This window comes from Eriocheir sinensis, chromosome 39 (assembly GCF_024679095.1).
Source record: "Eriocheir sinensis breed Jianghai 21 chromosome 39, ASM2467909v1, whole genome shotgun sequence".
NCBI classification, from domain to species: domain Eukaryota; kingdom Metazoa; phylum Arthropoda; class Malacostraca; order Decapoda; family Varunidae; genus Eriocheir; species Eriocheir sinensis.
Window position 1 is genome coordinate 4,865,793 of NC_066547.1, and position 131,501 is coordinate 4,997,293.

At 44.7% G+C, this 131,501-nt stretch overlaps 2 protein-coding genes across 2 annotated transcripts; both read right to left on the minus strand.

Annotated features, from left to right (window-relative positions):
* Positions 1-3,024: 3,024 nt before the first annotated feature.
* Positions 3,025-9,841, minus strand: LOC127009119 (homeotic protein proboscipedia-like). The gene is made up of 3 exons (XM_050881905.1): positions 9,796-9,841; positions 7,601-7,752; positions 3,025-7,233 (listed from the first exon to the last, which is right to left on the minus strand). Exons 1-3 carry the CDS (start codon positions 9,839-9,841, stop codon positions 5,728-5,730), a joined length of 1,704 nt encoding a protein of 567 aa, XP_050737862.1. The 3' UTR covers positions 3,025-5,727.
* A 48,203-nt stretch (positions 9,842-58,044) lies between these two features.
* LOC127008911 (uncharacterized) lies at positions 58,045-115,597 on the minus strand. The gene is made up of 3 exons (XM_050881390.1): positions 114,535-115,597; positions 82,488-82,562; positions 58,045-58,121 (listed from the first exon to the last, which is right to left on the minus strand). The coding sequence occupies exons 1-3, from the start codon at positions 114,743-114,745 to the stop codon at positions 58,045-58,047; spliced, it is 363 nt and encodes a 120-aa protein (XP_050737347.1). The 5' UTR covers positions 114,746-115,597.
* Positions 115,598-131,501: the final 15,904 nt, after the last annotated feature.

Genomic DNA, 131,501 nt, shown 5'->3' on the forward strand with positions numbered 1-131,501 from the left:
ATCCTCCTCCTGCCACACTTATATAGATTAATTATTTTCTTAATGGACGGAAAGGCCAAAAAAACAAACAAACATATATATAAATGAATGATAGTAAGCAAGGTAAAAAAGAACCCCTAAACACGACCAATATAAAGATCTCAATAGTACAGAGGATGGGGTTGGATACCTTCTGCTAATTATGTTCATCTCGCGCCTACGTACAGATTTAACTAGTACAGCAAGCATTATATTAGTTACGTCTTCCTACATAAATTACGCGGCACATAAATCTTAATGAAATGTTCGTTATGGAGGAAAAAAAGTGTGTGTGTGTGTGTGTGTGTGTGTGTGTGTGTGTGTGTGTGTGTGTGTGTGTGTGTGTGTGTGTGTGTGTGTGTGTGTGTGTTTAAGATTGTGTGTTAAATCTTGCTTGAAAAATCAGGTTAGTCTAGTTAAGTCAGTCTAGCATAAAAAACAACAACAACAAAAAAAAAAAACAAGTAACCATCCACGTCATGAAAACGAGAAAAAATGTACTGAAAAAAAATATCATGCAATTCTGACTGACAACAAACAAACAAACAAAAACAAACATAACGAACAACAAACAAACAGCTAAATAACTAAATACTAACCAAATTTGTATCGTTTAATCCAATTGCCGGTGGTGAAAGTTGAATATTAATTTTTACTCGCGTATCACAGCCGTTCATTTATATGCAAATTAATATTGTGGCGCGGCCTTCTAATTTATTGCAATAGCGGCCATGCCAAAACCCGCGTGATTTATGCCCGCCAGGAAGAAGCCACGCCAAGCCAAGCCGACCCGCTCTCTCTCTCCCTCCCTCCTGACGCCCGTAGGAAGGAAGGAAGGAAAGATGAGAGAAGGGAGGGAAGGAGTAAGACTGTTCCTCCTCCTACAAGAATATTCGTCTGCTCAAAGAGTGCTTGTTTTCTACATGTCCAGTGAGCAATGTATTAAAATTTCGACTTTTTAAATCCTTCATATTTCTTAAGACAGTGATATCAAGGTGGTGTGGACTTTTAATTATTATTTTCTGTGTTCTTTAGTCGGGGATGAATCACTTGTGACTTCATGTAACTAAATTTGACGGCTGGCATTGAAGTATAAGGAATTAATAATGTTGTGTAGTGAGTCTCTTTGCTCTTTTGTTGTCCTTCCAATGTGAAGTACATAACATTATACAAGCGGGTTATATAATTCCTCTTTTGTCTTCTCCCCTCTAGTTGGCAAGATTCGCATTTTGCTCTCAACCCGTCGCAGTTTTTTACATATTCCCCCCACGCTGCCTGCACCGCGAGCATAGCACATAGCTCAGCACATCAGCGGCTCGCGCCTGAACGGAATACACAACGCCCAGTACTCCGCCACTACGGTCCAGACAGAAAAAGAAAAAAAAAATCAAGTAACCGGACCAGCCATCGAGGAACTCTTTCCTCGCCTCACACGCCGCCTTGAAGCTGAAATTGCCCAAATGTTTTCTCTCTTAAAATTAGAAGATTGGTTGCCGGCCACACTTAGCCACGCTGAGGTGCTGTGGCTGCTACTGCCTGTTTGTTCGGTGTTTTAAGTAGGTTCTTTTTTTTATCGGATTATAAATGAAGTTTACGTATTCATTAGAACACTGTGATATTACTCCTGTTATTGAAACACCACTTTTAAATAGGAAACTGATCAGTAAATTAAACAAAATAATTAGTGCTGAACTATTATACGGCAGTTGTAACAGTTAATAGTCCAGTTGCACTCGCCTTGTTTCACCATTTCACTAAACTGCTGGTAAACATAACATTTGCTGACCATCCCCCTTGAACAATGACGTCTCTGCCTACGGCCACCCTAACCTTGGTCTTCGATACCCTCTGGCGTTGCAACGGAGGAGATGCCCCATCAATACACATCTGTCTACTTAACCTCATAATCGTATCCTTCAGATAAGTGGATGACTCGTGGACTAAAACACGAGATTGGGTTAAAGAAGGGAATTTATCAGAAAATAAAGAATGGGGAAACACAGGGCCGGCCGGTACACGCTATTACTATCTATTAAGAAAAACGGATAGCAAAAAAACAAGTGAATAAATAACGATATATCACGGTAGACGGGAATTGTGCTCGGTTATGGCTGCGTGACTCGTGGACAAGCCTTAATTTGGCAAGAGCTATAATGGGTACATCCTGCGTTCCCTACACCGGCAAGCAGCGCGCAACTAAACCAGACTCGACACAGTATCACGAATAAGGCTGGATGAACAGCTAGATGAACTAAGATGGAGCTCTTCAAGACAGATAAATTAGGGATATCAAGAAAAAGTAAGCAATACACAATCAACTCCTTTCACGATAAAAATAGTGAAGTTCTCCATCAAAACACCACTGACTGGCACCCTATCCTCCAGCCATGTTCAGTTCCCTGCCAATCACCTTTTATCACTTCTTATAACGAAGCACGAGATCACTTACATACTTTTGCACAGTCTGGGTGTTCTACAGTACTTACTCTTACTTGTCGAGCCTGCTGGCGCTCCGTCTTGATCCTGTTCGCCGGAAATCACTGAAAACACACGAACACAAGCAAAACAAACCTGAGCAGCCCGTCTGCCTTCCGTTCAAGCGTACCAACCTGCGCGACGCCGCCCGCCACGCCTCCCGTCTGTCAGCTGTCCATCACTCAGCCCTAGCGATGAGGACCTCTCAGGGGGTTCACTGCTGTATATGTTCATCATGAGGACCCAGATAATGGTATTCTTTCTATTTACAACCCATTTTGGCTTTGTCTAATAAAGCTTTGATGGATAGTGTATAATGTCTATGATACTACTATGTTGGTAATACTGTTTAGCTGTTGATATCTTTTAAAATGAATGATAAAGTAGATCTATGTCCATAAGTTGTGTATAAGGTAACTTGAAAACAAAAACTGAACTAACTTTTTTTTCTGTGTTAGTCTTGAGGTTGTCTGTGATCGAAGCGTGGGAGGCAGGAGCATAAGAAACACTCTTACAAGGACATTTATTTAGTTCACCCTTGAGTCATCAATATTACAATAATCTTACTATTCAAAATATGTACACACAGAGTAGGGGCCGTAGGGGCGGAGGGGGGCTTGAGGCGGCCCTGCACACACACACACACACACACACACACACAGTCTCTCTCTCTCTCTCTCTCTCTCTCTCTCTCTCTCTCTCTCTCTTTCATCTTTTTCTTTACCTAATATCTTCAAATGGCATGAAAATTAAACCTCCTTTCAACTCATTAACGCTGTCATAATTACGATCACAAATGACCATCGCGTAGTAATTGTAGAAAACGGGATGGTAGTCAGAGCATCGTTTACCGTTTCAACTATAATCGATTACATTCTCAATCGTACAAGAACAGATACTGAAGCCTGTGAATCATATACATAAGTCTTTTTGGTTAGTATAATCAAGACAATAGTTCAGGGAGGCTCAAGCTTCAGACAAAAGTAGGTAGGTCGTGATGAGCCAGTAACCCCATCCTGTCTCTTGTTCCGTCGCCACTGGGCGGAGACGGGGAGAGGAAGTACTTTTTTCAGCCTAATAAGTAACTATGATTTTTTTGGGTAATCTTCTTTCTCTCACATTTTTCCTTCAAGGGCGGAATTTCTAAGTACAAAAGTTACCTTCTCGCTGTGTTTCTCCCTCACTTCCTAAACCTCGAGAAACAATTATGATGGCCTTCAACATCTTGGTCTCACCTACTCACCATAGGGAGCACTTGTACTTCGAAAGAGTCCAAAACTGATTTCTACACAAGATATTCACACTTACGAGCCTTTTTATCCCGAGCCTCAGGCAGACAAACAATCAGGAAGGCTAATTAACATAACACAATTTTTTCACTTTCCATCCTTTTTCATTTTTGTTCTCATTGATATACATGTGAGAAGACATTTGTTTTACTCTCTCCAAGACCTTAAGTTACATCACAACCTTCTGCTGGCATGCATCCCTCTGGTGGGAAAAAAAATCCAGTTACATTAGTCACCCACAAAATAAAATCAAAGATGAACAGATAGAAAACGGGCGACGACCTCTCAGACTCATCATTAATAATACAAAAATAAGAGAGAGAGAGAGAGAGAGAGAGAGAGAGAGAGAGAGAGAGAGAGAGAGAGAGAGAGAGAGAGAGAGAGAGAGAGACGGCAAAACTATAACAAAATTCTCGAATCTCGAACCTGAATTCTTGGCTGAAATTTTTCTCTCGCGCCAACTTTGAAATGAGGAGAGAAAAAGAAAGACTTCCAAAAGATTTCTGGTCGGAGACAGCAAAAGAGGAGGAGGAGGAGGAAGAGGAGGAGGAGGAGATAAGAACTAAGAACCAGCCTCTTCCTGTCCAGAATTTTGCGCTGACGCTCTGCTTCCAGGGAGGGTGTGAGGGAGAGAGAGAAGCAGGATGGCCGGAGGAGGAGCACGGTGACTGGGAACTAAGGAAAAGGCGCACGAGGAAGAGGAGGAAGAAGCGCCTGGTTAAGGGTGAGAGGCAATGAGAATGAGGCGGAAGAGGAAAAAAGAGGAGGATGAGAAGGGAGAACAGTTGTTTGGAATGTTACTTCAGACGAGACTGGAAAGAGTCAACAAAAGTTATTACGTTTTTCTGTTAAAAAAAAAAAAAAACTGACATTAGGTCCTTTACAATTTTGGCTTCTGTTCTTCATATTTATTTTGTAGAGAGCATTCAATGCTTCTCGAAAACTTGATTTTAATCAATCATTAACATAAAATATTAGAATATTTAATTATTTTCTTTATTTCTTATGGAAATGCTGCTAAGTTATGTTCACCACCCTCACACACTGAAAAAAAAAAAATCTCTAATCACTCACGCTCACAAGCCTGCCTCTCGCGGCGCACCTCAGCCCGCCCTCGTCAAGGTAGAGATCTCCCTCTAAAGTAGTCTTAAAAAAAGGGGCGGGAAAGGTGTAAATTATTGCTGAAAACTGTAACAACACGTCCACGCCCCTTGTCACCAGCGGTCCGAAGGAAGAGGCCCCGCCAGGGAGAGTTTGAAGCTTATCACTACACGGAAGTCAGGGAACTACCTCTCTACCGCGGCACGTGGGTGGTGGGCAGACAGCTACGGGGCGGGAGGCGGAAGGACAAAGTTTGGAATGATGGGCAACACGGGCCTGTGACGAGGCTTGGCATGCGCGGTGGCGCCGGGCTGTCACGGCATGTCATGGGCCCGAGACCCGATGACGTGACGCGACGCTTTCCTCACACTTGGTTCACTCACTCCTCACTGGCAGCTTAGGATGCACGGACGCCATGCCAAGAGTCACGCGTATGATGCCGTTGCCTCTCAGTCTGACGACACTCACGACACTCACTAAACCGACTCGAGTAGACCACAACAAGGGCCGTTTTCAATATTTCGGCTGTCACTACGCTCCTCCCTCCACGGGACAAGCGGAACACTCGCCGCCAGACCTGTGTTGACCCGTGTTCCGGGAGTGACTCTGGCGGGGAGGTGATGGGAGGCTAAGACGACACACGAGGGGAGGGACGCCTTCTTCTTATACACTATGGGGCCGAGGGTGGGAGTGGAGAAAAAGAGGTCCGGACACTGCTAGTTCTGAGTCCCCGCCAAGCCCTGGGAAAGGAACCTCTTCACGGCGAGCGGACATAAACCTCAAATTCTTTGGAAAGACCAGTGTTGTGGGGACAAGGCCGGGGGGCCGGGAGGGGTGGTGGGGCTCAGCTCAGCTGGTAATACTCCGGGGCGAAGTCATTGGCCAGGTTTGTGAGGAAGTTAAAGTCGGAGGAGTTGCTGTTCTCGCTGGGGGCGGTGCTGCCGCCAGTCCCGCCGCCCTGCCCCCCGCCGCCCGGTCCCCCGCCGGCCCCGCCCCCGCTGCCACTCTGCTCGAAGAAATTAAACGTGAAGTTCAGGTCGTGCTCGTGCTGCTGGTGGTGGTACTGCTGCTCCGGGTAGGCGACGCCCTCGTTGCCGGTGCCGCTGGTGGCGCTGCCATTGTTGTAGTAGCCGCCGCTTTGACCCATGCCGGCCATGTTGGCCATGTTGGCGGGGTTATTGGGGGCCATGGTGGTCATGGCAGCGCCCTTCTCTGTCTGGTCGTACCCCGTGGCCCCGCACATGGCGTAGGAGTCGTAGTACTGCTGGGCCGAGGCGTCGCCCTGGCCGCCGCACGCGTACATGCCGCCGTTGCTGTACATGTAGTTGTAGCTGGAGTAGCCGTCGCCGCACATCATGTTGTTGTTGTAGTAGTGGCGGTTGTAGTTGTAGCCGTCCATGGTGTAGCCGCCGTTGTACATATGCTGGCCGCGCTGCTGCTGCTGCTGTTGCTGCTGGTGCTGTTGGGCGCACGTGTAGTCGTAGCCGTGTGCACTGGAGGCGCGGGAGTTGGTGTTGGCCATGAACTGGGGCGGCGTGGCGCGGCCCATGCCCCGGTACTGGTCCGCCCACGAGCCCCTGTAGGCCCCCGAGTAGGAGCCCGAGACGCCGCGACCCTTGCCCTCCCCGGTGGCGTTGGTGGCTGCGGTGGTGTTGGTGCCGCAGTAGGAAAAGGTGGAGCCTCTTCCGGCCCCCGCACGCCCACTCACGCCGCTGCTGAAGCCGTGAGGCGTGACCGCATTGGAAGTGGAGGCAGCGGCGGAAGCGGTGGTGGTGGCGGTGAGAGGCACCGTTCTGGATGAGCTGGTGGGCGGGGTTGTGAGGGCAGGGGAGCCTGGCACCCCCCGAGTGCCGGTCAGATGGGCAGGGGAGGCTGTCGGGGTGGCGGGGGTGAGGGGCGGGGTGGCGCGGGGGATGGGAGGAGTGTTGAGGGGAGGAATATCCTGCGGGCCGCCATCCTTTAGGGTGAGGCCTTCCCCGGTGAAGCCGAGGGGGCCGGGGTACCTCATGCCGCTGCCATCCTCGCACTTCACCTTGCCGGAGTCGAGAGGCGGGACCGGGGCGGTTCCGCCTCTGGGCCCCCCCGGCATCCCGGAGCTGGCGGAGGTAGGAGGAATGCCGGCCGTGGCTGATGCGCTGGGCAATGGCAGACTGTCGTTGCTTTCCTCCTTTTTGACGTCCGAGGAACACATGCTGTCGGGCGAGGAAGGCACCGACTTGGTGTTGTTGTTTGTGGCGTCGTCGTGCATCCCCGCCCGCTGCTCGCCCGAACCCTTCTTGTCCGGCTCATCCGTCTTGGCCATGGACTGCCGCTTGTGCTTCATCCGCCGGTTTTGAAACCACACTTTCACCTGAGGGAGGGACGGGGTGAGTGACTGGCGCCTCGCAGGACAAACAAGAATGACGGGGAGTACACATCAAGATACACAGGCGAAAAATCAATACTTTCGTTCCTCTAAAGATGAAAACAACGAAGGAAGTTTTACATTCACGGTGAAAAATGAAATCTGAGCTCACGTTAATTCAAGATAATCACCAACGTTACACATTCGAAAGATGCAAATATGAGATAAATCAACTACAACCTTTCCCTTTCTACATTGCAGGCTATGTAACCATCACTATCACCTATTTGACAGCATAATCATCTTTCCTTTTTACCATACCAACGTCCCCTGCTCCTCCTCCTCTTCCTCCTCCTCCTCCTCCCTTTCTCACCTGTCTCTCTGTCAGGTCGAGGGAGGCAGCGATCTCTATCCTCCTCGGTCGACACAGATACTTGTTGAAGTGGAACTCTTTCTCCAACTCGAGCAGCTGCGTGTTGGTGTAGGCCGTGCGCAGCCTCCGGGGAAGACCGTTCTCGTTGGACCCTGAGAACGGGGGTGGCTCGTGAGTGGGTGGGTGGGTGTGAGGGCAAGGACGGGAGGGAGTGGGTGGGGAGGTGTTCAATGGGCGGGGAAGGACGGGAGTGAGGACTGGGTAGGTTGTGAGTGAGAGGAAGAAGAAGAAAGGGAGTTTGTAGGAGTAGTGAATCAATGAGTGAGTACTACTAGATAATATCTACTCCATTAGGTGTTTGATTGGTTACCTAGGCGAGTGAAGTCAAGAGGGTAAAAATGTCAATAAATGAATAAGAAAAGGTGTGCATAATCAGTACTAAGAGTTGCAAAATGAGTCATGATATTAAACTGGCATTAATAAGGTAATCTGTATTCTGGGTACACTAAAACATATAGATAAATAAAAAAAAATTATAAAAAAAACAATGACATTTTGAGGAAGAGAGGGATTCGTTAACACAGTCGAGAGTAGCTAAATAGAAGATAGAAAAAAAAAGAAACATACTAAAACGGGAAACTAATCTCACACTAATGAACCCAAAAACAAGAAAAAAAATCGAAGAAAAAACTAAACTGCCAAATAAAACCGTGAATCAAGAGAAACAAAAGCACGAGGAACGAGGGACAAAATAAGAGAGGACGGACATCTGGGTGGGTAACTGATATACATAATGATACTTCGTCTGTCTCCACACGTGTTGGGTACAGGTGTGAGTCTCGTTACACGCCACTGACTCAGGTGCTTCATGTCACGCGTGTTCCCGCCCATCACTCACGCCAGAATGAGACAGAAATATAGGGCCGCGGGGTACACCTGGCGGCGCCCCCCTCACCCCCTTCACTGCCTGGGGCGCGTGCATTTAATTACCTGTCCACGTGCTTTAATTTACCTGCACGTGCTTCCTCTTACCTGTTCCCCATATGTCAGGCTCCAGTTTAGAACGTGATTGCTTTTGCGTGTAGTTAATCTGCGTTCGTATGTAAATTCACTAATGCAGAGGTAATAATTCGTGGGTACGTGTGTGTGTGTGAGGTGTGTATTATGTTAAGTGTAGTGTGTGTGTGTGTGTGTGTGTGTGTGTGTGTGTGTGTGTGTGTGTGTGTGGGGGCTTGGGGGGGGGGGTCGTGTATGTGTGTGTTTGGTTGTATACTTGTTTGTTTATTGTGTATCTTGTTTGTTTGTGTATGTGTGTCTTTACTTTATCATGAAAGGAAGAAAGAAAAGAAGGAGGGAAAAGTGGAAGAAAAAAGAAAGGAAGAAAGGAAAGGACGGTATGAGTCAAAGTTAGAAGTCATGGAAAGGGCTGAAGAAGAAGGGAGGAAGGAAGGAAAGAAAAAAAAGAAAAAAAAGAAGGAAAGAAAGGAAAGGAGGGTATGGATCAAAGTCAAGAGGAATGGAGAAGACTGAAGAAAGAAGGGAGGAAGGAAGGAGGGAAGAAGCAATGGAGAAGGCTGAAAAAGGAAAGAAGGAAGTAAGAAAGGAAGAAAGCAAATAAAAAGAGAAGGAAGGAGGGAACGAACGAAAGGAAGGAAAGAGGGAACGAATGAAGGAACTCAGGAATCATATGAGGTAAAAGCAAGCAAGGGAGAAAGCTGAGGATGGAAGGAAGGAACGAGGGAAGGAAGAGAGGAAGAGAAGTAGGAAGGAGGAAGAGAGATAGGGGTAAAGAGTCTCCTGCCCCTCATATGGCCGCCTCCCTGTATACTTAGCAACACCTGAGAACACGCTACACCTGGGAGGCATCCGGGCAGGTGTGTGTGTGTGTGTGTGTGTGTGTGTGTGTGTGTGTACCCAATGAACTGTTGTCATGCCTATAACTTCTTCTTCTTCTTCTTCTTCTTCATCATCATCATCACACACACACACACACACACACACACACACACACACACACACACATACTCCCCTCCCCCCCCGCTCACAAACACACAACCTCTTCCCCACTATATACACAAATACCACCTACACACACACATAAACAGCCCCTACACACACACACACACACACACACACACACACACACACATACCCCCCCACTACACACACACACACCACCCCACTGGTACACTTACTGGAGTACTGTTGAGTACTGCTGCGTTGGTACTGTACTCCACACATGCGGCATGAGAACACCTGTGATTAGTTTAGACACACCTGTCGATGATAAATATTACACGTGCATTGGTGGAGATAAACGGGCAGAAAGAACCCTATTTATATGCACGTGTCCCATATTTAGTCATCCTCTCAGACGGTAATACATGGAAAGTGTTGGTCTGTGAGGAGTGTTTAGCCTTTCCTATGGAGTGAACATTCTCCTCTTAAAAGTATATATAGAAATGACATAATGCGTTTTCCAGTCCTCTTGGAAGTGTGTAGAGGAGTATAGAGATAATTCAGAGATAATGTTGGACTGTAATGCGTGTTTTGCCTTTCCTATATTATGGTTAGAGAATAGTCTCCTCTTAAAAGTTAATATAGAAAAAGGAATACGTTTTTAGGATTTTTGGAAGTTGTATAGAAGTAAAGCTTTCTTAGTGGACATCTCTTTTTGGCAAGCAATTAATAATACTATGATGCTAATAATCTGTACTGGAAGCATAATTTCTAATACACAAAGCTTAAAAACAGCCTCAATCTCTTCAAACACATATTATAAAAGTGTTATTGGTCTCATGATCATCTTTTCTAAACTAGCAATAATTCTGTTACACTCGTGAGAGGAAATATCAAACCTGTATTACAAGTTTAGTCTGGCGAATATCATTAACCTTTACAGTCTCTTCAATCCCTTATATATAAGTACACAGATAAACTAGTCAACAAGATGTGGTGTTGGGGCCGTGAAACGGGTTCATACGTATTGGCTGTACTGGTTGGTGTAGTGGTGGTGGTGGTGGTGGGTGTGTTGGTACTGGTAGTGGTGGTGGTGGTGGTGGTGGTGATGGGTGTGGTGGGTGTGTTGGTACTGGTGGTGGTGGGTGTGGTGGATGGTAATCAGAATGTAAATCTTCCCTTGGTTATCACTTAAGAACGTTTTCATCTGTAATCATCAGTAAATATGGTACAAAATGAAATAAAAATCCTCCTTTTTCAGTACGGCTTTTTTTCTTCTCTCCAGTAAAGTAAAAGTGAACCCTGTTAATTATATATGCGATTCCGTGTTATCGGGAAAGTACTCGAGGGGGAAAGGCAATCAGATGGGACATAAACACCTTTTTAAAGAGCATTCGTAGTACACAGATGAGTAACTTGTCCCCTTTTGAAAGGAGGGGACAAGAGAGAGGAACACAAGAAAGGAATAATCATGAGAGGAGAGAAGTAAGAAAGGAGCAGACATGGTGAAGGAAGGATGAAAAGAAGATAAAACAGAGAGAAAGAGGAAAGGGAGTCAAGAAAAATGTTAAAGATGGAGCAAGGAGAGGAAGAGATGGAAGGAGATTAAATAGATAAGGAGAAATTTTAGGAAGGCAGAAAAGGTGAAGGGGAGACTGAAAAGAAACTAAAGAGGAGAGAGGCAATGGAGTCTCGCAAATTGTTAGAGATGGAGCGAAGAGAGGAAGAGAGGGAAGGAGATAAAATAGATAAGGAGAGATGTGAGGGAGAGACGACTAACTAAATAGAAGTGAAACAGAAGAGAGGAAGAAAATGGAGTCACGCAAAGTATTAAAGATGAAGCAAAGGAAAAGGACGAGAGAAAAGGAGATAACACAGATAAGGAAAGAGATGAGGGAGGAACGAGTAACCAAAGAGAAATAAAAAAAGGGAGAGAAAGCAGGAAGGAAAAATGGAGTCAGGAAGAAAAGCAAGGAGGAAGCAAGCGAAGGAAGAAGGAAGGAAGGGAGGATAAATGAGGAAGGGAGATAAAATAAAGTGTAAGAATTAAGTAAAAGAGAATTGGGAGAGGAAATAATGGTAAGAGGGAACCAAAAAAAACAAAAACAAAAAAAAAAAACGCCTAAAGCTGAGAAAGAAGAGAGAGTGAGGAAGAAGAGCAGGAGGGAAACAAAGGAGGGAAGGGAGGATGGATGAGAGGGAAAAATAATGAAGTAGAGTGAGAAATAGAAGCAGGAAAGGATGAAAAGAATAATGTAAGGAAGGAGAAGATAAAATAGAGGAAGAAGAGGAGGATAAAGAGGAAAATAATGATAAAATGTGGGGAAGGAAAGAACAAAGAATAAGGAAGAATGGAAGGGAGGAAAAAGTGAGTTGGAGAGAGAAGGAAAAAGAAAGAATCAAGAGAGAAGGAAAGAATGTTTGACAGAAAATGAGAATGGAGAGAAAGAGGAACGGAAAGGAGGAAAAAAATGGAAAGGAAGGATGAGAGAATGGACGGAGGGAGGGAGGAAGGGATAGAGAGACTAGAGACTGGAGGGAAAGAGGAAAGAAGGCTGGAGGAGAGAAAAGGGAGACAGGAGGAGGAGGAGGAGGAGGAGGAGGAGGAGGAGGAGGCAGATGACACCGCGGCACAGACACTCCTGGGAGAGAGATTTTTTTCCTGAAACATAAAATTTAGGGAAGAGTCCAAGTTAATATTCCGCCCCGTTCATAAAACAACTTTTGCCGGAGGACCCAAGAGGAGGAGGAAGAGGAGGAGGAGGAGGAGGAGGAGGAGAAAGAAGAGTAGGGAAAGGAGAAAGATATAATAGCGAATGAGAAAGATGAATCAGACAGAAAAGACGAGAAAGAGGAGAAGTAAGAAGGAAAAGAAGGCCAAGGAAAATGAGAGGAGTTAAAACGAGGAGAAAAAGGAGAAAAGGCGAAGAATAATCAATAGAAAGAGGAGGTGGAAGAAAGGCGAAGGAAGAGTAGGAGTAGAAAATGAAAGAAAAACGCCCAGACTGCTAAAGTAACTAAATGTAATGAAAAGGAAGGAAAAAAGTAGATGATATGCAGGAAAATGAAACTAAGAAAAAAAGATGAAGGACCTGAGGAATGAGAAGGATGATAGTTACACATTTTTAATCTTCAGTCTTTCTTTCATTTTACCTTTTCTTAAAATCGTAAAGTCTATCATGCCAACGATTTTCCTTCATTGCATTCATTAATCTAGACTCCTTGCTGTTTATATATCAACTGGTTACACATTTTTTGTCTTCAATCTTTCTTTCATTTTACCTGTTTTTAAATCCTAACGTCTATCTTGCCAGCGATTTCCCTTCAGTCCTTTCATTAATCTAGACTCCTTGCTGTTTATATATCAACTGCTTACATATTTTTACTCTTCAATCTTTCTTTCGTTTTACTTTTTCTTAAACCTTAAAGTCTATCTTGCTTACGATTTGCCTTCAGTAGTTTCATTAATCTAGACTCCTTGCTGTTTATATATCAACTGCTTCTATTTTTTTATGTTACCCCGGTTAGCACTTAAAGAGATTCATGTTATATGCCTCTCAAGTTAATTCTCATAAAGTGTATCCAATCAGGCAACTTGTGACAGGTATGAACACGTTATCAAGTACTATTTGGGTCATTACTTCTCTTTTTTTTTTTTTTGCTACTCCTGAACACCCAGAACTAATTTTTCTTATTTATCTCCTTCCTCTTTTACCAATCCATCCTCTTCTTTCTTTTCATCTTCCTCCACTATCACCACTAATTTCGCCTCCTATACGAGTTCTCCTCCTCTTCCTCTTCCACCTCTTCCTTCTTTTATCTAATCTCTTTCTCCTATTCTTCCTCCACAAGCAACACCACTCCCAACACTTCTACAATTCTTCCTCCTCCTCCTCCGTCTCCTTTTCTTTCTATTTCTACCCCTACTTCCACCTAGTCTTACCCCTCTCCCTCTGCCACCATCACCCCCCGACCCTCTACCTCCCTTTCCCCCCCCCCCCCCCCGTCCCGGCCCGCCCCTGTTAAGAATGTTCATAAAATTGACACCCACTAAGTGAGGCGACGAAGACTCTCCAGGAAGCATCAAAAATTTTTACTCGTCGCGCCCCGGAAACTTGCGACATATTACTCATAAAAGCCGGAGTTTATTATTGTCTCTGTAAACTTTCGGGCCCCGGTTTACGACGAGGAAGAGGAGGAGGAGGAGGAGGAAAAGGAGGAGGAGGAGGAGGAGGAGGAGGAGGAGGAGAAAAAAAAGAGAAGGAAAGAACAGAAAGGGAGTAAACTAAAAGGAGGGAATGTGTTATGTAGAGGGTGTATTTGATTGATTCTTGTTAATACTGAGTGGGTATATGTTCCTCCCTCTCCCTCTCTCTCTCTCTCTCTCTCTCTCTCTCTCTCTCTCTCTCTCTCAGCCGACGATTAGCAGGAGGCCGAGGAAGAAGCGCCTCACGTTCGCATATAAAGTGAAGGAAAAGTTTTAATGTATGCGCATGTGTGTGTGTGTGTGTGTGTGTGTGTGTGTGTGTGTGTGTGTGTGTGTGTGTGTGTGTGTGTGTGTGTGTGTATTAGGTTATGGTTTCAAGAAGTCTACAACCTGGCGTATCAAGAGGGTGAAGAAAGGACTACATGTTAGGACGCAGACCTCACACTCCTAGACAACCAACGCCATCTATGGACTGCAAGGAAAACTAGCCCTCTATCCTCGTAAGGCGGTTAGTAATGTCTCGGCAGTGATTGAGATTTTCGAGTTCGAGATCTTCAGGGAAGTTATTAAAAAGTTCGAGTGGTGAGATTGGCGGTGAAGGACAAAGGAAGACGAGGTAAGAGTTGGTGTGGAATTGGAACGCACACGGCAAGTATCCAGTACCGCATAACGCCCTCAAACCTTTCTCTAAAAAGTACCTGCAGGTCAAATTACTGATACATGTAACGGTTTTAAGTAATGTAAGAAATGTAAGAAATGCAATCCCAGACGCCACACTGTTGCTTCTAGTCTTGCCCCACCAGCCCCTTCAGCCAGGGCCTTGGGATGGTTAGTCACCCGCTGGCCTGGTGAAGGAGTGGCAGGGGTAAGTGGTCTTTGTCTGTGGTCGTCTGTACGAGGAGTCTGTAGTCAAGGGTGTTTGTGTGTGCGTTAATGAGTAACCGACTTCGAGTATCACAAACACCGCTACTGTTCAGAAGAGCGACTCCGAAGTGATCCCAGTGTACTGGGCATGGTTGAGAAATTCCCTCTGTACGAGGAGTCTGTTGTCAGGGGTGTTTGTGTGTGCGTTAATGAGTAACCGACTTCGAGTATCACAAACACCGCTACGGTTCAGAAGAGCGACTCCGAAGTGATCCCAGTATACTGGGCATGGTTGAGAAATTCCGTTAAAGTGGACTTTGTCTGTGGTCGTCTGTACCAGGAGTCTGTAGTCAGGGGTGTTTGTGTGTGCGTTAATGAGTAACCGACTTCGAGAAACACAAACCCCGCTACGGTTCAGAAGAGCGACTCCGAAGTGATCCCAGTGTACTGGGTATGGTTGAGAAATTCCGTCTGTACCAAGAGTCTGTAGTCACGGGTGTTTGTGTGTGCGTTAATGAGTAACCGACTTCGAGTATCACAAACACCGCTACTGTTCAGAAGAGCGACTCCGAAGTGATCCCAGTGTACTGGGCATGGTTGAGAAATTCCCTCTGTACGAGGAGTCTGTAGTCAGGGGTGTTTGTGTGTGCGTTAATGAGTAACCGACTTCGAGTATCACAAACCCCGCTACGGTTCAGAAAAGCGACTCCGAAGTGATCCCAGTGTACTGGGCATGGTTGAGAAATTCCCTCTGTACTAGGAGTCTGTAGTCAGGGGTGTTTGTGTGTGCGTTAATGAGTAACCGACTTCGAGTATCACAAACACCGCTACTGTTCAGAAGAGCGACTCCGAAGTGATCCCAGTGTACTGGGCATGGTTGAGAAATTCCCTCTGTACGAGGAGTCTGTAGTCAGGGGTGTTTGTGTGTGCGTTAATGAGTAACCGACTTCGAGTATCACAAACCCCGCTACGGTTCAGAAGAGCGACTCCGAAGTGATCCCAGTGTACTGGGCATGGTTGAGAAATTCCCTCTGTACGAGGAGTCTGTAGTCAGGGGTGTTTGTGTGTGCGTTAATGAGTAACCGACTTCGAGTATCACAAACACCGCTACGGTTCAGAAGAGCGACTCCGAAGTGATCCCAGTGTACTGGGCATGGTTGAGAAATTCCGTTAAAGTGGACCTTGTCTGTGGTCGTCTGTACCAGGAGTCTGTAGTCAGGGGTGTTTGTGTGTGCGTTAATGAGTAACCGACTTCGAGAAACACAAACCCCGCTACGGTTCAGAAGAGCGACTCCGAAGTGATCCCAGTGTACTGGGTATGGTTCAGTAATTCCGTCTGTACCAAGAGTCTGTAGTCATGGGTGTTTGTGTGTGCGTTAATGAGTAACCGACTTCGAGAAACACAAACCCCGCTACGGTTCGGAGAGCGACTCTGAAGTGATCCCAGTGTACTGGGCATGGTTGAGAAATTCCGTTAAAGTGGACCTTGTCTGAGGTCGTCTGTACCAGGAGTCTGTAGTCAGGGGTGTTTGTGTGTGCGTTAATGAGTAACCGACTTCGAGAAACACAAACCCCGCTACGGTTCAGAAGAGCGACTCCGAAGTGATCCCAGTGTACTGGGCATGGTTGAGAAATTCCGTCTGCAACAGGAGTCTGTAGTCAGGGGTGTTGTGTGCGTGTTAATGAGTAACCGACTTCGAGAAACACAAACCCCGCTACGGTTCGGAAGAGCGACTCCGAAGTGATCCCAGTGTACTGGGCATGGTTGAGAAATATCGTTAAGGTGTCAAGTTTGGTGAACCGGCGATATTGGAACTACGCCGTTGATGTCATAGTCGGTGAGCCAGCGATGTGAAGCAACGCTGACGACGTCATAATCGGTGAGCTAGCGATGTGGGGGCAACGCTGACGATGTCATAGTAGGTGAGCCAACGATGTGGGGGCAACGCTGACGATGTCATAGTCGGTGAGCCAGCGATGTGTAGCAACGCTGACGATGTCATAGTCGGTGAGCCAACGATGTGGGGGCAACGCTGACGATGTCATAGTCGGTGAGCCAGCGATGTGGGGGCAACGCTGACGATGTCATAGTCGGTGAGCCAGCGATGGGGGGGCAACGCTGACGATGTCATAGTCGGTGAGCCAACGATGGGGGGGCAACGCTGACGATGTCATAGTCGGTGAGCCAGCGATGGGGGCAACGCTGACGATGTCATAGTCGGTGAGCCAGCGATGGGGGGGCAACGCTGACGATGTCATAGTCGGTGAGCCAGCGATGGGGGCAACGCTGACGATGTCATAGTCGGTGAGCCAGCGATGGGGGGGCAACGCTGACGATGTCATAGTCGGTGAGCCAGCGATGGGGGGGCAACGCTGACGATGTCATAGTCGGTGAGCCAGCGATGGGGGGGCAACGCTGACGATGTCATAGTCGGTGAGCCAGTGCTGGGGGCAACGCTGACGATGTCATAGTCGGTGAGCCAGCGATGGGGGGGCAACGCTGACGATGTCATAGTCGGTGAGCCAGCGATGGGGGGGCAACGCTGACGATGTCATAGTCGGTGAGCCAGCGATGGGGGGGCAACGCTGACGATGTCATAGTCGGTGAGCCAGCGATGTGGGGGCAACGCTGACGATGTCATAGTCGGTGAGCCAGCGATGTGGGGGCAACGCTGACGATGTCATAGTCGGTGAGCCAGCGATGTGGGGGCAACGCTGACGATTTCATAGTCGGTGAGCCAACGATGTGGGGGCAACGCTGACGATGTCATAGTCGGTGTTCCAGCGATGGGGGAATAACGCTGGTGGTGTCGTAATCGGTGTGCCAGCGGTGAGAAAGCTACGCTGGTTATGTCGAATCCATCATGGCGTCTTGCAGAGGGCGTTTGAGTAATAACGGAGTGCCCCGTGAGGTTTATAAGTACTTGTTCCTGATGCCACGGAATGCACACGGGAGTCACTGGGACCACGCCTTACAAGACCCTTCATCGTGCGTGTGTCTCAGCTGCGGGACGGACGGGAAGCAGACGCGACGCCTCCACCTCAGGCTGGATCTGCTCGTCGGGAGAACGGCAGACGTGGCGCTGGAGGTCTCGGCGAGGCGGTCGGCCCTGGGACTGGCGCTCACCCTCGAGACGCAGGTGGCGATACTGAGAAGATAAGCAGCTGAAGACACAGATGAATTATAAATAGTAGGAAAAACTTTGATCAGAAGGTTGTGTGAAGTAGGATGGTAATGTTTATTTGAAGGTGAGGTGGAGTGAAGGCGGCGGTGGTGGTGGTGGTTGTGTGGGGACGGTGGATGCTGGTGGAGAGAGAGAGAGAGATTGATGCGTGAGAGAGAGAGAGAGAGAGAGAGAGAGAGAGAGAGAGAGAGAGAGAGAGAGAGAGAGAGAGAGAGAGAGAGAGAGAGAGAGAGAGAGAGAGAGAGAGAGAGAGAGAGAGAGAGAGAGAGAGAGAGAGAGAGAGAGAGAGAGAGAGAGAGAGAGAGAGAGAGAGAGAGAGCACACACACACACACACACACACACACACACACACACACACACACACACACTCACCCCCCCCCCCACACACACACGTACCCCGCCTCCTTTCTCACACTCAAACCCTTCAACCCCTTCCTGACCCCCCTCTTCCCCCCACCCCCCCTTCCCTCACAGAACACGGGCCGTCTTATGATTATTTTCGCAATCCAAGACCACGTAAATAGCAAGAAGCATCGCTATTTTCTCTCTCCTTCTCTTTCTCTCCCTCTCTTTCTCTCTCCCGCCAGCACTATACATAACGGGCATAACACTAGCGAGGAGGAATATCTCCCTCCTTCTCTCTCTCTCTCTCTCTCTCTCTCTCTCTCTCTCTCTCTCTCTCTCGCATTCTTCTCGTTCTATTTTTGCTTTATTTTTTACACGACAGTTTCTCTTTCTCCTTTTATTCTTTTTTTTTTTTAGAATTCTTTCCCACTACTTCTGTTTCTCTTATTTTATTTTTATTTTATCATTCTCGTCGTTGTCTGCCCAAATTTTTTCATGTTTTTTTTTTTACAGACAGAGACGCATAGACAGAATAACACACACAGGGAAACAGACAACAAAAGCACGTATATATATCGACATAAAAGAGGATAGAAAAAGAAAAAAGATAATATGAGGAGACAAAAGAGTAAGCACAATAATATGAAAAAATGAAGAGGAAGAGAAAAGAAGTGAACAAGTGCATGAATAGCCGAGGAAGTAAGTAAAGCAATAAAAGAAAAGAAAAAGGAAGAGAAAAGAAGAAGAGAACAAGAAGAGGCGGCGAGGCAAGCAAAATAAAAAAGAAGAAAGTGGAAAAGAAAAGAAAACGAGAGAACAAGAAGAGGAGTCGAGGAGGCAAGCACACCAAAACAAACAAAAGAAGATAACAAGAAAAGACGAGGAGGGAGCCACAATCATAAAAAAGAATAAAAGGGAAGAGAAAAACAGGAGGAGAATAATAATAGGAGAGAAGGAGACAAGCTTATAAGATAACATGAAGAAACGAAAGGAGAAGTCAACTATAATAAAAACGAAGAGAAAAACAGAAAAGAAAAGACCACCACCAACAAGAAGAAGAGACGGGGAGGTAAGCACAAGAATGAGCTTGCCATTACCGTAGATAACATAGTCTCCTGGATTTGGTATCAGTGTCGTATTTTTGTGTGGGAATAGGGCTGTAAATAAAAGCAATATTCCTACCCCCGAAACCTGACCCCCTTCCCTTCTACCCTTCCCCTGTTCGCCTGTCCCACGCTCACTCACTCCAGCCATCCCACCAGCACCACCACCACCCCAGCCGTTGACCCTCCAGCCTCCACCCCTTCTCCCTTCCAGCCAAGCCTATGCATCACTGAATATTCGAAAACCAATGACAATGCTGCGAGTGGAATTGTTACAGGATGATGCGCGAGGTTGAGGCGGTAGATCAAGCGGAATATCTCGCAGTCAGAGAAGTTTTTGTTGTCTCGTTTTGCCCTTTCTTTTATCTTTCTCTCCCTTCCCCCTCCCTCTCGTGTTTCCTGGAAGAGATAGTGGGAAAGAGGGAGGGTTGGAGGAAAGAAGAGGTTCGGGGAGGTGAGGAGAGTTGAGGTGGGATATGAGAAAGAGAAAAAGGAAAAGGATTGTAAGGAAAAGGTGAGATTTTGAGACGTTTTGTTTTTCTTTAGAGGTAAGGTTTCTTGAGGTGAGGCTGCTTGATGGGAGGTGACGCGAGGTGAGATGAGGGGATGAGTTGGGTTGGTTTGGTAATAAAAATAATGTATGTGATGATTTAATGGAGTGATGCTTGTGATGTTTTGTTGTGTTTTTGTTAATAAGAAAAGGCGGAGATGAAAAAAGGAAGAGGAGTAAGGATGGCACAGTGTTCATGTGCTTTTATTAAGAAAAAAAGTAGGAAAAGGAAGAGGGGGAGAAGGAAGCAAAGAAAGAGTGGTGACGATGTTTTTTGTGTTGTATTGAGTTTAATTGTTCCTGTATATTTTGTTCTGTCATGTGTTTCTTTTTGTTCCATACTTTGCTGTGCTGTGTTGTGTGAATATGTAAACAAACAGCAACTTTTTATTTTATTTCGTAAGCCCTTTGCATCAACTCACGTATACAACAACAAAAGAAAACAATAAACTATAACCAAGAGGAGATGGCGCCACTATAAACAACTGCCTGCGCCAACACGGGCTGGGGCCGACTACCATCAAGGCCCCTCAAGCAAGCCTACTGACGCTATAGGCGAAGACGATAAATAAATAAATAAATAAAGCTACATTTAAGTGATCATAACCTCAATACAGATAAAAAACTGACTTCCAATCTTAAAATAAAGGAGAGAATTAAGAAAACACCAAAAGAAGTAGAGACCAGCAGCGTGGGCGGGGGACACATCTTCCTTTTAAAAGCCTTCGTTACATATTGCATATTATGTATACCCGATGGCGCAGGTGATTAGAAGGTTAATTAAGTTAGCGAGGTGTAATAGTGGTTATCAGTGCCTCTTATCGATGAGCCGTCTCTCTCTCTCTCTCTCTCTCTCTCTCTCTCTCTCTCTCTCTCTCTCTCTCTCTCTCTCTCTCTCTCTCTCTCTCTCGCCACACACACACACATATACACACACACGACGCAATATGTAGGGAAAGGTAGATAGATACAGATAGCCAGATAGATACATACATAGATAGATAGATATTGATAGGTAGGAGAGAAAAGGAGAAAAAAGAAGCAGATAGAAAAATAGATAGATCGATAGAGAATAAATGAAAGGAAGAGAAAAGAGATAGAGAGAATGAAAGCGAGAGAAAGAGAGAGAGAGAGGGTCAGGCGGCCTCGCTCGCTGAAGGTCGTGTTATCAGCCACAATTTGTGAGTTTTAATTCTTCTCATAGGAAATTGAACAGAGGATGCGGCCGTCCCTCACCCCGACCCGGCCTGATGGGGAGGGGGGGAGAGGAGAGGGAGAGGGAGAGTAGGACCGAGAAGAGGGAGTGGGAAAGGGAGAGGTGATGCTGAGGGAGGAAAGAGAGAGAGAAGAGGGAGAAGGAAAGGAAGAGGGAGGAAAGAGGAGTAATACAGAGAGGGGAAAAAAGGAGAGTTAGGGAGAGAAAGAAAAGAAAGGAGAGGGATTAAGACGGAGAAAAGGGGATAGGATAAAAATAGGAGATGAAAGAGTAGGAAGGGTAACAGGGATAGGAAGAAGAATAGGTAGGGTGAACGAGGAATAATGAAAGGGAGAGGAAGACAGGGCGAGAATAAGACAAGGAACCAGGTAGAGGGAGGAAAGGAAAGGGAGAAACACGGATACAGGGAGAACGACAGGTACAGAGAGGGAGAGAGATTAAGGGAGAATTGAAGAGGAAGAAACAAAGACAGGGAGAGATAAAGACTGAGGAAAAATTGAAGAGGGAGAGAAAGGGACAGGGATAGAAAAAAAGATTAAGGTAGAATTGAAAAAGAAGACAGTGAGACGGCGTTAGGTAGGGCGTAAGGGAGAGACAGACAGAGGAAGAGATGGGGAGAAACAGACGACGGAGGGGGTGTCAGGCGGGGGAGGGGGGAGGGGAGGGGGGGGGAAGGGTTTGGATGCGAAATTCTGTGTGGTAATTATGTTAAACTTTGTCTCGGTGCGGGAACGGCGGCGCGGCGCGGAATGGGCGGCCGCTCGGGTCTGGCGGCGCGTTACGAGGGGGCGCCGGGGCTGCCGGGGCCGAGCCTTCCCTAACGAGGCGAGAGTTATTTCCTTTCCGTCAATAGTTTACAATTACGTGACCTTCGCCTGCCCCCCTGTTCTCCCTGTCCCTGCCCCTCCCCACCTCCTGCTCCTTCTGCTTCTCCCTTGTTTTCTTCTCTCCTTTTCCCTTCCCTCTATCTCCTTACCTGCCTGCCACCACCCAATGCCGTAATAGAGAACAAAATTAAAATCATGTATTGGCTTGCGTGGTTGTGTAGCTCTCCTTTATCTATCATTTTCATCAACAAATTCTAATTCTTGTGTATTAGTTATAGAAAAAAAGAGGCATTCAGAACAGTGGTACCAATCGTCAGGTATCAATTTGCAACGATAACATACAGCATGATTGCATTTCGCCTGCAGTGATAATAGAACAGCAATAGGACGCTACAATGAAGTGTTCGAATGACAGGAATGACAATAAAGCTAACATAACTTTACTTCTATTCTGCACGAGTCGTCATAAACAAAAAGAAAAACTGATGGAAAGCGAAATCTCAAGCGACAGTTATCTTGTGCAACCAAATGTACATCACGCACCGCCTCGGAAGAGCCGCGGATAACTCGGGCAAACTTTGAACATTCAGCGTAAAATACTTGACCCAACCGCGGCAGCTTCGTCCCCTCTGTCACCTTCTTAACGCCTCCTTCTCTGGCCCGGAGGCGGCGCGGCGGGGCACAGGCAAGACTTCGCGAGAAAACCCGATGGAATTAGGGAGCGGCGGGGGAGTGCGGGGAAGTTGGTGCTCCTTTATTTGTCCAATTTAGCTTAAGTTACAGAAGGTACTCAGGATACAGCGAATGGTCTGGCGGGGTGAGTTAAGGTCCAACGAGTCTCCTGTTAAGTCACGGTTACTGTAGAGATGATGGCTTGGCGGCTGTGTTGTTTTGAGTACCACTGTAACATCATCTTTTTAACCTTTATGGGTGAGATGTGAATGAGTGCGGAATTATTAAGAGCCATATTACTGTCGATATATTTTGAAAAGTACTGACAAGCGTGAGAAAATCTACATACTTTTCCTTTCTAGAGTTTCTCCAATGGATTATTGATAGGTAAGTCAATCATGAGGATGTTAATACTGTATAAGAGGCAAAACATCCACGCAATATTAATTCAAAGTAAAAAGAAAAAAAAACACAGATAAATTAATGTGTGCATTTTTTCAACTTTAAACAGGAAATTCGTTGTATACCAGTCGACGGTGTAATAAATTATGTCACTGGCGAACTGAAGCTCCTGCAGACATGGCTACAGCGTGACGCCTTAATTATTGGCTTCACTGGCTCCTTAAAAGAAAAAAATCGGTAAGTGCAGATTATAAGATAACAGAAGGTTGTTAATACTTTAATCCAATATTAAAATGCATTAATACGCTCAAAACGTATCTCAATATCATGAATGTGTTATCTTATAGACGAGGCAAAGATGTCTCAGGTGGGTATAAAAACACTTCTCCGAATGTTTCTTAGGAGTATGATTTTCCAGACATCAGACCACTGGCCCTTCTTCGATCAGTACCTCTCCAACATACGCTCGTGTTCATTATAAGATCTGCATAACTAGTTCATCGTGGTATTCTACTTATCGAGTCTTATGCATTTATTTATCGTGGAGCCGAAAGCCGCCTGTCCTCACTTCTTCTCTGTGTAATGATGGACGACAAGTTCCTTACGGCGTGAAATATCGTGTCTCGCTAAACAACAAAGGCGTCGAGATTTACGGATTTCTTGAGGAGAGTGAAAGAAGTCTATGGTGATACCAAGCCATATTTTACATTAGAGGGGCTGAACAAGGCTGGTGAAAGAATAATAAAGGTAACGACTACAATAACAACAACAGCAACATCAACAACAATAACAACAAAAATAACAAAAATAAAATATAATAATAATGATAATAACAACAATAATAATAGCTCAAGGCCGCACCTGTACACCAAATTTATTCAGGTTTAGCATAGGTAGACGCGGCCACATAATTATGCAAATACACCAATTGTATTCTAATTAGATGACATTAATACGACATTAGTTTGACAAAATAACGACATGCTTATACGGGAGACAAGGGAGCCATAACACAGCGGATCAGAGAGAGAGGGAGAGGGCGAGAGATAAAAAAACAAGTAAACACACACACTAACAATATAGAGAAGGAAGCGGCTGAGTGGTTAGCGTGTGGGTCCCGTGCTCGCCGCGTTATGAACGATGCTGGTTACAATCCCCCGCTACCACTTGGGATTTTTCAGTCACCGCCTAGTGGCATAAGACTACCCACATGCTGTCCTGAATACCACCTCTCACCCCGGACTCTAGAGGAACCGTCCAAGTGGATCAAAAATGAGCACCGGGGGGCAGCATGAGCCAAGAATAGACGGCGCCAGTATAAACACTTGCCTGCGCCTTGACGTGCTTGGGCCGACCACCAGGACCTTAAACTTAAAGAAAACGGAGTAGAGGCGGCAAAGGTATACAAAACTAATTGAGCAAAATAACAGCGGATCAGCGAGGAAAGAAAAAACAAGCAACACACACACACACACACACACACACACACACACACACACACACACACACACACACACACACACACACTCTTACAATACTTAAAGAAAACGGGATAGCGGCGGCGGCATGGCTACATAAATAACTGAGGGGCGACTGAGAATAAAATAAGATGCAAATGTTATGATAGAGAGACTGTTTACGAAGCCTTGTCTCGCGCCGCGGCCCGCCTGTCGTTGTGGCCGGCCTCGTACACCGCCAGATTTCAATATTATAATGGAGTTGGCGTCATATTTTGTAAACAACCAGCTCTAGCCGCCGCTCTGAGGGGGGGAGGGGGCTGGAGAGGGGAATTTGAGGGTAGGTAAGGCTCTATTTCTCTCTATCTTTTGAAGTAGGGGTTTGAGGGGAATAGGGGTAGGTTAAGCTCAGTTTCTATATGTCTATCTATCTATCTATCTATCTTTCAGAGGGGAAGGGGGTTGGAGGATGGGAGGGTGGGGCAAACTCTCTCTTTCTCTGTCCTTCTAACTCTTCTATTCTTCCGTTTCATCAAGTTGTTTAATTATTTCTCTTCTTCATTTTCTACTTTTATGTCACTGTAGAGATTTAACATATTTTCTCTTCATTTATCTTTTATCTATTTCTCTCCCTATCTCTCTAAATCTCCTGCCTCTCCATTTCATCAAATTATATAAGTCTTTCTCTTCTTCGTGTACTACTTTTATGTCACTGAGGAGATTTTACATATTTTCTCTTCCATTTATCTTCATTACTTTATCTTTTCTTTTTCTCAGGCATCGTGGAGGAACGCAGAATACTATTACACTTATGCTCCTTTGTTTTACCACCTGGACGCTCAGTATTTACACCTGTCGCCGCTAGGTGGAGTCAGGTGAGGCGGGTCATTAATCCTTGGCGTGGCGGAACAATAACAACACAACACAGACAGACACACACGACGGCAATTTTTACGGAGCTTCCTTTTGTATCTTTGTTATGATGACCCGAACGCAGCGCGACTTTCCTTTTGCCTTGGGAAGTGAGAGACAACCAGGTGACGAGGGGATGGTAGAGAAGGTAATGAGAGAGAAGGGAAGGAAGTAGCTGGATATAGGTAGGTCGTCTAAGTAAGAGGAGAAGGACTACTTAGAGAGACAACGTATTTATAAAAGGAGAAGGAGAGCTTTAAAGAGGAAAGGAAGAAGAGTAGGAGGAGAAAAAAGCAAAATTAATATAGGAAGAAAAAGCAAAAGAAGAGGAGGAGGACTACTTAGAGAGACAACGTATTTATAAAAGGAGAAGGAGAGATTTAAAGAGGAAAGGAAGAAGAGGATGAGGAGAAAAAGCAGAATTAATATAGTAAGGAAAAGCAAAAGAAGAGATGAAAAGAAGACGACGAGGAAGAAGTAAAAGAAGAAATAGGAGGAGGGGGAGGTTAAAGATTCAAGGAAGAAGAGAAGGATGAAAGAGAACACAAAAAAAGACGAAAACAAAAGGAGAAGAAAAAAAAGACGAGAAAGAAGAAAAAGAAGAAATAGATGCTGATTTATTGGATTTCAGAACAATAGGAAGACTTAAAGCTGAAGAATGTCGACTAAGGTATGAAAACAAAGATAAAACCCCCCCTGCTTGATATATAGTGAACCGCCAAATACTTCGTACCTACACTTACTTCTCAGGGGAGCAAAATTTTCCGTTCCACCGTCAAGCAAAATAAATAAGTTAAATATAAACTAGAATTCAGCACACAACAAAATACGCCGCAGTAATTTCACACTTTTACGACCAACTTCCAAACACTTTCGGCGCCAAATCGCTTCAGTAAAGGAGTTAATGTCGCCTTTTTAATCACACGCGCGCGCCGGAGGGACAGGAAGCAGGGAAGCGAGGGAATCCGTGAGACGAAGGTTGTTTGTCCCTATCCAGTGTTCACTCTCCTCGCCCTTCCCTCGCATCAGTGTTCTTCAAGGTATGGGTTATAATGTCGCCTTTTTGGTCACACGAGCGCGCCGGAGGGACAGGAAGTGGGGTAGCACCGAAGCAAACTCTTGAGGCAAAGGTTGTTTATCTACCTCAACTGTTCCCTCTTGTCGCTCTTTCCTTGTAGCATTGTTCTTCAAGGCAAGGGTTGTGATGAACTAATAAATGAATCACCATCTTCCTTATCCTCGCTCTTCGCCTGTAGCAGTGTTCTTTAAGTTGTGGACCGTGATGGACTATTTAATGAGTCGCAACTCTTTCACATATAAATTTAGGAATACCAGAAGACGAAACACAATTCTTAGCATTATCAGGAACCTTTGCGATCTATTCACTCATAAATAAAGAAATACCAGATGTCAAAATACACAGTTCTTACCATTATCAATAACCTTTGCCAATGGGTCATAAGGGCAAGGCTTGTAATAAAACGTAAGTCGCTATAGGAAAAGATTAAAGACCACTCCTATACTACGTTCTCAACCCACGGACTCAGGTGTTACGGTCAAGGCGCAAGACGAGACCGGACCGAGAACGAGACGCCGAGCTCACCCTAACATCGCCTCGAGCAGCACAGTGACTTCAAGAAGGTCAGCGGGAGGGAGAGAGATTTACGACAATGGCGAGGAAGATGAAAAATAAAAAGGACGGAGGAGGAAAAGTTCGTGCGGGCCGACGCGACTCAAAAAGAAGAGAAAAAAAGAAGACAGGAAAAAAAGTACTCGTGTCGTGGCCGCCCCGAGGAATGAGCCGCTCCCCCTTAAGTATGCAGAAGGAGCCTCCAGGTAATGAACTTATGGATTTTTACCTCGGCCGCGTGTGTGGACAGACAGGAAAAAAAGGTCACTCGAAAATACACGTCCATAAACATTGTCTTTGCCGTTGTTCTTCTCTCTCCTCTTGTATATAGAGCAACGGAGTGGAATTTTTTTGTGTGTGTGTTAGTTCTGGCTACCTCCTGAACTACCTCCTTTGCGGTACTTAAAAATAACCTTGACTAAAAGAAGAAAAAAACGACAGAAAATTAAAAGAAAAGAATAATGAGAAGAAAAACAAAATTACAAGAAAACTACATCAAATGATTACTGGTTCTGTTTATCTCGTGCCCTGTTTCCTTTATAGAGCTAAGAAATAACCTTGATTAAGAGGAAAATCTAAGTAAAGGAAAAGATTAAAAGAAAACCAAAATTACAAGAAAACTACATCAAATAATTACTTGTTCTGTTTATCTCTTGCCTTGTTTCCTTTATGGAGCTAAGAAATAAAGTTGATTAAGAGGAAAATCTAAGTAAATTAAAAGAAAAGAATAAAAGAAAGCAAAAAATATAGAAGAAAACTGCATCTGGTTCTGTTTATCTCTTCCCCTGTTTCCTTTATAAAGCTAAGAAATAACCTTAAGAGAAAAATCTAGTAAATTAAAAGAAAAGATTAAAAGAAAACAAAAATATAGAAGAAAACCGCGCTAAACACTTATTATAGTTTTGTTTATCTCTTGACTTCTCCTCTTTGCAGCAATAATAAATAATCATGATTAAGAGAAAATATAAACAAACAAAAATAAAAGGAAAATAAAAGAAAAGAAGCTTAAAAAAGAATAAAACTGCGTCACATATTTATTACTTCTGTTTATCTCTGGACTTTCCCCTTTAAGCACTAAGAAACAACCTTGATTAAAAGAAAACAAACAAAAAAAGAACATTGAAAGAAAAGATTAGAAAAACAAAAAATAAAAGAAAACTGAACCAAATTAACAGTACCCAAGGAAATTATAAAAAAAAGCACCTCCACTCAAAGGGTACACACACTGTCGACACCATTCCAACATTAAAAAAAAAGGGAAAAAAAGTAAAATCAATCAAGTTTCTCATTAGTCGCGGACACCTGTATAAGGGGACACAGGTGCTCACGTACACACATGCACTCTCACCACCACCACCACCACCACCACCACCGAGGAGGAGAGAGGAGGAGAAGAGAGAGAGAAAGAGAACGAGCAAACATCACCACCGCCACCATAACACAAGACTTTCCAGGAATTAGAAAAAAAAGAAAAGAGGAAAGTAGGAAGGATGGAGAAGAATAAAGAAGAAACAGAAGAAACGAGGAAAGAGAGAGAGGCGGAAGGAGGAGGAAGAGCAGGAGGCGGGAGGTGGGAGGCCGGTGGAGGGAGGAGGAGGAACGGAGAGAGAGAAAAAGAGAGGGAGAGAGGATGAGAGAGAGAGAACAAAGAGAGGCCAAAAAGAGCCATTGTCCCGGGTCAGACGTGAGTGGGGGTGAGGTTTGGTCCGCCATTTTGTCGGGTGGGAGAGAGAGAACGTCGGCGTAAGAGAGCAGAGAGCTGGGCGGTGAGAGGGAGTGAGAGGGCGGGGGCGGGGCTCAAGCATGGGGGGGAGGAGGATGGGGGAGGATTGCGTTGGAGTGGAGGGAAGGGAGGGAAAGGGAAGAGGAAAAGGCAGGTTATCGAGTGAACAGCATGGGACAAGTTGGGAGTTATGGGACCATGGCGTTGTGGTGGTGGTGGTGGTGGTGGTGGTGGTGAGTGTGGTGGTGTTTTGTTGGTTATCTTAGTGGTGGGAAGGTGAGCTGTGGGGAACATGGTGGGAAGGAGGAGGTGGAGGAAGGGGAAATGGAAGGGGAGATTCACTACTGCAGCAACGGGAAATGTCGGGGTAGGGTGCTTGACAGGGTGAGGTGCAGCAAGAGGAGGAAGAAAGGATGTAATGACGGAAGGGCTCCTACTCCTACTGCTCCTACTACTGCTACTGCTGGTGGTGGTGCTCCTGCGGTCAGTTCCGGGGCTGCATAGAAACGGTGGCTTTGGTATTGAACGAGCTCGTGGTGGTGGTGGTGGTGGTGGTTTTGCAAGCATGACGGACAGTAGTAATGGTGGTGGACGGGGTGGTGGTTTTGGATGCATGATGGACAGACAGTAGGTGGTGGTGGTGGTGGTGGTGTAGGAAAGGGTGTTATTGGTGAAAGTGATGATGATGGTGACGTGGCTCTGGTTGTATGGTGAATTTTAGAGATCGATGAGGGTGAAGGTGATGATGGTGGTAGTAATGAAGGGTGAAGACATGCTTAAAACAATTATATACTGTTGGTTATGGTGTCAGTAAGGGTGTCGCCAGGCATATGTACGATGTTGATGATAATGGTGATGATGGTGACATTGTAACAGTGACAACCTTCATCATTAAGTTTGCAATTCTGTGTCTTCACCACCACCCTGTCCCTTCCCCCCCTACTTCTCCCCCTACGTTCCCTCCCACTCCTTATCCCCCTTCCATCACTTCCTTCTGCCCCTTCCCGTACCATGTTTCCCCCAGTCTCTTCTTCCCTCATCACCCTAGCCCCTTCCCACCCCGTCACTCAAAGTACCTCCCTCCGTCGCCCCTCGTTCCTCCCCCCTTCTCTCCCCCTCCCGCCCTTTCCTCCCCGGTGGACATTGGACAAACACTCGACAGGCCTCAGTGATCGCAGGCCCAACACAGAGCCGCGGCGTTCCCTGCCCAAGAGTCTAGCGTTTCTCTTCGTTAAACTCCTCCAGAAAAGCCATCCATCCATCCTTCCTTCCATCCTTCCATCCTCGCTCACCGGCCTTCCTCGCGGCATGGACCCACGGCTTCCTTTCCCTTCCTTTCGCTTCTCATTTTCTTCTTTTTTCATTTCTCATTTTCCTTTCCCTTCCCTTACCTTACCTTCTTTACACTTCCCTCCGTTTTCCTTCCCTTCCTTTCACATTCCTCCCTTTCCCTTCCCTTCACATTTCTCCCTTTCCTTTCCCTTCTCTTCCTCTCCCTTGCCTTATTTCCACTCCCCTTCTCTTCCCTTCCCTTCTCTTCCCTTCTCTTTCCCCCCCTTCCTTTCTTCCCACTCTCCTTCTCTATCCTTCCCTTTCCTTTCCTTCCCTTTCCGTCCCTCCTCCAGCCACTAAGAACACACCCGAGGGCTTGGTCAAAGGGACGAGCGGCGTGGGTGTGAGGAGGTGAAGGACGATGACGTGCTGAGTGTCACATGAGTTTGTATCCTGTCACCCGCCAGCCGCCGACCACCACACGGCCCCGTCACATCAAGAAAGCCGCCTCACCCTCCTCCTTCTCCACCCCCTCAACCCCCTTAGCCCAAACCCTCTCCACCTTCCCTTGCCGCCACTATCCTGCCCGGTCTCAACTAAGTGGTGAAGAAGCGCATTTACCAGCTGAAAAAGGCATTGTTATATGTGGTAGTCTCTGTCTGTTTGGTAAGATAGATTCCCTTTGAAGTAATGACTCAAATTTTCATGTCTCCTTCGGCCACTTTTGTCTACTTTCACTTATAGGAGCAATGGTAAAGGACTTTTTTTTTGCTTTTCCTTATTTTTGCCTTTGAGCTGCTTCCTTTACTGCAATAAAAAACATCCTCTTCTTTCGGCTGTTCCCGTTAGATATCGCCACAGTAGATCATTAATTTCCATCTCTTCCTGTCCTTCGCATCCTCTTCCTCTGTCACGCCAACCACCTGCCTTTCCCTCCTTAACACAACTATAAACCTACTCTTTCGCCTTCCTCAGATTGCAAGCTCATTTCCGAATCTTTTTTCCATCTCTTTCTGCCCTTTGCATTTTCCTCCGTCATTCCAACTGCCTTTATCTCTCTCCATAACACACCTTTAAACCATCTCTTTGATCTTCCTCAAATTTCAGGCAGTTATTTCCGACCCAAGCATCAAACACCAGAATATTCAGCCTCAAAAGAAGTCTAACAACCCCTTCGCCCCCCGCTGAAGGGCCACCAACTACTCGGAGTACGCGAATCCTTCCTCTCGGCCATCCACGAAGCAATTGAGTTGGCTGGGAGGGGGTAAGGGGCCGCAGCGCAGACGGACCCCATCCATCTCGCGGCCATCACGCCTCGTCTCCCGCCTCCTCCGCCTCCTCCCCCATTCCCACCCCCGCCAGACCCATCACGGCGCATCATAACACACTTGTTCGCCCCGTCACTGGCCCGGGTACGGCTCAGCGGGGGCGGTCTGGTTCGAATCCTCAACTCTTATGGCTCCTTTTCCTGTTCTCTCATCTCTATCTCCGTCTTCCTTAGTCTGCCGTGTAGTTGGATAATAAGGTGGTTCTGTAAGTGTAGTTCTTTCCCTTACAACTTCAATAAGGGTCTCGATCGAATCCAGGACTTTCATCACCCGTTTCATTTCTTTCGCCTGTCCCTCTCTCTCTCTGTCTCTCTCTGATCCTTAGTCCGCTATGATGTTAGATAAGTTGAGGCTTTGTAGATATCATGTATGTTTCAGTACTGTTATAGCCTTTCCCCTTATTCTTATTATTTCCATTAGAACACATAACTTAAGATTTTTATACAGTGAATTCTTCCCTATTCTGAGGTTTCTAAAGTAAAATGTTTAGAGGAATTTGAATAATCTACGTAGGCTTCACGTCCTATATCACTTTCCTCTCTTTCCTTTCTTAGCATAACACTATTTCAAACCCAAACCGCCTCTGCTCGGAGGATTATAACATTTAGAATGGAAGAAAGCAAGAAAACGAATCTTCTAAGTACAAATAGAGGCTAAAATAATCAGTAGCTCTCTCAAAGGTATACATTCTGTCCTTTCCCATCGTTTAAGTGTTCCAATATTCAGTATAGAAAAAAAAGGATTCTATAAGTACCGATACCAATATAATTTGATCCCGGGACTCCTAGCGACCCCTCCCCCCTTTCCCATCACACTTCAGACCCAAATTTGATCCTCAAGCCCCCTGTGAGCCCCAAATTCTACCCTATACGAGGTCCCGGCCAGGGTTCAAACTCTAGCGGAAGAAACTCGTATTTTAAAGTGATTTGTTTGTCCGGCTCCTGATTTGTGAGTGTGTGTGTGAGTCTTGATGAGGGAAGTTCGCCTAGTTGGCCTGATTAGCGTCTCCCCTGGCAGCGCCCCCTCCCCCGCCCCCCCGCCGGCCCGCCACTCAAAATTCCTTGAACGACGTTGGTTGAAGAGGCGGAAAAAAGAGATGGAGAAAAAGGGAAGGAGAGATAGATAAAGAGGGAGAAAGACGGAAGTTACCCACTCGACCATTTATCCAGCTAATGGTAGACGTCGATATCACATAAAAAGGGATTAAGTGATGGAGAATTTAAACAATAGTATCATATTGGTTACAGTATTAGAAGAATGTAGTGTAATAGGTTAAAGGTAGGAGTCTGTTTCACTTTCATGGGTCAAAGAGGCCACACAATTAACATATGAAGCGATCGGTTAGCAGAACGATTGTACGATGGTATCACAGCGTTTATTAAATGTTAGAATATATATTTTTTTCCTGAAAGGAGATGATAGTTGGCCCTAGCCCTTTCTCTTTGCCTCACCGGACTTAATACTCATGCGAGAAGCAGCTGGTTTGCCTTTGGGAGTTCTGTTCCCTCATTGCCGTGGACGTGATCACTACAAAGGAGGCAGTCATCTTAAACGCCACGCCCGTTCCTTTATAAGCACTGGGAATGTGAAAGAAAGGAAGTTGGAGACCAGTGTTTCTTACATCTATTTGACAGAGTAATTGTACAAACCACAGTTCGCCTCCATATTCCCTCCTTTCACATTTCCACTGACCCCGGCCCGCAAGCGGCGCGTAAACACACACACACACACACACACACACACACACACACACACACACACACACACACACACACACACACACACACACACACACACACACACACACACACACACACACGTGCACACAAACACACACAGACAGTCGAAATGTAGCAGGATAAAATAAATCCATGCGAGATAAGCGTCAACACACCGCCATGCATACCAAACATTCCATGCATTTCAGAGAGACAGAGAGGGAAAAAAAATCGACATGGCGTCTTTCTGACAACAAAACACTGGTGACAAAAAATAAGTTACTCATAAAAAAGAAAAAAATGCATAAATGAGGTCAAGAGAACAGGATAAAGTCAGGGTATTCATAAATGAGGTAAGAAATTTTCAAATACTAATTTTCTCTAATCAGTAACTATAAATCTTCCTCGTTACATTTTTCAATTCCTTTTCTCTCCTGTAACCACACTTAAAATCCAACGTTATCTTTTTTAGAGGAGAAAAAAACTAATAAATCTTCCTTGTTACATATCTTTAATTCCTTTTCTCTCCTGTAACTACACTTAAAATCCAACGTTATCTTTTTTAGAGGAGAAAAAAACTTATAAATCTTCCTTGTTACATATCTTTAATTCCTTTCCTCTCCTGTAACCACACTTTAAATCCAACGTTATCTTTTTTAGAGGAGAAAAAAACTTAAATCTTCCTTGTTACATTCTTTAATTCCCTTTCCTGTAACCACACTTAAAATCCAACGTTATCTTTTTTTAGAAGGGAAAAATCATCACTATCTTAAGACTTCGGTGATCCTGCCCTTCACATCATTCACCTTTCTTGGCCTTATCTTGCATTCCATCGCTCTCTCTCGTGCCCCAATTTTCCCCTTTCACTTCCCTGATTTCCTCTTCAATTCCTAGGCTTTCCCAGAGACTCCCTCACACCCTGTTTGGACATCACCTGAGGATTGCGGCTCTGGGAGGAGAACACCCTGACCTGACCATTCCATTAGTAGCGTGTGTGTGTGTGTGTGTGTGTGTGTGTGTGTGTGTGTGTGTGTGTGTGTGTGTGTGTAAGGGAAAGTGTGTGTTGTGTGAGACGGGTCAGGAATGTGGATTTTTTTGTTAGTTATTTTTATTGAGAGGATAAAATTAATAAAAGATTCTTAGGCATATATAGAAGAGGAATATTTGATTCAGAAAACATTTGATTTAGTAAAGTTTGAAAAAAAATCGTGAAAAGAACCGGAAAAGAAATAAAAAAAATGGTTTGATGTGTGAAATAAAAATGGATGAAATGTCAGATGATAAAGAAAACTAACTGTAATTGCGTGAGTGCGTGCGTGCGTGCGTGCTTAGATGCGTATGCGCGCGCGTGTTGAGAGAGAGAGAGAGAGAGAGAATTAGGATTATACTAATGGGAGACAAACAAGAAAGAAAAAAGAACGACGAAAACGAGGAATTTACAATCATGAGAAGGAGAGATTAAACTAAGGAGAAGGAGGAGGAGGAGGAGGAGGAGGAGGAGGCGGGGGCGAAGAGTTTAATAACCTGGATAAAAGAAAATGAGTCTAAGGGGTTGGGTTGTAGGACTCAGAGAACACACACACACACACACACACACACACACACACACACACACACACACACACACACACACACACACACACACGAACGCGAAATAAGGAAAAAATCAGCTTCTCTTTTTTATAAATCCTCTAATTTATTCATTCTCTCTTCTTTCTTTTCCTTCTCATTTTTTTCTTCTTTTCTTCCTCTTCTTTTTTTCTTTTTTTTTTCTTCCTCGTATTCCTGTCCATCGTCGTCTCTGTCCCTCCTCCTCCTCCTCCTCCTCCTCCTCGCTCAGGGTCAAGGAGAGGTCGCCCCTCCTCTTCCTGGTCACGGGCGAAATCAATCCTTGAAATACACATCCAAATTTCCTGACCATGAATTTTCCTTTTTTTTCCTTCTCTTTTTCTTCCGTTTAGTCCTGTTTTGGCTGTCTTGGTTTTGTTTATTTGTTTTGTTCTTGTTTTCTTCGTTTTTTTTTCTGTGCCATTTTTCACTTTTTTTTTTTTTTCATGCTTGTTTCGTATATATTTTTTTCAAGTACATTTCTTTTATTCTCGTCTGTAAAACCTATTCTTATTTCTTTATCTTTTTTGCTATCTTAATTTTCCTACATTATTCGTTCCTGCTTTTTTGTTATTTTTTTTCTATATGTATGACTTTATCTAATCATCATAGTACTCGCCAACTCTACTTTTATCACATGTTCTTGCTGTACTTTAATCTCTCTCTCTCTCTCTCTCTCTCTCTCTCTCTCTCTCTCTCTCTCTCTCTCTCTCTCTCTCTCTCTCTCTCTCTCTCTCTCTCTCTCTCTCTCTCTCTCTCTCTCTCTCTCTCTCTCTCTCTCTCTCTCTCTCTCTCTCTCTCATTCTTCAATATCTTTCATCCAGCTGACCACTCTCCTCCTTCCTTTCCCTTCTCTGTTTTTTTCCCCTTTCCTCTTCCTGTGCCTTTTTTTCCTAATCTCGATGCTCTCCCCTTCATTTCCTTTTGCTCTATCTTTTTCTTCCTTTCTTTTTTGTCTTCTGTGTTCTTCCTCTTCCTCCCTTCCCACCTCAACCTCTCCTCACCCACCTCCATCATCACCTTCGCTTCTTTTTCTACAAGATTATTCCACGCCAATCAAACTGCTGTGGCCCGTTCTTAATACCGTGCTCTTTATTTTCTCATTATTGTTTTCATTCTAATCTTTTCTCATTCATCCCGTTGTTCCCCTTTCATAATATTTTTCCGTGGCTCCTTCTTTCTCTTTTTATTTTGTTTCCTTTCCTAACCAATCTTTCTATAGCTCCTCAAATCTCTTCCTTTTTTTTCTCTCATATTTATTCACCTTCTCGGCGTCTTCTTTTATTTAAACTTCCGTGGGCTCTTTTTTCTCTTCGCTTCGTCCTCTCTACGACATTTCTTTTCATTCTCCAATTTTTCCCTTAACTAGTAGCTACAACAACAACAACAACAACAGCAACTACAACTACTACTGCTGCTACTACTACTATTACTACTTCTATCTATCTATCTTTATCTATCAATCTATCTACCCCACAAACTACATTCACTCTATCTACACAGCTCCCTTTCACACACACACACACACACACACACACACACACACACACACACACACACACACACACCTTTCTCTTCCTCTTTTCTCTTCCCTCCTCCTTTATCCTTCCATCCCTTCCTCCTCCCTCCCTCCCTCCCATCCCTCTCCCTCCCTCCTTCCCTTCGTCCAGGACCCGGGGGCAGCGAGTCTCCGGGTCTCGCAGCGGTGCCCATTATCCAAAAAGGACCCCCAGCAGAAATTAATCTAAGACCGGAGCTCGTGGGAGATGGAAGAGGTTGCACCGCTCACCCAATGGAGGCGCGCCGCGGACTCCCACAGGGCACGGGATTAAGAAGGAGCCGCAGCAGTTTGATCGGCGTGGAATAATCCCGTAGAAAAAGAAGAGAAGGTGGGTGGGGGGCGGTTGAGGTGGGAAGGGAGGGAGAGAAAGAAGGGAGGCTTGGGGGGTGAGACGAAAGGGGAAGCTGCAAGGAGGTAGGTCAGAGGAGGAAGAGAGAGGAGAGAGGGTAGATGGGGAGAGGAGAAGGATGAGGAGGAAGAATAGTGAGGTGTGGGAGGGGTCAGACGAGTAAGAGAGAGAGAGTAGGTAGGTAGAGGAGGAGGAGGAGGAGGAGGAATAGTGAGAATGTGTAGGAGGAGAACTGTGTAGGCATTATGAAGCTTGATACGAGTAAAGACAGAATGAGGGGAATGAGAGGAGGAAGATGAATGGCCTGTGTGTGTGTGTCATTGCCTGTGAAGGGTATATAATATTATTCTGACGAGTCGAAGGTAAGGTTAGTGAAAGACAGGTATGAATATTATGTGACTTGTGAGAGATTCTTCGACGAGTTGACCCAAGAACGAATGACCGTAGAGTTTGATTAACCTTAGAAGCTGTGGAATTATTTACAATCCTACTGTATAAAAAAGTGTGTATTTTTTAGGTTATATACAGCAGATTTTCCTGTTTTGAGCCACCTTAAAAAGTCACCTTAAGGCTTCAAAACGAAATGAAAATAAACGTAACAAAAGTAAAAGCGATTCACATGATGAAATGCTGTCAGTCCAAGGAGACACTCGGGAATGCATACAACCACACAAATAGGCAGGCAGACAGGTGAGGATGCAAAGGTTCAAAGAAAATAGAAATAGAATATAAGATGATGACTGTCTCTCTATGATTAATTACTGTATACATAAAATAAAAAGAATCTAAGGTAACACTAACTTAAACTATATCATACCACACTACCATACAAGAACAATAATAACAAAACAATTTATCTCTCTATGGTTTAATATTATATACTTTAAAACAACATATAAAGTAACATTAACCTCAACTGTATAATATTACACAAATAATAATAAAAAAACAATAGTAAAAAATAAAAATCCTTCTCTCTGTCTCTATGGTTCAATATTGTATACTCTAAAAATAAAACTCAAATTTACACTAACCTCAACTGTATCATATGACACAGACCAAAAATCAAAGCCCAGTGATAACAACCAAACCTCCACTCACACCCACCCACACCCACCTAGTAGAGTCTCCCACCCAAAACAAACCCGATAAATTCAGAATTAAACACACTCGGCCAGGAGGTAAAAGGGACGGGGGCGAGGCAGGTAAACAAGAGTTGCATATGAATGGCTCCTCGGCCCGTCCAGCAGCGTTTGTACTCAGCCCTCCCGCGACCCATCATTTTAAAAGCTGTTTGCCCGGGGACGCTGCGGCCGCAAGGTGAGGCAGCGGCAGCGGTGAGGAGGGCGGCCCGACACCCTCCCCCGCCCGCCTGAAAGTGGGTAAAACCTGAGACGGGCAGGTCCTCTATCCTCCTCCCTCCACCTCCTCCTCCCTATGCTGCTCCTCCTTCCCATCCTCCTCCTCCTCCTACTCGTCTCCTGCCCCATCCAGCCCGTGCCTCTTGCCTCTCCTCTCTTCTCTTTCTCCCCTCCTCCTCCTCCTCCTCCTCCTCCTTCTCTTCCTCCATCTCTCCCTCTCCCTCCCCCAATCGATGACGGAGACATCTGGCAGCCCTGGGTGAAGAGAAAGAGAGAAAGGGAGAAGAGGAGAGGAAAGAAAGGGATAAGAGGAAGAGAGAAAGAGAGGAGGAGAGGAGAGGAAGGGATGAGAGAATTAGAGAGAGAGAAAAAACGAAGGGATGAAAGAAAGAGAAAAGGAGAGACGAGAGAGGAGAGGAAGGGATGGAAGAGAGACTAACTGATATACACACCTATATACATCTATCCATCCATCCATCCAGACAGACAGACAGACAGACAGGGACAGACAGGCAAAAAGAAGCAGTCAGAGTGGACAAAAAATATGAAAAGTACCCTGCAGAAGCCTCGCCATCACCACCACCACCACCAGAAGCAAAAAGAGGCGGAGACAGCGGTAACAGTTGCATCAGCGGCAGCAGGAGGAGCAGGAGGAGGAGGGACTATACAAGAAATAGGCAGGATACAGAGAAGCAGAAGCAGGAGCAGAAGCAGCGGCAAGAGGCGGGGACGAAGGAGGAGGAGGAGGAGGCGGAGGAGGCAGAGGCGGATGAAGCGAAGAAGGCGGAGGAGGAGGAATAGAAGGAGGAAGAAGAGGAGGAGGAGGAGGAGGATGGTGATGGCTGCGTCTTGCTCTCTCGTCCTTTTCTAACGCTCCGATCATCATCTTGAAGGACACTTTTTCCTCCGCCTCTTCGCTTTGCCCAGGTGGCGGGGGCGGCGGTGGGCGACGACGGCGAGGGCGACGACGACGGAAAAATCCATAACCGAGGAATAAACCCAAGCCAATAGGTGGACAATCGGAGTGTGAGAAGGTTGCAGGCGGAGGCCAAACAGCGGACGGGCGCCATGTTTGCCCAGTAAATAGTTGCACACCGAACCTCTGAGTGAAGACAAACCTGGCCGGGCCCGCGCGCTGCCAGGGACCCACACATTTACCTCCTACCACAACTTCCAGCCGCGGCCTCACCTTCTCCCGCCCATCCCCTGTTTTCCCTGGGTTTCTCTCCAATAGCTCTCTTTTATTTTCTTATTCCCCCGAGCGAGGCTGATTTGAGAGGCCCCTCGGAGCACCAAGAGGATAACCGTACCTTCCTCGCGGTAATCTTTTTATTCCAACGAGCGGCAATTTCCTTCTCCTAAACCTCCGCCTAATAGAACATAAAGGGACGTTTACACAACTGCTTTTGAGAACCGGCGACGAGGATTTTCTGCGCGGCGTTTCCTTATAATAAAGAAGGCGGTGTTGGCGCTTAAGAATCCATGATGGCAAAGTAACGCCGGTTTGGGATTACTGTGTTTGGTGTCCTCGGCAAAATACACGGAAATACAGTACAGTGCTCAAGCTATACAAAACATCACAAAGGCCAAAAATAACTTCTCTATCCCCTAAATTTTGAAATAATGCCAAATCAATATCGGCTCTTCACGTTCTACTTCGGCCTTCATGTTTTTGAATAGTTCACGTCCAAATCTACTTAACTGGACTGGGTCAGAATACAATATAATGGTATACTTGTACTTATACTCGAGTCCATCCAGCAAATTGTGCACTTTTATTTAAATTTGTATTTTAATCTAACCCCCATTGTACTTAAACCTAAGCCTGCTACTTATTTCGGGCTGAAAATGACCCTCAAAATAGTGGAAAATGTGTTACTTTATGCATACTACCCGGACCTGGCCTGTATTTCATCCAGAATGTTAGGCAGGCGCTTTTCTTATGCTCGTGGAGGTGTTAGGTGGAAGTCTGCAATGGTATTTAGCAGGCATCTCTTCAGATATTTCTAGCACTTAGTCTGACCATTTTCGGTTGAATAAAATATGTATCTCGTTGTCCCCCAAGCACCTCCACCCCACACTGTAATCCTCAAGACAATAAATAAACGTCCTCACATGCTCCCATAATCCCTAATCACCTCAATGACCCATCCAGCCTTAAGCACCCTCACCTGTCTCCACACTCCCACACAATGACCACACACCCCTCCCACCCCTACCCACCCATCCTCATCATCCTCTCTCCTCCTCATCCTCCCCTCATTACGCCTCACATTACGTCGCTCATCAGTAACAATCCGCCTATACGTCTCTTTCCTTCCCCGGTGACACAACACAAAGGTCGGGTCCGCAGCCCTGCCCCGGGGGACGCTGCCTTCATTACCATGCATAAACAGGGCGTGGATCGAGAGCTTGTGGTTTAGAGTTTTTGTGTTATTAAAAGTCGATTTACAGTTCGGTTTGAGTACAGGTGAGGGGAAGTGTGTCTTTGTTCGGGTAAATTCTATGTGTCCTGTGTGGGTGTGTAGGGGGGGAGGGTGAGTGTATGGTGTATGTGCTTGTATGTATGTTACTTTGAACGGGTATCATGTGTTCTATTACCTTATGAGCAGACCTTAATGTTAATATATCTACTATAAACTAACGCACATTACAATATGACCATCAGATAACCCTTCGCTATAAACAAAAACAGTATATGTATAAGGGATTCATTAATAGTATAAAACATCACATCCCTTTTCAACTTTCCAATCTTTAAGTATGATCGAGTTTGACTGACACTCATAACACACTGAAACCAAAGCAACACATTCAGCTCCTTCATTACACCTCGCCTCTCATCACCCATTCACACCATCTCACCCCAACACCTCATCCCTCACAACAGACCTCAATGGCGGTGACGGTGGTGGCGGCGGGAACGGCAGGTGTGTGTGGCGGAGGAGGGGGCGGCAGCTGGCAAGGGAGACGGAGGTGGAGGGAGGGAGAGAAAAGTACCGCCATCCCTCCCTCCGTCTTCCTCAATAAGGCGTCTTTGCGGTTACCTGTTACTTGTCGGGAAGGCCACAAACGCCACAAACGCCCTCCCCTCATCAGGCCATCAAAACACGCAGCCATTTGCCTCGCCCTCCACACCACACGTCGCCGCCATGAAGTATGATGTTAGGGTGGACACTTCAGGTATCGAGACTTTGAAGTGAACGTGGAGGAGGAGGAAGAGGGGATGGAGGAGAGAGAAGGAAGATAAAGGTGGACAGGCAAGCACTCTCCCCTCTTTCCTTTCCTTCCTCTTCTCTCTCCTGTAGGTCAAAAAGGAGGAAGAAGGAATATAACAGAGAGGGAGGGTAAAGGTAGAGCAAGCAGGCACTCTCCTTTCTTTCCTTCCCTCCTTCCCTCTCCCATAACAAGTCTTTTTTTCTTCCCTCCTTTCCTTCCATTGCACGTCACAGCGCCCCTCTATCCAGGCTGTCAACACGTGTGCCACTGATGGAGTCTTGTTTTTACCTCCCTCCATGCCTTCCTTCCCTCACGATGGCTTTGTACGTCTTCATCAAGGATCATGACAAGAGACTGACTGGATACGTGGCTTCCTGTGTTTTTTTCCTTCTTAGTGATGATAATTTTTCGTCGCGGAGGAGGACGGCGAAGAACAAGAGCGAGGAGGAGGAGGAGGAGGAGGAGGAGGAGGGTGGTAGCGTCATTGTCAGTCTTCCTAGTATTCCTTTGAGACGCCTCCTGCTCCTGACGGGGGACTCGACGCCGCCACTGATTGATGCGAGGGGCTGACCGACCTTTGCCTCCGAACACCTTGGGCGGGGGAGTCAAAGCCGCCGGCGGTAAAAAGTCCTGCGTACGTCTGGGCAGTTTTGTGTTCCGCGCGAGGGCCGTGAGTGGCTCCTGAATGGCGTCCGTCTTCCCCTCCCGCGGCCATTGACGGACGCACGAAAATAATTCACGATGCTGGAACAATAGAGGAAGGAAAAGAAGAAAAAAACATGGCCGCTCGTCGTCCAATGTGGGGTGGAAATTATTCATACTACGTGGATATACTTTTGATTTTCTTAGTTATCCCTTTCCGCGGCAAATGATCCACACGAAAATAATTCACAATGCTGTACCAATAGAAAAAGAAAAAAAGGAAAAAAAAACTCGGGTGCTATTCATACGTGGATAAGTTCTATATGCTACATGAATTTCCTTTTAATTGTGTTACTGCTCCCTTTCCAAGACAAATGAGGAACGAACGATGTTGGAACAAAGAAAAATAAAACCAATGAAAAAAAGTCAGTTCATCATATGCGAAAAACACTTTATGTATACGGGGATACACTTTCAGTTACGTGTGTATATTTCGATATGATTATTCAACGTCCAAAATACATTAATGCATTCACTTTATGATGTACGGCCTTCATATATTTGTACAGAACAATATTCTAAAATACAAACCCCGGAATTGCTCCATATGATACAATAAACTCAAATTTGTAATTCATGAAACAGCGGAATACCAAACACGCCGCGGCGGGCGAATAGCTCAGCTCTATCAGCCGCCCCGGCCGCGGGAACTACGGCAACATTTTCCAGAGTAAATAAGAAGAGCGAGATTTGTGGCGCGCAAGATTACCTTATATTTGTGAGGCGGATAAACACTCGACGCATTACTCCCTGAATGCGACCAAGCTCTCGAGTGCGGAGGGTATACAGTGAAACGTATTCGAGGACCAGAGATTGACTGCTTGTAGGGTACAGACCACAAAACATTATCATACAAATTTTCGGGCAATTAAGGAATATAGAGCTAATGTATAAATGAACAGAACACGATCAAATGTCATTATGTTTAATAGTGATTTACTGCAGAGAGAGAAAAATTAAAAGTAAATTCAGCAGTACGAAAATCAGAGTGTAAACAAAAGTAGATTATGACACGTTACACCAGCTCCAAGCGATAAAGTTTTCTTGACACGCTGATGCTATACCAAAACCAAACATGCTATTTATCATTCAGTTTCTAACAATTATTACAGCGGAGAGGAATATAAACACTTAACATTACTGTACTTGACTTTGAGAAAATCTAAAACACTGAAACAATTTTTAAACCAGATTGATAAGAAACCACAGGACCTCAGTATGATCACCACCACCACCACCACCATCACCACTACCACCATCACCATCACCACCACCTCCACCACCACCACCACTGGCAGGGGGCACAAGGGTCAGGGCAGGGCGAAGCTATGTCAACACACTCACACACACACACACACACACACACACACACACACACACACACACACACACACACACACACACTATCTTGAACTCTGAGGATATTCTAAAGTTGGAGATCTCGACTATACTTATTACACTCCTTTGGGTCCAACGCACACACACACACACACGCGCACGCACTCGCACTCGCTCTCTCTCTCTCTCTCTCTCTCTCTCTCTCTCTCTCTCTCTCTCTCTCATCCATCTCCCTCTGCCAACGCTCCGGTGCTCATCTCCAAATTTCCTAAATCTTTTGTCTCGACGTAGAATCTGAGGAGAGGTTGAGCAGGACATGGCCACCTCCCTCCCTCACTTTTTCTTCTCCGTCCTTTCCTCTTTCCCTTCCTTTTAGCATTTACTCTCCCCTGTTTCCTTCCCTCTTTACACTTCCCCTCTTCTCCCGACCACCTTTCTTCCTCTTTTGCTGCCTCCCTCCTTTCCTCTTTCCTCTCCTGTCTTTTACTCTCTCGTGTTTCCTTCCCTCCATCTGTGTATGCCTACTCCTATTATCAGCCTTCCTCCTTCCTTCCTTTTTCCCTCTTGTCTTCTCCATGCATCCCTTCATACATCCTTCATTTTCTCTTCTTCCTCCCGTCCATCCATTCCATCTCCTGCATGCCCTCTCTCCTTCCTCTTTTCCCTTCATTCTTCCCTCCATTTTTCTTTCCTTAAAAATGTCCGCCAGTAACACTTCGTTTTTTTTTTCTGCCCGTCTCTCCGTTCGTCTTTTATTTTTTGCATGCACTTTTAATGAATGGTAAGTGCATGTGTAAATATGTGTATGTATATATTAATGAATTGGTATGTGTGTGTGTGGATATATACATGGATTTTTTGTATGTATATAGGCGTGGAATGATATTATAAAGAGTATTGTATAGATGAGCTAAGGTACGTGACTAAATATAAGTTCAGTGAGTAACAGTTTCCTCGGTGCTCGGGTCCGGCCGTGCATCAGGGTGTCAATACTGGGAGAGTGACGGCCGCCGCCCAGCCTCCTGCAGTAAATAGCGAGCAGCCAATCAGCCTTCAGGAACACGTGCCTCGGTCTCCTGACGTCACCGGTGATGAATGGATGGCGGAAGTGAACTGTGCGAGAGGCGGCGAGTGGCGAGAGGCGAGTGACCGAGTTCCGTGCATGCAGCCTCCCGCAAGTCTGCAAGCACGCACGAAAACGGGGCGGGTGGCGACAGGCGAGGAGAGCGAGGCGAGCTGGGAGCGGAGAGCAAGCTTTAAGTACTGAGACTGAGAAACACACCAAAGTAAAAGAAAGATTAGCATGAAGAAAAGATTATCCAGTTCCCTGATTAACACGATATCAACTGTAATATCAAGCAGTTTTAACACGGCCTTTCAGTCCAAAAAAAAACTAAAGTCCAAAATTGGTAATCATCTTAAACGCCAGGGACAAAATTCTAACCTCTGTATTCTGTGGTTCAGTAGTAGAAAAAAATGATAAAATAATGAATATGAGATTAGAAAGAATGATGAAAGATACAAGAAAAAGATAACTGAAGAAAGAATTAATGGCAAAAGTAATGGTATCTTGTGATGTTCAAATTCTCCGTTAGTTTTCCTTCCTTCTTTCCCTCTCACTAGCAGGCCGGCAACATACTTTCCCTCCCCCCTTTCCCCCTTTTCCCGCCCTCGGTCACTCCTCCCCGTCGGTAGCTACGAGGCGCTAACTTGGTCCCCGTTGTAGGAATCGGCTCTCAAGTTTTCGGAATAGCATCAGCTCCGCGGGTTTCTTCCTCGGGCGTCTCCTTCCCTCCCATTATGAAGTTTATTTCCCCTTTGTAATAGAATGTCATTATCTCTCTCGCTTCTTCTCCCCGATTGGAATCCGAAAGTTGACGTTTGCGCAAAAATGTCTTCTGTTTTGCCGCGGCTGAAGAAGATCTGGCTTGGGAAGTTACAGGAGGAGGAGGAGGGGGGGAGGGGAAGAAGGGGAGGAGTGGAAGAAGGGGGAGGAAGAGGAGGAGGAGGAGGGGAAGGGGGAGGAAGATGGAGGGATGACGAGGAGAACTAGGGAGGAAAAGAACGGAAGACTGAAGAATCAGAAGGAGGAGGAGTAGTAGGAGGAGGGGAAGGAGAAGAAGGAGAAGGAGGAGGAGGAGCAGTAGGACGTGGACGATGACGACAAGGAGGAGGAGGAGGAGGAAGGATAAGAGGAAAAGAAAAGCAGAGGAGATAAGAAGTAGAAGAAAGACAAGAAGAGGAGAAAAAAAGAGACGAGGAGGAGGAAGAGGAAGAGAAGAGGAAAATAAAAAAAGAAAGGAAATAGAAATAAAAACACAAGAAAAGGGACGATTAGGAGGATCTCTAGAAGTACACAGAGAAGGGTCAGAGAGAAGATAAGGAGAGAGGAGGAGAAGGAGGAGGAGGAGGAGGAAGAAGAGGGGGAGAGGAGGGTCAAAGGGAGCACTGGGGAGAGGGGAGAATAAGAAGAGGCGCAGAAAAGGTGTGGAAGTCTTGGAAGCATACTGTCGAAGGCTGGGCAGAGGAGGAGGGGTGAGGAGGGGGGGAGGGAGAGGGGGAGGAGGGGGGGAGAGAGCATTCCTCGTGGCATTTTATCTGTATCATTTACATATTTTGGGAATCCTTAGTGCACATATTGGTGGCCGAGGAAGAGGAGGAAGAGGAGGAGGAGGAGGAGGAGGTGGAGGAGGAGGAGAAGGTAGTAGAGACGGTGGCGTGTGTGTGTGTGTGTGTGTGTGTGTGTGTGTGTGTGTGTGTGTGTGTGTTTGTTTGTGTGCGTATATAAAAAGAGTTCAGTGGGTTTTGTAACTATGATAAAAGTGGAAAAATTTGGAGAGAACACAAACACACACAAACATACACTTCCACAAACATACAAAACCCAAACAAACCTTTCACATCCAAACACCAAAGAGCAAACCCACAACCAAACCCAACACAAAACAAACCCAACACGACGAAACCACAAGACGGCCCTCAAACAAACAGCAGAGGAGCAGCAAAAATCCACAGCGAGGGATCTACTGGGGATACACGTCTCTGCTCTGCTCTGGTCCCGTCTGGTCTGCCCTGGTCTTCCCCCTTGCGGCAACAGGGAAAAAACAGCGACGGTCCAAAAAATACTAAACACCAGCAAAGCGCGTCAAGTCTCGAGGAAGGCGCTGATAGTGTGGAGGGTCTTTGTTCATAAAAGGCAGTTGTCGCCGCTCCAGAGGATTCGTGGGGCCGCGGAATGAGAGGAGAGATATGCCTCGGTATGCAAATGAGATGTTGAGCTGGAAATGTGGCGAGGGGAGGAACTAGATGTGGAAATGGGGAATTAACCACTTTATACACAGCCCGAGTGTTTGGCCCGCGCGAGGGTAATCACTCGGAAGGGAAATGTTGGAAGGAAGGAAGGAAGGGTTAATGGAAGGAAAAAAGGAAGAAACAAAGGAAGAAATGAAGGAAACAAGGAAGGGAGACAGGATTCAAGGAAGGAAGGAAGGGCAATAAGAAGGAAGAAAAAATAAAGAAGGGAAGAAAGGATTTAAGGAAGGAAGGAAGGATTAATGGAGGGAAGAAAGGAAAGATGAAAGAAAGCAAGGAAGGAAGGACGAGAAAGGAAGACAAAAATGAAGAGGGGAACAGAGGATTTAAGGAAGGAATGAAGGATTTATGGAGGGAAGAAAGGAGAGATGAAAGAAAGTAAGGAAGAAAAGTAGGAAACAAGGAAGAGAGACAGGATTCAAGGAAGGAAGAGCAAGAAGAAGGAAGAAAAATATAGAAGAGAAGAAAGGATTTAAGGAAGGAAGGAAGGACGGAAGGAAGGAAGGAAGGAAGGAAAGAAGAAAAGCTAAAAGAAACAAAAGACGTAAGGATGGATTAGTGAGGATGCTGTTGAGTCTTAGAAGCTGGTGATGATGATACGTGGTGATGGAGATGGTGGTGAGTGGTGTTGAAAGTTGCGGCTACGTGAAAAAAAGGATGGATGAACGGTTCTCTGTCTGAATGTTTGTTAATGTCTTTTTCGATTATCTATTTATAACTCTCTCTCTCTCTCTCTCTCTCTCTCTCTCTCTCTCTCTCTCTCTCTCTCTCTCTCTCTCTCTCTCTCTCTCTCTCTCTCTCTCTCTCTCTCTCACTGTTATGATTCGATGCATGTTTTTCTGACGCTCAAACACTCACAATCTATCATTCTTTATCTCTTTATTTTTGCTTAGCTTTGATATTAAGGGCAAGAACTTATTTCGTCGGTACACACACACACGCACACACACATATTCAAACACACAGACCCACAAACAACCCCCCTCCTATAGAGACACAAACGCACACACACACATACTCAGGCCTTCTCCCCTTCCCCACATCCACACACATACACACACAGACCCAAGACCAACCCCCTCCTATACAAACACAAATATACACACACATACACAGTCCTTCTCTCCCCATACACCCACACACCTACACAAAATACCAAACACCACCAAACCCAAACACTCCAAAGAACAACAACAACACGGTGTCTGATTCCAACAAGTCAGATCCGATCTCACGATGCTTGGACTGGAACCAACGAGGATTGATGGTTCCCGGATCACGCGCCTATAGAAACAAATGTTCGGGAGTGCTCAACACGCTGAAGGCAAGGCCGGCCCAGTGCAGCGTGAGGAAGAGGCGGAAAGTGGAGGGAAAGGAATGTGGAGAGTAGGAGAGGCTAGAAGTGGAAGGAAAAGGAAGTGGAGGGAATGGGAGAGAGGAAAAATGGAAGTAAAGGGAAGTAGAGGGTGTTGGATAGGCGGGAAGTGGAAGAGGAGGGAAGTGGAAGAGGAGGGAAATGGAAGGTGGAGAAGAGGGGAGGAGTGGAGGAAAGGGAAGTGTAGAGTAAGGGAGAGGTGGGAAGTGGAAGAAAAGTAATATGAACGGTGAGGGAGAGGAAGAGAAGATAAAGGCTGAGGATATGGAGGAAAAGAAGAGAGAGAGATAAAAGGGTACTGAAGATAAGAAACTGGAAGAAAAGAAAAGGGAATGAGTTAAATGGAAGTGGATAAGAAACTCTAGAATAGGAGGGAAAGGAAGAGGAAGAGGAGGAGGGGAGGATGTGGAGAAGCAGGAGAATAAAAAGGACTAAAGGAGAGAAAGAAGGTAGTAGAAAAAAAGGGAAGGGGGATTTGGAGGGAAGAGAGACGGAGGGCAAGGGAGGAAACAGCTGGAGGAGGAGGAGGAGAAGGGGGAGGAAACTAAAATAAAAGAGCTAATCATACATAAAATTTGTGAAAGATTAATGAGATAAAAACAAGGAACATTTTTACTCTCTCTCTCTCTCTCTCTCTCTCTCTCTCTCTCTCTCTCTCTCTCTCTCTTACCCCCAACCACATCCACAACCCACCCACCCACCTACAAACACACAAACACACACTCACTCACCCCCTCTCCACCCCTCCTAACAGTAGCGAAGAAGGAGTTTAAAGGCAAAAGTTTCCTATAATTGACTACCATTAGAGGAGGAAAAATGCTCTTCCCTCCCCCCCAAAAAAAAAAGAGGAAAAAACAATAGGAGTTAACCTTGCCACCTCTACTACTAGGAACCTGCGAGCCATTAAGACATTTGGTGGTGCGCATTTACGTGGAGAGTAAAGGAGAGGAGGAGGAGGAGAAGGGAGTGAGAAAGAGAAAGGAGTTAGAAGTGAGTAGGAGAAGTGAGGAGTAAGGGAGATAGCGATGGAGAGGAACATAGGGAAGGATTGGAGGAGGGAGTAATAGGAAGAGATTGATAGATAGATAGAGAGATACAGATGAAGAGATATAAAGTGGAAGTGAATGATGAAGGGAGTAATGGGTAAGAGAATGAGATAGATAAATAGATGGATAGATAGAGACAGACAGACAGACAGACAGATTGATAGAGATAGACGAAAATATAAATAGGAATAATCTAAATACATAAAATACTTCATAATTATCTATCCAATTAAGCTATCTATCTGCAATCACCTATTCTCCCTTACCATCTATCTATCTATCTATCTATCTATCTATCTTCCTCTCAGCATAAGTAGGTTAAATACAAGGACGTGAAACCACAAACAAACATACAAATACACACACACGGAGGTGGACCTAGACACACACACACTCACACTCACACACGCACACGCGCACACACACACACACACACACACACACACACACACACACACACACACACACGCATGGTACAAAAGGAAACGCGTGAATGGCAAACGAAACGAAGAAAAAAAACAAAGAAAAACAAACATATACTTTTATACCCATCATTCTTTGCTCCTACTCCTCCTCCTCCTCCTCCTCCTCCTCCTCTTCCTCCTCCTCCTCACCTCTGGCCTGGACGTCATTAAGAGAGAGATGAACACAGCATTCTAATGACATTCCTCTCCCTCCCTCACGCCACCGCCGCCTCCACCGCCGCCGCCGCCGGCCCGAGGGAGGAAGGAATCCCTCCATACCTCACTTGTTTCCTCCACTCTCCGCTGGTCACGAAGGGGGAGGAAGGAGAGGAGTGGAGCGAAGAGGGAGGGAGCGAGCCGTGACGGGATGGGAGAGTCGTGGGATGGGACGTGTAATATTAATGATAAAAGATGATGATGATGGTGATGATGATGATGGTGATGATGATGATGGTGATGATGATGATGGTGATGATGATGATGGTGATGATGATGATGGTGATGATGATGATAACTGTAATGGTGAGGAGATATCTAGCACTTGTAACGAAAATAATACTAATAGAAATAATAATAGAAGTAATAATAAAGATTTACAAATATTAAGTGATTTTTCGCTGACTTTTAAGATCCAGTACTTTTATTACTAAAGAGAATAATCATAATCGTTTTCTATATCATCTTTGTATATATGCATTTTTTATCCCTTCTCTGCTTTCCTGTCATTCATTATTCTTTTTCACTATTTACTATTTCAGAAGGCTCTCGCACCTCTTAACATCACAACCTATCATCGCCGCCATATGCACCAGTTCAGTAAGTCATTATTCACTGCGATGCCTCCTCCTCTTCCTCCCTTCTCTCATTCTTCTTGTACTTCTTTGCCTTCTACTTCGTCATTCTTGCTCTTCATTGTTCATTTCATCTCCTCTTTCACCACCTCTGTCATCCCTTTTACTCCGTTATCACCTTCTTCTTTTACTCCTTTGCTTTCTCTTTCATTATTGAACACACGCCCTTTCACTCCTGTTCTTCTATTTCCAATTCATTTCTTCCTCCTCCTCCTTCACCTCCTCCTTCATCTCCTTCTCTTCGCGCTGCTCCGCTTGTCCTCCCTCTACTTCAAGATGAGAGCAGTGAGCAAACCTTCTATCTTCCTTCGTTTACCATATCCATTCAAAGTTGTCGAAATCCTGAACGCTATCCTTAATGGAGTCATTTTTCTTCAGTCCCCCCGGAGCCTTTACACTCTGGTTGATCACATCCTTGGGAGACACGGAGGGGAGGAGGAGATGGAGGAGAAGGAGGAAGAGGCTGGAGGGAGAGGTAGGTGAGGAGGAGAGGGTAAGGAGGGAGGTAAGGATGGAGTAGGGCAAGGGAGAGAATGGCAGGAAAAGGCGGATTAATAATTGTGAAGAGAGCAGGTAACAGATTCAAGGGGAAGGAGGTTACGATGGAGGGAAGGTCTTGACGGCCTCAGCATCAGGAGCGAAGGAGATGAGGAGCGAGATGAGAGATGCGAAGTGTGTGTGTGTGTGTGTGTGTGTGTGTGTGTGTGTGTGTGTGTGTGTGTGTGTGTGTGTGTGTGTGTGTGTGTGTGTGTGTGTGTGTGTGTGTGTGTGTGTGTGTGTGTGTGTGTGTGTGTGTGTGTGTGTGTGTGTGTGTGTGTGTGTGTGTGTGTGTGTGTGTGTGTGTGTGTGTGTGTGTGTGTGTGTGTGTGTGTGTGTGTGTGTATTAAAATAACTTACCCCCAAAAATAACAAAAAGTAAACTAAGGATCAGAAATTAGATAAAAAAACTAGTATGAAAGCAAATTACTAAAAAAAAAATAACAAAAAAATAGCAACATCGACAATAACAAAAAACATGGAAACAAGAAATAAAAACAAAAATAAACAAAAAAAAATACATCCTTTATTTTTTACTACAACTCTTAAACATCAACACTTATCAACACCTCAAATCACCCTTTATAACACCTTCACAAAACCTAAACATCACCACACACACAAAAAAAAAGAAAATACAAAACAAAACAAAAAACAAAATACCTCCAGGACGACTAACTTAATTTGCTTCCCGGGCGACTCTTTCATATAAATTCTTTCCACACTCGCTAATATCACGGCCATTTCCCTCGCCTCCCTGCGCCTCATACTAAGACCTCTTTTTTTTCCTCCTCGGCCTCTGAATGCGCGGGAAATATATATAATACGAGGCTCTAAGAAGGATGAGCTGAACAGGTACAATACGCCAGGTGAAATTAGCCATGTAACGGTTTTTCTTCTTCCTCCTCCTCCTCCTCCTCCTCCCTTTTTTTTTATCTTCTTTTCCTTTTTTCATTTTCTTTCTATCCTTCTTTTTTCGTTTTCGATTTCTCTTTCCTTCTTTTTTTGTTTGGTTTGGTATTTCGTTGGGGATATACCCCTTCTTTTTTTCTTTTCTTTTATCTATTCTATTGTTTTCATTTTTCTTTTTCTGTCTTTTTCTCCCTCCTCTTCTTTTTTTCTCTTTTCTTTTCTCGTTCTTGTTCTTGTTTTTCTTCCTTTTCTTCTTCTTCTACTACTTCTCCTTCTTTCTCTTCTTCTTCCTTCTCCTCATAAACTTTAATCTTCTTTCCTTTTAGTCTGGTTTCTCTGTAATGTTATTTTTTTTCCTTTTCTCATTCCTTCCCTCATCCCTTCATTTCTTCGTGGGCTTCCTGAATGGCTCTTTTTTCTGTCTCTTTCTTTCCTTTCTTTATTTTGTGTTATGCGTGTTACATTTATAATATTTTACCCTTTCTTTTCATTCCTTCAAATTATGCTTACTATGTCTCCACTCTTCACAAATTTTCCCTTCCCTTTTTCGCTCTCTTCTTTCTTTTCTCTCTCATCTGCACGAATACAATTACTTTCTCTTTCTCATCTCCAACCCTTTCTACAATTCCGTCATCATCAAAACCTTCCTCATCCTGTTCCGCTCCCTAGTCACACCGTCTTCTCCGCATCTTCTTTTTTTGTGCTGATGTTGCTCCCTTCCTCCTCCTTGCTTCCCCTCTTTCTCTTCCTCCTGCAACTACTTATCTTCCCTCTATCACTTACATAATAATCTTGCTAGCTATTCTTCTCATTCCTTCCTTCCTTTCTACTTTAACTTCGCTTCCTACCTGGCTCACATAATTCCCTTTTCTGTCCGCTCAGTACATTCTACATTCATTTTTTATTCCCATTTTTTATTAACGTTATTCCTATCTACATCCTTCATCCATTTACCTTTTCCTAACCTGCTTATTATACTTCAAACTTCTTTATCTCCTTCTAACTTAACCTTATACTTTTTGCCTTTTCAGTTTTCCCTCAGTTCCTAATCTGCTTCGGTCTACATAAAATCCACTTCAATTCCACTTCCTGCATCCTATATCCTACTACCCCCGCTCTTCTTTGCATCCTCTCATTCCTCATCTCCCTGAATCCTCTCCACCACCACCATCACCAATCATCTCGCACCGCCGCCACAAACACAGCAACAAACAAGCAACGTGGTACAATTTCCCTCCTTGTCTATGGCTTAAGCGAATCATCTCCCTCTCCCCTTTTTCTCCAGATACACAAATACACACAAACTCACACATAGAGGCATTTAATTCTAGTCAAAACACTCATACGAACGCTAAAAAAACAGATACATCCTAATACTCGAAAGACACACACACGCACTCTCTCGTTTCTACATAAAAACACACAAACACACACACAAACAAACACCAACCAGCCCCCATATAAATCCAGTTGAAATAAACTCGTACTACAAAACGCCGAGAAATAAATAAATCCTCCTTCCCGGGCCGGAGTTGTCGTCAATAAAGAAGGAATCCCCACAGACAATATCAAGTCATTTTTTTCTTGGCTGTGTAATCGCAGTGCCATCTGGGAGCGATATGTCACGCGAGGAGGCGAGTTCGAATCCTTAACCCGCAGCTTCCGCCTCGCACCACGGCCCCTCGTCGCCTGCTCCTCTTCGCGGTGGTGGCTTCAGAACCTCGCCTGACTTCCTCCCTCTCTCCCTCTCTCTCGCTCTTTCCCTCTCACTCTCTCTCATCAAATATAGCGACGCCCATGTTCCTCCATCTCTCCCTCCTCCTACTCCTCCTCCTCGTCCTCGTCTTCCCTCCCTCAAATCTCACTCACTTCACGTTTACAAGGTTTTCTTTTTATTGAATCTCGCGTCGTTTTCTCTCTTTTTTTTCCGTCGGCTTCTTTTTTCACGGGTGGCGTTTGGGAATCATCCTCCTCTCCGTCGGCGTCCCTGGGAGATCGGCGGCTAAAGGTGAGTGGTTACCGAAGTCCTCGCCAGCCAGCGCCGCCTCGATCGCATGCGTGGCGCGGGGATATAGAGGGGCTCGATCCCTTTCTTCAAGTTCTTGCTGAATACCAAACACCCTGCCATCTCTTTATTGCGGCTAAATAACTACCGGGGGCCACACAGCAAGCCTGATGACAGATTCTAGGGACATGCAAGCCTCCGCATATACACCCTTCCTTCTTTCCTTCCTTCCTTCCTTTCTTGCATTTTTTTCTTTCTTCTTAACTTCGTATATACATGCAAGTCTCCACATATACCCTCTTCCTTCTCTTCTTCCTTTTCCTTCTTCCTTTTTTTCTTAGCTTCTTACATTTTTCTCCTTACAGATACATTCCCTTACATATCTTCCGCCTCCTCCTTTGCACATCCTTCCTTCTTTACTTCCTTCCTTGTATTTTTTTATATTTCTTCTTACCTTTCTCTTCCTTCCAGATAAATTCCTCTTACAGTCTCCCTTTCATATCTTCTGCCTCCTCCTTTGCACACCTATTTCCTCCTTTCTTTCTTCCTTTTTCCTTGTAGCAATCCTTTCACGTCCCTTCCTTTCCCGTACTACTCTTAATTTTCCTTTTAGACCTGTTCCTTTCCTTACATATCCTTTCCTACATACATACTTTATCTATCTTTTCATTGCATCCCTTCCTTTCCCAACATCCCCCTTCAGTTCTTTCATTTTCTCCTTTCCTTCCCCTTTACATCTTTCTTCACTCTTTATCACTTTTTCTTTCCCCTTAGCTTTTGACTACAGGAATGTGTATTTATCTTAGTTTTCCCTAATATCATCCCTTCCTTTCCCTTTCCCTTCCGTACATCCCTTCCTTTTTTTTGTCCCCCTTTTACAATTTTTCTCCGCCCTGCCCTTTTCCTTCCTCCCTCTTTCTTTTCCCTTCACTCCTTCCTTAACATCTTTCTCCTTCCCCACCAACACGTCTTGCAATACCCCCTCCCTCTCCCTCCCCCCACCACCACAAAGCCCCCTCCCCCCACCCAAAGCCAAGATAAGACAAACAAACACACACACACGGACAGACCTAAACCAGTAAAGTATATGTTTCTGTGTGTTGCGGGAAGCCAGTGTGTTGCGAGGGAAGAAGAGCACGCCAGCAACACTACTAGACAACATTTTGACAGCTGCTGCTTCGAATTTTACCAGGCTGAAAAGAGAAGGGAGTGGAAGGAGGGGGAGGGGAAGGGGCTGGAAAGAGGGGGGCGGGATGCGAGGTAAGAATGTCGAGGAAAAGAGAGAGAGACAGAGGAATGGAAGGAGAGAGAGCGGGAGGGAGGGAGGAAGGGAAGGTTTGAAGATACAGATGAGGGAGAACCACGAGGATGGAGACAAAAAAAAACATGTATTACAGGAAAAAAAAAAGAGTGGATGCGCCTTGATTGAAGAAAAAAAGAGTAGGATCAAAATAAATATGAGAGAAAAGATAATTATAGATAGGTCATAGATAACTAGAGTAGCCAAAATATGTATAAAAGAGATATCCAATCGTAAGAAAAATTAAGAGATTAAACAAAAAACTAACAAAAACAAGAAAAAAGAGAATTTAATGACAAGAAACAAAGTAAAATTAAGTAAATATGAAACAAGTAACGATGACTCACTCCAAACAAAACTTACACGTATCTCAGAACAAAACAAAACAAAAGGAAAAACGAAAAGAACAATAATAAAAAGAACAAAATTACAGCGATAGAGAATATACATAGAATTTTCCTTGTATGTGAGTGTTTGTGTGTGTGTGTGTGTGTGTGTGTGTGTGTGCGTACCAGCGGGTGCTTGTCTCACTCCACGCCTCCTCATGCATCATTTCCCTTCCAGTCCCGCCACTCTCGGTATTACCCCGCCGGAGGGAGAGAAGAGGAGGAGGAGGAGGAGGAGGAGGAGGCAGAGAAGAAAAGGAGAGCGCGTGGAGGATGTAAGACGGGGATACTTGAGGTTCGTAAAGAGGATGAAAAAAAAGAAAAAAAAAAGAAACAAGGAAAAATAATAAAAAAAACAAATAAGGGAATACAGAGAGACATATACAGGAACTCCCTTTTCCAGACTCCTCCTGTTCCTATATTGTTTCCATCTACTCATTAGGAATCTTTGTCGTATTTAATTTTGTTGTCTCTATTCCTTCCTTTCTTCCTTTTATTCGCCTCCCTTATATCCTCCCATTGATCATATTTTCGGCCCGTCCGTGTATGTTCTTTGTATCTTCTTATCTTCCTTTCTCCTTCCTTTGTCAACTCGCTTATCAGATTCCTCCACATTTCTACTCTTTCATTAATTCATTTATCTTCCTGTTTCTACCTTCTTCGATATCCTTCCCTCTTTTCTCAAATCCCTGTTCTCCTTATTCACTTCTCTCTTCTCACTTACATTCCCTCTTCTTCTAAATTTCCCTTCCCTTCTACTGCTATTTTCTATCTCCTTTTCATCCCTTATCAATGCACTTCGCTATATTTCCTCCTCCCTTGCATTTCCTTCACTCCTACTCCTTCGCCTCCTCTTCCTCCTCCTCCTCCTCCTCCGCCTCCACCCCTTCCCGCTGCCTCTGCCTCAATCTTGAAAGACACGCACGCTAAACGGACTCATTTGAATACAGGAGTGATGCATCGGGGGACAGGCAGCGGCGGCGTCCGGCGTGAGGTCTCGGCTCTGTCTGTCCCGCCCTGACTTACGGTGCCCAGGGAAAGGAAGGGATTTGAAAGGCTGAGGGAAGATCCAATAAGGAGTTCACGTACTTTTGATTTGATTTCAGTGTGTTAGTCTTTCAAGAAACTAGTAAATGCCTGACTAATCTGAAGTAATGAAAGGTAATATATATGATCTGATACACTGAACAAACTAAGATTTCAACTATAAAGAAAAGTGATTCCTGCTCCCGTTTTAGGTCTGCTGTATTTATAAAAGGAGCAGGATCTCTATTTTTTTTTACAACAAAGGAGACAGCTCAAGGGCACAAAAAAAGGAAACAATAATTTAAAAAAGTCCGCTACTCGTTGCTACTAAATTGATGTAACACGTTCAATTTACAGTAAAGGAAGCAGCTTAAAGAATAAAATAAAAACTTTACTTCTCACTGGAGACAAATAACCGAACTAATAAAACACCACAAAATACGATTGTTTTTTTTGTTTTTTGTCTCTATATAAGTCTGCTACACTTATCAACTGCTTTTTATGTCTTAGTTTCAATTAGTAACCTTAAAAAAAATAATATTCAGGAATTAAAAACTTATGAACACTGGCTGCATCATTCTTTTGAGCCATCGGTGAACTGAAGTGAAACTGCAATAAATTATCATACGAAGTGAAACGAAACCAATAAATTAACATATGAAAACAAAATTCTGGCCATCCGAATCTGATCTTTTGTTCACTTAAAGACGTACAATATTCTCTCTCTCTCTCTCTCTCTCTCTCTCTCTCTCTCTCTCTCTCTCTCTCTCTCTCTCTCTCTCTCTCTCTCTCTCTCTCTCTCTCTCTCTCTCTCTCTCTCTCTCTCTCTCTCTCTCTCGTGGTAATTGTTTGTTGCACATCCACTGAAACACGGCGCCAGAGGGTCGTTTGTGCCTTAATTAGCCCACGTGGTTAGTCGCTGAAGGGGCGGGAGAGAGGGAGAGGGAGGGAGAAAGGGAGGGAAGAGAGGAGGGAGAGAGGGAAGCAGAGCAACGGAGTGATAAAGGGAGTCAGGGCGGGAGGGCAACGAGGGAAGAAGCGCAGAAGAGGAAAAGGATTGTGGAGGGTAAGACGGAGAGAGAGCGGGAAGGAGGAGAAGGGATGGATAAGTAGTGTGATGAGGGTAAGAGAAAGGGAGAAAGGCAGCAGTAAATGAAGAGATAGTATGGAAGAGGGTAAGAGTGAGGAAGAAAGTGAAGAAAAGAGCAGCAATGGAAGGAGATATTAAAGAAGCGATAGGAAAAGGAAAATGCGAAAGAAGGAGGTATAGGAGGAGAATGCGACGATGATATAAGGAAAAAATGACCGAGGGAAGGAGAGAGGAATGACGAAGAGTGGAATGAAAGGCAAGAAAATATATGTTCTAGAGGGATAATCAGCTGGGTGGAGAAAAGAAAGAAATAGGAAACTTAACTGAGGATGGATGAAAAGGAAAAATAAAGAAGAAAGTACGTAAAGGAGGCAGGCAGACCAACGGCAAAACAGTATGGCACCGCAGTAAGAAAAAACAAGAAAAAAACAATACGCAACACGAGATTTCGGTCCACAATTTGATTTACTTGTAAGAAAAAAAAAAAAGAGCAAATCCAGCGAAATATTCTGATTGACCATGATGTGTGTGTGTGTGTGTGTGTGTGTGTGTGTGTGTGTGTGTGTGTGTGTGTGTGTGTGTGTGTACTTTATCCACCGTACCAAACACACAAACAAACACAGATGTGGGTTACTTACAGGACTTGATCGGGTGTTCGGCGCCGACGGAGGGGCAGCTGATGGCGGCGGCGGGCGAGGTGGCCATACCTGTGAGGGGAACACCTGTCAGGGCCGGGTACACACACACACACACACACACACACACACACACACATCAGGAAGTAGAAGTATAAGAGTAAATGGGAACAAAGTGAATCTAATGAGGTCGAAGAAGAGAAAAGGAGGATAGGAGAGAAGTAAAGGGATAATGTTAGAGATGGGAAGAAAGTCTAAGGAGAATGTATGATGGGGTAGAAAGGGAAATAATGGTGTTATGAAGGGGAGGGTAAAAGTAAGAAAGTGGGGATTAATAGTGTTTGGGAAAGTGAAAGAGTAAAAATATGGGAAATGATGGGGTTAGGGGAAGGGAAAAGGTAAGAACAGCGATTAGCGGTTTTTTTTACACCTTTTTTTTCCCCTTGAGCTGTTTCTTTAGCTGGAAAAAAAAGAATATAGGGATGAATTGGGATATGGGGAAAGAAAAAAGGGAAAAAAATGGGGAGTTGTGAGAGGCGGGGTGATGGGGAAGGGTGAGAGGGAAGGGGGGGAGCAGTCCGCTACGGGTGTTACATGGACATTATCACCCCCTTTCTTTCCCTTCCCCTCCCCTCCTCCCCCCTTCCCTTCTTGGTCTAACCCTGTGTGGGCCGCCAGTCTGAGAATCGATTTTAATATTACGTTCGTGTCTGTCTGTTACGTAGGTGTCTATTTGATGCGAACGTGTTTATCGATTAAGTAAGCGTGTATATTTTAGGAGCAGATTGGTTTGAACTGCTTTCTGACAATAAAAAAATAATCAATTGTCAAAACATTAATAATTTACAGGCACCAATGATTAAAAATGGAGGTATAAATGTTAGAACGCTAAAAAAGAAAATATAATGATGAAAAAAAAACATTATGAACATGAAAGAAAAAAGTCCACGGAGAAGCAAAGTAGAAGGATGAGGAAAGAACTAGAAAGGAAGTGAAAGAATACAAATTACAGTATAGAGTTAAAAAAAAAAGAAATGAAAACAGGACCAAAACAATCAAGAAAAGTACAACAGAGAAAGAAAAGAGGAAAAAAAAGGAGGATAGGAAAGGAAAAGAAGAATGAGCTTGGGATTAGATGAGAAACAGAACTGATAGAAAAAATAATGATTAGAGGAAAAACAATAAAAATATATAATAAAAATGGAAAGAAAAGAATGAATAAGGAAGAAGGGAGGAGAAGAAATGAAGAGAGGAGAACGTGCATAATGAAAAATGAAAGGAAGAAAGAATAGAAGAGGGATTAGAGGCAAGAGAGGAATGAGGGAGGAAGTGAGGAAATGCAAAGAGGAAGACTCGTACGGAGAGAAAAAAAGAGCGAGGAAAAAGAAGAGAGGAAAAGAAGAGACAGAGGGAAGGGAGGAGAGGAAGAGGAGAGGGAGTGAGGAAGGGAGAGGCACTAAGATGGTCTCTCCCCCCTCCCCTTCTCCCTTCCTCCCCTATCCCCTTCTACCTTCCTCCTCCCCTCCCGTTCTCTCTCCCCCCTTCTGATCCATCACTGTCAGTGGGCACCCCCGTGAGCGTCTTGATAAACCTGATCCAAGCTATTATTGTAACACCCTCCCCCCCTTCCCTCACACACACACACACACACACACACACACACACACACACACACACATACACAGGGATGACAGACGCAAAACACAAAAAGCAAACCAACAAACGCGAGTATGACATCATGCCAAGACACACACACACACACACACACACAGGTCAGAAACAATGTATTCATGCTTGGTTAATAAAACACAAGCACACACACAAATCATTACACAAACGGTTAATCCGCTGGTGTGTGCCTTAAACTTTACTCGTCACAAATAACGAATAACATCAAGGCGCGCCGAGCATAGGAAACACAAACTTATAAAACAACACTTCATCTTTTATTTACTTTTCCAATGCAGGTACACAGTAATTATGTATAAAAAAAAAACAGAGGTAGTACATATGTGGCACTGATAAAAGAGTGCTATTAAACGCTACAATAGCAAGACATCCAAATAAAATTAATAACAAGAAAAAATACTATGAGTGCAGGCCTACCTACCTACAGCGTCTATCTACTTTCCTATGCAGTGGATTTGATAGACATAACAATTGCATATCAAAATCGATCAATAATAATTAAATTTTGTATGTTTTGCTTTTTGCTCGCTCTTTCTCTGTCTGTCTCGCACTCACTCTTTTGGAATCTCCCATAGACTCATTCCGCACTTAGAATATTATCAGGCGGGCCAATCCGAAGGTTCTCCTCGTCTTCCTTCTCAATTAGTGTGTAAATGGTGATCGATCATTACGGAGACGCACCCTTGACAAGCAGCTGTGAGGCACTTCCCGCCGCGGCCACGGAGGCTGCGGCTACGGTGACGAAGGGAGGGAACTGCGGCTGATGCTCAGGAGGGGAGGAATGGTGACAACTGAGGTGGTGAAATTTTTGTACTCCAGATTCAGTTCTAAATCAGGCATGCATCTCTAAAGCAGGTAAGCTGAATGCTCTTTCTTTCATTTTACTTTCTTTCAGCCTAATCATTTATATATATATGATAAAAATATTAGTTTTCTTCATAAGTAAATCTACAGACATGCATCTTCCTTATTCTACTCAGTTCCTTTCCTTACGTTATGTTTACTTCCTCTTTATAGCTCATCATTTCTATCCTTCTGACTCTGTGCCTTTTTTTATTTCCCTCTCGATTTTGTGTTTTCTTCTCCGATATACTCTTCTCTCCTCCTTACATTCACTCATTTCATTCCCTATATCCCAACTTTCTTCCTCTCAAGCCCCTTCCTTCCTTCCTTCCGTCTCCCACTCCCTTCCCTTCCCCACCGGCTATGTTTTCCAGGCCAGTCATAAACTCCCCCTGGCCCTCTGTTTTCCGCCTCCCTTTATCTCACTCGCGGCCGCTGACAACAACACGGTTCAGTCGAGCTGCTTCACAATTTACGCCGAGTTGTCTTCATATAGAATCCTCCCTTGTCATTTGGGGCGAAGATATCTCTGTCGTTTTCTAAGGCCGCGACGTGTTTGAATTTCCACCGTCTATTTTTATTGTATATATATTGTTATTGTATTTTTTTTCTTCCTTGTGTTGTTTATGTGTGTGCGTGCGTCTGCGTGAGTCACTGATTTGATTTTTTTTTATTTCGTATTCTTTTAGCTTATTCAATTTTTACGTCTTTATTTCAGCTGTGATAAGTAAAAGGCAAGGAAATATAGAAAGGAAAAGTGTGTATATTTACCTGTGTGTTATCATATGTCAGACCTTCCACATTTCTTAACGGTATTTTATTTTCAAAACCTCAAAAAGATTACAAGCAAAAAATGCACTCTTAGTAAATTTATCATATACAAGAAAAAAAAAGTTAGTGTCTCGTGGAAAATGCTTTTCAGATTTGTTCCTCTCGCCGTCTGCCAATGTACAAACGTCTATACATCTTTCTAAACATATCAATGCATATGTTAATTTTTTTTCGAAGAATAATCATTATGTCATTAGGGAATGGATCATACGGTGGTCATTTTAATAAATAGGCCTAAAAAATGAGAGAGAGAGAGAGAGAGAGAGAGAGAAGAAAAAAAAGGAGGCGAGAAAGATATAGGCAAGGAGGGAGAGAGAAGGAGAGAGAAAGAGAGAGGAAGGGAGAGAGGGGGGGGAGACAACAGAGTGAAAGAGCCTCAACCTCCCCCCTAAAAAAAAGTTTCTCCCTGGAAGCCCAAGTCAGCGGGCGATGATCAAGTGTTGGGCCGATGACAAGACGTGACGCAGTGCTGAACGCATTTGTTTGACCATGATGGAGCAGGCCGGGGGGAAGGGTTCTCTCTCTCTCTCTCTCTCTCTCTCTCTCTCTCTCTCTCTCTCTCTCTCTCTCTCTCTCTCTCTCTCTCTCTCTCTCTCTCTCTTGTTTTACTTCTCCATCTATTTCCCTTTCTTACGATACTTCCTTCCTCTTTCAATCCTTCTTTAAATCCTCCTTCTCTTATTCCCTTCCCCAACTCCTCCAGCAAGAACACCATTTCATCTGTTTACTTCTCCTGTTTCTCTTCTTTCCTTTCATTACTTTTGTTTCTTGAAAAGGTTTGTTTATTGAGATGGCAAATCAAATACATACTCTGTTAGCTAGCCTGTTGTCTATGTTATATTTTTGTTATCATTTATCTTTACCATATTCATTTTTGTTTGCTTTTTTGGTTATCTTTCAGTTCCGCAATATCTTTTCATTATATTTTCTTTGTCTATTTTGTTATCATTTCACATTAAGGCATGGCAGGTTAACATAAAAAAGATGCATCATGTTTTCACCGCCTGATGTGTCACGACGTTTTACTTGCGGAGGAGGCATCAGCGCTTACCCCCTCTCCCCCCCTCTCTCTCTCCCTTTCCTTCCCTCCTTCCTTGCTCCTTCCCTCACTTCCATCGCTACCTATTTCTCCCCTCCACCCCTTCCCTTTCTAGGCTCAACTTAAAAAAAAAAGATAAATAAAAACATCCAAGCCGTTCACAGCCTCAAATAGCCGAGTGATCGAAGAGGCGCCTTTTTTCTTTTTTTCTCAACCTTCGCAGATCATTCACACATCGACATTTTTAACTGACAGACGCATAAATGACGGTTCGGACAGGACAGGGAGTGGGGGGGGTGGGGGAAGGGGAGGGAAGGGGAGAGAGAGAGAGAGAGAGAGAGAGAGAGAGAGAGAGAGAGAGAGAGAGAGAGAGAGAGAGAGAATAAAAATAACTACATTTATCAGTTTTTCTGGCTATGTATAGATATAAGGAAAGGAAGGGAGAGGAAGGAGGGGAGAGACGGGGACAAGGGAGAAAGTGAGAGAGAGGAGAGAAAAGAAGAGATAGAGGGGAAGAGAAGAGAGAGAGGAGAAGAGAGGAGGGGAAAGGGGAAAAGAAGGGGAGAGGAGGAAAGAGGAGAGGAGAAGAATGGGAAGCAGGGAGAAAAGGAGGATAAAAAAAACAGGAAAGAGAGGAAAATGGACAGGAGGGAAGGAAGGAAAAAGAATGGAAGTGCGAAACAGAGAGGGAGGAAAGGAGGAAAAGGAGGAAATAAGAGGAGCCAGAGTAGAAGGAGAAAGATAGGGAGGAAGGAAGGGATTGGGAGGGTGAGCTGCGAAGGGAAGGACGTAAGGAGAAGAAGGATGGATTAAGAGGAGCCAGTGTAGAATGAGAAAGAGAGGAAGGAACGAAGGGAAAAGAAAGGGGGAGCTACCAAAGAAGGGAGGTAAGGAAGAAAAGGATAAAAGTAAAGAGAGCCAGCTAGGAATCACCAGGAGCCTGCCCCCCTCCTCTCCCCTTCCCCCGTTCCTATAAGATGATGAATGGGAGAGATGCTGAATTCACCCTCCGCCCTGACACCCTCACCTCTTCTTCTCCATGACATTCCTCCTCCTCTCCTCCCCCCTGCCCCCTTCCCTTCCATCCGTCTGTCCCATCCTTGATATCGGTAGCCTGCATGCATCACCTTGGACGTGGCTAGGATTAAAAGGGTAATTTTTAGGCATCCGTGGAGACTCGTGATTGCAAAAGGAATGTTTGAGCCTATTAGTTATGGTGTTCTTTACTATTTCTGATCGCCCGCCGTGGAAATATAAAAGAATAATGTAAAGATAAGGTAGAGGTAGAATGTAGTAAAAAAAAGGAGTTTCAGCCTATTGTATTTGGTGATCTATGAAGGGGTTTTGTATCGACCCAATAAAAAGATAAAATATAATAAGTTCATAAAATAAAAATAAAATAAGATATAAAAAGGATTGTTTAAGTCGATTCATAATGTCATTCTTTAGTTTTCTTCTCGTAAATTCAAATATGTGGTTTCGTTAATAATCTGCTTTTTACTTTCGTTGTTTGCGTGCGGCTCCCGGGAACGCAAAGCCCAGCAGAGAGCATTTAATAAAGCTCGCCATAAGCCTATATGCAAATCAGGCTTTTCCATCAGCAGCGTGACTACGGCAACACAAACCCTCACTCCCGCCCTCGCTGTCATCCCTCATTCTTACTCTTTATTTTCACTCTCTCCCTCGCCTGCCTCCTCCCTCCCTCCCACATATCGTTCACACACACACACACACACACACACACTCTCTCTCTCTCTCTCTCTCTCTCTCTCTCTCTCTCTCTCTCTCTCTCTCTCTCTCTCTCTCTCTCTCTCTCTCTCTCTCTCTCTCATATATACTTCTTATTTTCTCCCATTCCCTTGTTTTATTCTCAAATAGATTTTCCATTCGTTGTGTAGTTTAATGTTTTCGTATCTCAACTTTTGTATTGTTTTTCCTCTTCCTCTTATCTTACCTATTTTAATTTCTTCTTTTTTCTTTGCATTTATTCTTCTTTTTTCTTCCTTTCTTTAATTCACTTTCCTTCTTTCATATCTCTTACTCAGATATTTTTTTCCTTTCCTCTTCGATCTGCTTCTCATTATCCACTTCCGCTTCTCCTTTACTTTCAATTCCATTCTTATTTTCTATCCTTTCATTTCCTATCTTTTTTACCCTCTCTCATCCATACCCCTCACTTCCCTCTTTCCCTCACTCGCTCCTGCTCCTCGTTACCCCACTGAGGGAGAAAGATACACCTCCTTCCTGCTCTTGTTTCCTCCCATTGTTTTCCTTCTTCCCTTCATCTCTCTCCCTCACATCCCCTCCCTCAATTTCCATCCCATTCTAGCTCTCCTCCTTTCCATCTTCTTCTTTTTCTTCATCGCCCGCAAAAATAAAATGAGAGCGAGAGAAAAGAGGAGAAAAAGGAGCCAAGGAAACAAAGAGAAAAACGCGAAGTCCCATTGTTTTCCTTCTTCCCTTCATCTCTCTCCCTTCTACACTCTAGCTCTCCTCCTTTTCCTTCTTCTTCATCGCCAGCAAAAAATAAAATGAGAGCGAGAGAAAAGAGGAGAAAAAAGGGGCCAAGGAAACGAAGAGGGAAAGGCGAAGTCCCACTGTTTTCCTTCTTTTCTTCCTCCTCCTTTTCCTTCTTCTTCATCGCCAGCAAAAATAAAATGAGCGAGAGAAAAAGAGGAGAAAAAGAGACCAAGGAAACGACGAGGGAAAGAAGAAGTTCCATTGTTTTCCTTCTTTTCTTCCTCCTCCTTTTCCTTCCTCTTCATCGCGAGCAAAAATAAAATGAGAGCGAGAGAAAAGAAGAGAAAAGGGGCCGAGGAAACGAAGAGGAAAAGGCGAAGTCCCATTGTTTTCCTTCTTTTCTTTCTCCTCCTTTTCCTTCCTCTTCATCGCGAGCAAAAATAAAATGAGAGCGAGAGAAAAGAGGAGAAAAAGAGACCAAGGAAACGACGAGGGAAAGGCGAAGTCCCATTGTTTTCCTTCTTTTCTTTCTCCTCCTTTTCCTTCCTCTTCATCGCGAGCAAAAATAAAATGAGAGCGAGAGAAAAGAAGAGAAAAGGGGCCGAGGAAACGAAGAGGAAAAGGCGAAGTCCCATTGTTTTCCTTCTTTTCTTTCTCCTCCTTTTCCTTCCTCTTCATCGCGAGCAAAAATAAAATGAGAGCGAGAGAAAAGAAGAGAAAAGTAGCCGAGGAAACGAAGAGGAAAAGGCGAAGTCGTGCTCAATGTATCAAACGGACGGACAAGGGGGAAGGAGCGTCCATCTGAGCACACAGCGGCCATGCAAACAGAGCGACAGGCGGACGGACGGACAGACAGACAGATACACACACGATAAAACAGCCAAACAGATATAAGCCAGCCCCGAGGGACGCCACCACCACTACCACCACTAGGGCCGTAACAACCACAACCACCACCACTGCCATAACCACAACAGTCACTATCTATGTTACTACAACCTCTACTACTTTTACTACTATTATCGTTTTCACTACTAAAACTAATGTTGTTGATGATAATGCTGTACTGTTGTCTCTACTACTACTACTACTACTACTACTACTACTACTACTACTACTACTATTATTGCTACTGCCACTATCAAACCCACTACTTACACTGTGACTCATTACCACTTACTATTACTCATCACAACTTACTCATCCTACTTACTAATTTTTACTCGTCACTACTTACACAATATTACTACCATCGTCACTGTAACTCCTACCACCTATTAGCACCATGATTAGCGCTACTGTCACAACTTTCACCTTAATGGGAATAATTAGCGGAACGACTTGAAGGGGAAAAAAAGCAGACAAAAGCTCTCGAAGACACTATGTAGGAAATTTTATAAAGTTTGTTGTTAACGTTTGTGCATCGGTAGATATCGTAGAGTAATAAAACACAGGTACTTTTCTTGAAGGTAATTTACGAGCGATAATCCGTCTTGTAGCGCACACTGATCACAGCAAAGTTTTCGGACGGAGGTATCCATCGCACAGAAGAAACTTATAGAGAAAACATTGTACAGTAATTCCTCATCTTGGTCAGCAGGACTCCGCAGGTAATATTTGCTACATGAGATGCTGCACCTGGCGTTTCTTCCCCCTCCCCTCCCTTCGAATACCCAACAAAGAACACGCACAAAAAAATAGTAAAACTTCCATCTATCAAGTTTCAAGATTTATGCGTTTCTTCGGCGCTCACAGACTCACCCGGTGCAATAAGACGCCTCGTAAGGAAAGATGGAAAATATTTAGTGTGATAAACGGGTCATTGAGTAAATTAGGAGCACAGTGGGGCAGCGAGGGCGACACTCCATCACCGACGAGAGCGTTCCCCTTGTTTTACCTTTGTGTGTGTTTGTTTGTTTGTTTGTGTGTATGTATGTTGGTGACAGCAGTGGTAGTAGTGGTGATGGTGGTGTACGAATGTTGGTATTATGATGCTTTTTATTTTAGTTATCTTTTTGTTGGTGGCGGTGGTAGTGTTGTTGTTGTTATCTTTTTGTTGTTGTGGTGGTGGTTGTTGTTGATATTGCTGGTGGTGGTGATGGTGGTGGTGGTGGTGGTTGTGGTGGTGATGTTGGTGTTGGTCTTGTTGTTGGTGGTGGAGGTGATGGTGTTGGTTGGTCCCTTCTCTGCAGCCCATAACTGGCTTTCATGTTTATGTGTAGCTACATGTTTATTTATCTTTGTCGTGTCTATAATAATAATTGCTATATCGTTTACGATTAATTATATTCTTTACTTATCATGAATATACCAGTCTCCAAAATTATGCATGGTAAAATATGAAAAATATGTGCGGACATAAATAAGTATACATAAATGTACACATATGCATACCGTCACAGACTCAGCGACAGACACACATACAGAAGGCCACAAGCAGACCCACCGACGCACAGAGTGACAGACAGACAAACACGGCAACGCACACACATACATACCTAAATTTCTACTCTCACACACACACACACACACACACACACACACACACACACTGGAGGAACAGTGCAAAGAGAAGCACCTTGCTCTGTTGATCATTCAATTAGCAGAACAAATATTCACCAGCATAACAAAGTCGTCCTGATCTCTACTGATGAATGGCCGAACTGTCAAGATTTTTTTTCTCCGTCAGTGTTGCCAGAGAGTCAATGAATGGCCGAGCTGTCAACAGTTATCCTCAGCGTTGCCAGTCTGGAAATGTTGAAGCAACGCGTAGGCCGCAGTGTTACCATAACCTTGTGGGAAGACGGCCGGGCTGTCAGAGGCTTTTAAGGGCTTTACTCACGGGGATTGATAGGGGCGGGGCGGCGCGGAGCCCGGCCTCGAGGCCTCGGGAAGCCCTTGACAGGAGAAAGGAAGGAAGGCCTTGCGTGGAGAGGCTTTCGTTCTTCATTAGTACAAAAAGAACAGGAAACAATACACCAAAACTATAGTATCCCCGACCTTCCACAAATATATATATATATATATATATATATATATATATATATATATATATATATATATATATATATATATATATATATATATATATATATATATATATAAATAACTACGAATTAAAATTAAACCCTCCACTGTGGACAACAGCAAACATCTGAAATTTTATGCAAACAGAAAACAAACAGACAACGCTGATTTGTAGCAGCGACTGTCCGTCGAGCAGTGCGGCGCGGCGTGGCGCGGCCCTCCACCGGCGGGACGCGTGTCAGCCGCTGGAAACACGACCCGACGCAGCAAGCCGCTGCGCCGCGGCCCGAGGCACGCCGCATTACCAGGACCAAGACGAGGCTCCTACACGCGGGGCACTAGGATGGCATGACACGGAAAAAACAAAACTCGAAGAGGAGGTGAAATCTTCTCAAATGTTTTCAAGTTTCATCTCGTCAGCGCGGGGCCCTTAAAGCGTCCGTCGAGCCGAAGAGAAACAAAAACAAGCGCTGGCAACCGGCAAGGTATGCAGAGCCTCGTCACGGGCCTTCGAGCGTCGAGGCCCCGCTGGAGGGGACATGCGTTTGGTCATGTCAGTTTGAACGGCAGGAAAGGAGTTTGGAAACGAAGACTCAATTATTTTTCTCTCTTGATCCTCCTCCTTGAGTCCCGCGTGGCGTCGCGTCTCCCCGCCTTGTGTCCCCGCGGCTGTTTCCACTTGGTCGTGCTCGGCGTCGGCGCGTTTCGGGTCGTGCTGAGGCGAGTTCCCGTGTTTGCCGCCGCTGACTCAAGTTTCAGGCGAGGCATCAGCGGCCCGTCCCTCTGGCAGCCCGCGGCTCGCCCAGACCTGCCGCGCGGCCTGAGTCATGGGGCCGAGGGAGACTTGCTTTATTGCCATTTTCAGTACTTATTTGCTTATCGAATCCTTTATCTCTATCTCTGTCTCTTTTGGGCTTAATTTAGTCGATCTATACATGGACAAAATATAATCCTTGTGATGACTGCAAATCAATGTAAAATTATAATTAGGTTGCGGACACCTGCTCCAAGTTTATTATGCGTGTTCTTCACAAAATAACAGATAATTCATTAACTATCATAATAATACTAAAATAAACTTTTATTATGGCAAAGAATCCAACATTCGTTGGTATTAACTATCATAATAATACTAAAATAAACTTTTATTATGGCAAAGAATCCAACATTCGTTGGTATTAAAGCATTGGTTTTCCACAGGGCTGAAGAAATAATATTACCCTTGTGGTTTACTAAGTTCCGTTATTCTTTCTCAACATGCGTGAAGGGCCTTGTCTACTTCAATCAGTTCCTGAAGAGACTCTCGCCCAAGTGTTCCTCGTATGTTATAGCATCAGACAATTGTTTCTCTTTCTTCTGCCCCGTCTACCTCCTCGCCTTCTCAGACTTGTCCAACATCCGTCTCCCGTCTCGCTCTGGCAATCTCGTGAGTTACCGGCACAAAAACAACAACAGACAAACAACACAGCCATGTGAGTGTTTTAGTGGCTCTTTTAGTCTGTCTTTTGTCATTACTCCTTTTTACTTTCCTTTTCGCAAACATTTCTCTACAAATTCCTCCCTGTCCCTTCACATACCCTGCCTTATTCCTCCACCTCGACCTTGCAGGGAAGTGAGGAGGGAGGTACTGTGAGGACTAATTCACGTGGCTGCCTCGCCCCGGCAGTATGATTTACCTTCACCACTGCTGCTGAGGGGCGGGGCGGCTGTCAGGAAGTTTGCAAAGGAGCCGCTCCCTGACTGGCGAGGACGCCCACCAGTTGTAGCTGCCAGCGACGGGCCAGACCACCACCACCACCACCAGCCGCTGCACCCAGACACACAAACACACACACATACGCACTCCTTCTTACTACAGTACCTCTATAGTAATTCCCTTGCTTTTCTCTCTCTCCTCTGCTCTACCACACACTCTCTACACTACTTTACCTTCTTACAATCTTCGTTTATTACTCATTTTTATCTATCAGTACTAAGAGCTTACACGCCCTCCTTCCCTATGCAATATTCCACTATTTTTTTCTGCCTTCTCTGATCCGCTATCAACCCAATACACCTTGCTCTACCTCTACACATTCTTCATCCATTTACTTTAGACATAACATTTTTTTTCTCTTATGGCGTATAGTATTTTTTTCCTTCTTCCTTTCCTATCTCACTCAGCACTTTGTCCATGCTGCTCCTTTAATTTATCCCAGACATGCATACCCATCATTATTCCCTCTACTTTCATTTAATTTATCTCTGCTATGCTTCCAATCTTTACTTCTTAGACTTATCCATTACACACACTGATAATATTGCCCTGGCCCCCCCCCACCCTACCCCCCTTATGCACAGTCTTCGTACTCATGCTGAAGTCGTAACTCATGCTAAGTTATAAATCATGTTGCCTCTCTCACCCTGCTCCTTATGCGCCCCTGATTTATATGTATTGCTTCTTATCAGTCACTGGGCGGAGGCTTCTGACCTTGTTCGGTACTCGCCCACCCACCCACCCGCTTTGAATACCTAGAGTGCTTTACTGCATTCTTTATAAGTACGAAGGTTTGAATTTGCAGCTTTGGGTTTTGCGGCTCCAACACTGACGTCGATATAATAATGATGATAATAATAATAATAATAATAATAATAATAATAATAATAATAATAATAATAATAATAATAATAATAATAATAATAATAATAATAATAATAATAATAATAATAATAATAATAATAATAATAATAATAATAATAAACTATGACCGTTTCACATTTAAAACAATACAGAGTCCGGACTTAATTATTTTTCTCTCGTGTAAAACTATAAAAATGAAGTTAAAATTTGTAAGAGGAGTACTTTGCGGGTTGTCTTATTATATGCTTTGCCCTTTACCTGTCTCGTTTTGCACACCGAACAATACAGATTCCGTACTTAATTATTTTTCTCTTTGTGTAAAATAAAAAAATGAAGTTAAAATTCGTAGGAACAGTACTTTGCGGGCTGTCTTATCATCTGCTTTGCCCTTTAGCTGTCTCGTTTTACACATCAACAATACAAATTCCGTACTTAATTATTTTTCTCTTTGTGTAAAATTCAGAAATGAAGTTTAAATGTGTCTTATGATATGCTTTGCCCCTTAACTGTCTCGTCTGATATCCAAAGAAAAAAAAAAGTCCATCTGCTATCTCGTCTCATTGTGGCCGTTGTCTTCGCGGCGCGGAAGGGACGCTCGGCGGTACTTGTGGCGATCCTGCTCAGAGCGTTTATTTGATTCCAGGGCGACTCATCATCGACTTATCACGCGTCTCCCGGGCGTTTTGCATACCCGGAAATCTCGTGCAGCGAAGAACTAAATAATATACTAATTAAGTGTCAGAAACGAGACATACCAATTGTTTTAATCTAGCAATGGCACTATCGTAATTTTTTTAGAAGCATGAGTCTATAATACTTCATTCACCGCACCCCAATACAGTCTCGACACGTCCATTAACACGCAAACTCAACGAAGACAAGACTTATTCACAATGATAATTACTGGGGATTATCTCAATAAACCTGAATATAACTGTGCATTTGATTCTGCCTTTGTGTCATCTGCTTATCTAACATTACTCCTTCCCAATCTTTTCTCTTTTTGCATGTTCTTACTATTTTTATTAAAGTTCACTTCATTTCCTCAGTAAACTATGTATAAAGAATCCGATTTTCAGCTAAGCAAACGCAAAGAAGAAACAAACCACCATTTTCCTTTAACGTATAACCTTATAGACTAACACAGCATAGCGCATACCTGTACCTGTTCTTACGTTAAAATCCCGGCAGCGTAATGTTAAAGACGCACTGTCCCTCCTCCTCCTCCTCCTCCTCCTCCTCCTCCTCCTCCTTCTCCTCCTCTCCCTCGTCCCCTCCGCCATGCATTCAGCTTTTCCAACGCGAGAGATCAGAGAAAGAAAGCACCCAAAGAAAAGGAAGGAGAAAAAATATTTATAAATCCAGAAGAAAAAAAAACTTATTCAAAGTGACCAAGTTTAACAGGTCAAGAAGCGACGCGGGGCTGACGGAGGCGCCGCGCTCTGAGAACTTTATAAGGCGCCGCTCCTTGCCCAGACGTGCATTTACATGAAAATTGCTGTGTCGATTTTCAGAAGTTTCCCCTTTCGCTGTTATGGAAATCGCTGAGCCTTAAGCCAGCAGGAGGAAAGACAGGCCCGTGAGAAATCTTATTATCTTTAAGTCTACTTGGTCCTCCTCCTCTGCTTCTCCTCCCTCTCCTCCTCCTCCTCTTCTTGCTGTCGTTGCTTCTCCCGCCTGTCTCTTCCCCCTGCCGCCTTCCACCTCGAGGTCTCACCGGAGCTCCCAAGTAATGCTGGCAGGTGTGTGGACCTTTAGGTTTAAGTAATTATTGTTTTCATTACTTAAAGGAAAAGGTTAAACTCCTCTGCCTAACCGATTGTGTTGGGTGTCGATGGTGATGAGAATGATGATAATGATGATGATGACGATGACGATGATTATTGTGGTCAGCTCTGTGCTTTAATTCGAGGAAGGTGAAGCGCAATTTTCAGATTATTATTAGTTTTAACGCATGAATTAAACTGTAACCGAACCTTTCTCTCGTCATACAATACATACAAGAGATACAGGAGGAAAATAAAATAAAAAGAAATTAAAAAAGAATGCACGCAAAGGAAAGAAAAGAGAAGACAAGACGAGGTAAGTGTGTTCAGGGTTTAAGATGTACCCAGGCAGTGTGTGTGTGTAAGGGGGGGGGGGGGGGGAGGCTACCTTGAGACTGGTGAGCGCAGGTACGACATACTCCATCACTTTAGCTCTCGACTGCCGCCGCTTCCATTTTTACGTAATTTAAATATTTTTTTTGTCACCATTATCTTGTTACAGCAAAGGACACACACTAAAAGCCAAAAAAAAAACAAGTCTACACGCTGCTCCCTCAAACCAAAATGGATAACCCACAAAAGAAGACCTAATTAAATTCCAGAGCATTCTTGATACTCTTAGGCGTAGGATCAAACCTCAATATATCCTAAACACCTTACTTATCCTTCCTAACTATATCCAGGAGTAAGTCATGTAAGAAGCCCCGCAAAGGAAGATCTAATTCTAGTCCGGAGATGTCTTGAAACTCTTAGACTTATAATCTCCTAACCACCTCGCATGGTCAAATCTAACTGTATTTAGGAGTCAGGCATTTGGGCGTTAGAAATACGGTGCTCGACATGTGAGTAGCTGGGAACAAAGGTAAGGGACAGGCATCAGAGCCTCGCCACATTCCGCACCTGTCCACCGCGGGCTAAATTATCTTCATCTAAACACCGGAAAATCGTTGCAAAAAACTCATGAGTCTTGTCAGGATTCTGTGAATTAGTGGGTGGCGTGGAGGGGGAGGAAGGAAGGGAGGGAGAGAGGGGAGGAGGAGGGTGGAAGGAAGAGAAGGAGGACTGATTGGATGGAGAGATGGAGACGGTGAGTGAAGGAGAGAACGATGACGAGGAAGGGAAAGAAAATGAGTATGAAAAAAGGTGAAAAGGGTGCGTAAAAGAGACTAGAAAGAAGTACACGTAAAGCAGAAAGAAGAAACAGGTAAAAAGAAGAGTAGATTTGTGTTAGAAATGAACATAAGGTTGATATATAAAGCATTACATATAGGGAAAGAAAATACTTACGGAAACATATAGGCTCTGAGGGAAGAAACTTGCAGTAATCAAACACACACACACACACACACACACACACACACACACACACACACACACACAGACTCCACCACACGGGGTACACACACGAGGCTGACGGACCGAGGCTCATGAATCAACGGCGACGCAAAATATTGATGTTTGTGTCTCACGGTTTGAGTTTGTATTAGTTTTTTTTCCCTTTCCGTGTGTGTGTGTGTGTGTGTGTGTGTGTGTGTGTGTGTGTGTGTGTGTGTGTGTGTGTGTGTGTGTGTGTGTGTGTGTGTGTGTGTGTGTGTGTGTGTGTGTGTGTGTGTGTGTGTGTGTGTGTGTGTGTGTGTGTGTGTGTGTGTGTGTGTGTGTGTGTGTGTGTGTGTGTGTGTGTGTGATAAACAAAACCGAATATAAGAAAAGCAATATTAAGTTCAAATGAGAAACACAAAACACGATAAAGGAGTGAGATCGTGACCCAATTACAAGATTTTCTAACTGATCACGATTTTTAGAACCTAACACTACTGGGCGGCCTAAGATCGTTGAAAATATTCCTTTAGTAGCGAGACCCTAGTGTTTAAAGAGTCAGATTATGAAGACTATTATGAAGGGTTGATATATATACGCGGGCAGGGAGTGGATGAAGGTGTTAGGAGGTGTGTCGGCCTCCTCCACGGCGGCTCCACCTCAACCACAATGTCACGCGTCCTGCCGGATAATGGCCGCTTTGATCTCGCCGCGGGACTTTCGTGGCTCTTGATGAATCAATCGACGGAGGAGGTGCCTCGGGGGCCTCCTTGGGGTGTGGGCGGCGGGGCGTGTTTGTGCAGGGCAGCGGGCGTGCCAAGGGGCGTGCAGGAGGTGACCAGGGAGCAGGACCGCCCAGGAAAGCCGCTCAGCTCACCGTGTTCTCAGTACTGACCTCTCCTAAGGCTACCACACACAGCAGCAGTAAGGTCGGTAAATCATGATGGAAGGAAACTCATCCCTGTGATAATTTAAACTCAACCGCATTCCACAGAGCAACGCTAAGCAAGGCAGGACGGCAGAAAACGGTAGCTTCGGGGTCACGTGATATCCATTACTCCACGATCCGCGTCAGGTGTGGCGAGAAGCAACGCATCGGTCGTGCGTGTGGCTGGACGTAGCCTCACTAGCCCCGCTGAGTACGAGTCCCGCGACCCTGCCCTTTTTTTCCTTCTGGGTGTCCGCCGCTGAAGGTTCTTCCCAGAAAACAGTTGATTGTGGAGGTTCCTGGAAGGCGGCGAGTGTGTGAGCCGCAAAAGTCTGTTTGATCTGTCATCTCGTCTTATTGTGGCCGTTGTCTTCGCGGCGCTGCGGAAGGGACGCTCGGCGGTACTTGTGGCGATCCTGCTCAGAGCGTTTAATTGATTCCAGGGCGACTCATTGCTGCTGGCGGGAGGGGGGCGGTGGAGGTGGTGGAAGTGGTGAAGGAAACGATGGTGTGGTGGGGGTGTTGAAGATGATGATGATGATACTGGTGGTGGACAACTTACATATATTATATATGCATATACATAATATATATATATATATATATATATATATATATATATATATATATATATATATATATATATATATATATATATATATATATATATATATATATATATATATATATATATATATATATATATATATATATATATATATATATATATATATATATATATATATATATATATATATATATATATATATATAATGCCGCGGGATAGCAGCTTCAGGGAACAGCCTGTCGCGGCCCCAAATAAATTCATCACAGCACCCCGACGCAAGAAAGAGAGGAAGGAAGGAAGGAAAGAGGGAAAGAAAAAAGAACAAGAGGTGGATAAAGAAAATTAGGAGGAGCAGAGAAGGTATAGCAGAGGACGATAAAAAATGAAGAAATGAAATGTTGAGGCCAATGTGAGTGAAGAAAAGGATAAGAAAGGGGACCAAACCCTCGCAAGAAGATGGAGGAAGAGGTGCAGAAAGAGAGGAGGAAGAGGCGTATGAAGAGGAAGAAAAGGCGGAGGAGGAGGGTGGGACAAAACGTAAGCTGGAGGATTAAGCATTAAAATAATGGCACCCCGGATGAAAAATTTTCTTTTAACTGCTTTTTTTGTGACTCGGGGAAAATTTAGTATTCATAAATCATCGTGCAAGTTGTTGTTTCCCACTACGGGAGGCTGGGCGCTAAATTCCTCGTCTGGGGCTGTACGTGCGGCGCGGCGGGGCGGGGCGCGGCGTCCATCACCTGAAGGAGCCCCGCGGAGGACACGCCCGGCGAGAGGCGCCTACTTATGGAACACCGATAATTGTAATACTGATTAGCGTTGAGGTGTGCAGAGGGCGCTTTATAAGAAGTACTGCGTTAACCGATTAAGACACTTTTATTATTGCTACGCCTAGAACGTAGCCTAATGTGCTCAGTGACTTGCGAAGAGCCTCCACCTTTAAAACGGGACTAAATGTAAGCTTAATTTAGCGTTATTGAGACATAGAGTGTTCTACAGCCACCATAGCGCTATACAGTATAGTTCTCGTAGTATTGACTTTTTATTTAATACCGATATGATGAAATGCTGACACAAACTCACTCACTACCTGACAAAACTTTTACCTGAGAAACAGAGATAATTGTATTCCTAATTATGCTTTCGGGTGGACCTGGATTTTCTTAGGCAAAGGAGCGACAACACCGGCTTTGATTAATATTATGAAACTCTACATTTACCTGTGATGTCACTAGTACACACACGTACTCAGTATCCGGTGAAGGGCTCCCACCTGTGAAGCACCGTTAATTTCATGTCTAATTAAGCGTAAGGTCGTTAAGGCGGCAACATATCGGTCACAGGCAACAAATCGTCACATAAATGTTCCGTTACTCTTTTGAAAGCATTTACGGGCAAGATTCGTCGCTCACATGCTCGCTTTACTTTCATTCGTTAGTAGATTTTTAGCACCAGAAATCAAGGCACGGTGCTCTGACGTCCAACTTTTACTTTTTTTTTTTGAGGGGGATGAGAAGAAGCTTGGAATGGAACGCCCCTTACACACACACACACACACACACACACACACACACACACACACACGTAAAACAGAGCAGTGTACACGCAAAGAACCTCAGCGTTTATCTGCAGCGGGGCGAGGAAAAGATCAAACGTGTGACACCAGCTGTTTCCTCCCATCACGGCGACGCGGGGCCAGAATGGGAGGAAATGAGGGAAAAGTAGAAGGGAGTGCACGGAGGATGGGAGGAGGAGGGACGGAGGGAGCCTAGCCGGGGAAGTGAAGGGAGGCACGGCAGGAAAGGGAGGAAACTGATACAATAAGGGAGGAATGAGGGAAGCTGGGTGGAAGGGAGGTTGTCTCATTCCCTGGTTACGTCCTCCCTCTAACACTATTTTGACGGTAATAATAGTAAATATATCACCATGTATATCGGTATGACGTCATTTTTACACATATTCAACAACGTAAGTCAAGAAAAAAACTACTGAACGCACAGAAAGCTAAGAAGAATCGACTTACTAATAAAATAACGCAAAATAAATCTTAATTACTATACAAATAAAAAAAAAATGGGGGAAGCAGAAATAGAAAACAAGGAAGAATCGCCTTATCAATATAGTAACACACGCAAAAAAATCCTACTAACAATTGCAATCAAAGAAAAAATAACATCTAACCAAACTAAGAGAAAAAAAACATCAATATTAAAAAAAAAAAAAATGAACTCAGCAAAAGATTCAAGCCCGGCCTCCACTAGTTGATCTTTGGACTAGCCACGAAGTTATCTACCACCCAAAAAATAAACTATTATCTATGGAAACAAATGCAAAGGATGTGTCGGAGGCGATCGATGTAATCCGCGGTTAATCGTTCTCGTGATCAATCGTCTGAGGTCGTGATGTGTTCTGAGGAGGGAGGGAGAAAGGGAGGGAGAAGGGTGGTGAGGAAGGGGAGGGGGAAAAGAAGGGAGGGAGGGGAAGGAGAGGGAGGAGGGTGGTGAGAAAGGGGAGGGGGCGAGGGAGGGAAGAAGGGAAGTGAGAAAGAGAAAGTGGCGAGGATGGGAAGAAGAGAGCGATTAAGGGAGGAGGCAGAAGCGAAGAGGGGGGGGGGGGATGGGGAGGAAGGAAGTGTATAAGGGAGGAGGTGGAGGAGGAGGGAGGGGAAGGAGTTAAGAAGGATGGAAATTTGACTGAACATGACAGACTAAGAAAATATGGAAAAAAACTTGAAAATATTGAAAAAGGGAACGAAAAATGAAGACGATAAAAAAGGCATAACAAGAGATGAGAAATCCTTACGAATCCATCCTTCCACCCTTTACAGAGCGATTTATTTTTCTAAACAAAGGAGACAGCTCAAGGGCACACAAAAAAAGGAAACAATAATATAAAAAAAGCCCGCTACTCGCTGCTCCTAAAAAGAATCCAAAGAGGTGTCCGAAAGAGATGGTACAAACAGATCAACAAAACGAAGAAAAATGTGTCCAGCAGAAAACAAGACACAAATAACCAATTGTTTATCATTCCCTCTGTTTCGGGACGACCAGACCAATGGAGGGGAAATAAAGAGGGAAGGAGGAGAAGAGGGAGAAAGAGAGATGGAGAAACGATTGCTAGACAGAAGGAAGAAGAACAAGATTAAGGAAAGAGGAAGAGGAGTGGAAAGAAAAGGGAAGTATGGCAATAAAAGACGAAGGAAAAATAGCAAGATGGGAAGTAAGAAGGAAAATAAAGGAAAACAGGGGAGAGAACTAAAATTTGGGAGGGGAAAAATGCAAGAAATGAGGAAGGAAATAATAAGGAAGGGGATAGAAGAAGGAGAGAGTGAAAGAAGGAACAAACAAAGCAGAAGAAAGAGGGAAGAAAGAAACGAAAATGTGAAGAAAGGTAGGGCGAGAAGCAGGGAGGAGGAGGAGGAGGGAGAAGAAACAGTAGGGAGGAGGCGGAGAAGGGAGACAACGCAGGGGGGGAGGGGGAAAGCGAGGGTGGCCGCCAACGTTCAGACTTACGGTTCTTCCAATGCATAGGGACGGCGATGTATTCTAATCTAATATCTGGCGGTGGTGAGCGGCCGCCAAGCTTCCCCCACGACGCAAAGGCCGTATCCCTCCCTTGCCCGCCTCGCCCTCACAACACAACCGCAGCCACCACGTTAGCGAGGGATAAGAGGAGAAGAACTACCTCTCTACACTGTAATTCTTCTCTCTGAGTTTTGAAGGGATATTGATAGGAAATTTAGCCATAGGAGTTGAAGTTAGTGTATGTTTGATAGTTTTAGGTCACTGTGAATGGCAAGTTAAGGGAATAACTGCCTCCCTCATGTTTTTGTTGTGAAATTACATGTGTTTTTAACAATATGAATTTAGAGGTAAGGGCAGAGGCTGGGTTAGAGATTTTAAGATAGAGAGAATGGGTGCTGTTCTTTTCTTTCTCCGCGTGGTTGGTTTATCATACGTTTTTATTTATGTTTTGATGGAGGGAGAGAGAGAGAGAGAGAGGGAGAAAGGGAGGATACTCTTATGCCCTTCTTCCCCGCCCGTCTTTATATTGAAATGTTGCCACGTGGAATCAATGGATCATTTTTGGTGGTCAGCGGGTCGGTCCTTAATTGTTTCCTTACAAGACAAATGGCCCCACAGTGCCTGCCCAACACACACACACACACACACACACACACACACACACACACACACACACGCTGATACCTATCCGAACTGAGTATATTTATGTGTTTCTTTGTTAGTTTTTTTTCCTTTGTGTGAGTCTGTGTGTGTGTACTTCATTTCCTGTCATTATGCACACATTAAGCTGTATAGGGGAAAAAAAGCTAATGTAGATTCTGCGCAAAATCTTAAAGCATCACAAAACATTCATCCTTATTTATTTATTCTTTTTTTTTTGTACGGAGGTTGGGTGATCTTGACTGACCATCCCATTACGACCAATAAATAAAAAAGGTTGAAATGCATTACTAAAAACGTATATTTGTCACGTTAGAGGAGCAGAATAAGAGGAAATATCATAACGCACACACACATACACACAAAAGCACATACACACAAAAAAACACACACACGGGAAACACACTACTTAGAAAAAATAAATAAACTAACTTCCCCCCACACACACACAAACACGCAATCACACTTACAATTAACCTTTCGACTCCAAACTCCAAGCTCTTCCGGACGATTTGGGGGCAGCGAAAAACGAGACAGATGGAGATATGGAAAAAGAGTGAGAGAATGAGGCAGAAAAAAAGGCACGTAATTTATGGCTATCAAAAGGGCGTCCTCCTCATGACTCCTGGTGACGCGGATGATGAGGAATGGCGGGAAAAAGGGGCGCCTCACAAAGCCCTCTGACGGCACAAAAGGGAACAGGAACCACGGCCGCTGCTGCCCTGATCTCTCTATCACTCTAGTTATATCAGGTGCGCGCCGGCTCAAGGTAAGGCTAGGTATACTTATGGAGCACCTGGACCCCCGAAACCTTGTACCTCACCAAAGTTTACATACCCTAAGAGTAAAGTAAGGTTATATATAAGTAGTTTCATATAAGTATCTAAATTTGTAAAGTTTTAATATTTTTTTTATCTATTTTTAAGCCAGTAACGACACCAGAGATCTGTATATTTTAGTGACTATATAAAGATTTTACTTAAGTGCTGAATGTGGAATACAAATTGGAAGTGTTATATTAACGAAATCAACATTCTTAAATAACTTCCGATTTATGTACGATGTTTTGGTTTTATGTACATTTGTGGTCAATAAATATCTATCTATCTATCTATCTATCTATCTATGTGTTTCTTCTTTTTACTTTTTTGTACATTCAACTCTTCATTTTGTAAGCTATGAAACACCTGGACGCCTTTACCTTTTACCTGCCCAGCGTTTACCTTTCATTTGGTGTTTGAATATCGTTGTGTAATGTGTCCCTTCATTTCATCTTTTTTATTTTGTCCAGTGTCCCCGTTTTGCAACGTGGAAGTCGCCAATTTTCCCTTCACATTTGGTAGATTTTTGCAAAGGAGTTAAGTGGCGTGACAATGATGATGATGATGATGACATGGGATTGCCGCTGTTGTGATGATGGGATGACCGAAATGATGGGAGAGTGCACGTATACCTCAGTTAGGACTAGAAAACATGAGCGAATGCATAGCTCTGTTAGGCAAAAAATAAATAAATAGACAAATAAATAAATAAATAAAAAAAAAAAAAAAACTAGGCAAAGATATTTATCATTAAGACGGGATGATGTAAGTAAACGTATGCATCGATTAAGATGTGAGGTAACGACTGCATACTCTTTATAAGGCAAACTTGTGTGGGTCAACGTACTCGTATTTCATTAACTCTATTTCTTCCTTTCTTCAAGACACACCACTGGACAAAAATCTGATACTTCTTTCTGCCAAATCTCATTATCTTTTTCTTTCTTTTTTTTCTTCTTTACAGTGGCAGAATGTTGCGCGTATCCTATTTTTATCTTATTTGTTAAACCGTATGAAGACACCTCTCCTTCCAAAATTGACGTCTCTTCTGGCCTCTCAATCTTTATTTTTCTCTTACTGAAGCGGCGCCCAGCAAAATTTTTTGTTGTATTCTTTTTTTTTTTACCATTGGGCTGCCTCTATTGCTGTAAAAAAAAAAAAGAGGCTCCCTTCCTAAGCTTTTCTTTTGTTCAATGCTAGCAAAAAATTATCAACAGCGTGAAAAGGGGTGGCACAAGCAGGTGGACAGTTACACCTCCATTTAGTGTTTATCATCCAGGTAAGTGTTACGTGCGCGTCAAGCTAAAAGTGTCCTTGATTTCACCTTTTGATTTAACACGACTTCTATTTTGCATAATATAGCAATTTGAAATTCACGACTAAAAATATTGAGTCTCCTTCTGGACGTATGAACTCCGCTGATTGATAATGATGCTCCAAGGTGTGCGGTTAATATTCTCCTTTACCTGTGTCTCTACGTGAAGGTGCTGCGTTAGTAATTTCAGGGGCGGTTGGAGGTTAATGAGTTACCTATATAAGTAGTAATTAGTATGTGGGTGACGGTGATCTCTCTCTCTCTCTCTCTCTCTCTCTCTCTCTCTCTCTCTCTCTCTCTCTCTCTCTCTCTCTCTCTCTCTCTCCAGGGTGTGGGTGGCCCTCTCTCACACCCCATGTAGTGCCTCTATTTCATCCTCTAATCGCACATTTCCCGCACCTTTTCAACACACACACACACACACACACACACACACACACACACACACACACACACATCATCATCGTCATCATCATCAGCTTTCCAGGAAGAGTGAGACTACTTTTTCCAGTCATGGTCCTTGCATAGACGGGCCCGCGGAAGCTAGACAGATGTGTCGGGTTGAGAACGGACAGGTAAGGTGGTGGTGCGTACGATGACCTAATCACGGATACACAAAAAAGGACGAGGAAAGACGGACACACGAACGGAAGGAACAGCATGTATAAGGAATAGAGGTAGGGGTCATACATAATATTTCGGATAAAAGGCCAAAAATAAAGAAAAAAATGTATATACAAAATTATGCAAGAATTCAAACGCATTACTTTTTCATCCTCATTTTCCCCACGCTACATATTTTTTTACATTCTTTTAGCTATATAGATATGGTTTTATTTTACTATATATAGAAAGGGTAAAAATGTGTGGGGAAATAATTATAATCTATGAAGCCTAAAAAAGTCTAAGGTTTTGAACTATAAATTTCGATGTTGCAAAAAATATATATATGTTGTTGAGGCGACTCGTGTACCGCCTCCAAAACTGAGTCTATGGGTGAACGAAACAAAGACTGTAACTGCTACATTACCGGCGATCATGAACGTCATTTCTTCGTTATCCATTACAGTCTCCCACCAAGAGGGGAACGTTTGACCGAAAGCAGCTGAGGGAGACAGATAAAGATACAGTCAACACCACGGCTTCTGGACACACGCAAACACACAAACACACACAAAAAAACCCTCAAATCAGCCTTTACATTCTTAGCTTTCCAGTCATTCAATCACCTTTAATTCTTGTCAACCAAAACTTCCTCACCTCTCTGACCCTTTCCAGTAAACCCCCTCTCCTATTATTCTGTGCCTCTCCTTTTCCTGTCCATTCATTTTATTACCTAAGTATGCTTTATCTTCTCTCTCTCTCTCTCTCTCTCTCTCTCTCTCTCTCTCTCTCTCTCTCGCACCCACACACACACAAACACAACCTCTTCCCTCTCCCACACATATACTTAACCCCCCTCCTTCATCCACACACACACACACACACACACACACACAAACCCCGATATACTTTACTTCTTTCTTCTCTCTCTCTCTCTTTTTCTCACTCAACCACCACTCACACATACAATCTCCCTCCATTCCATACACATATTCAAATACGTCTACGAAAGTCATATTTACGTCCTGCCTCATTGTGATTCTGTGTAAAGGTTAATGAACTACGAACACTGATTTCTGTGTCACATGAATAAAACTATGTAAAGCACACGACAAACCTATGAGAAATGATCATCTGCTGGCATAATTCAGCCGTATTTTATTTGAAAGATATGAATGTGAGTGGGTTAGTCTCTCCGTCTTTTGAAACTGAAGGAATGGATTTGAGCTCCACATTTTGCACTATTTAACAGGACAAAAATAATATGCGCACAACCTGGTCTTTGTATGAATTGAATAGCGTTTTGTGTAGTCGAAATATTAGAGATACCACGACGGGAAGAAAAGGAGTAAAAAAAAGAAAAAAAAAAACCCATATACCCGAGGCTTTAAAACAGGACAAACCACACACAAAAAAATCACCGTAAATATGCAAAACAAACACTTTACATTAAAACAACAAGAAAACAAAGCACGCAAGAGACTTATTACACACTACTCGCCAAAGACAATAGTATCACCTTTCTTATACAATTCCTTAACAAACATAGATAAACAGAGGTAGCAAAGCAGGCACGGCTCCTCCTCTTCCTATTTCTCTTCCGCCTCCTCCTCCTCCTCCTCCTCCGTCACCTCGCCCACGCCCAAGGGATTAATCGGCGCCAACATATCGAAGAACACGCGCTGGAAAGTCACATTGTGTATTCTAAACAAATTCGCCATATTTATTTCCGATTTTCACGAATACTTTACGTCTGAGTGCGACATTATGAGAGCCACGGACGGTCCAGAGGAATAATGTGCCGGGGAGGAGGAGGAGGAGGAGGAGGAGGAGAGGGAGGAGAGGGACACGTTGACTCGGAGATAAAATGAAAAGAAAGAAAATAAGAGGTAGAGAGGCGGAAAAAAGGGAAAAAGGAAAAGCAGGACAAGGCGAGGGAGATAAAAATGTTAGAAACGGTGACATGGAAAATAAATGTGCCGTCTTTATCAAGGAAAATGGCGAAGAAATGTCACACAAACAGTCTCTCTCTCTCTCTCTCTCTCTCTCTCTCTCTCTCTCTCTCTCTCTCTCTCTCTCTCTCTCTCTCTCTCTCTCTCTCTCTCTCTCTAACACACAAACACACAGGCTCAAGGTAGGTTACGCGGTGCACAGGTAACTAATCAAGAGTTTAATTAGACAAAGTTAAGGTGAGGCAGGTGAACACAATATTTAGCTACCACCGCCACCGCCGCCGTCCCCTTCGCCGCTTCTGCCGCTAGTGTCATGCCTTCAGTGTCCTGCGCAGCCTCTTCTCAGCGCTTCTTGGAACTCGGTAATAGAGCGAACGGGACTCCTTTTTTGTGCCGAATTCCTCACTATCGACAGCTAGGTGGTGGTGTTGGCTTCTTTAAGCGGACAAACTCGATCTCTTAACCTTCACACCCGGGAACACTTAACAAGCGCCGCTCAAATGAAGAGAAACAAGCAAGTAATGAACGATTTTTCTCTTATCCGACTATAGTAAGCGTTATAAAAAGGAAAACCTAGAAAAAAAAACCTGATAGTGCTCTCCGTTATTCAATCACAACATTATCCAACCATTAAAGGCATCTCCCAGCAAAGATAACAGGAGCAGAAAAGGTCGAAGCAGTAAATACAACCACCGCTGTCAGCTACGTCGTCACTATTGCTCCCTTACCCACACTTACACAACCATAAAAACAACCAAATGAATGCAACTCAAATCACAGGCAACAAAGCTAAAGAAACATCAGAAGAAGCAGCAACAACCACCACCAAGTCACTCTGTCACAACTCGTCATCCTATCCACTAACCTAAGTACCCCGTCGCTAATAAAGACAACTCAGATCACAGGCAACAAAGCTAGAGAAACATCAGAAGAAGCAGCAACAACCACCACCAAGTCACTCTGTCATAACTCGTCATCCTATCCACTAACCTAAGTACCCCGTCGCTAATAAAGACAACACAAACCATAGGCAGCAGCAGAAGCAAAAGAGACATCAGCAGGAGCAGCAGCAACGTCAGGGCACAACCACCAAGTCACTCTATCACTCCCTCACCCGCCCGCCCTACCCTAGCCGCCTAAGTACCCCGCCGCCAATGAAGACCTCGTGAAGTGGATCTAAAGCCAGGAATCTGAAGGCTTCTCCATCAGTCATCTAATATTACGCCACCGCGCGGGCCTCGGGAGCGCCCCAGAGATTTCAAATTTAAATGAAATATCCTAGAGACTCATCAGTTAATATCCATTGAAGTGTATGTCATGGGGAGAGAAGAGGAGGAGGAGGAGGAAGGAGAAAGGGGGTGAGGGAGAGCGAGGGAGGAGCCATATTCGGAGGCGAGGGGAGACGCTCAGTGAAGTGGCCTAATTTCCATTATAAAATTTAAAGCAAGGGGAAATGATGAATGGAAAAGAAAGAGAGAGACAGAGAGAGAGGAGAGAGGAGAGAGAGAGAGAGAGAGAGAGAGAGAGAGAGAGAGAGAGAGAGAGAGAGAGAGAGAGAGAGAGAGAGAGAGAGGGAGAGAGAGAGAGAGAGAGAGAGAGAGAGAGAGAGAGAGAGAGAGAGAGAGAGAGAGAGAGAGAGAGAGAGAGAGAGAGAGAGAGAGAGAGAGAGAGAGAGAGAGAGAGAGAGAGAGAGAGAGAGAGAGAGAGAGAGAGAGAGAGCACACACACACACACACACACACACACACACACACACACACACACACACACAGGACCTAAGAATGGTATGAAAAGTGAGGGGAGAAAGGAGTAGAAAGACTTACTAAACGAAGGGGAGGGAGAGGGAGAGGAAGAGGGGAGGGAGGAGGCAGGAGGCAGGACAGAGGCAGGCAGCAGGAAGATGACGGAGGAAGAAAAGGAGGAGGACGGGAGAGCGGGAGAGGCGGAGAGAGAAGCAGAGAGACGGAGCGAAAGAAAGATCACATGAAAGGGAGGAGGAGGAAGAGGAGGAGGAGCAAAAGATGAAGGGAGAAGAGAAAGATGGAGCTAGAGCGAGAGAAGGGAGGATAAAGGGAAGCAAGAAGAAGAAGAAGAGGAAGAGGAGGAGGCTTCAGTGGGGGTAGGGGGGGTATAGGTAGCTCGTCGACTCCACTCTTCCAGCCAAAACTCATCTTGGTAAGAGAAGTCGTTGTTCTGTTCAAGGCAATGAGAGGCGCAACGCTACTTATCAGATTGAAATTTTGGAGGAGCGGGAGGAAGGAGGGAGAGACTGAGCGGGGGAGGAGGAGGAGGGTGAAGGAGGGGAGGAGGCTGAGAGAGAGGGGGGGATAAAAAGCAGAGGGAGAGAGAGAGAAGAGGGGAGAATAGGAGGATGTCTGCCAGATTTTCGTGGTGGTTCTGGTGATGATGGAGATGAGTTGTGTGTGTGTGTGTGTGTGTGTGTGTGTGTGTGTGTGTGTGTGTGTGTGTGTGTGTGTGTGTGTGTGTGTGTTTTGTGTGTGTGTTATATATTGAGTAGTACAACGTGGTAGAGCAGTGAGTGTGGTAAGTGCTTAGTGGTGATGGCGGTGGTGGTGGTGGTGGTATTGGTGGTACTGTGCCCGGGTTGAATAATGCGAACAATAACCGTAGACCTGGACGTAATGGCGTTTTTACTGTGAGTGTAACGGTGATACAAAGTAACATAGACGTGACAGCGGTGATAACTTACGATGAATGACGAATATGGTATAAAAAAAAGGTCCCCCAAAAGACCCTTAATTATAAAAGATACAACTAATAAAATAAATCAAAGTGAATAATTATAACAAAAGAAGAATACAAACATAAATAAAACACATCTATTTCATACTCATAATTAAAACAAAGTAAAATCACACCATGTAATAAAGAGAAAAACAATACCTATAAATCAACGGACACTAGACAACAAACACACCAAATAAATACAGCCAAACATACTTTTTTGGTTAATGAATTAGAGCTAAACCACGTGATCTGTGTGTGTGTATGTATGTGTAAGTTTTCTGTGTGTATGTGTGCCCGCGTGTGTGTTTGTGCCTATGTATGCGCGTCTCGATCTGTGTGTACGTGGATGTCATGTGTGTGTAGGCGGATGTGAGGGTGTGTAAGACGGTGACCACGTGGGTATTAATCTCAGGTGTGCGTGTAGCGATGGGCCCGAGGACAGGTACACGGCGCTATTTACATCCCCGTGGCACGATTGCTCCGCCCCATCACCCCATCACCCCCATACCCCATCACCGGTCGCTTGTCTTCCCCTTCCTCCCCTTCCTCATCTGACTTGTACTCTTCCCCCTCTTATGACACGATTACTACTGCCTATCAACTCTTCAACTCTTTTATCCCACGGTTTCTTCTACCTCCCACAGACTCCTCAACTTCTTCTCTGCCTCCTCCTCCTCTTCTTCCATTTCGTTTTACCATCATCTTCGTCATTCTCGTTATTTCCTCCTCCTCGTCGTTTTCTCATTCCCTTTCCTTGCGTTCTCCTCCTTCTTCTCATCTCTCTCTTATTTTCTACATTTCTTTCTATCCTTAATTATGTAAAAATCACCCATTTTCCATTTTCCTAACTCACACCTCTCATTTCTTACCGGTTTCCCTTTCTTCCTTTACTCTCTTTAGCTCCCCAGTCATCTCACCAACTCTAGACACCTCCCTAACTCTCCCCCTATTACCTCCATATACCGTGTCTTTCCTCCCCTCTCCCTTCTCCCTCTTGTTACGCCGATACGCTTTACCTTCTCACATTCACACACACGTACACACACACACACGCCTTTCCTCGTCTTCCTCTTCTCCTTCCTCCTCCTCCTCCATCTCATTCCTAATCAAAATTTCCACCCAATCACGACACCCCTTTACCTCTCCTCCCCTCTACAAGACATGCTCCCTCCTTCTCCTCCCCTCCCCTTTCCTCTCCCATCTTCCACTCAACATCTGTACCACCCAAACCTTACATCGCCCCCTCCCCCCCCCCTTACACCGCTATATCACTTCACCTTCCACCATTACAAATCCCTTACTCCCCAACCCTTCCCATTACCTTCCACACCACAAGCTTTCTCTTAACACACACGTTCTTCCTATGTATACCTCCCTTTCCGTCCCCTTTCCACTATCTCGACCCATCACTCCCCCTTACTTCCCTTCCCCTATCTTCCTCTCCCTTCCACTATCAGCAGCCTTCCTCCCCTACCCTGCCCCATTCGTTTCCCTTCCCTATCTTAACTCAGCGCATCACGATATACTATGGCTCAAATACCCCATCTCTCCCATTACCCTCTTTTTTTCTATCCCCTCCCCTCCCCTGACACACATACAACCCCCCATTCGTTTCCCCCTTTCCCTTTACCCATCACACTACAACCCCCCCAACACACAAAACTCCGTCACTCCCTCATACCCTACTTCTGTTCCCACTTCCTTCCTTTTCCCCCCTTCAAATACCCCTTTTTTCCCCTCCTCCCCCTTTCCCAAACACAACCTCGCCTGACACACAAACCCCATCACTCCCTCAATCCCTCCTCCTTCCCCTCTTTCCTTCCCCATTTCCCCAGACCACTGTTCACACTACCACCAGTCCCCCCCTTCCCCCCGGGGCCCCAGGAGCATCGACATAAATTACTCTAAACCCTTGTTAGTGCGATGAAAGAGAATTACTTGTAGGAATCACCGGTGAAAACATAAAACTTGTAAATGGGGCCTCCGGTGATGCTAAATAACCACCTCCGCCGCCCCACGAAAATCCCTCATTCACATTTTCGAGTTTAAGTACGAAGCCCAGGATAATTTATGGGATGGGGGGTGAGGGAGGGAGGGAGGAGGGAGGGAGGAAGAGAGGGTTGAGGGATGGATGGAGGAAGGGTGTGAGGGAGGGAGAGAGAGAGTAGGGTCTAGGAGTAAAGAAAGAAAAAAAGAAAGGAAGGAAGGAAGGAAGGAGGAGAAGGTATAGGAAGGGTCCAGAAAGAAAAGAAAAGAGAGCGAAAGAGACAGATAGATATAAATAGAGTAAAAAAAAGAGGATGAAGGATAAAATAATTGTTTTCTTATGAATAAAAAAGCTAAAGGAAGACAGACAGAACACTCAAGGGAACCGTAACCGAGACAAACTGACTTGCAGATATATATAAAAAAAAATAGATAACATAAAAAAAAGGTAAGAAAAAGAACCTGATCGGCACAAAATATTTATAAGCATGACAAAATAAAAAACAACAACAAATGATTGCACACAATAAAGTTTAGAGTAACAGAAAAATAAAGAAAATTGATTTATAAGGACGGCAGAGACTATATTTATGAAGTTCCAAGCAGGTAATTAACTTCAACAAACATTAACGTCGCCCCAACAGCGAGTCAACATTCAGGAGGACAACACGTACACGGCCCGGCCCGACACTCCCATTAGGCGCAGATTTATAAGCTTGAGCGGAATGCAAGTCATGCGTGGAGGCGAAGTGGCGCTCGTGTGGTGCTCGGAAAGGTGAGGAAGGTCAGGAAGGTGTGTTAGTGTAATACATGAGGAAGCGAAGGCGAAGCAGTTTATCGCAGCATTCAATAAGTGGCTCTGTTTTAGTAATGGTAAGGATTATAAGAGGATATGTTAATGTAATATTCGTTAAAGTAAAGGCGAATGGTTTATTGTAAAACTCGATTAGCAGTAAAGTTGTACTCGAAAAGGGCAAGGTTAAAAACATGTTATTGTAAAACTCGATTATATAGAGGCGTTTATGGATGTTTTTGTATTATTTCATAGGTTACCTGATAATACGAACGTGTAAGGATATTAATGAAACAAAGGGAGAGGAAGGTTATTGTGTTACCTGATAAAAATAATGAAGAAGCAGAGATGTTGTTTTAATGCTGCATGTAATGGATACCAAGAACGCTGCTTTATCGTAATGAAAATGTGGTTACGTTACTGGAATAGTCAATAAAATAAAGGTGTGGTGATTTGGTTATAGTACATACTTGGCAAATCTATATGTGGTAATGGTGACGTGGTACTCGGATGATATAAAGACGCAGTAGTGATGTTCTAGCACTTCTCACATCACTCATTTTACAAGTTTCAACATACTTCGAAACGTACCCCAAGTGACGACGATGAAAGGCAAATGAGAAACTTGAAAAAAATGTTGAATCAAAGGAAGAAGCAAAAAAAGTGATGAAGACATGAGCGTAAAAGGCGAGTGTGAAACAAAATTGACATCGTATACATCAGAAGGAAACGCCAGATCACAATGCAGGCGATTGTTGGCGAGGAAGAAAAATCAAAACACACACAAAAGATGGGCTAAACTCTTCCAATTCTTCTTCCCCTACCGAGTCAATCATCGTCATTGTCATCGCTACCATTTAAGGAATCCGAACTTTCTGAAGCCGGAGTCCTATTTTAATTTTTCTTCCGATTACAATGACCTTTCCTGATGTCTTATTTTTAGGGGACTGATGGCGAAGGGGGTGATGTGATGAGAACGGGGAGGGACAGAAGGGTTGAGGGTCCGATAAGGATGGGTGGTGATGGGAAATGAAGGGGATGGGATGGGGAACTGGGAGCGGACACAGACGGGTTGAGGAACTGATAAGGGGATGGGTTGTGTTAGGGAGAAGACGTGTTTTAATGTGAAATAGTGTGCAATGGAGACAATAAGAGGAAGAGGAGAAGACATGGTGTTCAGTGATGTCCGATTTCTCATTAATGGTGAAAGGGTATAAGGTGATGAGAAACAGGATGGAGCAAGTGAGGAATGGATGGTGACTGGAGGACGTAATGTTGTTATGTTGAAAAGATCCTTAATACAAGCACTGTAATGGATGGGGGAGAGGGACGCGGCGTTCGGAGTAAAAGTATGTGCAAGGAGCCTTAATGAGTGGGTGTGATGTTCAGTTATTTGGAGTAAGAGGGACAGGAGGAGGAAACTGATGTGGTGTCGATGATAGTCAGGAAGTGATGTGAAGAAGGGCGTGGTGATGATAAGGTGAGGCTGAAGAGAAGGAGAGACAAGGAGAAAGATGATAGTGGAGAGAGAGAGAGAGAGAGAGAGAGAGAGAGAGAGAGAGAGAGAGAGAGAGAGAGAGAGAGAGAGAGAGAGAGAGAGAGAGAGAGAGAGAGAGAGAGAGAGAGAGAGAGAGAGAGAGAGAGAGAGAGAGAGAGAGAGAGAGAGAGAGAGGAGAGAGAGAGAGAGCGAGAGAGAGAGAGAGAGAGAGAGAGAGAGAGAGAGAGAGAGAGAGAGAGAGAGAAAGGGGGGAAGGAAGTTTGCATAAAAGTTTGAGGCGCATTAGTCTAATTAAACCCTTAAATCAAAACTGGCCGGGCGTTTAGCCTTGAAGGAGGAGAGAGAAAATGTGTTAGGAGAATGAATGAATTTTAGAAATGAAATATATTTATCTTTTTTTTTACGCTTCCCTTTATCCCCCCTTTTTTCATATTTTTTAGAGGTTCACTATTGTTTCTCTGAGGTATTCTTTCAAAGGGGAACTTGTATGTATGTAGTGTTGTATATATCTTTGTCTTTATTTTTTTTTTGGGGGGGGGGTAGAGGGGTCACGGGGCTCAGGTGGGAATGAGATATGCGTCAGAAAGTGGGTTGAGAATTAGTAATTGTAGTGGTGGTTATGGTGGTGTTGATGGTTATGGTGGTGTTGATGGTTATGGTGGTGTTGGTGGTTATGGGACACGTGGTTGGGGTGGTGATGGTAGTGGTGAGAGTGACTGTTGTGGTAAACTGATCTACAAATAGGATGAAATACAATGAACGGGCTACATGTAATCACTTCAAGTATTGCTAGACATGTTGAAAAATAAAGATGGCAAATGGTGAATAAACAGTTAGTGAATAAAGAGTGTGCAGACCGACTGACCTATTGTAGTGTCCTTAAATCACTGAGTAGACTTACGTACTCTCTCTCTCTCTCTCTCTCTCTCTCTCTCTCTCTCTCTCTCTCTCTCTCTCTCTCTCTCTCTCTCTCTCTCTCTCTCTCTCTCTCTCTCTCTCTCTCTCTCTCTCTCTCGGCGTCACCCACTCCGTCAGGGCGCCGGGCCGAGGAATTACTCAAGTAAAAACATTCAGAACAGAAGGTACAACTTTATCCATCCTGCTAAACTTTCTCGACCTCTTTATCGCCCTTTCTCTCTCTCTCTCTCTCTCTCTCTCTCTCTCTCTCTCTCTCGTTCTGACAGGCCTCCATTTTGATAATTACTTTTATATCTTGAGATTTGTGTCCTCCGGGGAAATACATATAATTTCGGCCGTTTTTCATCACAACTCGTCAGTGTCTCGTGTGTGTGTGTCTGTCTGTGTGTTTGTTTTTATGTTTGTTGGTGTGTGTGCGTGTGTGTGTGTGTGTGAGCGCGCGAGATTTATCGGTATGGTTAAGTATGCTTTTAAAATAATCATGATAAGGAAGGATCGAGAGGTTTATACTGTATGGCAACTACTACTACTACTACTACTACTACAACTACTACTACTACTACTACCATTACTAACCCGGTCACAGAGGCACAAAAAGGCACATACACACACATAAGCACTCCCTCCCTCTCTGCCATCCATCCCTATCAGTCTATCTTTCCCCCCCTACCTGGTTCCTCGCCGCCCTACACACCTAGCTCTTCGGGCCCCTCCCCACCTGGTCCTCCCCTCAGCATTGCGCTAATAGAATAAATTGGGTCCCGCCGCTAAAAAAGAGCACGCCGCTGAGAAGGAATTACTAACCGCCGCTGCTGCTGCTGAGGTGAGCCAACGTTTAATTAACCACCTCTGAATACCTTTACCGGGGCAGGCAGGTGTGTTGAGGTGCGATGTTTGTATACTACCATTTCTACCTGTGTCTCGTGTTGATAGGGGAGTTATGTTTTATTTTTGCGTTGGCTTTTATAAACTTTTGGGAGAAAGGAATTATTTTAACTGATTTGCTTCTTTTTTTTATATTCGTTGATAGAATGCCTGAATATTTTACGATTTAAGGGACATTTATATTCAGAGCAAGTATTTATATGCATGAGAAATATACAAATGGTGAAACAGAGACAGACAGACAGAAAAACAGATAAACAGACAGACAGATTTAAACACAAAATACCCAGATTCAAGAGAGAGAGAGAGATCAAGACACCGAGACAGACAAATAGACAGACAGACGGAGTGAGGCAGAGATAAAGACAGAGACAGAGAAAGAGAAAGAGAGAAACCCCCTTCTTAAGAGTCGCGCGGCAGCCATTTGCAGTAATAAAGATGCCGGTCGGGGAAGTTATTGTAATTTGAGCCACACATTTACACCTCTTCCCCATTGTGAGAACATATGATTTAATCGCAGTCGCTGAATGGAGCTCGCTGGCCCATGAGTTTCTGCACTTTTTTTTCTTTTATGCATTAAATTTCACCTCCCCTCCGCCTCACTCTACCCCCTCCTCCCCCTCCTCCTGCCTTCCTTTACGCTGGTGTTACTGAGGCAGAGAAAGATAGAGAGATAAAGAGATAGGGAGTGAGAGAACGAATGGAAACTAGGAAGGATGGTATGGAAGGATAGAAGGAATGACCGAAGACGGATAGACAGGAAGGGAAGAAATAAGAAGGGAAAGAAAGATGGAATGAGGAAGGGAATGAAGGAGAAAGAGGTCATTAAAAAGATTTCGAACACATATTCGTCAATTGTTAGTGTATTCTATTCTGCCCGAGCAAAGGTTATAATCGCATTCCTTCACCTGGTTCTCTTTCCCTGGGTTCTACAAATCCTTGCTTACCGTCTTCTGTTACTTTTGCCCACATGTTATCAATTCTACGCACAAACACCAGCATTACAGAGCCACTCATTCGACGACCTCTAAGAGCATTACGAGAACGACCTTTGACGACACACCTTTGGCACCTCACTCACTACATTCACTCACTAGGCGGCCCGTACAAGGAAGCGTGGCACAGGTGGGCTTTCATTACACCTGGCCGCCGCGCTATGGGTGAAAGTGGCGCCCAACCCTCGCGTCTCTGTGTTGTTTAATCAAATGGCACGGAAGCAACACATTACAGGATTACGCGGAGGATCAGGTTCAGTCTTCCATTTAAATATATTGCAAAACGGCAGTAAGTCACCTGGCGGGATATATACGAGGCGCTGCGTCATTGTCTTACCTGTGTGTGTGTGTGTGTGTGTGTGTGTGTGTGTGTGTGTGTGTGTGTGTGTGTGTGTCTGTGTGTGTGTGTGTGTGTGTGTGTGTGTGTAAAGGGTTAATTCAGTGGAAATTTGAGACGGGAATCGCTGCTGTTTGTTGGTATTAAATCACGTGCATTCTTTGAAATAATAAACTGAGATATTAAGAACCTGAACGGAGAAGCAACTGCATATACTGATGAAAAATAATAATAATAGTGATGAAATAATACAAAAATAACAAGAAAATATTGGCTTTCATGGAATATAATCAGACAAATGCAAAAAGAATATAACAAGAAGCAATAAACACAGAGACAGACAAAGACACAGACAGATACAGACATTCATACAGACGGACAGACAAACAAGAAGACAAACACACACACATACATACAAACAAACACACACAAATGAATAAACAACAACACACACACCAACAAACAGACAAACACAAAGACTGGAAGAGGCACAGAGAAAGCCAGAGTCAAGCTACCAACCAGAAAGCCAAAGAGAGAGAGAGAGAGAGAGAGAGAGAGAGAGAGAGAGAGAGAGAGAGAGAGAGAGAGAGAGAGAGAGAGAGAGAGAGAGAGAGAGAGAGAGAGAGAGAGAGAAGGAAGGGAGGGGAAGAGGGGGAAGAGGAGGTGAAGGAGGGAGAGGTGTAGGGGGAGCAGGGGAAGGAGTAGGGGGCGGCGACTCCTACCTACCAACCTTCCCCTCTCCACCCTTCCCTTTCCTGCCCTTCCCTGCCCTCCCTCACGCGCCTACAAGAGACCCAACATATTCCAGGAGATTCCGGCGGTTCTTTTTTACGAGGCGACCAAAACAAAGAGAGAAAGGGAAGCAGGGATGGGAGAGGAGAGAGAAAGAGGAACGAGTTATTGCCCGCTTTGGAAGGCGAGAAGGAAATCATTGTGAATTATGAATATTTTACGTTTTTTTCTTCCTTTTCCTTCTTCTTCTCCTCTTCCCCGGGTGTGAATACTATGGAAGAAGAATAAGAAGAGAGAAGGTTGAGTGATGGAGATGATGAGACGAAGGAAATTCAACGTTCATCCTATCTATGTCTCCCTCACTCTACGTTTTTTTCTTCTTCTTTTCCCTCTTTTCCCTGCGTGTGAATACTATTGAAGAAGAAGAGAGAGGGTTGAGTGAAGGGGGGATGAAGAGACGAAGATTCAACACATTCTCCCTATCTCTATCTCCCCTCTTTCTCCTCCCCCCTTTTTTCTGGCTTCACTTCACCCCTTTTTCGTTTGGCTATTCTTCTGGAGGCCTCGGGTTATTGGGAGAGGGAGGAGGGGAGAGGGGAAGGAAGGGGGTGGGGAGTGCGGGAAAGCTTCAGTGGCGGGGGCGAGGCGAGGCAGCGCGGGTTTAATTAAAAGTTGCATGTTTTTCTACCTCAAGGCCCGAGTGAGGCTTGAGCGATGGCGGAGTGTGGCGCGAAGGCCTTCCTGGATGACTGGCTGGTTGGTGGGCGTGGGTTCGATGTATGTGTGTGACTATTTCTGGTTGTTTTATCTGAATTTTTTTGTCCCTATCTCTTTTCTCTTAAATCACGTACTCAAGTAAAGAAGAATGTAGGTAAGTAGACAGAGGGTAAATAAATATAAGGTAAGTAAATGCAAAATAAATAAGTTGTGTTACTATTATTTGTGTGAGTTAGTGTGTGTTTTGGGTGATGGATAATTTAATCTAAGCTTTCAGTCATTATATTCACGCTTACTAACGGGATTGTCTACCTCTCTATCAATCTATCTACACTTTTATATCCTTTCCTCAGTATATGTGTTTGTCTATTTACTTATCTATGCAGTCTACAATAATCTAAGTATTTGCCAATCGTTTTTAAATTTGGACGATAAATTAAAAGCCTCCCATAATTTAATCCACACCCTCAAGAAAACATCAATAACCCAACAACACACATTCACAGAAACACACCCACACACACACAAACACACTATTTTCGTCCTGTCTCGGCGCGGCTCACACACGGTACAGACATTAGGTATTGACTCGGGTGATGAATGACGCACACACACACACACACACACACACACACACACACACACACACACACACACACACACACACACACACTGGCTTACCCACCACGAAAGTATATACTCCTCGAAGGGAATATAAGGGAGAGTATAAGAGTAAGGGAGAGTAGGAGGAGGAGGAGAAGGGAGAGAGAACCACCAAGGGAGAGGAGAGATAGAGAGAGAGAGCCACGTAGAGAGACGCCCCCATATGTATAAACTCCTCACCATCTCGGGATATGAAGCATTCGGTATCGCATCTCCGCTAACACTGAGGAGCCGAGGAGCAGCAGTCAAGCAGCCTTTTTCCCATTACTCTTCGCCTCGCCCGCCGCCCCCTCTCCGCCGTGCGCCCTGGAGGCATAAGAGCCACACGGACGCGCCCCCTTCGTCGACGCGTTCCGGGATACCGAGCGAATATGAGGGAAATTAAACGGTGAGTGAGAGGCAAAGAAGAAGAGGAGGAGGTGACTAGACTGAGGAGGAGGAAGAGATCGGTATTGCTAAGAGGTGAGTCATATTTATTTTTGTTGTTGTTTATCTGTTTTAAGGAGTGTTTCATTATTTTCCCTTTTTCTTTCTCTCACTTTCATTTATTCAATTTCACCCTCACTATCTATGCTTTAAATCCTACTTTTTCATTATCTTTTATTTCCTATTTGACTCTTCCTCATTTTCATTCTTACTATTTTTTCTCTTTTCTTTCTTTTTATCTCTTATTTACTTCCTTTCACCCTCACTATCTATGCTTTTAATTCAACTCTTTCATTATCTTTTTTCCTGCTTTTTTTTACTCTTCCCCATTCTCTTCCCTACCATTTTTTTCTCTCTTTCTTTTCTTTCCTTCCTTATCTTCTGTTTAAAATGTTCGTCTCTCTCTCTCTCTCTCTCTCTCTCTCTCTCTCTCTCTCTCTCTCTCTCTCTCTCTCTCTCTCTCTCTCTCTCTCACAGTCTCTCGTTCCACCCTAAACACTCCCCATTAAGTCCTCCACCCTCGGCCTCCACATCCGCCTCCGCGAGCTCGTAAGTACTGGCGCTGGATCCCGCGTTAGCCTTCTCGCCTTCCCTGGATCCTTAAGTAGGGCAAAGTCACCTAAAAATACGGGTGAAAAAGTGTGTGTTATTGTACTTCAGGAGTGACGAGAGCCGGTGCGGGGAGGGAGGGAGGAAGGGAAAGGACTGGATCGACTGCGGAAGGGAAGGGAAGGAGTAGGGGTAAGAGGGGTAGGTAGGGAGAAGGGAAATAAAGGAAGGAGGATAGTCAGGCAGCCGAACCGTTGAGGGAAGGGAAGGGAAGGCTGAGGGGAAGGGAGGGAGCGGCAAGGAAACGAGGGGATAACGGAGGGGGGCCAGCGAGGGGAATACGCGTAGAATGAAGGGAGAGGAAACCCGGTGAGGGGAAGGGAAGGGAATTCTACCAGTGAGGGTTGGTGAGAGGAGGCAAAAGGGATATGTATGTGAGGGGAGGAAAATGAGGAGGAGGTGGGGAGGGAGCGAAGAGGGGAATGGGCAAAACATTGGATAAAAGGCGAGGGACACAATAAAAAAGGGGACAGCTGGAAAAAAGAAACAGATGGAAAGAACGAAAAAATGGGACAGACAGAAGGTGAGTGAAAATGCGGAGGACAAAAAATACAGTGCAGTGTAAAGGAACTTAGGCGAGGGAAAAAAATCTGGAAGTGAGATAGATGGCTGACTTGGGAGGGAGGGAAGGAGGGAGGGAGACGGAGGGAGAGAGAAGAGGGAAGGAGAGATAAGGAGAGAGAAGAATATGTCACCGCTCCTCTCTCAGCGCGTCAACCCCGAGACAATGCTAGACACAAACAAGTGACAGAAGAAAAATTAAGGGAGAGGAACACAAAATTGATGAAAAAAATTGCTTGACACAGAAACCGAGAAGAAAAAGTAAGGGAGAAGCAACTCGAAATTAATGAAAAAAAAATGCTTGATAAAGAAACCGAGAAAAAATATAAAGGAAAAAGCAACTTGAAATTAATAAGAAAAAAGATAATTGCTTGATACAAAAAGAGAAAGTAAACAAAGGGAAAGACAATAAATGAATGAAAAAAATGAACAATTGTCTAATACAGAGAAGCAATAAAATAAACTAGGAATAAAAACAACAACAACAACAACAATGGGAGACTTCGACAACGGATGAAAACGAAATAAATAACAGAAATCGATGCTGGACGAGACTTTTGGCTGGAATGATAAATATGAATAAGAGACAAAAAAAAAAAATAAAGATCCGTGTTGTCATGAATAAGGAAACAAATAAAAACAAAGAAAGCAAATAAAACTGAATACGGAATCTATTATACGTAAAAAAAAGTAAAAACAACACGAAATGAAACACAAAAATAACAGTTTACCTAATTATTAAAAAGGGAAAACATATAAATAAAACTGTCGTGATGTTGAACAGAAGCAAAAATAATTATCCCTCAAATACCGAATGTAAGAAAAAAAATCCAGGAAACACACACACAAGAAATGAAGGACAAAAGCGAAAGTGAAAGTGAAGGAAAGGATGAGATGACAAAATGGAGAAAAACAGGAAAGTGGAGACCGGAATGAGCGGGAGGAGGGAGGGAGGGAGGGAGGGAGAAACAAATACGAGACGGAGGGAAGGAAGCGGGAAAGGAAGGAGGAAGGGAGGGAACGAGGGACAGGGCGAGGGTGTAGAAGGGGTGGATTAAGGGAGAGAGAGAGAGAGGAAGGAGTGTAGAGAGGAGGAAGAGGAGGGAAAGGAGGAAATAATGGAGGGATAGGAGAGAACACAGATAGACATATATAAGGAAAAGAAAAAAGAGAAAAACGGGAAAAGGAAAAAGCAGAAAGAAAAGAAGTAGAAGGTGGAGTAGTGAGAGAAACAAAGGAGGAAAGGTGGGAGGCAATGGAAGAAAGGAAGAAGGAAGGCGGAGGAAATGAGACAAAAAAAGAAGAAACATGAGGAAGAAGAAGAGTAGGTTGGTAATGAGGTAATGAGATGGGAGAGAATGGAGGAATAGAGGGAGGTAAGAAAGTAAGGGAGAGGAGAGAAGTAGAGGAAAAGAGGGTGGGGGAGGAGAAGGAGGAGGAGGAGGAGGAGGAGGAGGAGGAGGAGGAGGAGGTTGCTTTATGAGGGTGACGAGCCTCTCAAGACCATAACCCATCAGGCCCCGAGTCTGGTGATGATTGATTTAGCGGCGGCGGATCACAGACTTACTCTCCCTCCCTCCCTTCTACTCTCCCTCCCTCCCTTCCTTTCTTCCCCTCACCCCTTTATTCCCTCTCTCCCTTTCTCTCCCTCCTTCCCTTCCCCCCCTCAACCCTTTACTCTCCCTTTTCCTCCCTTAATCTTTCTCTCCCTCTCTCCCTCTGTTCGTCCCCCTTATTCCCTTCCTTTACTTGGTCGTTTTCCTCGTTTTCGTCCATTCATTATTTTATTTTCTCATCTATTTTCTTTCTTCATAAACTCCTTCTCTCTCTCTCTCTCTCTCTCTCTCTCTCTCTCTCTCTCTCTCTCTTCGTCCTCATCACCTGGTTTCCTCGTACCTTGCTGTTACCTGGCGGTCTGTTACTCAATTAAGAATCTGAATTTCAGTTTCAAGGTTATTTGCAGATGTATTTTATCGAGGTACTGATCGATTTGTTGGCGGTAGAGAATATTTACATGATTTTTTTTTCACATTAGGTTGTTTATGCTTTTCAGCAGCGTAAGATACATATTGAAGTCACATACATAAGCTCAGTTATAGTTTATCTCAACGTCTTTTCTTATAATCAAACTTGAATCTCGCTTTATTTATGTTTATGGAAATAGTTAACAAAAAATCTCAACCCACTGTATAATTTTCTTTACTTATATTTTGAGATTTTTTCCCTTTTATCATTAGCCTAAGAGAACCACACATATTGAGGAAGGTTGAACGACCTGCGTGCCTGCGTGCCTGCCTGCGTGCGTGTGTGCGTGCGTGGCTCCCGGCCCTTCGAGGCTCCCCTACTAAACGGCCCCGCGCACGAAACTTTCCCAGCTGATCCTCCTCCTTGAGAAATGCGATGACTCGTTATTAAGTCTGATGGCCCCCGCACGAACCTCACCTGGCATGGGTAATTTTGTGAGTGCCGACACCCCCGCCAGGTGAGTTGGGAAAGGTAGACGACAGGTAGACAGAGGTAAACAGAGACGTAGAGAGACAATACCAGGCAGAATGACAAACAAACACAGATAAAATAGTAAAAGACATAAAGAGAATGAACGAAAGGAAATAGAAAAACAAAGATAAACTGAAAGAAAGATGTACAGGTAAAGAGAAAGGTCCATAAACAAACACAAACACAAACACACACACACACACACACACACACACACACACACACACACACACAATCATCATTTTCACGCACAAGCACACGGGGATGTTCGCTCTTGCACACAACACAACGTATGTCTCTCCTCTGAATACCCTCCGCGCACACACACTCCTCCCCCACTCCCCCCACGGTATTCATAAACAACTGGACGTATTCATATCCAGGAGGAGCAGCAGAAGGAGAAAGAAAGAAGGGGAGCGTCGGGCAGATGTAGGGGGTGTCCACTCCTCTATTTGTAGAGTTCCGGGAATTTATAGCTGCCTCGTGTACAAAGGAAGGACATTAATTACAAAACTCCGGGATTATAAGAAGACAGCGCAGCCACAAATCAAAGCGGCCATCCCTCAGCAGCCGCCGGGAGGGAAAAATAAGGATGACGCTGGAATATGGACGAAGATTCTTGACATTAGAGGAAGCAGACGTGAAGGGGAGGAGAAGGGAAGGGATGAGAGAGGATGGGAAGGGAACACAGCTATAGCCAGTCCTGTCGTGTGCGTGTGTGTGTGTGTGTGTGTGTGTGTGTGTGTGTGTGTGTGTGTGTGTGTGTCCGAGATCGCACACGCAGTTTCCGACATCCGGGGCTCCAGGCGACTTTGGGACACCTGAGTAACCTTTCCTTCCATACCTGACGGGGGAGTGAGGGAGAGGGAGAGGGAGGGGGAGAGGGAGGGGGAGGGGGCGAGGGAGGGGAGGGGGGGGGGGGAGAGAGAGAGAGAGAGAGAGAGAGAGAGAGAGAGAGAGAGAGAGAGAGAGAGAGAGAGAGAGAGAGAGAGAGAGAGAGAGAGAGAGAGAGAGAGAGAGAGAGAGAGAGAGAGAGAGAGAGAGAGAGAGAGAGAGAGAGAGAGAGAGAGAGAGAGAGAGAGAGAGAGAGAGAGAGAGAGAGAGAGAGAGAGACTAAACCTCCACGGTGGTCACAATTCATTGGACAAAACCGAAATACATATAAAGAACAGCTTCTTATAAATGAGTCAGCCTTCCTCTTCCTCTCTTTCTCTGTCTCCTTTTTTTCTCCCTCTCCCAGCCTCAGCTCGGCCTCGGCGCATTGATCTATAGGGACGATCAACACGAGGAGACCAACACAGGATATTCTGGACCGCGGACACAGAGAGGACAAAAAAGATAAGGAAGGACACGGAGACGGCAGCCAGATAGAAAAAGTCTTATACAATTATTATTATGTTTCAGTACTTTTTTTTTCTTACTACGAGGCTAAAGCTGTTGGTTCATTCGTTTTTTGTAACAAAGGTTCGATGTTTGCTTCTCTTGAATAACTTTTGATCCATTTTCACATCTTTTACGTAGGTTTTTCTTTATTATACGTAACAGCTGAGACACGCAAGGTTACCTCATCAATTATTTTCTTCAAAGTTGACGTTTTTCTTTTACGTAAATTTTTGCTTTTCACTCTTTCACGGCTAAGCGAGATATGGAAATCATTTAAAAATTTATCTTTATAAAACTTTAATTATCTGTCCTACTAACACAGGCAAGAGTACAAAACATAATACAAATGCAGCATTTAATACAGCAATCGTTTTTTAGTGCAACACATCTCAGCGGCTGAAGGAGGTTATGGACCTTAGCGCAGCGTTACCCTTTTTGTTATGCGACTTTTCCTTTCCTTCTGTCTCACAAGCGGAGGAGCGTCGGCCGTGTGTCTCAACCCTCCGCCTCGTCTCACTCACGCGTCCCATCGACAAGCTCCTCCTCGCCCCGGCTCCTCGCAGGGGTCTCGGCTAATCCTCGGCGGCACACGGTAAAATCTGACAAATTAGCCAATCCGCGCCGCGCTAATCCGAGGACGACTTCGGATTTATGTGACGCTAACGGAAGCGCGAGGGATGTGACGCGAGGCAGGGACGGCACGAGACCTTTCTTTATCCAGGGAAAAACTTGAATACCAATAACACTCCTTCTCTTCATCGCACTCCTCCTCCTCGACCCTCCTTGCTACCCCTGTCGTCAGCGTATACCTCCTCTTCGTTCTAACAATCTTCTTATTTCTCCTCATCTTCCTCTTTTACTTTTCCTTAATCCTCCTCCTTTTAATCTACGTCTTCTATTCCTCATCGTACTTTTCTCTTCCTCTCCTCGATATCCTTTTCTGCCTATCGTCCTCATTCCTACTGTATAAAGATTGTTGTGCTCAGGTAAAAGAAAAAAAAAGTACAGAATATATTTAACAAACTAAGAAAGCTTTTATATAACTGTAGCTCTCAATGGATATCCGTGTATCCTAATATTTCATGAGCCAATATCTCTCAGATGATGAAAACTTTGCGGTCGTCACCAAGAAAAAAAAAGTAGCGGGAAGGGAAAAAGTAAATCATTAGAGATGGACGCGCAACACAAAGAGGACGACACAACGAGGCACTTCCTCAATAAACATTCCGTCAAGATAAGGAGCATCAGCCTCCACCGCCGCCGCCACCATCACTATATACGCCGTCGTCACCGCTGCCGCCACCCACCGCTGCACCACCACCGACACCAACAACAGTAACAACAACAAAACAATAACCATCCTCATCTTTACCGTCGCCTGTCCACCTGTCTCGGTTTTATTTTGCTACAACTTCTGCTGCTGCTGTTACGACTACTTCCATTCCCACTACACAACCACCTGCACCACCACCACCACCACTACCTCTACCGCTACTACCATCATCACCCCCATCCTCATCACCTGCCTCCTTCATCCCAAACACATACTATTAATAATTATATTCCTAGGACATCGCATTAATTACTATGTCATTAAATTTCTCCAGCCCCACCAGCATCACACTCACACACACACACACACACACACACACACGAACACACACACACCACTGACCCACCGCGCTGACCCTTGACCCCTGACGCAACGCAAGCCAGGAATGGTGATGACTTTTCCCGCGAGTCTGGAGCCTGCACGCCATACCCCCCCCCCTCCCCCCTCCCCCCACCCCCCCATCCACCACCATGCCGAGTAATATGACTAATGACTCTGAATCTCGCGTCTTATCAGCCACCTGTAATGGAAAGCCGCTGTAGACGGTCTCTCTAATGAACGTCTAATTAAAAAGGGCAAAAATCCCCCCCTTGCGGTGTCCTCCCGTCCTCCTTGTCCTCCTCCCCGCCGCGGTATATTGGAGGCTGACGTCCCGTTCCCAGAGATGCGGCCTAGATAGCGGCTTAATAGTAGTCCGCCCCGCCCTCAGCCCCGCGCCCTCTGATTACCGCCCCTTCCCAGCCCCCCATTGTCGCCAGTGACCCTGTTATGCTTAACCCGATGATCAGATAACACCGTGAGGCCTCCCGCTACTCCCTCCATTGTTGATGTGGACCCGATTATGGATTTCCTTCTGAGTTCAGTGTCCTTTCTGTTTTGGGTTTGGTTGTTGCTGAGGGACAACGCCGCCAGGAGCACCTTCCGTGGGTCGTAATTGTCTGAGGCTTTCCGTGAGAGCTCGGTAGAAGGGATGGAGAGTTAATCTGTGCTTGAAAGGACACAGAAACACGTGGATATAAAGACGTAAAGAATATGAAACCCTCAGATATAGAAACACGAGCATATGGGAGACAAGAAATCGAGGAGACAAGAGAACATGCACGGGAATGAAAAACCTAGATTCGCCAGAGCACACAAATCTGGAACTAAGAAATATGGAAATACAGGGACACGGGAACATGGAACACGATCATGGAGGGCAAAACAAGACACGTTGCGGCATCAAACAAAAACGGAGAATGAGATTTGCTATAGAACAAAATCCCTTGGTGAGAAGTGCCGTGGAAAAGCGTCTCACCGTTCCGTTGTCTCTAAAGATAAAAATCGTCATGGGGCTCCTTAGCTAATGTCTTTCTCCGTTATGAGTGACAAGAAGAAAAGGTAAAAAAAGGTTGTTCGCATAGACATGACTCCGAGCTCTGAGGGAACTCGTATTATTGATCTGGACACATTTATCCTGGCGACGCTGGTCCTGCCCTCGCGGTGAGCGGGTGTCGGGGCGGCCCAGCGGAGGCGGCGAGGAGCAGGCCGCGGCGGGCGCTGACGGCTGGGTAATGGGTCATCAGCTGATCAATGTCCGATCAGTGACGTCACCAGGGCACCCTCCTCTCCCTTCTCACCCTCCTCCTCCTCTCACCTCCCTCCCCTCCCCTAGTGAGGCATCGTGTTACCAAGATGGCCTCGGCCTCGGCGGCTGTGGATCAAGTTGTGACATTTCCAAAAAAAATTACAGAAAAGGGAGAAAAAAATCATCGACAACGTTTTCCGTAGATTTGGAGAAATCTATTTCGTTCCCTGACTTTCCTGATAACACTAAAGGAAAAGGCATTAAGGTAAAAATAAAAATTAGTAAATATATAGAAAAATACTTTTAAAACTAAACATTATATCAGGCAAAAGAAATAAAAGAAGAAAAAAAATGATATAATGTTTAAAGAAATAATGTTACCATGAACGAAATGAAATAAAAAGAACATAAACAAATAACACACACACACACACACACACACACACACACACACACACACACACACACACACACACACACACACATGCAGACACAAACAAACAAACACACACACACACACACACAAACACCCCCCTACACCCCCCTCACACACGCATAACGGAACAAAGACGGTGAAGCCATAACCCCATAACACACCCCTACCCCTCATCCCTCCCCCTCCCCCCACCACCCACCCACCCCCTACCCGACCCTCCCATCTCACCTGAAGAGGCCCGCCGGAAGTCTACCTGGCTATTGACACGGGAGTCACATTACCACACACGATTACTTATCATCCGGAGGAGCTGCTGATGCCAAGACCCGTTTCCTCTCCACTCCACTCCACTCCTGTCCTCCTCCCACTCACTCCCTCTCAGTCCCCATTGTTTTATTCTTTTTTTTTTTGGTTGGTCTATTTTTCATTAGTAGCGACCGACTCTGATCTCCTTTCCCCGTTCCCTCGAGAGATGCATTTAGTGATAGCTCTCTCGTCCTTTTATCTCCGCGGCATCCTCAGCGATTCACGAAGTAGGGGAGGATGTGCTTACTTCGGGACATTCCTCGAGGCTCATTATTGCTGCCTTGATGACCGGACCTCCCCGACACCCCGCCCCCCCTCTCTCTCTCTCTCTCTTTCCCATCCGCTCTCTGCACCTCACGTCACTAGAGCGCCTTATTGTTCTTAATATTCGTTTCTCTCGTTTATGCTGTTAGCGCGGATCGTGTTCAGTCTCATCGAAGTTTGATGTGTGGTTTTCTTCGCTGTGTTTTGGGTCCGTTTGGCCGCCACTTAAACCTGTTGTCTAGGACGTAGTTTCATTATTGAGGGTTTATTGTTCCTCTTGGTCCATTTTCGTATTGATAATAATACCAATACGAAAATGGAGCAAAGGGGACAATATATCATCGTGGTCAGACTGATCTGCGCTTATTATTCAAGATCAATTTCTACACTTAGATTTTAGGGTCCGATTAGCAACCACTCAAACCAATGTTCAGAAATAATTCTATTCAGTTCTCTGAGGAGAATTAAGGCGAAAAGTCCTGTGAATGCATGGTGAGATACCAGACAGAAGGTGGAGCGCCCCAAGGAGAGGGTTCAGGGCCACGACCAAACTTATTCATGCAACGTAAATAAACAGATACACTGATAAACAATCGTAAAAAAAAAACTGGTAAATGGATAAGTAGATAGGCAGATACATAGATAAACTGATAAAGAAATATAAATAATTAAACAAACAAATAAACAAATGATTAAAAACCGTAGAATATGAAGAAAAATATAGACGGAAAAAAAAAGAGGGAAAGATGAAAAAAAATATATAATGAGGAAGAAAAGACAGAAAACGACATATATACAAAAAAATAATAATCCCAAACGACCATGATAATACAGGCACTCGAATCTAAAGACTTCCTTCACCTGTCCTTCCCCTCCACCTTTCTATGCATTAACGACTGAACCACTGTCTCTCTCCTTCTCTCTCTCCCTCTCTCCGCTGTTCCATTTTTCGGCGATATTTTCTTTCGAGAGGGAGAAAAGAAAACTCTCCATCAACAGCCACAAGTCGCGGAGTGAACCAAAGAAGGAGTCTGACTAACCACGACACAAACGTCACCTTATAAAACATTAGGATATCATCGAGGGCGCTCCGAAGGGTGTTGGCAAATAATTACAATAAGAAACTGCCGTAAATTAGCATAAGGACGTGCAGGGTAATGAAATAACTGTCAATTAAGCTCAGATTCCCCTCGACTCCTCCGGTGCTAACGTCTTGATCGTCGCCCTTTTATTAGCGTCGATGGAGTCTGAAAAAAATAACAGAAGTCCCCGATATATACGTGTTGTGTTGCCGACTTTTAAACGCGTGTGACGGAGAATTTAAGAATGTAATAATCACTTAGACGCCCATAACGAAGGAAGGACACACTACACATTACTATTTACTCTGATTTTCCGTAGTAAGATGGTGCATAACTTTTTTTTTGGCGTCGTGAGGTATATAATCGAAGTCCTCATCAGTGTTTCAGTTGGTTTGAGTTATTATAATTATCCGTGGTGATGGTTAAGGCAGAGGTGCAGGTAATTATGATAGGTAGGGAAAGGTAAATGAAAGGAGAGAGAGAGAGAGAGAGAGAGAGAGAGAGAGAGAGAGAGAGAGAGAGAGAGAGAGAGAGAGAGAGAGAGAGAGAGATAGAGAGAGATAGAGAGAGAGAGAGAGAGAGAGAGAGAGAGAGAGAGAGAGAGAGAGAGAGAGAGAGAGAGAGAGAGAGAGAGAGAGAGAGAGAGAGAGAGAGAGAGAGAGAGAGAGAACAATCAAACGAAAAAGAAAGAAAGAACAAAGAAAAGTCCTGATCGTCTTATACTATATATAATGCAAATTCTCTCAAATCCAAAAGACGACCATATGAAAAGGGAAAAATATCACCATTACAAAAATTCTCAACAAACCAATCTAAGCAAACAAAACAAAACAACAACATAACTAACCATTTAATTAATAACCTCACAGCAAGGTAGCACATTATATCACTCACGCCAGCGGTCAATCTTCCAATACGCAAAACTGACGCCTTTTAAAAATCCCTTCACGGCATATAGGGAACAGCGAACAGGGGACGGCGGCGGCGGACGAGGCTTCCAGGCGGCGGAGGAGACGGAGAGGAGACGGTGAGACGGAGAGGAGACGGAGATGAGACGGAGAGGAAACAAAGAGAAGACGGAGAGGAAACAAAGAGAAGACGGAGAGAGGAGACGGAGAGGAGAGGCGAGTCGCTTAATTAACGTGTTTGACTAAGCGCCTCATTTGCTCTCACCTGACAATATTAATTCCCGCCATTAATAAGTGTATTTTCCCCTCTGTTCCCTGTTCCTTGTTTTTTTTTTTGGGGGGGGGGGAGGGGGGTTAGGCCTATATTCAACTTTTTTCTCTGCACTCTTTCATTGAACATTCTACTCCATTTTTCGTTTCTTTGTTTGTCTTTTTGAGTGGGATTTTTTTCTCTTTTTCAAGGCCTATATTTCCTTCCTAGTCTTTCATTGAGCTTTGTATATATTTTGTTTCTTTTTGTTTGTCTTTTTGCTCAGGAGTTTCTTTTCGTCAAGGCCTATATATGACGTTTTTCTCGAGCCTTTCATCAATTATTTTAATCTATTTTTTTGTATATGTATTATTTTGTCTTTTTTTTGTTAAGGCCTATGTGTAAACCTTTTTCCAATAGTCGATCATTTTAATCTATTTTTTGTTGCTTTTTTGTCGATTATTCGGGATTTTCTTTTTGTCAAGGCCTATGTAAACCCTTTCCTTTCTACCATTTCATTGAACATTATTTATTTTATGTTTCTTGTTTTTTTGTCGTTTTGCTTGGGAGTTTCTTTTCGTCGAGGCCTATAGATAACTTTTTTCCGTTTCTTTTTTGTCTTTTGCTGTCTACTTATCTATCTACATTATCTATCTTAGTATCTATAATATCTACCTCTATTTTTTTATCTTTGTGGGAACAGCGATTAGTGGGCTTTTTTTTTACACCTTTTTTTGTTGTCCTTGACCCGTTTCCTTAGCTGTAAAAAAAAATCTACCTATTTATCTACTATTTCTCTCTCTCAGGCACAACGTCTTTACAATTAATGAAAAGACCCAACTTACAGACACGTGCAATCCTCCCACCTAAGACTTTAACCCACGCTCCTAGCTCGTGTTGCACTGGGCGAATCCTGAGGCGCCGAGCATGCCTTCTTATCTATCATTTTTGTCATCATATTACTTGTGGCATGACGCTTGAGGTGGAGGTGATGGTTAGGCTGACTGGCTGGTGGGCTAAGGGCGGGATGTGGAAGATCAGCGGGCAGGATATAACAGAGAAACAGGTCACTGACGGTCATAAACTAGATAATGATTCAACGAGTGTCATGACCTAACCGTGAATCGAATTTTAAGCAAAGGCTGTTCAGCAATTGTCTTTTTTGGGGCATTCTTGTTGTCTTGCCCCACCTCATCTCGCCTTGTGTTATCTCGCCATATAAGTCTCTTTCCCGCCACGATAGATTATGGACATTGAATTACTGCGAGGCCTTCCAGACTGGTGTTGTTATTGATGCATTGATGGTTAGTAGATTGATGGTTGTTTGGTTTTCATCGCGTCAATGGTCTTTTTTTTTTTTAGCGTCTGGATGTTATTATGAATTATTGTTTGTTGTTTAGGGGATCCGTTTGCAATACATTAATGTAATTTTCCGGCATTTTTCTTTTACAGTGAGTATAATAATAAAGTATCCAAGTCATTTAAATCATCCCCACTATGCCCTCTCTTCCTCAGTCCAATTCTTACCTACGTAATTTGCTACATATGTTAAATCTTGATATTAATAATACTTAAACTTTGAGATTTTATAGATTTTCTCCAGGGTTGTCATTACCACACATCGGAATCCTTAGTCCATCTGACACACAAACAAATCACCACAAGACCATATAGACGAGATCCGTGCGCCATTCAACAATCTGGCTCGTTAAGTATAGCTATAGCCGTCTGGACAAGAGAATAGCGATAACTCTTAATAGTTGTTAGATAGTTATAAGGTTTCATGTTTCCGTATTGCCTGATACCACAAACGGGGCAAAGAAGGGTAAGGTGGGGCAGAGAGCAGCAAGCTAATGTGTGTGTGTGTGTGTGTGTGTGTGTGTGTGTGTGTGTGTGTGTGTGTGTGTGTGTAAGGCTAGGTGACATAAACGGAAGGGGATGAGGAAACCAGTCGCCATAGTTTGGGAGAAAAAATAAACATAAATAAAAAAAATATGCAAGTAGAGCATAATATGTCCCCTTTCGTATCATTATGGTGTGAGGGAGAACATAAAACTGTGAGTATTTTTCTTGAGCCAAGTGTTTATTACCTAATGTACAGGTATTTTACGTCGCCCCGAGCTGCTTTACGACAACCCAACACCTGTGCTTTATGTTAAATGTGTGTGTGTGTGTGTGTGTGTGTGTGTGTGTGTGTGTGTGTGTGTGTGTGTGTGTGTGTGTGTGTGTGTGTGTGAGTATGTGTGTGTGTGTGCAAAGCACACACACACACACACACACACACACACACACACACACACACACACAGTCAGGATGTTATGTAGAACTTTATGATTTGAATAAATTAATGAATCTCAGTAGAAAATAAAGATCAGTTCAGTATGTTCAGAGATAGTTGGGTCGGATCCGTGAGCAAACCTATGTTGGGTGTTAGTGTGTGTTCCGGACCAACTGATTAATTATTACTGGTCTCGCACATTAAACGCCTGGGAGAAATGGAAGTGGGGAGCAGAACATCAAGATACAGGTGAAATGTTGTATCAGGTAATCAGGAGCAACGGGTCAGGACAGCCAGGCACACAAGGTACAAGGCTAAGAGCGTTTGGACTTTTCCTGGTTACAGATTGGGAGTTCTTCATTGGTGACACACGAGCTAGTCGCTTTAGAATCTACCTCGACCTTCACTATTCGAAAAACAAAAACAAAACAAAAAAAAAAGATTTATCCTTATTTATCTCATCAATTCGTTTTCATATATTGATGAGACATTCCGCTCTGCGTGTACTATTTTTCACAGCACCACAAATAACAGGTAAACAAGAATTTATCTGAATAATGTCATGACACCACAGGTAACAAAAAGGAGTCAGCCAGTAAGTATAAATCAAGAGTGTAACCTTTTCGTACTAATACACCCATAAATAATTTAATAATCCGACCACATCAGGCGTGAAACAGCTACGTTACACCCATAAAGAATTCCTCCCAGAGACAGTGAAAAGACTCAAACACGTAACCTCAAAGCGATATTCTTCCCAAAGACACTAAAAATCCAGTCACATGAGTAATAGCAAGCTTCTATACAGCATTCCTTTAGAAATAAAACGATAATCCAATTACACGATGAGTAGAGCAAGCATTCAAGTTCTGTGTAGCATTCCAAACAGAGACAGGAATACAACCCAGCCGCAGACAGTGTAAAACAAACGGGTAACATTCACACGGCGTTCACCCGGCAGCCAGAGCGATGCGGCGGTCACTCCGAGGCGCCGCAGACACCCGACGAGTCTTCCTTTGATTGCCGGAGCTCAATTACCTCGGTGATCGGCCGCCGGTCACTAATGTCTGTGTCGCCAGGTGTGTGTGGCGAGGCAGCGACGAGGCGAGGCGGCGGCCAGTCTCACGCACACCTGTAATTGCCGGGGCTCCCATGTCGCGGTGAGGACAGGCTTCCACTTCCTTTTCATTCCTTGTCCCGGCTTTCTGATTCCCTCTTGGATCCATCATCTTCCTCCTTCTCACTCAGTTGCCATAGTCTTTTTATTTGCATGATTTCTTCTTTCGCCTCTTGCTAAAACGGGGTCAATGTGTGATTCTACGCTTCTCTTTTTTTTCTCGTAATGCTTCAGTAGCTTTAGCGTAAAACAGATAAAAAGAGTTACTGTTTGATATGATATTCGTGGAGCTGGTAAGAAAATTAAAATAACCTTCCCTTACTTTTTGTGGTTCAGCAAAACACGCTCACAAAACCATACGTGTACACACTCACACGTCATCCTTTCATTCATAGACACCCACACCCATACACACCTACACTCATCTCCGCCTCGTCCATCGACGAAACACGCACACACACACGCATACAACCCTTTCCCAGTACACCACCCGCGTCACCACAACCTGACATCCACCACTACACGATCATCACCCCTCACTCAGCCACCCACCGAGGAGCGATACCCCGGCCCTCGAAGTCACGGCAGACACACACTACATTAAGAAAAGGCAGAAAAAACAGCTCTGCCTCCCCATCAGTCGGCCATGTACACGCGTCACACGGGAACAACATGCTTCGCGGGCAGGTGAACAGCGAGTAATTATAACAAGCGTGAGATGCCCCGGCGTCGTGAGGTGATCGACGAGCCCATGTGTGAGGGCACCTGTACCCGCCCCCCGCCAAGCGCCGCCCGGGGGGAAGACACGAAGACAGATATAGAAGAGAGGGAGCCACGGCGCGGAGGATGGCAGGGAGCGAAGGCGGGAGGGAAGCAGACGGAAGGAAGGAAGGAAGGAAGGAAGGAAGGATGCACATGAGAGGGACGGGGCGAGTGTTGGGAGACGTGGCGCAGTTTTGCTTTATGGGGAAAATATTTTAATTTATTGTCATCTGTTACAGAGGAAAAGGAGACGGTGGAGAAAAGTTAATACCCCGAAATTATGGGATAACATGTAAAAATAGAGAATATAATTTATTCAAACTGTCGTGGGAGACAATAATGATTCGTATTCTTGATATTCAGAAGGAAAAGTCGTCGTGTTCACTCGAAAAATAACGAAAATTTATGTTTATTTGAAAAATCCATACAACATGAATTATGGCTGTGTACGTAAGGGAATATATTCCAGATTCTTTACTAAAACTACTACCGATATGAATCAGCACTGTTATTTGAATATGCATGTAAAACTACAACAAAAGGTATTAATAATATATATATATATATATATATATATATATATATATATATATATATATATATATATATATATATATATATATATATATATATATATATGTGTGTGTGTGTGTGTGTGTGTGTGTGTGTGTGTGTGTGTGTGTGTGTGTGTGTGTTCATATATAAGTGCATGCATATGTATATGAAAATACCCCACACACACACACACACAAACAAACAAACACTAGTTTGCAGATGTTACAGTGATCTTCGAAACAGAAGTCGAGTCTTCTGCTGTAGTAACATTGAAAACTTATTTTATAAGAATATGGACAGGTCGAGAGGGGCGGCGCCGAGTCCAAAACACTACTGGGGACAGGCAAAAAGCAGGACGCCCCAGCAACAGGCAACGAAGGAGCGCAAATTAATCACACCAAATAGTGAGATGACTCGAGCATCCGCCAGGGTAATGGAGTGGACACGAGGACCTTGATGACACAACGAGGAAGGGAGGGAGAAGCACTGTGAGGGCCATCAGTTCCTGCCTGCGGGTTGGGTGTAGAGGAAAACTCGAGTAAGGCCTGCTGTGAGTCCTTGACCTGAGGGTAACAGTGACCGAGCGGACAGCCCGTGAACTGGACCAACGAGGAGGAAAACTTATGGGCTCGGCGGGGCAGCAGCCTGATGCCGTGCCGGGGCTGCCGTGACGCCTGGCCAGACCCGTGAGTGTGGCCTGAATAGCGTCTTGGCAGCGGCGGAAAGTGGCGGCGGAAGGCAGTGAACGTGTGGCGGCAGGAGTCTCGGCGAGCCATCCAGGTCAGCGACGAAGGCCTTAAATCTCGGCCGCAGGACTGACGGGCCGCCGTAACTCAGGGCGGCGGTGATCCATGTGCGTGTCCCCGTCACGTCCCTTGGAGTGCGTGTCACTGCCGCGTCCATCCGTGTGCATGTCTACGGCGCGTTGGGCTGTGCGGCCAACCAGATCAAAGGTGAAGGCACATGACCGATGCACCGGCCGGCACGCACCAGCAGACTCTCCGCCCGTAACACACTCGTCTGCTGCTGCCGCCCACACGTCACAGACACGCACGCGGCTGGCATGTGGCCGCGGGAACATTGCACACACTTGATCCCTCGCAATGTGGCAAATATATTCCCTTACCACTTTGGAAATAACAGGCATGTGGAGAGTTTCAGGTGATGCCTGGCGGGCTGGAGCGGGCGAGCGGCGGGGCGGTGCGGGGAGCGGCCGCCGCGCACGTGGCTGCTGGTGCGGGCGGTGGTGTCTCCGCCGGGGCCACACACCTGTCCGCCGGCCACCTCACACGCAGGTAAATGAGACGAATTATTATCTTAATCAACTTCTTGACCGATTAGCGAACATTCACCGAGTCTCTGCAGCACCCAGGCCTCAAGTGGGTCATAAGGGATCGGGTTCTCTGGTTGTCGCCGCCGCCAAGGAATCAATTCCTGTCCAGATCTTTGAGCTTCTTCGATATCACGAGCCTCGAAATAACCATCCATGTATGAACAATGTGTAACACCAGCAATACCAAATCCAGACAGATTCTCAGTTCTTAAGTGCCCTCGACAAAGTACCTCTTCTTACCCACAAATACACATACATACAAATTTATATATGCAAATATTTATGCACGCACGCACACACACACACACACACACACACACACACACACACACACACACACACACACACACACACTTGATAAGATCTTCGAAACGTGAAAATCGACTTGTTCTTTATGTAAGCTGTGGATGATTACGTCAATTAGCCACACGGAAGGATAATTACAGAGAAAAAGAGATGGAGGGAGCGAGAGAGCGAGAGAGAGGAGGAGGGAGAGATTGACGAATTACTCTGGGCTGGACACGCGGTCTGGGCCAGGCGGACCAAGAGCCTCAGAGTCCGGGCGGTGTGGGCAAAGGACTCACCTTGCTGGGGAGGCTTCCTCACCGTTTTCTTCTCCTTCATCCATGGGTACTCGGGCATGCCCACACCTGGCGGAAGGGACTCCAGGTAGGAGGTCATGGCCGGGTTGCAGGGGTGGGGGCCCATGTCCGGGGGCATCTGGACGTACTCGCTCATGGGCAGGGAGGTGGCGCCCGGGGTGACGTAGTGCTGCTGCGACACACACGACTCCATGCCTCCCTCTACCCTCGGCCACCGCCACCATGGCCTCCCCTCATGCCTTCTTCGACCCGCTCCCTCTCCACCTCCTCCTTCTCCACCCTCTCCACCTCCTCCTCCTCCTTCTCCTCCTTCTTCTTCTGCTTGGGTAGGTGTCCTCAGCCTCCCGGTTGAAGGAGAGGAGATGGTGGAGGACGAGGGGGCCGTGGGCAGGGAGGGCGGGGCTGCCGGGCCGAGGATTTTCACAGGGGCGAGGCGGCGGGGATAAAGTTGGCACTGCACATCTGGGGGACGGGAATTGAACTCGGAACGTACTGCCTCCTCCTCCTCCTCCTTCTGGGTCACATTTTCTTAGGCCAGTGTCATAGTTCGCATCAGTCCCTGCGTGCCATCAGGCCCTGGGATGCCACACGCTGCGGGGCTGGCGGGGCGCGGGTATCCGTGGCACCGGGTCTCCGCGGGTGGGCGAGGCGGCGTGGCGCGTGGTGATGGCGCCGGGCGTGTGTCGAAAGCGAGGCGCGCGCTGCTCTCAGCCGTGTGGTCGCCACGGCCGTGCAGCTGCAACTGTGCGGGTCTCCGTCAGCCCCGAGCCCGGCCACGCACCGCTCGGGTCGCCCCCTCCCTCCTGGCCCTCCCCGCCCCTGCCTCCCTCCCCCGGGCCGGAGGACACCCCAGGCGACAGTCCCTCATGCAGTCACTCACACGTTTTAGTCTTCCCTCCCTCACCTGCACTCACGCCCCGGTCCTTCCTCCCTCACGCCTCACTCTTCTCCTCCCAGGCCTTCACAATCTTCCTCACTCATCCTCACACCTGTCCGCCTCTTCCCTCACCCTCACTCACACCTCGGTCATCATCACTCACTCATTCTCTCATGTCTTAGTCTTCCCTCTCTCATGTCACCCTCTTATCTCCATCATGCATCAGTCTGTTATATATTTTCCTACCCTCGTCATGCTTTCTGCCCCAGTCCTCCCTTCCTCACCTGCCCCACAGAGTATAAAAAATTACAGAGTCCAAAAACAACGAAAGTATATAACTAACTGTATATCCAAGAGAATGCATAATTATCTACCTATATAATTACACAACAGGAGACTAATATATCAGCGCAGCAAATATTTACATCACCACGGCAGAGAGCTTCAGTCAGGCTCACGTTAGCGCTGCATTATGACCTGGGCGCCGGCAGGACAAGGGACGTGGAGGCTAAGGAGCAGAACACAAGACAAAACATCGCGATCCGCCGCCCTGACGCAGCTAATCCCAACTGCACATGTCACGTTGTTTACCCGCCCACGAGACGAGCTTTTAGGAGGACGTTTTTAGGCACTGCAGGACGGGGCAGGACAGCGCTGACGCTAAAGAGTCCTGCGGCAGACCCTCCTTCTCGCGACCCAAGACGTCAGCAAGTCAGCAATCTTTGTCCGCAATATCCAGCTATCTTTGAGTCGCCCCGCACCCACGGACGATTTTTTTCTTGGACACCAAGCGGTGCTGCCATGCTGCACGGCCGCCTAGGGGCCCACCTGCCATGTGCTGCTCCGCTGCAGACCTGGCTTGCTGACGTGATTGTGTTATTATTTTAATCACAGAAAACAGGACAGTGTTCTATTCTTATCAATAACTCGGCTATTACAAATACTATTGGGATAAATTCATATTTTCTTGTTCCGACACTGTAAACAACATTAAATTGTGAAATAACTACTATACTGTTCATTTACAACCTTTTCTGGTTTTACATGAACATAATGAGAGCCAATGGGGCACATTAAAGAATAGGTAATAAGATAGGAAAGATAGGAAGAAAGTTCATTGATAGGTATGCATTAAATCAGCAATTCAGCCGCGTAAGGATCGGGTTAATCGATGTGTGACGAACCATGACTCCATATAATCAACAAAAACATAACACGGGAGCCCAACGTGAACAGTTCCAAGATGGGTCCAGAGAGCCAACACTCAGGCCGACCATCAGCTGGGAGGAAATGGATTTGTCCCGAGGCTGCCGCTGCTGCTGCTGGCCACAAAAAGTCACACACGTGTCCCGGCGGCCGCTCACGAGAGGAATATGAAGGAAAGAGGACTTCTTAGCAGCATCTTTTCTCCCTCTCCTCAAGGACGGACTGAACTGTTTGATAGCGTCTGTAATAATCTTGTAATGACGGTTAAGAATAAGAAGGACTCGTGTATGTGTAGAATGAAAAGAGAAGAATAAACAAAATTATTTCACCTTTCTTCTTTCCTCCCTTAACGTTTCACCTTCAGTCTCTTCCCTTCTAAGAAATTCCCTCTCTTACAAATACTCTCCTTAATATCGAGTCTGCCTCTCTAATATACCAGTAATTTTTCTCTTCTTTACGTCTCGTTCTTTTGTTTTCTCATTTTCTTTTAACATTCTTCCTTACTCTTTTAGCTTCCCCTTCCATAAATAGCCTTTTCTTCCCTCAGCCCTGATATCTTTTCTTCTTAATCTTTTCTCTCCCCCTTTCTTTCCTTATCGTTTCCACCTCTTTATCCCCTAGGTTTATCCTCCTCAGTCCTCATCTTACTGTTCCCTCTCTGCGACTGCTTCTCCTATTCTTTTCTGCTCTTTTCCCTCCCTCTTTTCCTTCCTTATCATTTCTACATCTTTCTCTTCTAGGCTTATCCACCTTACCTTGCTTTTCCCTCTCTGTGACTGTCTCTCCTCTTCTTTTCTCCCTTTCCCTTTTCGTTAATTTCACCCGTTTCCTCTCAAGCTCTCCCTTCTCTCTCACCCCCTACTCACCCTTCCGTAGCGGCTCCTCCTCGTCACCCTTTCTCCCTTTCCCCCCTTCCTTTACCGTTCCCACCCTTTCACCCCTCTAGCTTTCTTTTTTTTCGTCCTGTTTTCACCCTTTGTGACTTTTCCCTTTCCTCCTTTTCTCCCTTAACTATTCCTACTCTTTCCTCCATTTAGCTTTGTCCCTTATCCTAACTTCTCACTCTATGACCGTCTCTCCTCCCTTTTATCTCCCATATGTTCTACCTTCTCCTTTCTCCCTTTATTTTTTTGTTTTACCTCCACCATTTCCCCCCTTCTAATTTTCTCTCACCTTGCTCTCCTTCCTTCTTTCTCCCTTTATTTAATCTTCCCTTGACACTTTTCCCCACTTCTAGGTTTCTCTCCTTCACCTTTTTCCCTTCTATGATCTCCTTTTATTTAGTTTTACCTTTCTTGTCATTTCCACCCTTTTCCCACTTCTACCTTTATCTCTCTCACCTTGCTCTTCCTTCTCCTTTCTCCGTTCCCCCTTTATTTCATCTTTTCTTGTCATTTTTTTTCTCATCCTTTCTCCTTTTCCTTTTATTTCATCTTTTCTCGTCATTTTTTCCCTCTTCTAGCTTCTCTACCTCACCCTCAATTCTGCCTTCGTGGCCGCCTCGCCCCTGTATACGGAGGCCGAGAAGAGGGAGAGAGGGAAAGAGAGGGAGGAAGGGAGGGAGAGCTGGGAGTGCGCTCACCTGTCATCCTCAACTGGAGGGGCGGGTCCCACTCCGTGATTTACAAACAGGCCGCTACGACCCCGACTCGGCACGCCAAGATTCTATTCAATTTATTTCTCTGTTTATTTTACTTTTTCTCCCACTCTCTCCCTCCCACCTTTCCTCCCTCATTCTCTTCTCTCTCTTCTCCCCCTCTCTCTTTCCCTCCCATCTCTCCTCATTCTGTTCTCTCTTATATCCTCCTTTCTCCCTCTCACCTTTCTTCCCTCATTCTCTCATCTCTTTTCTCTCTTCTCTCCCTCCCACCTTTTCTCCATCATTCCCTTCTCTTTCTTCTGTCTCTTCTCTCCTCTCGCTCTCTCTTCTGAATGGGTGATAAGAAGGCAAAAAGTTAGTTAGGTAGATGTTCGTTTATCTATTGAATTTGGAGTTGGTGGCTTTTTTTCCTCCTTTCCTTCTCTCTTCTTCTCTCGCTCTGTTTCCCTCTCTTGGATGGGTGATGTGATGGCAAGGAGTCAGTTAGTTAGGGCGGGCGTTTATCTATCGAGTTTGGCGTCGGTGGCTTCTTTTTTACCCTCCTCCTCCTTTCCTTCCTTCCGTGGCTGTATCTACTTCATGGATGCCTCGTATGTGCGTGTCTTTTTTTTCCCCTTACCCGCTCAGGCCCAGGATAGATAATAAATGTGAAGAGAGTTTTCTTTGGAAGGGGGAGGTTGGGGGGAGGAGGATTGTGTGAGGGGTTGGAAAGAAAGGTTGGGGAGGTTATATGAGGGGTTGGGGAGAAGGGTTGGAGGGTAAGTGATGGAGTTGGGGATGAGGGATGAAGCTGAGGACTGAGGATGAAGGTTGGGGAGGAGGTTTGAGGGGATATGTGAGGGGGTTGGGAGAAGAGTTAGAGATGAGGTTTGGGAATAAGGGATGAGGACGAAGACTGAGGATGAGGATTGGGGAGTAAGTTTGAGGGGGTATGTCAGGGGGTTGGGGTAGGGTTGGGGGTGAGGGTTGGCTTTGGGAAGAGGCACAGCGTTTGGGGAGGCTGACGGGGCTGCGAGACATGCACTGTTGATATTACCTGCGGCTCCACTCAGGTAAATGTTGACTCTGACGTAATATTCGCTCGGCCTGACCTGAAGGAGGGGCGTCCCGCGTTAGTTATGGAACCAGATTTCTTTTTTTCGCTGGAAGGGTCCCGGAATGCCTTGAGTCTTTTCCCTGCTTTGCTCGGGTCTGGTCTGTGTTTTAGCCGTGATGTTTTCCTTCTTTTCTCTGCCTCTTTTTCTTTGCTTTTTCTTATCTCTTCTCTCTTTTCGTGTGCTTTGCCTGATATTGACTCGTCGTGCGTGTGGCTATTTTCGTTCATGTGTTCGAGGAGGAGTGAGAGCGTGTGTGTCCTGTATTACTTCATGTTGATACACAAAAAAAGAACAAGCATGCTGCAAATGTCTGATACTTAAGGTGCGATTCTTTTTATAGTCCACAAACTTCAAGCGTATTTATCAGTTTCACGTTAAAGGCACAAATATTCACCCTGATTCGGTAATACCATCTAAAAATGATACAAAATAAGACCTTTTATAATTATAGAAAGGCAACAGAATTTAGAGGAAAGTTAAGGAATTAAAATTATCAAAACAATACCGGTTCTCCCAACTTCATAACACAGATTTAAATATAAGTATTCCAAAAAATATATAAGAAGCACTACATAATAACAGAAGAGCAACGCTTTTTAAAATTACAAAAGGGGACAGCGGCACTACCAGCAGCCTCTGACATCTGTTCTCAGTACAAGGAAGAATTTTAATGCCAGGTTGTTCTGTAAATATTTTCACATTCATGCCACAGCTCACGTACGCCCACACATGCCTCACCATGGACGCACGGCCTCCTCCCGCTCCTCCCGCTCGTATACTTCTCCTTCGCCGTGACTCTCAAAGGATCCGAAATTCCGGAGTACTTACAGTCGGCTACAAAAGTCGGTTCACACACATAAAAAGAAGGCGAAAGCTCAAGGCAGTAACAACTTCTTACGACAGGTCACTTTAAGTATCTCGGGACGTTCAAAAAAAGGTTCGTTGCATCCTCTATAATTGGTTAGAATAAGATTTCGAAGCGAAAAAGGAAGGAGTGACAGCAAACCAACATGCTTATTTTGCTACCAAGAACTTACCAGGTCACCCATCCAGAACACCATCACAGCCACTCCATAACAATGCCAACTATACGAATCCCATCATTTGGGCATCACAGCGAAGGGAAGGAGAGAGGGAGGGAAGGACAACGACTAACTGGAGAAGCCAACATCTTTTTTATCTTCGAGTATTTCACAAACAAGAAAAATGAGAAAAGCAGCAATCACAGGACACATTCTTAACCCGTCCGCTGCGATTGGCACGGATTTCACCTTCACTGGTAGCCTAGCAACATATGCTCCCAGGTCTTTCTGTGCGTCTGTGGTGGGTAGTGGAGTGTTTCCCATGTGGTATTGGTATGCTGGATTTCCTCTCCCAAGGTGCATGACCTCATATTTTTCTTCACTAAATTGGAGCAGCCACTCTTTGTTCCACTGGTGATGTCTTCTTGTAGGAAATCCGCATCCAATGGGTTAAGGCACTCCAGAGTAGGACCCACTACAAGAGTCCCACCACAAGAGCACAACCACAGCATTGATCTAGAAGGGACGGAAGGGACGGAAGGAGGAGGAAGGGAAGGAAGGCGGGAGGAAGGGCAGTGGCTGGACCCTCGCCGGACAGAGCTGGCGATCCATCAAGGGCTGGCAGGTCTGGATTGTTTTTGCTAATAACACGAGGCAAAAACTGGGCGATTTGGTACAATTAGGAATACAAAGGGAAGCGGCGCGTGGAAGTCCGCACTGCATGAAGTCTACTCTTTTTCTCTCTCTCTCCATACCTATCTGTCACACATTTCCAAGCACACAACCTTCTTGCATGATGCTCTCTCTCTCTCTCTCTCTCTCTCTCTCTCTCTCTCTCTCTCTCTCTCTCTCTCTCTCTCTCTCTCTCTCTCTCTCTCTCTCTCTCTCTCTCTCTCTCTCTCTCTCTCTCTCTCTCTCTCTCTCTCTCTCTCTCTCTCTCTCTCTCCTTCCTCCCTTCTCTCCTCCTCTCCTTCTCTCAATCACTCACTCCCTTCTCCTCTCACTCAAGCACTCAGTCACTCAACCACATCACCTCCACTCCCTCCTTTTGTGATGCCCTTTCCTTCCCTCCTTCCTTCCCTCCTCCTCTCCTTCTCTTAGGCAGTCATTCTTCCCTTCCTTTCTTCACTCACTCACTCACTCGCTCACTCTATCCCTCACCACATCACCTTCACACAGACGTAACTACACACATACATAAACTCAGACACTCAGACGCAGACACAGAGGAGCAGGGGGCGTCCCATAGATCCCTAACGACGCGCCGCTCTCTCTCCTTCTTGTTACGGAGTCGCTGGTTCTTCTTTGATTTCCCCGGTAAAGAAGGAGGCGGGGGCAATAATTCTCGTCCGCCTGCACTATATCAGACGGTAAATACAACGGTGAGCATTTGTATACATATAGCCCGGGGGAAAACTTCGGTAATTTATAGTTCCTTTATGAAAATAGATGCCATACTGCTGGGCGAAGAATGATTGTCGAGCTCAAGGTAAGAAATATAGAGTTCCCTTCTCCTTCTCGCTCTCGCTCTCGCGCGCTCTCTCTCTCTCTCTCCTTCTCTCTCGCTCTGTCTGTCTCTGTCTCTCTTTCTTTATTTATTTATCTATCAATCTATCTCTCTATCTCTGCTACTCCTTCTAATCTTCTATTCACACATCCTCCTTTCTTCCATCTTTCTTTCTTTCTATCTTTCGTTCGTTCGTTCGTTCTTTCTTTCTTTCTACCTATCTTTCTTTATTTATTTACTTATTTCAGTCTTCCTTCCTTTCCTTCGTTCCTTCTTTCTTTCTTTCGTTCTTCTGTTCTTTCTTCCTTTCTTTCTCCCCTCCCTCACAATAAGTTTTTTTTTTTCTCTTTCTCCAGTTCCTTATCTCCTTCTCTTCCCCTGTTCCCCTTCTCCTTATTCCTGAGCTATCTTCCAAAAGAAAAGAAAGCGATGAGGCAAAAAAATGAGTAAGTGCTGCGATGTTTCCGGGCTATAAATGAGCACTGGGTGGGTCCAAAGAGGAATTAAATCTGTTCTGCGTGAGCTATTGAAATGCAGATAATTAGGATGAGTTTAGTTTTCTTTATAATGTTTCATACACATACTGCAAATCTACGCATAATAGCTATACCTCTGTTTAAAGAGTATTCATTTCCATAATTCTTCGCTTCTGTGAAAAAAAAAAATATTGTAAATTAACTTGACGATTAATGAGATATGAAATAACAATCACGCACTTCAAATACTATAGACCCCCCCCCAAAAAAAAAGCAACAAAATTATATATAAATGTGTAAGGAGTAAACAAGCACCATGTATAACAATAATTACAATGTCTGTGCAGAATAATAATAATAGAAAAGGATAAATTAAAGACAGACAAAAATGCCAAATACTAAAAAAGCTAAAAAAATGCTAAAAAAGCTAAAAAAATACTAAAAAAATGCTAAATGCTAAAATGCTAAAAATGCTAGAAAAATGCTAAAGTGCTAATAAATGCTAAAAAAGCTAAAATAGAGGTGTAAGATGGCAACGAAAGAAAAGTTCAGACACCAAGGAAAAAAAACTGGGTAAAAAACATAATTTTCCCTCATCTTCACTGCTTTCCTCCTCCACTACGACACCGCCGCTTTTCCTTCTTTTTTCCTCCGTGTTCTGAGGAGACAAATTCAAAACTGTCAGTCATTTCGGGGAGGAAGAGGACAAGGGAAAAAATCACAACGGGGAAAAACGCTGAATTGGAGACTGAAAAGTACAGAAAAGTGGGGGAGATTCTGATGTTTTGCTGGAGAAGATTATTCGCTCAAAATGGTGGAGCTTTTTATTGTTAGAAGTACGTTAATACTAGTCAGGAAGGACAAAAGGGATGTAGTGGATGAAGAGAATAAGGGAAAGAGGATAGGATGCAAGAGAGGAAGGAGAGGAGGAAATGAGTAGGAGGAGAAGCTAGAGAGAAAGGGAGAGAAGATGAGGAGATAGAGCAGGAGAAGGGGCGAAGAGAAAAGGAGGAGGAGAAGGAGAGAGAGAAGAAAAAGGAAGAAGAGGAGGTAAAATAAGGAGGGTAGGTAAAAAAAACATGTTTCAGAGCCTATAGAAAAAAAAAAGGTAAGCTCAAAACAACATATAAAATTACTTCTCAAAACAGATATGACAAACACACGCATACATAGACAGAAAGACAGGCACACAGACAGAAAGATGACACACACACACACACACACACACACACACACACACACACACGCACATCAATCACACGCACACACACTACCCTGCCGTCAGTGCTTCAGCGGGACATTGTGTGAGAGAGACGCAACCCTTCCCGCGCCCTGCAAGTCACGGCCATACCCTGCTTTCCTAACCCTCTCCTTCCACCCCTGCCTAACCCCCCATACCCTCCCCCCGTCACCCCTGCCACCCTCCCTATCCCCCCTCATGCCCTCGTCCCACCTGTCAGCTTCATCCCTACCCCTGTCCAACTCTTCCCTCTTCCAACCTCACCCTCTCTTCCCCTGCCAGATGGTCACGTGTTCCTGTGTGTGCGTATGTATGTGTGTGTGAGCGAGAAAAAGAAAAAGAAAATAATAGCACTCATTTTAAACATTCGGAGAGTGAATTAGAGGGAAGGGAAAACTGAGAGAATTATGAAAGGAAAAAGAAATGCAAAGTCCTCAGGTGCGTTCACGTAATAATAAAATGAAGGCAATTAGGATAGCTGAGGTAACCAGAAAATAAAGGTAATTACAGGTAAGACACAAGCAAGAGAGGTAATTAGTCTGAAGCCCAGGGACAACATGAACACGAAAGAGAGCAAGCAAGGGGATGAATGAAGGAAAAGAAGAGGAAAAAAAGAGAAAAAAAGGAGAGCTGAGTGAGTCGCCTTATATGTATACTCGTACCTAGCTCCTCCTCCTCCTCTGTTTCAAGGTCGCGGGATGGGGAGATTCGAAGCCGGACTAGAGCTTCGAAGCGGATCTCAAACCTCACCCAGAGCAGACCAAAATCAACACACACACACACACACACACGCACGCACACGCACACTTCCTTCTTCATTCCTTCTTTGATTCCTTTCTTTCTTCACCCTTTCCTTACTACCTTCCTTCCTTCCTTTCTTTCTTCCTTCGTTCCTTCATTCATTTTTTCTTCCTATCTCCCTTCCTTCCTTCACTGCAGGAAGGAAAGAATGGATGAGTGTGTATCGAGGGACTCTAGATAGGTATAATTTTTATGACTAGGAGTGATGAATATGCGTGTGGCGTAGTATCTTCAGGTAGGTCAGTGAAGCCTAAAGGTGAGATGTAAGGGTGTTCATTAATAGAAAGGAAAGCAATTAGAGAAAGTGGATGCTTTTCGCCATATAAACTAACACTTTAAGGAGAAGGATGATGATAAAAAAAATATAGATTCATTTAAACGTCATTGTTGTTGTTGTTGTTCTTGTTGTTATTGTTATTATCGTTGTTATTATTATTACCCATCATTCGGCAATAGAACCTCGTGATCTCATTGGGTGTGACGTCACTAGCGAGGGAGGCCGCGATTGGCTGACTCCGCCCCTCACGTCAGCAGCTGTCAACGAGTACTCACTCCCGAATACAGGCTACCCTTCCCCTTTCTCTCTCTCTCTCTCTCTCTCTCTCTCTCTCTCTCTCTCTCTCTCTCTCTCTCTCTCTCTCTCTCTCAGTTCTGTATTTCTCTTCCTAAGCTTTCTTTTCTACATTTTTTTTTCAATTCGCTCAATGTCATTCCTCCTCCTCCTCCTCCTCCTCCTCCTCTTCCTTTTTCTCCTATGCTTTCTGAATCCTAACCTTTAATTTCTCTCAAACACGAAAAGGTGAAGAACGAGGTGAGCTAATCTACTTTATCACCTTTTTTTTCTATTATTTCCCTTATTTTTATCCTTTTAATTCATTGTATTCTACAGCGTAAAAAACTAATCACTTATTTTCTATCACGTTTTCTTTCCCTTACAGACCGACATTGAAATTCTCCCTTCCGTTCTTGGTCGCCCTCCTCCTCTTCTTCCTCAACCTAATCCTCCTTCCAATCCTCACCAATCATGTCTCCGCGTCTCCTCCAATCTCCTGTTTGCCGACTCACGTTCCTCTTTCAACATATTCCTTCCTTCCTTCCTTCCTTCCTCGTCTCATGATACTCCCCACACACCTCCATCTCAAGTGCTCTCTCTCTCTCTCTCTCTCTCTCTCTCTCTCTCTCTCTCTCTCTCTCTCTCTCTCTCTCTCTCTCTCTCTCGTTCTCCTTTATTAATTTTTACTTTATTTTGCTGCCTATAATATGTTCGTATATATACTAAACCTTCCCTTTCTCTCTCTCTCTCTCTCTCTCTCTCTCTCATTTATCGACACCACAAATATTGATTTAAGTTCCGAATACAACATAGATGGCTACAGACTCTTCAACAAAGATCGTGTAAACCGTAGAGGCGGTGGCGTCGCCCTTTATGTCAAAAGCTATTTGCAACCCACCGACAAAACACCTGGAAACAGTAACGTTGAACATATGTGCGAGTAAACATTGCAAAAGTCAATTTAAATATAGCTGTCACCTAAAGAACTACCTGGCAATCACTCGATGACGACCTTGAAATGTACAGCGTCTTAAGGCAGTCACTTAATAACAACGACTCACTGATATTAGGAGACTTTAACCTCCCCCATATCGACTGGGCGACACTGTCAGGTACAGAAGGCGAGTCACATAGAATGATCGAATTTCTAGAAGAAAATTATCTAAGCCAAATGGTTTCTGAGCCAACTCGACAAAATAATATACTCGACCTTGTTATAACGACCCAAGATAACCTTGTCAGTAGTGTCACGGTAGGAGAACACCTCGGTTCTTGCGATCATAAATTAGTGCGCGTCGACATTAAAGCTCAATCATCAGTGACTGAAAATAAAGTAAAGGTGCCCAATTTCAAAAGAGCTAACTTCGTAGAAATCCGACAAAATCTAACAGAAATACAACTATCAGATGACGGCAACGTAGAGGAAGCCTGGCTAAGCCTTAAAAATCACTTACTCACTCAGCAGAACACATTCGTCCCCTTGTGCGAGAAGCGAATTAACACTAATAAAAGCCCACCGTGGTTTAATAGCGAAATTAAACAATCAGTCAATGAGAGAAAATTGTTTTACAGGTTAAAGAAAGAACAAAGCTCTCCAGAGATCTTTAGACTTTATAATGATGACAGGTGAAGAGTAAAAATACTAGTAGGTCAGGAAAAGCGTAGATATGAAGAAAATATTGCAGCCAACTGTAAAATAACCCGAAATCTTTCTTCAGTTACATAAACAACAGAAAGGCGATCAAAAGTGGTATTGACCTTTAACAAACAGCGACGGTGCACTAGTGACTGACAGCCAACACATTGCAAACCTCTTAAACAATTACTTTTCCTCGGTGTTTAATACTAACAGTCTTCCTCTCGCTACCACCAACACCAGTACTATTGTAAATCTCGAGCATGCATTGCCTAATTTTGAAATAACAACCGATGAAGTCCTTAAAGCTCTCCATTCACTTAAAACAAATAAAAGTCCTGGACCTGACAAAGTATATCCAACTCTGCTGAAAGAAACGAAGAGCGAAATACTCTCCTCCCTCACAACCGTATTCAATATGTCCTTGCGACAAGGCATCGTCCCTTCAGATTGGAAAAAGGCTAACGTGACACCGATTTTCAAGAAAGGAGACAAAAAGTACCAGGTAATTACAGGCCCATTAGTCTAACTTCGGTTGTAGGTAAGCTACTTGAGGGCATAATTAGAGACAAAATTGTGAGTTACCTTGAAAGCCACTCATTGATTGGGGACTCACAACATGGCTTCCGAAACAAAAGATCCTGCCTATCAAACCTATTAACCTTTTATAACGACCTCTTCACTGTTTATGACGTAACCAAATCACTGGACGTAGTCTATCTTGATTTCCAGAAAGCGTTTGATAAAGTCCCGCATCATAAATTACTTTACAAATTAAAGCAAATAGGTATTGACGGTCAAGTAAACCAATGGATCGCGAATTGGTTGAGCAACAGACAACAAAGAGTAGTGATTGACGGATTTAACTCAGAGTGGGCGCCTGTCACTAGTGGCGTCCCTCAGGGCTCGGTCCTTGGCCCAGTGCTCTTCATTATTTACATCAACGACGTGGATGTTGGACTCAATAACCGCATTAGTAAATTTGCAGACGACACAAAGATTGGTAACTCGGTTCTCACTGACGAAGACAGGCAAAGCTTCCAAGAGGATTTGCACAAAATTTCAGCTTGGTCGGATAGATGGGAGATGCCCTTTAACGTAGACAAGTGCCAGGTCCTTCAAGTTGGAACGAGGAATAAGAAGTTCGAATACGAAATGCGCGGCGTTAAACTCAACAGCGTTCAATGCGTCAAAGACTTGGGGGTCAAAATCGCGTCAAACCTCAAATTCTCACAGCAATGCATCGATGCAGCAAATAAAGCGAACAGACTGTTGGGCTTCATTAAAAGAAACTTTGTATTCAAGAATAAAGATGTAATACTCCCGCTCTACAACAGTTTAGTCAGACCCCACTTGGAATATGCGGTACAGTTTTGGTCCCACCACCATGCAAAGGATATTGCTAAATTAGAAGGTGTTCAGCGTCGGGCAACGAAAATGATCCCTTCCTTGCGCAACAAATCCTACGAAGAAAGGCTTTCTATCCTTAACATGTTCTCTCTTGAGAAACGTCGCCTCCGAGGAAAATTGATCGAATGTTTTAAAATACTTAATGGTTTCACGAATGTAGACAGATCAACATTGTTTATGATCGATGACAGTCTGCGCACGAGGAACAATGGCGTAAAACTCAGATGTAGACAAGTAAATTCAGATTGCACCAAATTTTCTTCACCAACGTTGTAGTGCGAGAATGGAATAAGCTTCCACCATCAGTGGTCCAGTGTAACACGATTGACTCCTTCAAAAATAAGCTCGACCGTCACTTCCTTCAACTTAATATCAACTAGAGTAGAAATGCAACGTTTTGGAGTCTTCTGATTAATGTAAAATCACTTAGGTTTAAGGACAGACCACCAAGTCTGGACCATGGGGTCTGTGTGGTCTGACTTTCTATAAATCTCTCTCTCTCTCCTCTCTCTCTCTCCTCTCTCTCTCTCTCTCTCTCTCTCTCTCTCTCTCTCTCTCTCTCTCTCTCTCTCTCTCTCTCTCTCTCTCTCTCTCTCTCTCTCTCTCTCTCTCTCTCTCTCTCTCTCTCTCTCTCATAAATTCTCTCCAACCAACCCTCCACCACCACTCCTTAATCTAGCGACGCGCCATCCATCCCTCACATCCCTCCTCCTCCTCCTCCTCCTCCTCCTCCTCCTCCTCCTCCTCCTCTTCCTACCTCTCACGCACACACAAACGTTTCCTCCTTGCCCTAAGCCTGGACAATCCTACCTGTGATACCTATTATGATCATATTATATCCGATTGTAAGCCTGCCTCGGTCTCCCATACATATATCCTTCAGTCCTTCCTTCCTTCCTCTCTTCGTTCCTGTCTTTCTTCTTTCCTTCCTCCCGTCCTTCCTTTCGGCCTTCTTACCTTCCTTCCTTCCCTCCTTCTCTTCAGACTGATTGTGGCTATGTATCAAGACGCCTCAGTCCCCAAGATTCGTAATACTGGTTCTCTTTCCAGGCTAAGTGTTGATGCTGTTTTCTGTTACGATTTTTCATTTTCTTATGGTGCTTGGGGTTCTCTCTGTTGCCTCTGTTAGTTAAATCGTCAAGTTGTTACTGTTGGTTTCGCTTCCAGGTGTTTTTTCTTAATGACTTTGTTGTTGTTGGCGGTGTATTTTTTTGTGTGTGTTTTTTGTTTTACAGCAGAGAAGTCAGTTCAAGGGCTTAAAAAAGGAAACAAATATGAAAAAAAGCCCGCTACTCACTGCTCCTAAAAAGAGTTAGAGGAGTGGCCGAAAGATAGGGCAATTTCGGGAGGAGAGGTGTCGCACGTGGTTATTAATTGGGGTGAGTTAGGATGCACAAGGCATATGTAAAAGTGTGAATGTTTATCATCTCATCAAACCGAGAAAGTGAACGAAACGGTGTGAGGGGATTAACGGATGCTGTTGTGTTTGTTCTTGTTCTTGTTGTTGAGTGAGGAGTGTTTACGTGAATAACACCGTGGCAGCATTTGATTTTGTGTCAATATTTTCCACGCATTACGAAATCCTATTATCCTATCCTGAATACATATCAGAATAACAAGTCTTTATTTATGTTGGGGTGAATCAGCACATCTCTACCCTCCCTCCCTCCTGGGTTTTATTTTCCTGCAGCACAACACTCCACATCCTTCACCTTTCACCTCAACCTTGCCGAGTTAATTACCTGGCCGGTGCGTGAATAAATTACTCGTGCATATACTCACCTGGTGAAGGGATTGGCGCACAGGTGGAGGAGGAGGAAGAAGGGAATTAAAAAGAGAAGGAATAAGATGAAAAATGGAGGAGAGAGAGGAGGAAGAGATATATTTCTTTCAATACATGTCTACATCAGAACACGAAGGAGACGACGCTTTGGCTTAGGTTTAATAGTGAGGATATCCTATGGTTATTTTCTACTTCAATTTAGTTCTCTTTCACTTGGATTCGGTTATTCATTCCTCTGATGTAAATGCTCCCTCTGTCGTCTCTATACATTTTTCTCCTCTTCCCTTTATTATGGTTATTCTTCCCTTCTATTTCTTATTGATTTTCTTAACCCAATAATTGTGTTTAGTTATTTCTTATTCCGACTTACTAATCCCTAGCCTTCTCCTCCTCCTCTCCTCTCTTATCCTTACCAAATTTCTCCTTCTCTACTCTCTCTCTCTCTCTCTCTCTCTCTCTCTCTCTCTCTCTCTCTCTCTCTCTCTCTCTCTCTCTCTCTCTCTCTCTCTCTCTCTCTCTCTCTCTCTCTCTCTCTCTCTCTCTCTCTCTCTCTCTCTCTCTCTCTCTCTCGTGCGGTCCATCAGCCCATCGCCAGGCCACTCTTTCTTCCATTTTCCAGCTCCTCGGGTTCACTTCCAGCCTCCGGGACACTTCAGAGCCCCTCCCTTCACGCCTCCTCTGCGCTCTCGCTCTCTCTCTCTCTCTCTCTCTCTCTCTCTCTCTCTCTCTCTCTCTCTCTCTAGTCCGTCTGTCCGTCCGTTCGTTCGTTCGTCCGTTTTTCTCCTCCATGCTTCTTTTCAAAGTTACCATTATTGAGAAAAGAATATTTGAGTTTTCCTGATTTTTTTTCATTTATTTTTTATTTTTCTTACCGTATATTTACTTTCTTTTCGTCTGACGGTTTAATATTTGGTTGATTTATTGATTGATTTCTGTCAGGATGTGTTTTTTCCTCTCTCTCTCTCTCTCTCTCTCTCTCTCTCTCTCTCTCTCTCTCTCTCTCTCTCTCTCTCTCTCTCTCTCTCTCTCTCTCTCTCTCTCTCTCTCTCTCTCTCTCTCTCTCTCTCTCTCTCTCAAGGTAATTCCCTTATTCTCTCTCTCTCATTCATCCGACACAGTCATATTCCCTCTCTATCGGCTCTCCCTTCTCTTTTAATTCCCTTCCACACTCTTTTACGTTCGACTCCTCCTATTCCTCCTCCTCATCCCTCCCTCCCTCCGTCTCTCTTTCTCTCCGACCCTCCTTCCCTCCCTCCCTCACGTCAATCATTGGAAGCTGTGTGGGAGAGGCGAGCGATGACGAATGACGAATTTTATAATTGCATATAATCAACCACGGTGTCAGAATTCATGGCTTACGGGAACACACTCGAACGGGCGGCCTGCAAGGTGTGAACAGGTGACAGGGGGCAGGTGAGCAGGTGAGGCGGTGAGGTGAGGTGCGCCGTGAGTTACCTGTGGGCATATCTGTTGGTTAGTTAAGGTGAGGTGAGATGAGGAGAGCGTGAAGGTGCGTTAGTGGGGGTTCCTGTCAGGGTATTTAAAACGAAAGGGAATGAAATGTGGTTTTGATATAGGGAACGCAGTGAAGTGGTGTGTTACGGTTTGGTTTGGTTTGCTTGGCTGTGGTGGTGGTGGTGGTGAAAGAGTTGGGTTGTCGGGATGAAGTGAAATTTCAGGTTATTAAATGTAGAGCGGGAGCAAAAAGGAAATTGTTTGCATATTTAACATCGGCCATTCC

Bases quoted from the DNA above. Each gene is read 5' to 3' on its own strand.
- LOC127009119 (XM_050881905.1), bottom strand. From the start codon at position 9,841: ATGTGTGGAGTACAGTACCAACGCAGCAGTACTCAACAGTACTCCA. The intron at 7,753-9,795 runs GTAAGTGTACCA...CCCCGTTCTCAG, and splicing joins CAGTACTCAACAGTACTCCA to GGTCCAACGAGAACGGTCTT. The intron at 7,234-7,600 runs GTGAGAAAGGGA...TCCCTCCCTCAG, and splicing joins TCGACCTGACAGAGAGACAG to GTGAAAGTGTGGTTTCAAAA.
- LOC127008911 (XM_050881390.1), bottom strand. From the start codon at position 114,745: ATGGAGTCGTGTGTGTCGCAGCAGCACTACGTCACCCCGGGCGCCACC. The intron at 82,563-114,534 runs GTGAGTCCTTTG...TGTCTCCCTCAG, and splicing joins GAGGAAGCCTCCCCAGCAAG to CTGCTTTCGGTCAAACGTTC. The intron at 58,122-82,487 runs GTAATGTAGCAG...TTCCCCTCACAG, and splicing joins AATGACGTTCATGATCGCCG to GTATGGCCACCTCGCCCGCC.